This window comes from Drosophila serrata, unplaced genomic scaffold (genome assembly GCF_035046125.1).
Source record: "Drosophila serrata isolate PLE 108 unplaced genomic scaffold, ASM3504612v1 contig_184, whole genome shotgun sequence".
Lineage (NCBI taxonomy): Eukaryota > Metazoa > Arthropoda > Insecta > Diptera > Drosophilidae > Drosophila > Drosophila serrata.
The window spans coordinates 9,593,362-9,720,228 of record NW_028257082.1 but is presented as its reverse complement, the minus strand read 5'-3'; the positions used below and the strand labels follow the sequence as shown (position 1 = coordinate 9,720,228).

The following is a 126,867-nucleotide window of genomic DNA, read 5'->3' as shown; positions in this document are numbered from 1 at the left end:
TGTGTGTGTGTGTTACATCTGACGACGCTGGGCATTAATTACAGGCTGGGGATGATGCTTTCTGGCCAGTGCTCAACTTAAACCGCCAACTCATTAAAGGAGCGCAGAAAACTTTGGCGCAGCCAACTGGGCGTATGCGTGACGCGCGCTAAATAAAATTGAGAGACAAACAACAAACATTAAAAGTTTTTATTGTCCAAATGCGTTCTCGCCAAAAATATATAACTGTGCACATCCGCAGACACACACACCCAGGGACACACTCGCACACACAGCAGAGCCTCCTTGTCGGCAACAAAAAGCATTAAATTACTTTATAATCCGTTTATAGCTTTGCCCGGAAGTGGCGCAGACACACACACCAGCACACACACACAAACAAACAAACAAGTGCCGGCAAACACTGCCACACACACACACACCTCTCGCACATACTCTTGGCTCTCTGAAGCGCCCCTTGGGAAGGCAGCTCAACAGCATAATCAAATCAAAGATTACGTTGAAACATTGAAATTACGTCCCGAACAGAAAGCACTCATAGTCATAGACACTACCACACCAGTCAGGATACACACACACACAGAGGCAGGGACATGGGCCGACTCTTACTTCCAGGTCCTTGTTGGCCAAAAATTAAATGGCTTTTCCGACTGCACTCACAAACTTTTTGATACAGGAATTAGATGATAATTTTATCAGCAATAAATTTTGGTAGGTCATCAAGCTTTATTTCAAACGGATTTTCAGTATTAAAACTTAATAAACACATAAGTTTATTATAATAAACAGTAATTATAAAATAAATTTAATAAAATGCTTTACCGAAATACCATCTCATAAATATGATATGTATAAACTTGTATAAATTTGAAAGGGAAGCACCTTGCTTAAAGTAACCATCCCTAAACTAATCTAATCGAGGTCTTTGATAATTTCACATTTAATTTCAAAAATGTATAAGCATTTGTTTCAACATACAAAAAATTGTATTTTCATAACAAAAATCATTTTTTATAAGCCATATATCAAGGCAATCTTTCAATAACCTTAAACCTAAACCTTCACCCATAAGCATTTTTCAATATATTACTTTTTTTATAGAAAACCATTCCCAAAATCCATTAAAATAATTAATTAAAATCACTTAAACATTCACTAAAAAAGTTAGTTCAATTAATTACTCACATAGTTCCTATTAAAACCATTTTTATTAAAAGCCAAGTTGACCATAGTTTTAGAACCGCTTTTGCTTAAAATAATTGTTTCCAATTAATTACTGCTTGTAGAAACTAAATCCTTAAAATCTCTCCCCTTTTAAGTTGCCAAATGCTTTAGATGAAAATAACTTTTTCAAATTAATTACTTTTCATAGGACCCAATGAATCCCCCCTTTTTTTATTTTTGAGGACCCCAAACTATACCTAACGTGAGGCGTTGCTCCGGCCGGGGTGCAAACAATTACAAACATAAAGCGAAAGGCTGTACAACTTTGACCCTGGAAAACGTAAACAGCAAGAACTACGGAACTATGAGGCTACAAAAAAAAAGAAAACACTAGACAATAACAACAAAAAAGCGGGGAAAGCGTAATAACTTTACTTCATTCATGCACACAAGGTGATTCATGTTTCACATCCTGCAAATACAACCTGCGCACTCTCTCTTTGTCGCTCGGCTTACGGCTCGCTCTCTCTCTCTCTCTCCCTTTCTTTCGCTCGGGCTAATGCCATCTCGCTCTCTTCGCAAAGGGTGGCAACCTTAAAAAGGACGAAGCTGACTGTAGCCAAAGTCACGGCTTTTATCAGTTGGCTCGCCGACTTTGGCCTGTGAACATCGTCGTCGCCGCGCTGCTAAATTTCCCCACATTTTCCGAGATTTTACCCCCCCCCCCCCCATTGGTGTGAGTTCTGTGTGCGTGTGCGTGTGGCAAGGGCGCCAAGTTTTCGGTGAGACTTTAACCACCAGTAAACAACAACAGAGCCGAAAAGAGACATTCACCAGCGATAAAAAAAAAAGAAAGGACGAGAAAACACAAACCGAAAAAACCACAGGAAAAAAAGGAAAAGTCAAACAGAGCCGCCGGCCTTGGAAAGTTGTCACAAAAACCGCAATCAAAAATAGTAAACAAACTCGGGGAATTCGATAAAAATCAACAAGGGAAGACGACGCCGTTAAGTAGGCAACAAACCAGCAGCTGGCCAACATGGAAATGGACGTTAATCGCCCGACTGGCCGCCATGGCAACCTAATGACCATTTCCGCCCGCTGCTCTAACAACAACTCGGGCCCGGCCATGACAGGAAACGGAGCCATAACCGGATGTGAGACGAGTTCCGGTGCGTCGCCGCCCAGCGGCTGCTGCGGCATCTTGAGCCGCCTCTTTTGCGTGAGTCGCCACAAGGCCACACAGTCGGTGGCAGGCAGTGACTTGCCCCTGGCCCAGCTGCAACTGCAGCAGCATCAACACCAGCAGCAGCAGCGCAAAGGTGCAACATCCGGCTGTGCTGCGGTTTCCGGACAGCGACGGCGACGCACGCCACAGGAAATCTACTTCGAAAGTCGCGGCAAGTCCTGCAAGAAGCTATTGAAATTCAATGGTAATTCAAACAAGGTGAGTGGCTCTATATCAAGGCACTGACAGAAAATATACTTTTGATTTCTTAAAGAAATAAAGAAATAAAATAAAAATACAATTTAAATAAATTAAGGTCTTGTAAGAGTCTTCTTAAGTTAGGCATGGCTTTACTTAAAGGAAAGTGAAGATATACTGATTTCTTCGATAACTTTTAATTCAATTTTTATCCAGACTTTGACTTGATTTTCTAGCTTGGGTTTCTGTGTAGTTGAGGAGAATTTCAAGAAGTTAAGCAGCACAAAAGAAAGAGTGATTCTGCTTGATTTATATAAAATCCTAGTTCGCGTTCTCTTTCACATTAAGGATTCAGTGGAATAAAATGGAATAATCAGGGCTTACCAAGGATTGAGGATTGCTTTCCCAACGAAGTTTATTTAAAATCATGGGAATTATTTATATAGAAGCTTTAAATTAAACGTTAACAATAAAATAACAAAAAAACAAAACTGGTAACAATAGGGAATTCAATTTGAAATCCAATTAATTCCAAACCGGACCCACTTCAACCTTCCAAATAAATTTTAAGAGGCCCAAAATGAATTCTTTTCTTGTATTGGGAAAAAACACACCTTAAGAGAATTCCCAATGCTTATCGCATAATGGAACAATTCCACCTCCTTTTCTCGAGCACACTGCAAACAATCCTAAAAGTGCATAAATTTTACAGTCTCCTGGTTACATTGTCATCCATTCCAAGGCAGAGACCCCAAAGCCGAAGCTCTGGCGCCAAAGTGCCAGGAGCCATGAGCCATGAGCCATGAGCCACTCAACCGTAAGGTAGCCAATACCCGGGGGTACTCAGGCCCCCTTGAACCCCTCAGCCCCTCCCGCACAATTATGCATATGATGTGAGACTGTGTGTGTGCGGGGCCTTTTGTTATAAATTTTGGAAAATTTGTAGCCAAAGCTGTAGAGTGAAGTTCGCTCGATTGCTACCGGCTTGTTTGGCCTAACATAGGTAAAAGGCAACAAATGCGGTATGGGAAATCGGGAGAGGAAATCGAGGAAAATAGGGGCCAACGCACACATACACACACAAACACAGGAGCACGCTTATGCCACTTTGCATATAAATCATTTGGCATTGTGGCTGGAGAGCGCAATGCGCTTATGAAATATTTCGTTTGTTTAATGCGCCAAAGGACAAACATTCCATTCACCAGACCCACATTTCGCCCCTCGGATCTCTACGAAATACCCACTAATTAAAAACGTGCAAAAAGAAAAGCCAATCAAACAGGTCGATGCACAACAATGGCCAGTGTGTGTGTCTCTCTTGTTTTCCAAAAACCGAAATAGTAGATGTTCAAATAACACAATGCACTGCGAAAACATGCGATTAATTGGAGGATGAAAAATATTTGGAATAAATAAATACCTTCTTATATATTTATATTTATTTAAATTATAAAAAGGCTAGAAATAAACAAAGAATATTCCAAAAATAAATACAAAGGCTTGAGTATAGAGGTGCTTGGTCAAGAGTATCACAATTCCATATTTAAATCTATCTAAATAATCCTAAACAATTTCCATACATATATTTAAACTCTTTTAATTTTGTGTTACTTATTTATGGATAACTAAGCCCCAACTAATACTTATCTTAATATATCCCAGTCATGTTTGCTAAACAAGTCTTAGATACAAAGCTCGCTTGCATTTTCAGGGCATTTCATCCCCAATATTAAATTTTTCCTCTGTGTTTTTGCTTATTTGCACATCTTCGTTTTTGTGAATCAAATGCACATTTCACACACATTCGCCCACAGCCACTCCCACATCCACTTGGAGTGTGCAATCTGCCGACCATCACGCACTGGAGCGCAAGCAACAGGATGAATTTGTTAAACAACACGAAGCACGAAGGATCTGCAGCAAGCTCAGAATTGGGAACAAGGATGGCACAGTGGCTGGAGGAGCGAGAAGTGAAAAGTGAAAAACCCATTCGCCCTATCAAGTGACATCATCAATTTCAGTCTATTTTGCACACAGTCGACTTGTGGCCCCCGACGCGTCGGTTCGAGTCCAGTGCAACAATGCCAAAGGACATTAACACCCAGGCGGAGGAGCCAAAGAGACCTTATGGGGTTTCCCTGTAAAATTCAATTCGAAAAGCTTTAGTTGGTCATTGAATCAAGCGCTTTGAGCGGAAGGACCAAAGAGAACCAAGAACCCCGGTTCCTTTGATAATCAATCTCATTACCCTCGTTGTCGGAGTTGCACAATCAAGGGGTAGTTTACACTCCTTATGCTACTCCCATTTCGCTTTCTCGTCCTGCCCCCAATGATCGATTTTATAATGAAGCTATAGCTTAGTTAAAACAAAAAACTGTTTGTTTTGCGGGGGTGTGAGAGCGCACAGGATAAATTGTATCCACTTGCAAGCAACCACCCAACATGCCAAAGAAAAAAGAAAAAACAAAACGGAAATCAACCCCCAGAAGGATACATATTTTTACGGATAACGTTGCAATGGAAATCTGTCGAGTGAAGTTTACCCTCTTAACCAAATGCGATAATGCTGTAAGATATATTTACATTAACAGCACCGGAGTTCGTTGGGTGGAAGGTGAAATGTGAAGGGTCAGGGCATAGTCGGGCATAACCGAATAACCGATACGTTCAAGGATTTTCTTTTGTCCTGCATCTTCTTACCCAATTACCAAGGCAACTATTCACTAGTCTCAACCAAAGGCTAATTAAATACCCTTTGCATTTAAATCCTGATATCTTTCACCACCTAATTAGCTTGTCTTGCACAAAGGCTATGGCAATCAAGGAGTCTGGATGCTCAAGCAGCGGAAAGAGTATTATGGAAAAAATGAAGGACCTTTGGCGAGCAAGGCGGAAGTGACTAGCCAGTGTCCTCCGCCCCGTTTTTCCCACCCTGTTTCCCACCCTCCCCCAGCTGCTGTGCCTGTGCATACATACATATGCATAAAAAGGAAGAAAATGCCATCAACATTGCAACGTTGTAATTGCCAACAGGCAATGAAGAGGCGCAGCCAAAAGGATACGAGGGGCTGGTAGGAGAGAAAGCGCAGCAAACTGCCAACTGCCACATGTCCTGCCAGCTTGGCTCGAACAAAAAAAGAGTCCTCAGCCCGGTCAGTCACCAGCAAACGAGGGTTGCTTGTACAGTACTAAAAAGGATATTTGAATCGTTATTTAATATATTAAGGAATGAACCAAAAATATAACCCAGACATAAATATTTCTTTTGAACTAAAATAATATTATTAAGTAGAAATCAATTTTACCTTATCCATGTGCAGTATTTTTTGAGTTTGAAGTTTCTGAAATATCCTGTTCTTCCTTTTGATAACTGGGCCATCAACTTTTCCATCATCCTTCTCACAGGACATGTGCGTTGGGCCGACTGTGCGACATTTTTAGCACACGGCTAATGTGTTTTGGCCGACGCTGATGCTGCAGCAGCTCTCTGTTTCCAGCTCCCAGATCCCAGCTCTCTGGTTTCGGGGAGGAGGAGGAGAGGAAAGCTGTGACATGGAGATGGAATAACGAGAGGCTTGCGGTTCACTCCTAACTACCAACTGCACTGGCTGACTGATGAGCCTGGTTTCCCGGCGCCTGGTTTAGTGTTTGCCGATTTGGCCAGCCCCAAACTCTATTCATTATAATCAGGCCTGATTATGTCTGGCCGAAAGTTAAGCGGGCCAAGTCAATTCGAGAGTGTATTTATTCAACTGACGGACAAACTGGGAAGCCAGAAGGGATGTGTATAAAATAAAAAGTCATAAAAATGGACCGCTAATCCAAGTAGTTGAAGCGGGGACCCTTTTGTATTTTTCTTCCTCTCTTTTATTTTTTGGGCACAAGCAGATGAAGCGGTTGCCTTTATTTTTGGGGGGTCTTTCCCAAACCCAAACTCTTGCTCCTCACCAATGACGATGACAAGGGTGCTTTGCCGCCTCACTGACTAAATAAAATTGGAATTTATTATCATGATTTGTAGCAAGTAGAGGCAAAAGAACCTCCGCCAAGAGACAGCGGCCAAATGGCGGGCATAAAACGAGCAGCAGCAGCAGCTAAAGTCCATTCCTTCTCATCAGATTCCCAACTCTGTGACTCATCCTGAATCCCGAACGCCTAACCCAAAGTCATAGACTTAGATAAGTGAGCGAGGCATTCTTAAATTTATATTCCCCGCCAGAGATTTAAATCGTTCTGGTCAAAGTTGAAGTCACCGCCCACAGTGGGCGTGGCACTGGCAGAAGGCTTAACTGTGCAGCTTCTTTGCTGGTTTATTAGGGTTTTCCCGCAAGCGCTGCTAAGGCGATTTGCTGCTATTCAAGCTGATGCAGCTTCAGCCTCGTACCACGGGCCGTATGCGCGATTTTGCTGACTAGTCCTGGTGGGCGCTTTTGTGGTAAGTGGCAACGGGCAACTGGCAACTGGCAACTGGCAAACCGGAAACTAGAAACCAGCAAGTGGCACTGGCAGCTTAAAGCTATCAATGGTCCACTGAGTGGCAGGTTTTCTAATTGCAGCGACCGCAACATGAGCGAAAAGATTTATGAGTCAGGGCGGGAGGAGAGACTTATATTAAGAGTGATTTTAAAGCACTTTTAAACCATTTCTAGTATTGTATTTAATGTTTAGTATTTTGATTAGAATCGTATCTTTTTTTTGGCCTAGACTTCTTATCTCATTATAATTAATTAATACACTTTAAAGAGAAAAGTTACTTAGGAAAAAATCGGAATCCCAAGACGTTTCCTATTTGATACTTTAATGATACTTTGATCTTATAAAAATATCACTGCCTTCAAGCATTTGTTTTCATTTTCAAAAATTAAATTAAATATTTAAAAGCTATATTAAAGTTATTTTATCTAAAATTGCTTTTTATAACCGTTCAGGGTATAATAATTTTTGTCAGAAGCTCGAAACGCAGTAAAGGAGTCATTTTCAACCCTGTAAATCTTGATCAGCATCAACAGCCGAATCGATCCAGCCATCTCCGTTAAAATTTTCAAAAATTGGTTAAATAAATTTCAGTTTTTTTTTAATTAAAATGGAGTATGCAGATTTATTAGCCTGTTCAAAAGTAATAAGGGAATTTGAAATTAAATTAATACGTTATAGTTGAGAGTTTTTTAACGTTGATATATCCAAGAAATTGTTATTTTAAAAGTATCAATAAATATTCATTCAAAGAAATTTAGCTTAGTTATGATAGATTTCCAATTCAATCCTCTAATTAAATTGCAAACTGCAAAGGTATGTAAGCTTTGGCTTCCCGAAGTTAATTTCCTTTCTTGTTTACTTTTAAATGGCTAATAAACAACGAAAGTAATTTTTCCCTTTGAGCTGAAAATCCTTTTAGACCAAACTGTTTGTCATATTTTATTACATTTTCTTTTATAAATGCTAGGCAATAGCTTAGGGCTATAAATATTCCAGAATGACAATATCCTGAAAGTCTTACATACATATATCCAAATTAAAATCTTTCATCAATCGCAAAAGCCACACCCTTCTACCTAAGCCATGGCTTACGTTTGGAGCTGAATTTGAGAAACTATCCCGGCACCTCCAGCCATTACTTCTCCCATCTTGGCCATTATGGTTAAGCTTTCTTCGGAGGCTTACCTGTCAGGTATTTCTTGTTTAAACCACAGAGTCTGCTGCCATTTCCTAGTTGGACTTTGGGCGAACTACAAGTGGCAATGGGTAAGGGGGGGAAATTCGTAGGAATATTTGTGTATTTGTGGTTGTCAATGTTTTTTGTGGAATTTTTCATTTTCATACCATCGTGCCACCACCAGCAGCAACAGCAACAGCAAAAGCAACAGCCTTGTATTCAAAGTTGTGGCTTTTCCCCCAGAGGGGAGGGAATGGGGATAAGCTTAAGTTGAAGTTGAAGTAGAGAAGTATAAAATGTTGCGAAAGAATGTGTAAATGCAGCCCACGCAATTTCATTTCACCTGTCAGCTCAGTGTTCCATCTGCCGTTGCATAAAAAAAAAAAAGAAATAAAAGTAAATATAGAAAAGGCAACTCCAGCATATAAGCAAAAAATGGAAAACATTTTTCCCTTCGGGGGGGTGGGCAAAGGGAGATGGCAAAGTTTTGGGAAGCTGGCTAAGCTGTCGGCTCTCTGGTGTCTGCTCTGCTGTGACAAATTGCGTTAATGCCAAGTTAAGCTGCCGGGGGGGTGCACGACCTTTCCACTTTCCTGGCTTTCCCTCCTCCTCCTCCTCCCCCTGCCCGGGATCAAGCTGCCTCCAGCTTGATGCAGTTAATTATTGTTGCATCTATTTAGCTCATCTGTCTGGCCCTGAAAAGTATGCTTTAGCTTCTCCACCGACCCCGGCTTAAGCTTAATTCCAGGATAGATGAGATAAATTTTAGCTCTATATCCAGCGGATTTTAACCCATTTAAACTTGATTATTTACTTGGATATATCACCTAGAAAGTAGAGTTTCTAGAGGTTAAAGAATAGCCTGACTATATGTATTTATGTATCCCCTTGGCACTTGGCACACAGCTGACGCTTGATTAGCCTCCTTCGAGGGAGCAACAAAAACATATAGAACCAAGCAATTTCTCTCCCACATGTGCCACATGTGCTGTCAACAATATTTTGGCTCTGGCCATGGCATTGCCATATTGAACCCCCACCCACTTGAAGGCGAACAAAAAATGGAAGAATTAAAAAGACATTTGTGCCAAAAATTAAATGAATTTCTCCTCTCTGCCCAGACTCCTTACAATTTCCCTGTGCGCATCAATTTAATTCAATTTATTATCCTCGCTCCAGTATGTGTGTGTGAGACTGAAAGCTAATTCAATGAAGTGTAGACAACAAAATAAGTTAAAATTTCATGCGCTGCAAAGTATGAGCTTTAAAGGAATCTTGGGCGGTGGAGAGTCACTTGCAGGGCCATCAGGGACCCGGAGTCAGGACTCGCGAAGCACGCGAAAGGCTCGCATGGGACGCGCAATATTTGATGGATGGATGGAGCATCGGTGATATGCTAACGTGCTGGCAGCCAAACAGAATGCGAATGCCAGCAAGGAACGAGGAGCAAGGAGCGAGGAGTACGGAGCAAGGACATTCAGTCCAAGCCAGGCATGCCTGCCTTTGATGTCGAGCCCTCACATCACATCAAATCGCGTCGCGTCGCATCGCATCGCATCGCACAATGGGACAACCGGGGCCGGTGGCAGACAATGGGTGCAAGCATTTAGGCTCGTGGCAAACAATGATAGGGGCTTTCAAGGCAGTGATTGGAAATGACTGGGAACTTGCAAAGACTTTCCCTCTCCTTTCCATTGAACTCCTCGCGAAGTTATTATTTTCCATTCTTCAGTACCAATTGTTGTGGACAATAAATCTGAAAAAATATGAATATTCTTACAAGGAATTTCTTGAGAATTCTTTTACCCTTTGGGATGCCTTATGCTGTATAACCAAAAGAAAAATGTCATAAAAATAGAAACCATTTCCTAAGAAACCCCACTTCCACCTAGGTTAATATAATTTTCATCACTCCCAAACCGGAGATTCTAGCTTTGTAATGGGTTAATACCCCGAAGCTGGAAAGACAATATCTTTGGGGTCTTTAAAGCAGTCTCCAAATAAAATTCTATTTTATGTTAGGCATTTCTACGGAAATGAAACACAGGCAGGCAGCAGATAGGAGCCAGGATCGGGTGAGAGGGAATGTACCCGGTTTTTATGTGCCGCCATATAAATTCGGTTTTGCCGGGGACTCCGTTCCAGCATCCGACATCAGAGTACTTGAGGCTCCGCATTACGTTTATGGCTGCCTAAATTAAACACAAGAAGCCAGGCCAAAGATGCCAAAGTGGCAAGGCATTCAAGCCAAGGCCCAAAGGGGGCGCCGCGCGGCCCAGAGATGAGACCGAGGAAAAAGGGACCCAAGAGCAAGGGAAATTGCTACAAGTTGCTTTATTTTATGCGCATATTTGCGCATATTACTCATACGCCCGGTTGGCATACATCTTCATTTAAAGCAAACGTCTTTCGCCTGGAGGGGACGAGGACGGGCTGGATCTTCACGCAGCAGGCCCAAGTCGTATACTTTTATTTTATTAAATTTTCATTTCATTTCGTCTGTTAGACATTGCCATACATTACACGCTCAACATGTTGCATGCCGCCGTCGCCGTCGTCGTCGTCGTCAGAAATTCGTGAACATTTTCCCGCTCGCTTTAAGCGAAATGATGGCAATGGGTATTCAGGCGGAGGGAATTCTCAACAGGCGCCGCCTCTCATTAAAAATAACTGAAAGAAACATTTCCTCGCTGATTCGCTGATTGCCAATGAAAAGCGCAGATGTAGGAGATTTATGCGCTCAAAGAGGGATTCGCTTTCCTTGGCCCCGTCTCGAACTGATTTATGTGGCCCCCGTATGAATGGCAAAGTGAATAAACTGGGCTCACCGTTTTGTATCCGCCAGGATATCTACGGCTCAAAGCTGTTTCCGATTCCCAGTGGGTAAGGTCGTGCCCTGGCTCACCGACCTCCCTTGGCATCCTTTCCCTCCCCATTGAGTATCGCACAAATGGGTTATTGATGAGCTATTCTGCTCGACTCTCGGTGACTCCGCACAGTGGCAAAGTTTTGAACTCGGTCTTAGGCTCAGGCTTGTGAATTGAAGCGTGACTGGGACCACTGGGACTCTGCCAGTGCCCCTAATGAGACAATCCCAAGGATACACACAGAGAGAGTTGCTGTCAGATCAAAGGCAGACAGCTTACCTACCTACCTCTGCTCTGACTGGGAAAACTTGTAGCAAACTTTCCTCAGATCCCTTCCCAGTTACAAATTCAATGCCATTTTTGGTCTCTGCTCCACTTGCATAACGCGGTGCCACAATTGCCTGGCAGCTGCAGCAGCGGCAGCTCAAATTTCATTAGCGCTCAACTTTAAAATTGTGGCACATGCGTGGCTCTTATCCTGGCTTTGGATGGGGGACAGAGTGGAAATCCCTCTCACTCCTACTACTCCAGCTCTTCCTGCACGTTGTCTCCGCTGATGTCGCACTTGTCACATAAATGTGCTTAATCTTTTACACCGGCAAAACCCCATCCTAAGAGCTGACACAGTGTGTGCGCCAGACTGGCGAATGTTCGGGAACTTTTGTGATGGAAAAATGCTGTAACATTTCTTAGAATTAAATTTAATTTGTTGAGAAAGTTTTCGCTGTCCTTTAACAAATAAATAAAGATATTTTCTAAAGGAGATTAGGAAACATTATAAAAAGTTTTCTTCAGAATGTGATGCTGCAGTAGGGGGAGTTTCAATGATACTTGTAAAAATAAAGTTCTTTTAAAAAGAATTTTAGCAACTTTAAAGAAGTGAATCAAGACGGTAAGTTACCTCACATATAATATAAGTTTCCTCAAATATAATATAATTGATTGTGAATTTAACAACGAAACAAAAAGGGAAACTAGCTTTGGAAAGCCGAAGTTTTTATATCCTTGCCGTTCGCAGTTGAATTTTAGGATTATATTGGAAATTCATCAGAACTAAGCTTAGAATATTTATCTTTTTTGAATAGTTATTAATGCATATTTTTAAGTGACAATTTTTTAAACAAATTAAAGTTTAAAAAACTCATAGCTAAGATGGAACTGGAATATATGTATGTAATATTAATATGTATGTATATATTAATATATAATAAAGAAGAAGGAATAACTAAATTCTTTTAAAAAAAATTCAATAAAATTATAGCTTTAAAATAGTTAAAACTTTCCATAAATTCCCATAAATTATTAAAATTAAACTCTGAAAATTCTTGAAATTTAACTAATGCCTCGCTTAGCTAACCCCCAATAAACGACAACATTTCCATGGACAAAACTGAAAGGAATATCTATATTTCCGCTTGCATTAACCCGGCAACTCTTCTGGTATTTCCTCCTGCGTTTCCTTCCACAAAGTTTGCCAGCATTTATCGCCCATGGTGCAGACTTGGGGGATTGCAAGTGGATTCCCAGACTTTCTCCTGCTCTCGCTCCCGTTGTTCCCGTTCCCGTTCTCGTTACCATTCCCATTCCCGATCCCCTCGAGCAGCCGGGACTTGTCTAACATATCAAATTTGTAGCTACGCATATCCTTGTGCGACTCAACATGTCAACTAGCGTCGAGGACGAAACTTTTAGCCGCCACTGCCTCGTGTAGTTTGGCAAAGAACTTTAATTTGTGCATTACTTGCGACGCCGCAAGGACTCGTGTTCCGGTGGCAGGCAGGCGGGCAGGCGAGGTGGCAGAAACTTTCGCATATATAAGTTTACACCAAAGTTGCGGCCGAGAAGGAAAGGTGGATGGATACTGGCAGCCGGGGCGGGGCGGGGCAGAGGCTTCTCCTTACTTTAAGCTGCTCGTAATACAACTCATTAAATTTAGAAAATACGACGAGCACTCGCGGCGAAAGTTGCCAAGGCGGGTAGAAGAAAAGTTTCGCTTGTGGGCCCATCCGTTGACATCTACATTTACACCATAAACTTGGCCAAGATGAAGGAGGGCCAAGATCCTGGCCAGGGCCAGCGGCGCGATGCCTAACCCGGAAATTTAAGTTCTCCCTTTTGCAGTTTAATTGCAACGGATGTCGGCGTGTAAATTATTTTGTCTGCCTGCCTGCCTGCCACAACACTGGCCTCATTTTCTGTGCTAATGAGCAACTTATTAAAAGTTTTTGCCAGTTCTACCTCTCACACCTCCGACCTCTGCAAGCCGCCTTGTTCCTTACTACCAATCCCAGTTGGTCCTCGTCTGGACCATGGACATAAAAGGATGCGGATAGTGAAGCGCGTGAGGCGAATAATGAAATACAAACAGAAAATAACTGATACAATTGGCACTGGCAATTGAAAACAAAGCCGCGGCTGGAGTTGGAGTTGGAGCCACAGCCGAAGACCAGAGATAAGTTTTACAATCAGCCAGAAACTCATTTACGCTTTCGAATCGAAGAAAAACTTCAATTTTCCCCCCAGCAGGAATGCCGTTCCACGTTCATGTAAGAATGGTGTGTAAAGAACTCCAGGGGAAGTTGCCTCAAAAGCATGCCTTTCAGCGAAATGAAACAAAGGCTTCGTTCGGCTCTGCGAACAGGAAACGAAATCTGTATATATGCGGGCTTGTGTTTGTAATTAAAGCCAGAAGTTTTGATATTATTTATTCTTTAGATATGAAAAATTGAATTATAAATATGTGTTCTATAGACCAAATATTGTTAGGTAAAAGAAATCTGTTAAAGATACTTTAAGGCGCATTTTAAAGTGTTTAAAAAACCAGTAGGGATTTCTGAAGCACCCTAGATAATACTAATCTTATTATTCAACTTTACAGATACCCATAAGCGTTTTAAGCAATAAAATAATATAAAGCATTTATAAAATATTTCCCCTAATAGATTTCAAATATCTCCCTAATCAAAGAATTGACACTTTTCGATATTCAAGATGATCTGCAAGCTGTCTGAATGTCCTTAATCTTTCGAATAGCTTCCTTTCATCATCCTTTTTTTTCGTAAGCTCCTCCTTCACAGCTCAGCAAAGGAAGATGGGTGATGCCGTAAGTTTCTTGGCGGTGAAGATGAGTTCATAAAAGGGGGGTTTCTTGCCGGCGGCCTTTGAGTGGAGTTGCGTGCGTGGATGGATGGATGGATGCTCTAGTCTGGTCTCGTCTGGGTGGAAATGGAAGTGGAAAAGAGTGCTCCTCAAGTGCTTAGACAATCGTGTTGAAGCTTTGATTTTCGAGCTTATGCTGGATTTGGGGGGCGCAAGATTGTGCCGAGCTCGAGTCCGGGGCTCCTTGGCATCTCTGCAGTGCGCTTATGAGGGCGGGTAATTAAGTTGAAGTGCCCAGATATATATATATATATATATGTATATATCCACACAAACACAAAGACAATTTGCCTAAGTAATGCCTGAGTCGATGACAGACTGACAGACGAACAGAAGGACTAAGGGACTGAAGGATGGGATGGGACCCACTGACTGACTGACTGGTAAAAGTGTTGAAATGTCTGCGGCAGCACTTAATTAATTAATGTCGAGCAAGGCGAACGGGCTAGCGAAATGAGAAAAGTTTCTCTATGCCCCCTGGATCCGAGAAACTCCTGGTTGCCTGAATGCCTGGATTCCTGGTTCAACTGTGGCTCTTGGGTAAAACTTGGCAGCTATTTGTTAAGCTGCAGCCGTTCAATATTTGTCACTGAACTCATTAAGCAAATTAATAGACAAAGTTGCCAATTGCTGACAATAGGGGTTTGCCCTCAGCGTATACGTTCGGTTGGGTATTTCCCATTTTATTTACCGAGAAGAAGCCAAGTTGGAAAAGGCGAAAGGCAAGACCCGAGAATGTGGGGAGACTCGAGACTTGTGGTGGCAATAAAATGGCACGCAATAAAAAACCCAAAGTCAACAAACAATTCCACGGTAGATCCTGCCAAGGCATTGGTACTGGCAGTCGCAGAAATCGATTATGGACGCCTCAAGCTGGAGAGAGCGAGTCCTGGCGACCCAGTCTTGGCCACGTTTTCGATTTCGCCATTCGGGCATTCGCCACCTGATGCCCGTTGCCACTGCCCCCTGGAACACCATCACTGGCATCCCATTTATCTCCCACCCTTGGCTGGGAAATTGCCAACGTTGCAGCTCAAAAGCGGAAGTGATTTTCCAGCGTGTACGTGTCTCCCCCTCTCAGCCAAAGGGTGTGCGTGTGTGTGTGTGCGTGCGCTGATGTGGCGGGGAAAACTGTTACTCTGAGATGAAATTTATTATTTATATATACAATATACACAGGTTTTCCTCCTGACTCAAGATCGGAATTATATCATATAGATCTCCGCAAACATCTGCAACTAAAATTCTCTTCAATTTATATATTTTTCCAGTATTCATTCCAAAAGAAATTCTCAGTGATCATTTTACCAAAGGAACCAGTGACTTCTTGGCCAACTCCAGCGAGTCCTCTGACTGAATAAACCCCCACACAACCAATATGTGTGTGTACGTTCCCCAAAAAAGGGAAAGAGGACGCGGATGGCAGTGAAGGATTTTATGACCCTTGATAGTGGCAAGCGATTTGTTGCGTGCATTGCTGGCTGCCGTTGCATTTTCAATTTTGCAACGCGCACTTTTGGCATCTTTCTTTGAATAATGCAATCGGCAATCGGGGTCGGAAGCGCCACATTTTACCCGCTGCAGCATCCCAACCCCCGTAACTACCTGTCTTCGAAAAGCTCATTTTGGCAGCTTATTAGAGAGATGACTTTTTGTGAATTTCCTGTGATGTTGGTTGTATTTTCTCTCGCTCTATCGGGTTTGTACCGCATTTATAATTTCCCAAAAAACCGAGCTCGCCATTTTAAAGGGAAGCCAATCGCGTCATGTGGGGCAATGTGACAAATATGCAGCACGTGCTGTGGTTGCTCTAACTGAACGAAAAGGACAATTTTGTGGAGCAAAGACCACCAATTGATGTGCCATTTATGCAGTCAGAGAGCGGTTGGGGATTTTGCTAAAGAAAATTACATTTTGCGGCAAACAAGAAGGGAGGAAAATACTCTATAAATTAGTCAAAGTAACAGATAAAATACAAAAGGATACAATAAGTAAATTGCAAAACTGAAATACTGCATTAATGCAACTATAAATCATGAATTAAATCGCTCTTTATGCACAATTATTAACTGATCACACTTTTTAACTACGCAATCCCAATACAATTGACCCATTTATAGATTTAATGCCGTTTCAAGACCATCAGGTATTTATCCAGAGCACTTTCACGCCATATAAGCCATACAATATAGCCCTGGCGAAAATCGTTCAATCCTCATTAATGCCAAAGGGGATTTCCATGGCCAGCTTAATGTGCCGTGGCCGGGTCTGGCCTTTTCACTTCCATTCCAAACACTTCAACGCATCGACCATTCTCATTGTTTTTCGGTCAGTTTCCGAGTTGAACGTAAATAAAACGTAAATGGATGCATTTTTAAGCGCTTTCTGCTACGGCTTCTGCTATGCATTAATTTTAAACAATTTACCTGGGGGGCGCATATGCGAAATTTTTATTTTAAAGTAAAGGCAGAGAACAAAAGCGAACCTGGTAGCTGGAAAACAAGGATCCTGCGAGCCAGGGAGCCAGTGAGCCACGAGTACCCCGCGGCGAGCTTCCCTGTGGCTGCAACAGCAGCCACTTCAATTTCAAAAGCATCAGCTCCTGGTCCCAGGCAATGGTCCTGCGGTGGCCATTGGCCGTTGGCCACTCCATCTCGCCTCCTCCAGATTGGCTTTTCCTTTTGCTCTCTGTGTATGCCAGCCATGCTGCTTCATTTCAATTTTGCTGAAGTTTTCTTTGGAGTTTCGCATGACCGGGAGTGCCAGTGATTTTCCCCTTGGTGCCTGGCTTTAAGCCAAGTTCAATGTTTGATTAGCCCGGCGCCCTCTTTTTCGCCCTTCCTGTTTGCTAGCCGCTTATTAAGCATACGCCTCGTTGTGCGCAAATATTTGAAATGTCTGGCATTTAGCGACTGTGAAATGTATTAATTATAGAGGAGCGGCGTGCGTTGACCGCAAAAGCCGCATACAAAATCGGTAAATGAAATTGAAGCCAAAGCGGATGGCAAGGCCTTCGCCTGCCATTTTGGCAATGATAAACTAACTAACGAATTTCATTTATGGTAATTATAATTTATAATTATCGGTAGCCAGGTCTTCCTGTTGCCGCTTTAAAAATGCCAAAAGCAATTTCATGTTAATTGAATGCCAATTTAATTTGACCAAATTAAGCGTGTTTAACAATAATTGCCCACTTAATGATAAACACTGACTGCAAACTGGACACTGGACACTGGGACTTGATTAAGGTGCAGAGCCATGGAAACATCGAATCCGATGACGACAAATCCTGGCTAAACAATCTGCACGATTTTAATTACGATTTTCAATTAAAACGCGACACAGAAAAGCAATTTGCGATTGGCTCCGATTCATTGAAAATCTCCATATTCAATAGCCAATGGCCAATGGCCAATCGTCGTCAGTCAGTCAGCCTGCCCCTTTGCTCATCCTCCCCGTGTTTTTCATCTTACCTTTTCCAGATATTGCTGTATCCGGAGGAGGGCTGGGCGCGAACCGCCTCGTCCAGTTATTGGACCATCACACCCTGCTGGTGGCAACCGAATCGCTGTCGCATCGTCGAGTGCTCCGGCACCCAGCGGCGTGCAACGAAGGCCCGGATGCTACCGCTGGAGCAACAGGGTTCGCTACTGATTGCCGGACACTTTCGTCGGACAACGCCGGCTCCGGGAGCTGGTACAGGGGCAGCGGGAGCAGCGGGAGCGGGTTCTAGAACCCTGGCTGCACCAACGCCCACGACGCCGGCGACACCTGCAACAACGGCCGCAGCCGCAGCTGCTGCAATCCGGATGCGAGCAATGGGCGGTGGCTGTGACAAGTCCCTGGCGGCCGCATGGAACGACGAGTTCAAGCTGTATCTGACATCAAACATCTCGATGGAGGACTACAACATGGGCTACTGCCTCACCGGGTTCGTGGAGCGTCGCTGCCAGGTGACAAACACCTTTCAGATGACCCACTTTGCCGTCATCAAGCGGCAGTGGCCACCGTCGCCGTCCAATCTGAGTAACTCCTAAGGCTCTCCTCCTCCTCCCCTAACGACCCAACTTTTGTAAATGTGATCCGATCTATTCAAATTGAAAACAAAAACCAAGAATATTTGTAATTAAAAGGCCTTTTTTCTGTTTTTTACTTTTTGAGGAATTTATCAGGTTTAATTTATTGAACAAGCATCAAGTCTAAAAACCTTGTCAAATAAAGTTCTAAAATAATTTGTAGATATGTTTAAAAGTCTTTATTTCCTTAAATTTCTGAAAGACATTGAAAGGGGTTGACTGTTTTAAAGACAAATTCCTGCTAAACTTATTAACAGAACTCTTTATTTTATTAAAGACAAATCCTTAATAATTTTTTAGGATAAACATTTTTAAATTCTTATATTTTTTGAAAATTCGTATAAATTCCTTAAAAGGTAATAACTAAGAAAAAGGCCAAATAGATGCTATTTAAGTTATTAGATACTAAGTAGAGCCAAATTTATGTTGTGCAATCTTGAACTAAAATCAAAAGAATTTGAAAAGTCCATAAGATGTACCATAACACTGCTAGATCTTAAATGTTAACAACTTATTGACACAAAAGGTCTACGCAGACAGTTTACAAACAAATTCAGTGCATGTTTAGTGCGTAAATTGTAAGTTTAACTAAAAGTTAAAGAGAATTTTGAATAAAAAAAAAAAAATTAATTAACAGAGAAAACAAGAACTAGGAAACCAAAACAAAAACTTTACGTGTGCTTTCAGTGTTGTGTAATATGAAAAACGGAAACGAATAAAAGAAAAACAAAGTACTAGTAACTGTTAAATGCTAAATGCAGCTAAACCGCTTTTCCAACTCGAACACACATACTCCCATACTCTCACACACACACACACACACACACACCGAAGCACTCACACACTCGCACACTTAAGCTCGGGCGGCTACTTAATGCTTCAAAAAAGTGCAACAAATTGAAACTTGTGCTTGTCGAAGCATGTGATTGTGAGTGCTTCGCTATAAGCGGCTATACAACATTCCCAAGAGACTGTGTGTGTGTATGTGTGTGTGTGTGTGTGTGTGTGTGTGTGTGTGTGCGAGCTGGTGCTCTCTTCTACTACATACAAATATGTACTTTAACGGCCATGTTTGCGAAACCTATTGCCTTTAAGCTTTAAAATATAAGCACAACTCAGCGCAGGCGAGCACAAGTCAACAGCTTCAAGCGCTGGCCATTGCCACTAAACGTTCTTCGAGTTGAAAAGTGTGAAATAGTTTCAAAACAAATTAAAGTTTAAATCAATTAGCAACAACAATACTTGAGCTAGAGACTTATTTTACGACCAGTTAATATGTTTCATATATAGGGTTGGTCACACTTTTAATGTTATTTTCCCAACTTGATAATTTGAAATGTATCATTTCCATTTCTTATATATATTTAAGTTAAAACTAAGCCCGAAAACCGTTTAGTGGCAGCGACCATTAAGCTATCTAGTCCAAATCTGAGATTGCCTCGCCAACTCTAATGCTAATCTAGGGAACTTAGCCACTTAAGTCCTCTATATCTCTCTCACACTAACACACCCACTGACCCCCACTGACCCCCCAGAAAACTCACTCATGCTACGGCTCTGTCCCTCTCATTCACTCTCTATTTGAGCATGATACGCAACGTATATCAACAATTCGTCCAATAATTGGAGTCTTCCGGCGCCACAAATTGCCAAGTGTCGATATTGGCAAGGCCGAAGCTCCAATTGCCAAAAACCCTAAGTGTTAAAAAAGAATGAAACCAAAACGTAAGGAAAACCAAAGCTAAATAAGTCGAAACTCAAAGTAGGATAAGTGATAGTTTGAAAATCAATATTTACAAGCTAGAATATGAATCTATATATATATACATATATATATATGGAAATCTATATATTTGTGTGTAGGCTGAACATTTTTGCGTATATATATATATATATATCGGTGTATTTATATAACTGTATTGCGAATACACGTATACAATAACATTTTTGCTGTAGTTCGCATAGCTCGCTTCTAGGCGCTTTTACACGCAAGCGAATAAGGCAGACATCCTCTTGAATCCTTTATTTGCTTCAGACCGATCTCCCCTGCCACTTTAATCCTAAACTAATTGATATTTAAGTATCAGGTACCTGCCAGAATCAACAACAACAACAAGAACAACCAAATAAACAAGTTAAAATATAAATATACATAAATATTTATTGAGCCATTATGTCTGTGCAAATATGTATTTGTGTCCATTTTGATTAGAATACAAGCAAATAAAAAAACATTACAAAAAGTAATTATTTTTTTTTTAGAAAAACAATTCAAATATTCAACACACACACAAACAATTGATGTCGTCTCCCTGAATTGTATAAATGTTTAAAATTAGTGTGAGATTCCCCCTTTCTATCTCTCTCTGTGTGTAGCAAATTTTTCTGCGCCTCTGCTTAAAATAAACAAACAAACAGACACGAGTTCAGCTTCAAGCCGAATGTACAACACTTTAAAAACAAATTGAACAAAAATCACGCAATGAGCTTTTTTGTAGTAAAATCAATGAAATTTCTATAAAAAAAGAAACCTTTTTAAATAGCAAAAATGGAAAGCAAGTCAACAACATAAGTCCGTGCCAGGTGAGCAATGGTAATTAGTTAATATTAAGCTTCTATCGACATAAGCGATGTAAACAAGCGTAATTAGAAATAAGATAAATTGATAGAAAAAGCGGCAAGAATTAAATAAAAGCAAAAATCAAATCAGATGAAAATGCAAATGAAAATATTAATTGAAATCAAACATGTTGATATACACACAGGAATCGAGCAAAAAAATAAAAAATAATAATAAAGGAGGAAGGATAACAAATGCAATTTGAGCCGCCATTGGTAGAAATGTGTAATGAAAATAAATAACCCAATGCTGGGGAAAATTGAAAATGAGATTTAACAGAAATCAAAAACATTAAAAATAAAGAAAGAAAACAGATAATGTTGGAGTTTGTTCTCCCTGGGAATTAAATGGAATCAAGGGTAAATAAATAACAGCTCAAATGAAGCGGTGGTAATATATTCCAGTAAATGGGCTTAAAGCGGATCTAATGTATACAACTATTATAATTGCATCGCACCAGAGGCTGATCCTCTGAATCCCATTCAAATCATTCACTGAAATATGCTTTTGTGCATATTTAATCATTTACCTCGGCACTCGTCAATCCGCTCTTGGAACCCTCGGCCATTTGCCAGCGAATCAAAGCAGGATCTAACCCCTGAAGTACGCCGAGCCATTAACTTTTATCTCTGCGCACGATTCACGCTTCTGTCTTGTTTCGTTTACCCAGCCAAGGACGAGAGGACACTTCAGCTCACCTGAACCAGGACCCAGCGACTGCATCTGCACCCGCTGCCCGGGGCCCGGCGGCATAAATCGCGCCCTCAGTTCCAACTTTCAACAAAGATGTAAGCCAAGTTAATTGCTTTTTGTTGCCTTTTTTCCAGCTCGCTTTTGCCGTGCTGCCGTTGCCCCTGCAATGTCAACAATGAAACTAACGTCAGCCAGCTACCGTTCTCCTAAACACTCTCCGGGCATATCCTTCACCTGCAGGACCCCAGGACCTGCCGCTGCTGCCGTTGTTGTTTTTGCTGCTCCGGTGCTTATTTGAACAGCTCTTCACAAACGAGAAGTTGGCAACATGGAAGCATTTACGAGGCGCATTTCGCGCTACCATTTTGTTGTCCTGGCAGACAAACGGCTCAGCCCTTGCCTGAGGTCCCTTCAGGACCTGGCCTAAACCTTGAGCACAGCAGGGCCAAGAGCCCGATGCTAGAGTCAAGAAAGACGGATACAAATCAGGAAATGGAAATGGTAATTTTTGGAATCAAGATAGAATATATTTTCATTAAAATTCACAGAAGCTACAAAGTACTGCGGATACCTCACACTTCCATTTCTTGCACTTGTAATACTTGGATTAAAGTTTGTTTTTTTTATATTGACTTTAAACTGTAAATTTAATATATATGGGTGAATTAAATAAGAGTACACATTACTTTGCTTTTTCTACTTAAAATGAATATATATAATAAAATATATAAATAAACAATATTCTTGAAACAATTTATTATTGTAATGGCAGTGAAAACCTTTCTCTCCCTCTCCCTCTCTGTCTCTCTCTCTTTGTCTCTCTATCTGTAGCTCTAGTTCTAGCTCTATCCCTAGCTCTCTATGTTTCTCAGTCTATCTCTAGAGATAGCCCTTGCTCTCTCGCTCTCACTTTCTCTGTTCTCTTCACTCGGGGACTATAAATACAGGCGCCGACTGCGAGCGGACCTCAGTCTGTGTGCGGCCTCCGCGGTGTTTACATCTTTAGTGATAGTGGGAGCGATAGTGATTGCCGTTCACCTGACCAATGGATAACCAGGAAGAGGCTTACTTTGATGATAACATGAGACTCCTAAGAAAATTGATAGCTGCGAGTCCTCCACAGCGGTTAGTCTTAACCATGACAATTATATCACATAAATAAATTCTATGGGAATCTTGAAGTTAATTTCCTCTTTTGTTTTGTTATTATTTTTTGTCACTCAAATGTAGTGTCTTAACTCCTTTAACTTTCGAATACTCTTAAATATTCCCCCTTAAGTAAGCCATCTGAAAATATATATTATCTGACAGTGCAAATCATTTCCCTTGAAGAATTTATGCCCTGGAATCCAGAGGCCAGGGGCACTATTATTAATGATAAATAACAGAGCATTTGAAGGGACAAAGCGAAATTGGAAGATTTTCGCTTGGGTCCTCAATCAATTTACAATTCATGGTGTAAGCCCAGAAAAAGCCGACGCTAGAAATCGAAATCAGTCGACTGTGAATATTGCAAAATGAGCTTCCGCCTTTCGCCTTGGCTCCCAACTTCCGGCAACAATTTCCGTTTCCTCATTACCTTATTTTTTCATCGCCAAAGTCAGGACTTTCTGAACGAATAGGGGGTAGATCCTGAATGGGGGCGTGTTCCCGCCTCCTGCCATATGACAATTTATTACGCTCGAAGCTTCGATTTAAATTGCTTGACAATTATTACACAATGACGAAGGCAACGTCGCGTTGGCGAGGAGGACAAATGAAAAATGTTCCCGTTCGACAATTTTCCAGGCGGCACAGGACTGCTCCTCCGTCCCTGATGCTCTTCATTTGCGCCCCCGTCCTAGAATTAATGATGGCAAATTTGCAAAGTTCACAAATTTCTTATTAGTAGTCCATGGCTGAGGAAGCTGGAGGTTTTCCCCCTAGCCAGCACCCTCATCACCGTTCTGCGCCTTGGGTTCATATTTCATTTTAGGCAGCTAGTTTTCCAGACGCGGAGATGGTGGTGGGTGGCGAATGGTGCACCTCCCTGCGGTTTTAAGTTTTCGCACTTTTGCCACCAGGCAGAGCGGAATTTCCCAAGCGCTCTAATTTGAATTTTAATTGAGGTTCTCTTTGTGGTTTGCCTCGCATTCTGTTCTTTTTTTCCTCCTGTTTGTTTGGTTGGTTGCTTGCTTTGAAAATTAACAATAATTATAAATAATTAATATGCCGTGCAGGTTTTCCTTGGAGTTTGGGTTTCGGAGATGGAAATACGTGACTGAGATTACTTTGGAAACGGAAAAAGAATCCGCAATCATGATTATGATTTATTTTTGAAAATAAAAAGAAAATGCTACCAAAATGATGCTTTTATGACTTGCTAAGTGCTCTTTAGTTTAGCGGCCGTTATCCCTCAATTGAAGCCTCTTTGTGAATGTTTGACAGCGGCAATAAATGAAAAATAAATGTTTGGGCGATGCAAAATCAAATCAGAGTTAAAATCTTTTATATATTTTTGTTACATTTCAAAAGAAAGAAAAAAAGGAAAACCAAAAGAGTAGACATGTAAATCATCGACGGCGGCAAATAAATAAAAAATCAAATGAATATGCAAATGTAAAACAAATAAAAAATCGCTTTCTCTGTCAAGGCAAAAGGCATCTGGATTGCATCATATATACATATATGTATGGGGTCTGATTTATCTGGTTGCTGTAAATATAAATTTAATTGCATGAAACAAAATATACAAAAGATCCTTCCGCTATTGAATCCATAACGTGTTCGCCGCGGGACAGAACCAATTATTCCATAGAAAATGCAAATTGAATTGCAAGCGCTCTTTTTGTATACTTTTTCATTATGCCAAGGATAATGTGATTGGAAACGTTTGAGCTGCAGATAAATAAACTTCATAAACATAGCATGAATTAATATATTAAAGATTTAACAAAATAACATTTTACGTGATGAAATGTGGACACCAAGTTTGAGTTTTGAGCTTATAATTATTAAATAAAGAGAAATTAAATTATTAAATGAGTGTTTAATATTTTAATAAACTACTTAATCGTCTTGCAAAAGATATGACATTTCCCTTACCCATACCATCAAGTTTAGCTGAGTGCGGAATTAATTAAAAATGCCATCCCATTCTCATTAAATAGAGAAATGCATTTTCCCAAAGACCAAATGCCAGACAACAGACATAAACCGCCTCTCACCGGCCACTTCCCTCGCCCTCAAGCTCCCATTTCACCTGACCAGAACAGAAAACAGTCTGTGACTTAAATGATGAAGACGACGTTGATGATGACATTATCTCATGCTCATTGAACGCAAATGTGGCGTGCTTGTTGCACATCATAAAGGAGCCAACAAAAACTGGCCACGAAGGGTGCTGAAAAAATGTCGTAAATGTAAGGACAGTGATAAACTAAATACTCTTTTTTTATGGGAATTATTAAAATTATTTTTATACAAAACAAACAAATTATATCAATTATAACACGATAGAAGATTTACTTAAGTAAGCCAAAGTTTATACACCCTTGCATTTTGCAATTAAATTGTAAGATCGAATCGGAAAATGATCACAACTAGGGTTAAAATATTCACATTCTTTGCATCCAAATTATCTACCTTACCTTCGATAAATCAAATATAATTAATCTCATAACTAAGCCTGAAAATCATTAATTAAAATTCCGAAAGCATTTATATGTCAGGTTAATAATTAATGTTATAGGTTAATAAATCTGCATACCCAATTTGCCACTTAAAAGAATTTAACTTTATTATCAGTTTTTGAAAATTTTAACCCCTTATAAAATTTGGAAAAAATTGGTACATGTTTTTAAGCTCTTAGGTGGCTAGATCATTTCGCCTGTTGATGCTTATCAAATTTATATATGATTTATAGGGTCGCAAATGACTCCTTCAGTGCGTTTTAAGCTTCTGACTAAAATTATAATAATAAAATTTTCTTTAAATATTCCTTTTAAATTTATGTTATTTAAATTTCAAATTCAAAACCAGTTAAAGCAACCTTGTCAGGCTATTCCATACAGCTGGTCAACTAACATGCTTACATGGCGTATACTTAATGTAAACCTAAAATTAAGTATAAGCAGTGTGTGTTACAAATTTAAATAGAAAAGTACTTGACATCTTAACCATTTGACTAGATAAATGTTTCCTTTTTTATTTATCACAGTTTATGCAACAGCATAGGGCACATCAAAGTCGGCTTGGGAAACCCGAATGTACGTGTGGAATATTTGAAGAGTGAACGGCTCATTCATTCGCCTCGTCACCACCGCTCTCTTACTCGATCCTGTCACTCATTGTGTTGTGAATTGTTTTGAAAGGCTTTTGTATTTTGAAATGCAATGCAAGTGGAGCTCTAGTTGTGGTTTCTTTTCTGGGAGAACAAACCGATAAAATTCTCCTCACCCCAAAAACAGGTGAGCCATTGTGTAGTATGTGAGCATGTTAATTTCAGAGATGAAATCTTGTTTCTTTTGCTATTCGATACGTTAGTTCAGTGACCTTCAGTATGGGGGCTTGGCTTCCTTCTTTTCGACCATCGAATTAAGTTGAAGCGCTTAAGGCGCATTTAAATTAACTTTAATGGAGGGAAGCAGCAATCCCCAATCCCCAGGAGTAGCGGCCCCTGGAAAAGCCACATTTACGCCAAGTACTTAACAACTTTAATGAGCGGGGGATAGAGCCAGCGAGCGAGGGAGCAAACGAGGGAAAGGAAAGCAGCGTAGAAAAAACCTGGTACATTGGGGGAGGGATCCCAAGTAGCCAACGCGCACTTAATACTAATGGCTGTCATTATCCTTTATCCTTTTGGCTGTCGCAACAACTGTCTGCCCGGCATAGAGCCTCTCACTTGCTCACTCACTCGCTTCCATCTGGCCTTTTGTTTGCACGCACATTTATTAGGCAAACCAAAGCGCAAACTTCCTGCTGCCAAAAAAAAACCGAAAACTTGGTAAAAACAAAGAAAAAATTAACTTAACTCAATTTACAAAAAACTTTTATTTCTCTTTTTTTGCTCCTCCGTTCTGGCTTTGTTTCCTGTTGACAAAACAGTAAAAAAAAAACAGGAGAAGAAAACGAATTAAGCGCCAAGCCAAGCCAAGGCAAACTTTAAGTAGCTTTTGTGCGAGAAAGTATTAAAATCTCTTTTTCCAATGGGACGAGACGGGGCCGGGAATCTGTGCACGAAAGTAAGTGGCCAAAGGGATTCCACAGCGAGTCAAGTGTCCTTGAATCATATTTACTTAACTCGACGCTGCCTTTGCCATGTTTTCATCAACCAACCCAGCCACCCCACGCCACTCTTTCAAGGTTTTCTTCTTGATTTTATTCTCATTTGGAAAGGAATTTTCCCTCTTGTTCGGCCAGTAATGAATTTCCATAACTCTCGAGCAGCAAGTAAACCAATTTCGTTTCTTTTTTTTCTTTTTGGTGTGTTTTTGAAACGCTTAATATGTGATGAGATCCATTTCAACAATGTCCTGAAAGTTTTGCGGTTACGGGTCAAGTTGAGATTCAGTTTTAATGCCTGCAGATTGCCCGAGTCGAAGTTTTAGGTAGAGTTTTTATCAAGGCTGCAGATTGAAAAGTTTTGCCAAGAAAACGCCTTAATATTTTTTTAGCATTTTTCAATTTTAATTCCTTACTATTTGCTGCTTAATTTAAGCTTTAAAAATGAACAAATTTGTAGCTAAATGCCAGAGCCGATCCCTTTAATTTATTTATTTTCAATTATATTCCATAAAATCCTCTTTTGTAAATTTGTAAATTTGTAAACAAAAAAACACTCATTTATTGCCAGGACACCGCAAAAACATTGCGAAATAACCAAATGAATGAACTATAACCATTAAACTTTCGTTGACCAAAACTAGAATAGTCATTCAACTGACCGCACTCTTTAATTGCCTTCCCTCCTCCAATGGCAACCGAGACAAGCCACACTAGCTCCCCCGATCTGCAAATTATTGGAGTTGGGAGTACCCTCACATCTATATAGTGCTATATATATGCTATGTAATAATTTCACACGCTCTGTGTCGCGGTCGTTTTAATTAGCACGATTGCATTTTCAACACGTCCAAGCCATTCAGATTGTAAATCACATTGCCTGCTTCTGCCCCAACATGTGCTGTCCGATGTCAGTCACTCCGGCGGTTTGTCTGTCAGTCGTCCAGTATAGAGTGTAATACATGATATATACTCAACGTACATATTTGATTTCGTCTCCAAATGCATTGTCCAGCAGCAGATTGCGGTTTTGGCCATATAGCGCAAAATTGGCGAAAATCGGATCGCAAATTAATACAGTTAATTAGGATATAAGGATCCATTGTCCAGTTGATAGAAACTAAAGTAAACAGAGCTATATTTAATATGGATTATGAAGTATAAATTATTTAACCAGAAATCTTTTTAATATATTTACATACTACAATAACAGTACCTGTATATACTATCCACATAGCAATTTCAACAATATAAAGTCTGTAAGATTTACTTAACCATTTTGGGGCACTCGAAAACTGCATATTTTAACGTTTCTAGGCCAGACACCTTCGGTGCCATCAATTGTGTGACGGGGCGGGTAAACAAAAGTTGAAAAATGCATTTATTTATAGCTTCCATTCACAGTGACTGCGTTCTATAGTTATGAATAGAGCACACCGGCCACATTGCGTATACGCAAACACAAAAACCCGCCAGCGAATAAACCGCCAACGGCAGTTGCCATTCGAACGTCACGTAACCACAATCATGTCCTAAAAGGTCGCATTCGAAATCACACATTATGAAGCTCATCCCGGTTTATATAGTGCTGTTCGGCTGGACACATTTGATCTTGGGACAACGGGCATCGCCGCTGATCGATTCCGTGTGTCAGGCGGTTCAGCGTCAGCGGCTCGAGTGTCAGGTGCATCGCGTAGAGACCGCCGACGGTTATCGTTTGAGTGTTCATCGTATTCCGGCGCCACGAAATCCCCGGTGTGCCACTCGCCAGCTGCGCCCCTTTCTGCTGATGCACGGCCTCCTCGGCTCCGCCGGGGACTTTGTTGCGGGAGGCCGTGGTAGATCGCTGGCCCTGGAGCTGCATGCCCGCTGCTTCGACGTCTGGATGGGCAATGCCAGGGGCACCACCCACTCCCGTGGGCATCGCAGCCTCGCGACAAGTGACGCCCGGTTCTGGCAGTTCAGCTGGCACGAGATTGGCATCTACGACCTGCCCGCCACCGTGGACTACGTGCTGGCGCGGACGGGCCAAAGGCAGTTGCACTATGTTGGCCACTCGCAGGGGACCACGGTGCTGCTGGTGCTGCTGTCACAGCGACCGGAGTACAATGCTCGGTTCACCAATGCGGCGCTAATGGCACCGGTGGCCTTCCTCAAGCACCTGAGCAGTCCGCCACTGCGATTGCTGGCCAGCGACAGTTCCGGAGTCACAGTGCGTATACTTGATGGGTAGTGGGTTAGTGATAAGCTCTGCATTGAGGAAAAATACTTATTAGAAACAATAATTCACTAGAACAAGAAACAATGCTTGGTTTGGGAAAATCAAAGTTTAAATACTTGAGATTTAATTCATTCATATGTTATATACTTTAACCGATTTATTTTTGAATATTTCCTATGGAAAAAAATATTATATCACATAGTTTTTCGTAATCCCCTAACCTTTTGCACAATCCAGTCAGTATAACTTGTGACATCGGTATAAACTCCTATTCCATTGCAAGCACTTGATCCATAGCTTATGATCCCGAAGTCCATTGACAACAGCTTTTTTTGTCAGAGGACCCCCAGTATCCCCATAACACGTGTCTCCTACTGAAGCTCCAGCACAAATCTGACTTGAAAGGAGTGAATCTCCAAACTCTATGTCGCACTCACTGCGATTGTATTGATCGAGGACTTTCTGAAGGAGGGAGATAGGTCGAATCTCCCTTGTTTCTCCCCAGCCATAGGCATCAAATGTAAAAGCATTTTCCACTTTGGATTTAATTTCCGGATTCAAGATAATGCATATCGGATAGACACACCCTGCGGACAGGAACACAAAGTAAGCTCCATCAGAAGCGATAAAACGTAATTAGACTTACAATTGAACTGAATATCGCGTTGTAGTTGCAGCAAACCAATATCATGAATTAATTTTGTTTGGTCGTAGTCATCGGGAATGATTATCTTGAGGACAGTAGGTACCCAACCTTACAAATCTGCAAACATTAGTATTATTATATTAAATCCAAAGAATCATAGATTTACTCACATGGTTTCTTGTATGTCCCCAATGCAATTGGCGGCGGTCATTACGTAGCCTGACGAAAAACAAAAAAACATTATAATTAATATAGTAATGATTTCTTTTTTAAATATACATACGTCTGTGAATCACAATCGCCCATGCAGGTGTCACTGTTCGAGGACCCAGCACAGATCTGATTTGAAGTTAATGGCGTATAAATTAAATTATAGCACCTATTGGGATCGTATTGATCAAGTGTCACTTTCTGTAGAATGTCACTTGTGTTGGCTGTCTGCGTCTTTCCCCAGCCAAAGGCATCGAATTTGTAAGTTTCCACATTTCCCTGCAACGTGGTATCCAAATTAATGCAGATTGGGTAGATTTGTTCTGCAATGTGTGATGTGAATTAATGCATATCGGATAAAGCTATGGTCTATCAGAGGCCATCGATCTTACCAGAGAACACAATGTCGAGTGGTAGCTTAAGCAGACCAATGTCGGTTTGCAACGTTATGCTAGAGTATCCCACTGTACTCTTCGGCATACCGCTGATAAGTTATATGTTTCCAACTTTACTAATCTGTGTGAAATATTTGTTGTATAATGTTTTTAAAATTATTTTGCTCTTTTAGTTTACTTACAATCTGCCCTGATTTACAATGCAATGAGCGGCGGTCCACACAAAACCTGACAAGAAATAAATCCATTTCAATTTCCTATTAATTTACTATTTTTAAATACATATATATTTTTACTTATGTACGTTTATGAATCAAAGTGCCGCCACATATAAAGTTTTGTTCATTACGTTTGGCTGCCATCCAAGCCATTTGAAATTCTATAATTTGCTGCTAGATTCATGCCACATCGGTCATCCAATAGTTGAGCGGAGAATTTTTGAAACAAAAGCCCAAAAATCAAAATCACTAATAATCTTTCTGTCACCTGGAAGAAACTGAATCAAACAGAGTGCCAAGAGATGAACATAAGGTTCGCAATAGCTGCTTATCATTGTTTCAAATTATGGAACATTGACAACCTTTAGACCATTGCCACACAGATAATATTGTTGTCACAAAATTTGATAGCTTTAGCTTCTATAATCAAAGCTAAGCTTAATGATAGTATAGAATTTTTTTTATCAGCTGGCTTTTTCAGCTTTTCCTTGGTTTATACGTACAAATATTTATTAGAAAAACCATTAATTTAAAATAAAATATTAATTTTGTTGTATTGCATACTTCTTATTTAGTTATGATGAATTGTATAATTTTATGACAAAAGTATTAAATTGAATTATGAACTGATATTGCTGTGAAATAATTCTCCCTGTAGATGCTATTAAACACACTTGGCCTCCATGAGCTGCTCCCGGCCACGTCACTGACCCAGGTGGGTGGCCAGTACTTCTGTAGCGCCACCCTGCCCACCTACGCCCTGTGCACCCTGTTCACCTCCCTGTACGTGGGCTTCAGCGACTATCCATTGGATCGTGTGAGTACGATTATATATGCGGGCCATAATTTAGCCAACAAAGCGCCCCCGAAAACTTTTTTTCCTCTTGTATGCTAAAGTTTTTATTGCACTCTGGAGTGAGTGGCCATTTCCCACCCACCCACAAAGACGCACAGAAACAGACAAACCCGTGCAGCAGCAGGGGCAGCAGGGGCAGCAGGAGCAGCATGGGGCATGGGGCATGGGCCTTAGTTTCGGTAATAAAAGTTATTTGAATTTAAATGCGTAAACGAGCTGCTCTTGCTGGGCAAAAGCTTCCTGGTTGAAAGTCAGGCCAGAACTATTGTGAACGAAAAGGGTAATGCCGAACCAAAAAAAAGGGGTTAATGGGCTCAGGTACACAACTTGTCAATTAGCTGGAATATATTAAGATTTAATTTTGTTTTATAGGGATTTAAATAATAATAAGTTGTGAATAAGTTTAGAACTATAAAATTCTCTGAAAAAAGTAAGTTTCCTTGATATTTATTTTGAGAATTTATATGTTAAAGTTAAGTAAATAAATAGTTAAAACCCTTTAAATTATATAAATTCACTAGAATACAGCAGCAATTTACAAAAATTTTTCCAAAACATGTGTACAAAAGGTTTAAAAATATTATTTAGAGCATCTTTGAATCAACTTTCCGGGAATTCCGGGACTTTTCTGGTGTAATGTGCAACCAAAAGGTGTGCTAAACTTTTTCCCCCCTCCCCCTTGTCCCGAACAAAAACTTCAATTCCTCTCTCCCGCCCCAGCTGGCGGCTTCTAACTAGAGTATAACACACATTACGTATACGCCACGGTGCCTTAAACACTTTTTGTTTCCCGCGCAGCACACGGTACATTTAAATTTTGTTTTGCCGTGAAATATGGCAAATAAATCGCGCTCGTGCAACGAAAGCAAAAAAAAAACAGAACAGAAAAAAACTTTATGGCTTATCTGTGTGTCCGGAGCGTTTCGGGGGCGCGTGCTCAAAAGGCTTACTACCAACTGAAGTGAGTTAGGGATTCGGGGGCGCCAAGTGCCGCTTGTAAGTTATTAAAGTGGGGGCTTTGGCCAATTGGCTGCGGAACCCTGAACACTACTGCAGTGCTGCTGCCGAAGCTGGAATTGAACATTTTATAGTTGCCGTGGGGAGCATGAAAAAAAAAGGGTTAAAAAGTTCTTCAGGTTATAGTTCTTAAATCTTTTCACATATGCAGCCATAAATAAGCATTTCACGGCTCTGAATAATCCAAGGGGTTTGCCATGTTACGGGGCTTTTGAAACCTTTAATAAAGGCAGTAAATAAGCATTTTCCACAAATAAAGGAGAATCAAGTAGTTTTACCTAGGTGATTATTAAAGGTCTGATCTTTACTAACACAAAAGTATAGCATACTTTTTGCGGCGCAACTAAAAATGTAGCTAAATCTTGATTGTTGACTGGGAATATAGCTGAAAATTGCTAGGCAAATACTATTTGTCGTCGGCATCGCTGGCAAGTGAATAACAAGTATTTCTTTGGTACCTACTGCCACTTGACGACACGAGTGTCAAGCGAGTGCAAGCGCGTGTCATATCTGTGTTAGCGCTCATAACTCCCATAAAAAGTCAACAGACCAGAGACCCAGCAGCTAGATATTGTTAGGCAAATATCCAGCAAAAAGACGCTGGAGCTTGAGCAAATGGAGCGGAGGCGATACTGGCGACAACTGTCGAACTTGCCACAGCTAGAGCTACGGAGCCGCTCCGAATAAATATTTGCGCATATTTAGTAACCTCCGCGGCCTCCGCCCCCACGACCCTCGCAAAGTTCAACACTCTTGGCCAACTGCACTGCGTCGAATAAGATTCCAGCTGAAAATAAAAGATGTAAAGAAATAAATGCTAGCGAAACGAAACGAAACGAAAAGAAAAACTCGGGGAAACACAAACAAGCTGGCGGCACAAAATTGCCAGTATTTGCCACAAGTTGCTGGCTGGTTGTAAAAAAAAAGAAAAAGGAAAAGAAATAAGAAAACAAAACAAAGAAAAAATGGGAAATGCAACGGCCAGGCGGAAAATCAAATAAACATCAAAACAAAAAAAATATGTCGCCGCAGGACGATGCATGCAACGTTTCAATGGCTTGTCATGGCAGTTTAAAGTCGAAGCGATTTACATAAAATTCTATAACCGAAGAGTCGTTGCATTCCCTCTGCAAAAAAAAAGGGGGAATAACACGAGCAAAAAAACTCTCAACTTTTTTGGGGATATTGTGTTTAAACAAGGGATTCTCTGAATTAAACGGAAAGCATTGATTTTAAATAGTTCCCACTGACATGTCCCATTTATTTAAGATAAACAAGTGTGCTTATCGGAAAACAAGACCATAAGCAGCTTATAAATATTTCACTTGAAATTCAATTTACTTCTTTGATGTGATATCAGATCGGAATAAAATATTTATCCTGAACTGTACAATCAATCAGCTCGGTTTAATGAAAGAATAACAATAAAATAAGAGGATTTCTATTACTTTGTTTATTTTGCTTTTTAAAACCTCGAATCAACTTTTACATCATACATTTTTAAAGGTTTTTATATTATTGTAAGAATTGGAACTCATTTTTGAATAGTCTTCTCAAGATAAACATAAAATAAAAGATTAAAATAGGAATATCCCGAGTTTCCCCTCAATGTTTTCTTTAGAAAACAACTCTATTTAGTTAGCCGCTGCCTTGAAAGCCTCTTGTCCAGCCTCCTACATTGCCCTTAGGCAATATCAATATCAATCTCAATATACTGAATGGAAAATTGAAAATGGAAAATCTCAATGCACTTACCTTAATCAGAGGCTGAGGCGGAGCGTCCACCAACAAATAAGCAGCTAATTTCAAAACAAATACCCGCAATATAAATTCAACTCCCCCAGGCCGGAGCATCAAAGCAAGGACCTCTTGGCCTTTGCCCTGAGACCTCGCTCCTGTGCCCGCTCATGTGTGATTTTTACGGAGGGTGGTATATGTGTATATGTGTGTGACGAGTGTGTGTGTGTCTGCTTGTGTGCACTTCCGTGTATGCTTTGTGTCGCAATGAAACGGAAATAGCAGCCTGAGCGCACACCGATACACCGACACCGACATGGTCGGGGCAGGGTGAGGTCCTGTTTCCGGCTGTTGCTCATAAAATTTAAGCGTTTTGGGAGTTTAAGCCTAACAAAATGGCCCTCGTCTTTTCTCCTCCTTTTTTGCCAGAACATCTTGCCACGCATCCTGCAGACGACACCGGCGGGCATGTCGCGTCGCCAGCTGCAACATTTTGGACAGCTCATCAATAGCGGTAAGTTGGACATCAGACATATGCACAGGTGCACAGAGAAAATAAGAATTCAGGAGATTTTCGTGCTTAAACTAACAAACTTTGAGGATACTGTATAACTTTTGAATACTTTATACTTTACTATTTTCATTTTTAAATACCTGTTAATCTCTTTTAAAAATTAAACAATACCACATATTTAACGAATAACTCAGATTTTGTTCACTGTATGCGCCTCCTGGTAGCTAGGTTATCCTTGTGGAGGCGGAATAATCATTGATGCTCTTTGTTTTGTCCACAGGCCAATTCCAGCAGTACGACTACCATTCACCGCGACTCAATGCGCTGCGATATGGACAGGCCACGCCGCCCTCATATCAGTTGACCAATGTTCGCCTGCAGCTGCAGATCTTCCATGGCACCCGGGACGTGCTGGCCATTCAGGCGGATGTGCAACGCCTGGTCAGGGAACTGCGGAACAGCCGAACACAGATGTACCAGGTGCCTGGCTATAATCACATAGACTTTCTGTTTGCCGTCACGGCGCCACGAATGGTCTACGAGCGAATTATTCAGCAGGCCTGGCAATTGGACGCAACGTCAACGGTGGCGGTGCTCCCGGGCAGGTGATGGCACAAATTTTGCAGGGAAAAGGGGTGTATGGATACCTTATTTCGGGTCCAAACACTTGCCCCTTCATTTATTCAAATATTCTGAGCTTGCCTTGCTTGATTTACATACATGCATATATATCTCTATATATATATATTTTGGTAAAAGAAAAAACAAACTCAAACAAATACAAAGAGAACTTTAGATAAACAGAGACCTCATAAGCTTCATACTTTACACTAAGCAATTACGTTAATCATAATGTACAATGTTTTGTAAATTAGCTGGAATAGTTTCACCGCATTCTCTGCCGATTTTAAGGTATTGTGATTCGTTTTCTTGAATTGGCTGGCTGTGGTTTTAGATATGTTTCTGGATTTCAGGGGAGAGGAGGGGCTTCGACAGATTAGCTGAGTTCAAAGCCAGCGTTGGATTGTATGGCATAGAGTAGCTTCTCACGCATTTGTTCCACACTGTTAAAAGGTGGCAACTTCAGCAGATTGGTGCAGGTGCTAGCTGTGGGCAGGCGTTCCATGTCGCCAGCATTTTGGATTAAGAACGGTGGGTCCAGATCCTAATAAAACAGTTTAATGAGTTTTCTTCGAATAATATAAAATAAATAAAAGCTTTAAATACCAACCTTAAAGCCCAGCAACGGCGGCCTGGAACAGCTGGTGACGAACCTCAACAGATTCCGGCGCTGCATATCATCGAATCCCTCCAGTGCCGCCCAGAACGCCACAATTGAGGGGTGTTCTGGTGTGAATTCGCCACCGTATTTACAGTGCTTCTTCAGATCCTCAAGATCGATGGGTATCTCAGCACCCGAAATGAGTATTTGCAGCTCCTTGTTGCTAAACATGTAAAGCCATTCGATGGGCAGAACGTTTGACAGGCCTTTGCGGAAGGCATTGCAGTGTCGGCGTATCTGTACGTTAAGCTTGTAGTCCGCAATCAGTTGCAAATACTCGATACGATTCGAATTAGTCACTGGGATGGTCTGGCCCTGCGGCTTCAGTTCGACAATCTGTGTCTGTCCCAACGAACTGCTGGCCACGGTAAAGTCCAAATTCAATTCACTTACATCGCCCGTATAGTCCTTCAAGTACAGCAGGTTCCTATACAGCTCGGGATCGAGGGAGGCCAACTGATGGATGTCCACATCGGAATATTTGCCGGCCAGCTTGGTGAGGAAGAACTCAGCTAGGGGCAGCTCCACCAACAAGTTTTCATAGATGGCCTTGCCTAGAATGCGGCCAATGAAGTAGTAGTGCTTTTCATACTCCTCGCAAATGTCCTGCACATTTGGATTCGGGTACAGTTTATTGTCCGTGGTTACCCTGGGGATAAATCACACAAATTATGGCTTTTTCATTCGAAATATTTGTCAAATACTTACATAAAGTAACCACGATTCGGATCAAAAGAAGTCTTGATCAGCTCCGACAGAAATTCGCGAAAAACTCCACCGCCATCGATGCCCGCCTCATCAAGACCGAGCCGGGATATAAACTGTATGCGAAACTTGAAACGCAGATCGGGTTCTACACAGAATTTTAAGATTTTAAATTGTAATTATAGATATGGAGTATTTGATAATCGAACCCACCATTTTCAGGACGCAGCTTATCGTAGGCATCCTCGTACAAATGCGACCGCCTCACCGTGATCATTATGGAGGGTCCCTGCAGGAAGGCTTGAAGATTGCCCTGCACCCGCATCTTGTTGGCCGCCACCAGACCCTGAAGAATGCTCACCCGCTTGCTAAAAGCCACCACAAAGGGGATCTCCCGGAGAATGGTGATGGAGCGTATCTGCTTCGTGGACATGGGCGGTCCATTTTCAAAGTCCTCACGTGTAAAGTCTCTTATGGGCTGGAAGGGTCGAATACCGCGCAGGCGACTGCTATGGGTCAGTGGCAGATCTGTGGGTCTATCCAGGGGCAAGTCGAGCCGACTAACCGTCCAATGGGCCTCCGGGCAAAAGCCCAGTCGCAAATCGCGAGTGTAAATCTGATTTAGCACAAAGACAACAACGTTAAGAAGGTTGGCCCAGATCTGCTTCTGATGGCGCAGCTTCTTGTCATCGGCATCCGTGTGTCCGAGGACACTGCGATAGTTGGCCAAATTGCTGCGCGTCTCGGGAAAGGCCAGCTCTACAAGGCCCATGCTAATGTCCTTTAACGTCTTCGACATTTGCACGATTTCCGCAATGGAAAAGGGCATGAGTTGAACATGTTCAACGGTGGCCTGGGTCTGCACCAGAAGCTTGTTTTCCACAAACTCCACATCGTGCAAGGTGGGCAAAAGGCGGCCGAAGAGCATGCAGAAGGTGGCCAGCAGAGGAATAGTACGATCCACGCCTTGTTGCTTGGCTGTCGGATGAATTTTTCAATACACAAAGAAGCCGAATTGTTATAGAAAGATACTCACGCACAACGCCCTTGGAAATGAGGGTAAGGGGAGCAGAGAAGCCCAATTGGGTTGATTCCGCCGCTAGCTTGAACCACACCGAACGGATGAACTTGGGTGTAAAGGCTAAAGTGTAGACTAACCTGCGGGGAAAAGGGGTTAGCTATATATTCCACTCTAACGGCTTTGTCATCTTACTTGTACTCAAAGACTGCATGCTTATTGTAAATCATTAGGTTGTGACAAATCTCGCAGAGCGCATAAATTAGCTGACTATTCTCGATGAGCGGATCCAGCTGCTGAACAATGAAGTCAACCCGCTCCGACTCGTTTAGTATGGCAATGGATTCCAGCAAGCAGTCGCGTTCCTTAGCACTTAGTTCCACGACCATCCTGCCCGGTTGCTCCATGTCGTAGTCCAAGCTGTGAACCATCGGCTGATCCTCTTCCTCGTCCGAGTCCTCAGATTCGTCATCGCTGTCCCTGTGGCGATGTGGGGCATTGGCGTGACCCCGCAACGTGGACTTGGGTAACTGCAGGATATTTGGCATCATTTCCCCGATTAGACGAATGTAAGATACCAGTAGCGAGCTCTGCTGCAAAGTGGCTATAATGTGATATAAGATATAGGTTCTGTATGTTCTAGTTCTACGCAAAGATAACTCACCCAATTGCCTGCGATCCAGCACCAGGAGGGAGTTTAGTAGAAACGATGAGAACAGCGCCTCAACGACCTGGGCTTTTGCCTTCTGGCCGTCTTCTGTCCCCTGATACAGAAAGCTGCGCCGTCTGGTCATGTTATCCCCAGAGTCCATCGGGACTAGATTCAATGTCGCCTCCAATGAACGCATCAGCAAATCAAAGGGGAACTCTGTACTCTCCGCAAGGCAGGGCAGCACAAAATACCGCACGGGATCCGTGTGGGGCTTTGCTAAAATATCCACGATGAAGTTCTGAAAGACGGCCGTTGACATGGACGAAACTTGCCCTTCAGCTGATGCCCGTCTGGCCACCGCCAAGGGTCGGAGCAGCAGCTGCAGCAGAGCATCGGCCTGTGGACTAGGCGCATGCAGCGTCTCTCCGTCCAGCGGCGGGCACTTCTCATCCAGCAACTGTCGAAGGCGCAAAAAGTAGTTGCGGGCAATGAGGAAGCCAAACACGCGCTCCAAGTACTTAAAAAGCAGTGCCTCATCTAACACATGGCGCTGCACAGCCGATACGGTGGTGAAAGTTTCCAGCATTCGCAAAGGAATGGCCTGAGCCGTATGTGACAGCGATAGCTGGAGAAGGCAAGTGTCCAGCAGCTTGCAGACCCTAAGCAGCCACATCGAATCTATCACAGAGTGCTGCAATAGGCGACCCGGCTGTCGCAAAATCTGCTGGCATACCTCGATCTAAGGAAGGATGAAGCACTTATAGAAGATAACTCACAAAAAATAGGAAGCACTCACCAGTCGTTCGCCATCCTTAGCCTCGCGGGTACTGTAGAAAAAATTGAGGCGCCGTAGCAGATACGTCAGGCTCTCGTCCTCCGTTATGCTGTCCTTGCGGGCCAGCAGAAACGCATCGAATGCCTCCCGCTCGGCCCGCTTGGCCCGCTGACGATGGATGAAGGAGCGGGCATACGACTGCAGCACCACCGCTCCGTTCTCCTTCTGGCGCAGCTCGTTACGCTTCTGGCGCTCCTGGGCCGCCTTCCGAATGACAGTGTCCCGGTCGCAGGTGTGCGAGGCTCCACCCAGACTTTGCACCGGACGGCGGCGGTACTCCCCGTCGAACCCGAACATGACGCTGCACTATTGCTGTATTATTGTGTTCGCTCGCAGCTGGATGGTGCCTTAAGTGGAGTGGCGTAAGGTGTGGAGTGAAGTGGAGTGGTGCGGGGGCTACAGCTGATCCGATCCGCTGCTCGTTCCACCAGCCTTCTGTTGGCAACTGCTCTCAGGCGTCGCTCCTCCACATGCTTCGCAGGACAACTGGGGACGTGGCGGGACGCTGCGATTCCGCGGTGGCTGTGGCGAAGATCCTCCCTGGTCGAAATTCTTAACTTGTACGCGCTCCGCTTTGGACCTGTATACAAATTAAAAGTGCGTAAAATCCTAATTTGCGAGTGATTTGTGTATTTTTCTTGTATATTCCGATAGCAATTTATCGACATCGGGGCCACCACTAGTGAATGGAATGACTGGCACCTTGCTCACCCCCAGTAGCGTAAAACCCGTTCCAGATTTTGCTTTCGCTCAAATTCGATCGAGTTCGAAGTTTTCGGAATGTCCGTTGAATATTTTCAGCTTATCATTCATTTATTTATAAGAAAAAACAAAATAACTGTCATTTAAGTAAATTTATAAACGATTTTTTTTTCAAATGCGTGTAAGAAATAATTCAACCAGCTTTTAAATTACAGAATCTAAGAATACAAAATATGTACAGAGGTCAAGAATCAAATTGTATATGATCTTCTAAATTTTTCATGCTGAAATAATGGTTTCTGCATAAATTATAGTTGTTAATATGTTTAATATTTAATATATGTAAGTACCATTGTATTGTATTTCGTTCAATTTCGACATTAATTGAATTTGTTTTTTAGTTTTAAATATTTTTTAATTCTGTTCTTTTGTTTAACGTTAACCTTAATTATTTATAAAATTTTAAATATATTAAGTAAAATAATACATCAAATATCGGTTTGGAAAGAACTTGTAAATCTTCAAAAAGCTAATACCCCAAAGAAGATTATGCTCTGAATACATCACACGTCTCTGGAAGTATTTATAAAGATAATAAAGACATAAAGATAATATCCCATAAAATAGATTCAGTTTTTACATCGGTTTTGCAAAGCAACACGTTGTCTTTAATATATGACTGAATACATGAAATATACACATTCATTCGTAAATGAGTAAAATGGCTAAACCTAAACCACCTAATTAGTAGCTTCTGTTGTTTTCCAGTTAGCAACCGCCTTCCTGCTAATGAGAGAGCAGGAACGGGGCTCCGAGTACTTTTAAGACCGCGTATGCCTCCTCCTCCCTTACGGCCTGCACCTACAGCGAGCTCTGCTTGCCGGCCAGTAGGTTCAGCTGGTGCTGCTTCTCAATGAGGGCCAGCAGGGTTCTGGGCACATCCATGGTCTGGTCGTCCACTAGGACTATGTCGAAGGTGTCCATGTACTTGTCCATATTGGCTTCCACGTGATCGAACAGAAAACCAATCTTCATAATGTGCGAGGAGGCTGGAACACCAGCCGCCATGTCAGCATCGCCGAGGGAGTCGCCCATCACAATGATGTGGTCCCGGTTGTGCACTAGGTCGTAGTATTCGCTGCCTCCAAGTACAGTCTCGTTCTTATTGAAGGTATGAATCATCGGCTGCTGAAAGCCATCAAGGAGTCCGTCGCGGAACTGCAAGAAATTGGATACCACCTTCACGTTGGGGTACATCACATTTGCCTGTCGCAGCACAGAGACCACCGAGTTGCCCAGTCCGGCTGAGAAAACGAGCGTGGGAATGTCCAGGCGCTGCAGGTCCGCAAAGAACTCGTGTGTGCGGTCACGTAGCGCATGCTTGTACTTCTCGGCTATCTGATCTATTTCCGATTGATCGAAGGCGAACCCGCTGGTGAGTTCCCCGGACTTGGTCCACCACTCGATCATATACTGGACCTTCTCAGAGATTGGCATGTGCGGATCAATCTCAATGGGGCGGTACTTGTGGTACAGCTTGTCCGTCTCTTCCTTGAAGTTCTCCGGCAGCGACTGGCAGGCGTTGAAGATGCCAAAGCTGCTGGGTACCGCGCCGCCGTCCTCTGTCCTCTGTTTGGTAATGGTGTAGTCAAAGTCAGACACGATTTGCATGCGTTCCGGTCCACCCAGGACGAACTCATTAATGATGCGCTCCACCTTGGCCGGATCGCGCATCCGACAGTGGTCCTGCGTCAGCTCTGGTATATCCTTAATGCGCAACATTCCGCCAGCCGGCTCCCGCTTTTCGTCACAGCCCATTTTTAAAAGTGCTGATGGTGTTCTCCGCGTCCAGCAGCAGTAGCTCAGGGGCCGTCTTCCCCTGCTCGCGATGTATCGAAATCTGGCCCAGCGGTTGTCGCTGAGGAAGCGATCGAAGAAAATGCGATGAGCTTTCGGGAGCGTTATCTGCAAATTGTTTAGGCAAGCGAATTAGTGTCAACTTTATACATACATATGTATTTCCGATCGCACTAAGTGTGCATGTATTGGTAGTTCTATATCGTTTGTGCATATAAGCTGACCTTGGAGGTGTTTTCTTTTTGGATTTGCCAATTTTTGTTGTGCAGCGACTCTGGACGCTGGGTGCGGGTGCTTATCAGCTGACTATCGAAGCTCTCTAATGATACCACAAGCTTTTTTATTTATAAATAAATAAATAGAACTAAGCTAACGCCACAAAATGTGCGGGAGTAAACATTTGCGGTTGCGATTCTGCGTTCCACCCTGCTTCCGCGTTCTAAGGGAAAGTCAGCTGTGCGTGCGTGGAACGCCGTGGAATTGGAACGGCCAAACTGCTGATGCGTGGGCGCCGATTTTTATTTTATTTGAATTTCAATCATAAATTCGGAAAATATTTTGAATTTCTGCAATTATATGCAGTCTATACATTTATTTAACACAACATATTAATTTCAAATCCATAGTGTAAATTCTAGAGTGCATACATTATCGAATATATAATTCAACTCATAATAGACATATTTCTTGTGGCAATTCAGGCGTATTTTGGTATATAGTCTCCTACAAGCTCTGTAAGCCTTAAAATAGTGCTGAAGACTTCTTTTTAATAAAAATAAAACATTTAAAACTCTGAAAGGCTTTAAATTTTAAGATATCTCAGATTACATAATGATTTTTTAACGAAATATGAAATTTCTGTGAGGAATACCATCAATTATACATTATAAACACTTTCATATAGTTGTGTATTTAAAAAACCTAATCCGTAATGTTAAACAGAACTCAAAAAAGAGCATTTGATGGTTCTAACCTAGATTCTTAAACTAAACAGCGTACATATTTATAATATGTATTCGGATAACGGGAGTGTACATGTGTGTCGCTTAAATACTAAAGGTTTCGAGTGATGATGGATAGCTCTCCTGTTCGCTTCAATCTTCGATAATGATGGCGGCTGGGTTTTGCTGATTTTTAGATGGCACATGAGACTCAGTCGCCTCAGTCGATTGCTTTACCAAAGACCCCTGCTGTTGTTGCGGATTGCGAATCTGTTTTAGAGGCAGAAACTTCCAATCGCCAGGCAGCAGTGCCTTGAAGTCGGGATTTTTCGCCAGGTGGCTGTAGAAGCAAAAAAAAAAAGGAAACAAAAACAGAATTATTATAGATGTTTATACATTATATATCCCAGTTATAGCTTACCGATTGAGAAAAGCGCTGGCGGCCATGAATGACTTGAAATGCACCACTTCGAGTTCGGGTATCTTGACTATAACATCAGAGCCCATCACTTTAACTCGGTAGCGCGGCAATCCCTTGGCCCCCATGACTCCGTAGCAGCATTCTGGGCACTTAATCTTCTGAGCAGGAGTAGGTGTAGCCTTGGGTGGAGACGGGGCTTCCGCCTGATCCGGACGAACTGCACCAACGGCCGGCTTGCCAACAGACTTTACTGGCAGGGTCTGGCGTTCTCCAGTGGTCAACAATTTTCTGTTTGGCAGCGATAGCCGTGATGATACTGGTGCTACTGGCAATTTCGGATAAGATACTGTACTGGCAGCCTTTGGTTTGGTGGGAAGAGATTGGCGCGGACCCACCGCCCTAGCCATTGGAGTGACGTTTCCGGGCATAGATTGACGCTGCCCGGTAACACTTGGTCTGGGATATATTTTCACGCCTGGGCTGGGCCCCCCAGCAGCGGCGGCGGTCCCTAAGGACTGCTGCCTTGGCTGCTGAGCCGACGGAGTGGCCTTGGCCATTGGTGTTGTCCCTGTCTTCCTGAGAATAGATGTTCCTGTAGAGACGGTTTTCAGTACCGATGGTGCCGGCATTGCTTTCGGTGCTGGCTGCTTGGGAACTCCGCAAACGGTGCGCTTGCTGCCAATCTTGACGGGGATTTCGTTGTTCTCCAACTTTGTGATCGTAATTCCGCCAGGTGTCACAGTATTGCCGCTGCTGAGTAGCTCCTGCAGTGACTCGTTGATCCTAGAGGCCGGCATCGATGTACGACTGATCTTAGCAGCGGGTGGATGGGCCGAGGAACTGGATGTGGGCAAGGTAGCGTCGGACACAGACTTCGTGAGCTGCACTTGCGGCGTCAGATATTGTGTGGTGGTGCTGCTGGCTGACGGCTCACCCTCTTTGGCAGGTATTTTGGAAATAAATGGCATGAAACCGCCGGTTAGGTGGCAGGTGGTCACGTCCTTTGGAGGGCTGGGCGGTGGTGCAACGGACTCGGCGGCCGTGATCTGCAGGGCCCCGCTGAAGGGCATTGTCTGAATGGTGAAGTTCGTTCTCGCGTGCTCCTGTTTAATCTGGGTAACACCTTTTAGTTGATTTGTTATTTTGTCATTGGTGTCTACCGTTTGGTCCGCCTCAAACTGTTCGTCATCCTCCTCATCGCTGTCAATGATCACCACCGGCGGGAAAGCGGCTATAGGCTGCTCCTTTTTATTAGATATTTTTACAGACAGCGTCGAGGGAATCTTGATCGCATGTGTCGCCTCCAACTTGGCCGTTGAGTCGTCTTCGATCTCGAAGTGCACCTGCCCGTTTAGGTGAAGCACCCAAAATGCCATGCTACGCCTATGGCGCTGGACGGGAATGTCATGCTCTTTCTGGTATGCCTCGCGCGTCATCATTTTCCTGTCGACACTCTGCAACAGCAGAAGCACCGGCGGCGGCATATCCAGGTGGAGCGGTCCAAAGTAGATCTTCTTCTTGGAGGAGGGCGTGACGAAGGCGTCGTAGGGTGCATTTGGGAAGAACTGCAAACGAACCACCTTTTGAGACTCGGCGGACATTCGCATCACGGTGTGGATCCGGGTCAAGGAGATCATGTCTCCGCAGGCGGGCACAAAGATGTGTGAGAAGTCATCAAAGATGTCAAGCACCACCCAGCGATGGTCGGTGTCGTGCAGCTCCGGTATTTGCAGCTCGTCCACATCACAATGAGTGACCTTCCGGAACTCAATGTTGGTATGGCCCAAACTGTTAGTTTTTCTCGAGGTCGATGGCGGAGCAACGGGCGGTGTAGGGCGGTTGGGAGCAACAGCTATTGAAGATGATGTTGCTATAGGGGCAATTACTAAAGCCCCCTGGGGCTCTTGTTCTGAGGAACCTTCTTCTTCGGCCGCAATCTCCAGCTTGCGCTTGATAGGCGTCCCCTGAGCCTCGGGCACTGGAGACGTGCATGTGGACGACGACGTTTCTCCTCCTTGCTGCACTTTCTTCTGGTGCTCGCGAACGCGCTGCTTAACAAGTAGTGAGCAAAGCACATTGATCTTCTTGGTGAGCAACGGATGCGTCTGCGGCGTTGGCTTGGTGCAGGCATTACCCTCCATAAGACGCAGGAAGCCCTTGACGAGCCAATAGCTCTTCCTGCCCTGCATGACCACGGCCAGTCTGTTGGTATTGTTGTTCCGCTTGCCCTCTATCAGCAACGCTGCCATCAAAGGCAATGTTCGCTGATCGGGGGCAAACCGGGTGTTCACAACACCGATGGCTCCGCACACCGAGGGCATCTGGTTGGTGGTGGTGGCCGCCAAAAAGGAGTACGTCTTCATCTGAACCACCCAGATATAGACGAAGCCAGACTCGAAGGCGGCCAGGAAGTTGGTCCACTTGATGATGCAGAGAATTTCCTCGTTGGGGGCCGGAATGATTTTGCTTTCGCGCTGCAAGGCCAGGTCAATGTCCTGCATCTTCTTGCTGACCAGGGTGTTCATGTTCTTCACCACCTCGTTATAGAAGGATCGGAACTTGGGCGAATCAGTTTCATTGCCATTACTTACAGACATGACCACAGCGGATGCATTGCTGGCCATTCCAGACCCCAAAACGTCAACAGAGGCAGCATTCAGCGAGTAGCAGGCAGCGATACGGGGCACCTGGATGTCCGATGTCCTCGGGCTTTCAGGCTCGGGTGCCGGCAAATCCTCTTCCTGGAGCTTCATGCGCTTGCTAGGCTTCTGGACATTGGTTGAATTCACGGCGCTTCTCTTTAGCAGCAGGCTGCTCACCTCACAGCCATCGGAATCATCACGCACCTCAATGATGGCAGCGTTGACGCTTTGCTTCCTTCCCAACTCCCGCTTCCTTTGTTTTTCGATTTCCCTCCGGTAATGCGTAATGGCGCTCGAAATGCGATCCCTGAGAAGCTCCTTAGTTTGGGGCGTCTCCTGGCGTTCCATATACTGACGCACTCTTTCCGCGCGGCGCTGATTGAGACGCTGATAGGAGTTCTTTGGCACGGATATGGCTCTACGGCAGATATGTGGACGCGTCCGGAAGTAGCTGTATATAGTGTCCAACTCGACTGAACGTTGTACTGGGCTGACTTCAGCCACAAAGTTGTTGGGTGCCGAGACCTTTTCTTTCGGTTTGAAGGCTTCTTTGGTATCAGTCTTAACCTCCGGTACGTCAGGCTTGGGATTATCCGACTCTGGTTCGTTCTCCGGCTTCAGCTCAACCTTCCCCTTGATTTTTTTCTCCTTGCCTTTCTTCTTCACCGGCAACTCCTCCGATTGCCGCTCGAAGCTATAATGCGCTCTGACGGCCAGTTCCGGATTAAAGTGGGCCACCGTTGTGTTCCACTGCTCCTTCTCGATGACCACGGGCTTGCCGTCAGGCGAGTCACCACCGCAGAAGCAGTTGTACAACTGGTGAGTCATACAGAAGGTTGCCAGGTTGTCAATGTCTTGCAGCCGGCGAAGACCCACAAAGCAATGCTTCAGTTGCGCCAGATCCGTGTCGTTGACAGTACAGCGTTCCTTGAGAACAGGTGATGTTATTTTAGCATTGGCAGCGGCGGCTGCAGCAGCAGTCGCAGCAGCAGCTGCCGCGGCAGCCAACTTCTTTTGCTTCTTCGACGTGGGCGACACCACTTCGACTTCCTCCTCAAACATATCAGTGTCGTCGAAATCTTCATAGCGCTTGGGGGCTTTGGTGCAGCGACGCTTTTTGTCGCCCTGCGACTCGTTAATTAGAAGCGTCGCATTATCGCAGAGCACCAAGGTAGAAGTAAAGTCCTTCTCCATTTTAGCAAGACGGGCCGTGGCCTTTCGGCGCAAGTTATATGCCTCATCATTTGAGATTCCGTGACCCTAAAATTACAGTAAAAGGGAAACAATAAGCTGGGAAATTAAAAAGAAGGAAAGAAATCACTATAAGCTTACATCAGCTGCTTCCACGCGCATGACTCGAGCCTGATCCGTACCCAGGCAGCCGCACTCCAAAACGCATTCGGGCCTACTACAATGATCCCGCAGAGGTAACTCTGTGCCTGCCAGGCTGGCGCAGAGGCAACCCATCTGGCAGTGATCCTTCATGCAGGGCTTGTTAGCTGGAAAATATAAGAAATACCATAAAAGCATTAATATTTCTCTGACTTTGCCTTAGGATTACTATAATATTTGAAGAAGAAAATATTAGGGAATAGAAAGATTCCCAACTTAATAATCAAATTACTTTTCTTGTCTAATTTCGTAAATGCATAACCTTTGTTATTGTTCTTCCGATACTGCCTTCTCAGATTCCATGCTCCAGACTTTGAGGGGCCAATGGCTTGCGAGGAATAGCGGCTCATGTTCGTATGTTTGTCTGAGCCGCAAAATTAATGTAAAGATATATAAACTCACCATCAGTATTCCTGGCAGCGGCATCTATGATAGTGGCATTCAACCGACGTAGCTCATTGGCCAGACGCTTCTGCTTGTTGGGAAGTCGCTTCGACTTGCCACCTAGCTTCTCCGCCTCCTTGCCACTTTCCTCCTTCGTGGAACCCAGCTCAGACGACCGATCCCGGATGGAATTCTCAATCGCCGCATCGGGATCCTCGCTTATAAAGCTGTTCTCGCTGCAGCTGATGGCCACCGTGTTGATCATGTCGTTGATCATATCGGCACAGGCCAGAAGATCGGAATCTGCTTCAAGCGGCAGCTTTTGCCGGAAAGTGAATTCTTGCAGTTTCTCGGGCAACTCGTTGAAGCTAGCATCGAGCTCTTCGGATCGATCCACAACTCGACGCACCAGTATGTGATTCCGGTCGTTCAGGTATGGAATGACAAACGTGAAGCTCTTCCGACGACCTGCTGGCGTCAGAGCAGCCTGTTCTTCAGCATCCTTCATGCAGGCGGGCGGCTGTTGCAACGTGGACACACTAAACTCTGCCCATTCCCGTGTGATATCGTGATGTGGCAAAATATGCTGAAGATACCGTTTGGCAATCTCGTCCAGAGGCCGGCCCACTTCCGGCATCACGTCAAGCTGTACGTTCGGCATACTCACAACTGCCATGCTTCCGCCGGCGAGCAGCAGTGCGGCCGTGTCGTCGTCTAGCGGCCTCTGCAGCGGTTTTTTGGATAGCGGGCAGGGACGAAAAATGGCGGGCAGGGGAAACTGATTAAGGATTTTAGGATTCCTCGGTGAGGGCGCTTTCGTTGGAATCACCGTCAACTCGTCACAGATGCGAGCATCCAAACACTGGTCACTGCATTTTATGCTGGCCTGCTCTTTTGGCGTAAGACTGCTGAAGTAGGGGCTCTTCTCGCGATGCTGATTGTTGCCCCGAGCGCCGGGCAAACGAACCATCTCCCCGTCCACCTGCATCACCTAGAAAGGGATTGAGATTATGTTAGCCTCGCCTAGCTTCAACATGATATCATTGCTGGAATACCAACCTGATAGTAGTACTTGGAATTCTCGGTGGCCACATAACTAGCAGCCTGCCAGCCCTGACGGGTGAAGGGCATTTGGGAGTCGGGCGCCTGCAGCGCCTGCATGGCGCCAATCTTCACCTTGCGCTGCCGCTGCTTGCGCTGTAGCTCCTTGTATATGTTGGCCTCGTTGTTAATGATGGCCATCTTCTGGTTCTTGCAACGCTGAAGGTACTGTCGCCGCTCGGCAACTGTTCGCAAGCGTTGGAGAGCCTCCGGGACGGCGGGCATGTCCATAGGCGGCGCCATGCTATGCGATGTTACCTGCCCGTCATGACCCATCGGTTCCAGCAGCTTGTCCTTCTCCTCATGCCCAGACTCATTGGTATAATGCTCCCGCATAAAGGCGTCTAGGGTGTCACTCACGAAGGCTGAATTCCTATCCAATGTCTTGCAGTTCTGTGGTACTAGCGGCGTGAGCAACATTCCAGGCTGATGGACGCTTTCGTCGAAGCCAACAAAATCATCACTGCCATCGTCCTCGAAGACGACGGGCAGGGTTGACCCACTGGTCTCGGATGGTATGTTATCCTCGCGCGCAAAGGTTTTCACGCGCACCTTGCTGATGAGCATGTCCAGGAACTTGCTGCCCCCTGCTTTCTCCGACTTTCCCGGTTTCTCGGCGCTGGAGCACGTGCTGGTCTGGCTGCTATGCTCCTTGCTCGGTGTGGGAGGGGTTGGTGCCTCATCCTGGGCAGCGGTTTGAGCATATGTCTTCTTAGGCGTCCTTTCAGCCGCCGCCTTTGAGTTAGCGAAGTCTGTTTCCATGGGCTCAGGCGCTTTCGATTCTTCCTCGGCGGTGTCTTTGGCGACCTCAATTTCTGTCTCATCTGCCTTTTCCGCCAGGACCGTGACCTTAGAGCTAGAGAGGTCGGATTCCATGGCAACCGTGGTTTCAGACTCTTTCTCTATGGTTTTCTCAGTGTCTGTCTTGGCTGGCTTTTCATTGAGGACCTCCACGTTACGATTGGCATCCTCCATAAATGCCAGTGGCCGCTTGCCGCTTTTGAGTAATTCCAATTGCTCCTTCATCTGCTTAGAAACCTCTTCGGCAGCGAGCGGCTCTGGCACAGTGTATAGCTCCGTCTCCTCGTACTCCTCGATTCGACCCATCTTTTTGTAGTGACTGACGAGACTGCTGGACCACTGGCGCACGTTCCTCTGACGACGCTTGATCATCCGCTTCAGCCGCGGATCGAAGAGCAGGATGCGGACGCGTCGCAAGAGGCGTACGCGATGGCTGCGCACATACCGCCAGGCATAGGTCCTCAGGACGCAACGGGGTCTGAGGGCGTAGATAATGAAGCGTTTGGCATTCCACCAGTTGTGGTGTAGAAAGGCCCGCGACACGGGATATTTGCGCTTAAGGCGGTGGTATTTGCTCAGTTCTTTGCGGTTCAATGTGATTGGAGGCAGATCGTCAGTCATGCTGCAAGCAAAAAATATGAAAAGTCATTATTACGCAGAAAGGAAACCTTAACCTCAAAACCTAAAAGATTTACAGTATTGCCAATCCTTAAAATTAATAGCAGTTGACAACACTGGCCGGAAAAAAGGATTGATCACTCTTTTCAGCACTAGAAACCTGCCAAAGTTTGACTTAATGTATGCGCTTTTCCAAAGGACGAGAATGTTAATAACTAAATATTTGAAGTGAAGCTTTGGTACTGTTGGCCTGCCTGCAGATACACACAACGGATGGGGAAACGGTGTTCTACATAAAATTCATATAACTCACACTAACACACACACACAGACGGACAATTAATTTACCATTCGTATTATTAAGCAATATTACGCACTTTTGCAAACAGACCCAAAGTATCACAGAAACAGTAAATGCACGCAGCGACAGCGATTGCTGGTGTGGGTTTAGCGCCTTTCCACAGCACCACACACACACGCCCGAACGATGCGAAGAGCACCAGCAGCAGCAGTGAGTTAAAACATTGCTTTGTTTTTTTCCGCACCAATGCTGGCTATGCACAACGGCTGAAATATTTTGTACTATGCGCCGTCACAATTACAATTACACTACACTTCGCGGAACAAAAAATTCGGCAGAGTTAATTTGACGACGCGTGCGAATTTGCGATCAGATCACAAAACATCCAGATTCCGACTCACAACTTGCGTGTGTGTGTAGCGTGCGCCCTGGGCCCTCTTCATTCCAGGCATTTCCGCGGAACGGACGGCAACGAGCTAGCGGCTGTTGTTGTTGCACTTGCAAGTGTGAGCGAGAGAGGGGGTGCGGAAAGGTACACGTGCGCGCTTCGATGACCGATAAATGTATTATATAAAAATGCACGAGAAATGAGGCCAGAAGACAACTACGAGGAAAAGTCCTTATTTTACAACACTGAATATGCGCGATTAAGTAGTCAGAAAGACCAAATTATTAGCATTATTTTAGTAAAAAACGGTAGAGGTCTTAAAGAAACGCACTTTTGCTAAGATGAATGTAGTTTCTTTTTTAAATGTATACTAAATAGTATTTAAATCAGGAATGAAAAAAAAATATTACGTTTTTACAATATGGGCTTGATTAACCACACTAACTATTCAGGGTGTGCTATTTAATGATAAAAAGTGCGGAATAAAAAATAATAATATAAATTACGAAATAAAGCAGTCCGCCAGCAATGCATTCGTTTATCAACACTGAATGAAAAAGGTGAAATATTGACTACCTGTACCTGAACGGTATATTTCAGCAGGTCCCTAGGATTTCTTTACTGAACACATGTAAAATGTTCTTTGAGAAGCCCAAGTCGTGCGTTTTGCGGAAAACTAATCAATAACCTCAAATTTCAAATCCAACATGGCGTCGCAATGGATACATACACAACCGATCGCATGCGTCACCTAAAAGCACCCTCTCATCTCTACAAAAATTCCCCTTGCCGGTAGTATCCTGAAAACTTATTTAAAACGCCTTTGAGGTCACGTACCTGCACTTAATGTATAAATTATCCGCTTGCTAGCTCTCTGACAATGGCAAATCCGTCTTTCCGTCGTAATTAAAGAAGTTATTTTCACAATTCACAACTCACAGCTCGCGTTGACGCCGCGACGAAAAAAGCATAGCCGAATACATACACAAATAGTGACAGACAAACAGACTGCGATAAATCCAACATGGCTACCGATAGGCAGGGCGCCAGGGGATGATGGAATGAAACGCAGTGCTGCACAGGCGGAATATATATGAGTGTTGATATTTTCGATGTGACGAAAACAAGTTTAACCGCTTGAAAGGGCGTCCCACTATCGAGAAAGAGAACATAATAAAGAGGATCATTTAACACATTGTATTGTGCACTTGGGAACAATTCAAGTTTATGTTTACAAACAATCGTTCGTGCCCTCGCCGTGCCTCTTCTTTCACTCTTGTTTTTGGTACCCCTGGCCAATGATTGCCGCCAACAAGGTTTGGCCAAAAAACTGCTGGTTATTTTAGGTTACAAACGCATGACCTAATCCCACCAAGTAAATATCACGTGTTCTTTGTTTAATTTTATTTACGTTTTAAAGTCCAGACAAAAATGAATATAAATTAAAATTCTTGGGCCGTACTATACCTGTAAAGAAAAGAAAAAGTATACAATAGTAAGAAAATTAGGGTAACAGGAAAAGAATATTTATATTTGTTTTTAAATTTTCAGCAGGACCTAATTTAGAGGATTGTTTTTGTTGCGGTTAATGTGAAATCATTACACATTTTCAGCATTCCTTTCACATCATCTTATCATGTACTGAGGAAAATCTAGCGACAAAGAAAACCAACCTTTTTGTGTTTATTAAAGTTTGCCGAAATCTGCGGGAATGTTTCCGAGGGCTGAAAGGGAGGAGGACATTTAATAGGATTAGTTTTTATGTTAGTATACACAAACTTTTTTAAATGATTTAATATTATCAGTAGGACCTATTGGATAAGGATTTTGTTGCGGTTAATGTGAAAATCATGCCACATAATTCAGCTTTCCATTCTCATCATTAGCAATAGAATCAATAATTAGCCATACACAATAATTACCTTGGTCAACGAAAGCATGCTTTGCCATCTGAAAGATAAATAAGAAACGATTTGATTTTAGTTAAAAGTTTGAATATATTTTAAAATATTATGAATGTGAAAAAAATCAGTAAGACCAATCTCGCATTCAACAGGAGAAGTTTCAATTTTCAGATAGGGGCGAAAGTTTAACACTCATCACTATAAGATAATTGTAAGCTTCCTTTCAAAATAAATGTTTACCTTTCAACTGTGATTTTAAATACAATTTCGGAATGATGCTCTTAGGACGAGGTAATCTGTAATATAAGAAATAAATATATATGTAAAGAAGTCTTCAAGCAATTTGTTAGGTTATTTTAATAAGTATAAGTTTCAGAAAGACCAATATCGCATTCAACAGGAGAAGTTTCAATTTTCAGATAGGGGCGAAAGTTATTTTTCATCATAAAAAATACGCTTTTACGCAATAAAAATTATTCTTACCTTTAACTATTACGCGCATGAAACCCAGTTTAAGGTATTTTCCATTCGTAAAACTGCAAATAAATATATGAAATTCCTTGTTAATATTATTAGATTTCAAATACTAAATCTATATTCCTTGGTATAGGTTTCAGTAAGACCAATCTCGCATTCAACAAGAGAAGTTTCAATTTTCAGATAGGGGCGAAAGTTAATACTCATCAGAAATGATTTACTTAATAAGTAAACGGTAGTTCACACTTACCTTATTTATTACTGGAAAATAAAGCTTCTTCCCCCGAGTTATGTCCAAGCTGAAAGGAAAAAATGATTAACATTACTATTTTAGCCAAAAAAATATTTGGAAAATAAAGACAGCCAAATGCGTTTGCTTGCTTTTATCTTCAGTAAGACCAATCTCGCATTCAACAGGAGAAGTTTCAATTTTCAGCTAGGGGCGAAAGTTATTGCTCATCACAGAAAGAAAGCAAACGTAAACAGCATTTGAAGAGTTTTAATAGAAATATATATATTCAACTCACCGCGCAGTGATGGGTAGTCCGGCTAACAACTGGAAAGCTAAATAGAACTTCTTAAATCTTGAAAACTAACGAACAATTTTGTACAATAAAATATAGTTTATTGCATTGCGAATGTCACTTAAATGCATCTGAAATCTAGTTTTGTATTTCTACACATAAAAACACTCCTTAAACTTAGAAACTATGCAAATTTGTAGCCGTCTCCTCTACAAAAAACCGTAGAGTTTTCTACTTTTAAAACCTAATCCTATAGAAACTTTTTATTCCTGAGCTTCTCTGTCCCTATCCTTATCCTTCTTCTTCTTCTTTTTCTTCTCCTTTTCTACTGGCTCCGCATCCTCCTCAGCAGCTGGGGCCTCATCCTCGCCCTTGTGCTTCTTTTTCTTCTTCTTTTTGTCCTTGGCCGGTGTCTCTTCAGACGCTACGGGCGCCGCCGATTCCTCAACACTTGAGGTGCTCAGCTTGCGCTACACAAACAAATGGAAGGATTATTTTTCAGTAAAATGTTAAGTTGAGTACAATGATGATATCCTACCTTGGATGGTTCACTGGAGCCATTTGTAGGAGCTGGCTCAGGAGCCGCGGCCGTCTTCTTGGCACTGTAATCCACGAACCCAGTCAGCCACTCCTTGGGCGTGTTCTCGTTTGGCCTGCCGAACTTGTCCAGCTTGCCGGCGGCAATCAGCGCTTTCTTGGCTGACGCCTTCGGTCCCAAGCCCCACTTGCGAGGGTATGTGTCGCGCTCCATAATCACACGCTTTATCTTGGCTACCACACCATGGTCGCACGACGACATGGTGGCCGTAGTCATCAGGGCAATGGCCAGGCAAATAGCCTCGCCCTTGGTGGTGCAAATGACAATCTCCTGATCAATCTCAATGCCATCCTCATAACGCAGAACGCCGGGCAACATAATCTTAGCACCATAACATACGGCATTAACCTGAAGATAGAACGGGGGATATAGTTGGGTCAGATTCGAAAGATATTTGTTTAGAAGATATGAATTTGATGAGAGGGAATGTCGTCTGAAATTTCTTTGTCGAACGCGCGGAGGAAGCGCTGCCCAACATACACACATCAGTGGCGGTTGCTGTTCCCAATCATAGTCACAGGCGCTCGTGGGGATTGCAAGCACCTGCCGGCTTAATATCATGGGGTAGTTAAACAAAATCTGGCACCGAAACTCACCGAACTGTCCTTCATGATGATTCGTTTGTGGTTGACCAGCAGACCCTCCAACGGCTTGATCACGCGTCGCAGCATTGACTCGTCCTTGTGGTTCTCATACAGCCACATGGCGTCCAGAACGTCGTGCATGGTCACCATGCCATCGCGCTCAGACTGAATTCCCGAGCGGACGCGACGGAGTTCCAACATTTGGCCACCGACGCCCAAGACCAGGCCCAGATGGACGCACATGGTACGGATGTAGGAGCCGGCCTCGCAACTAACCCAAAAAACACCTAAGCACGTGAGTAGTTGGCAGCGACGAAGGAGAGAAAGAGACACGGTGGTTTTAAAAAATAAAATGTGCATTTGCTTTGGTCGGCAAATACTGGAGTTTTTTGATTAAATCTAGACGAAATCCAGACTGCACGCCTGCCGGACAAGCACATTCCAGCGGCGACGCAGCGGCTTTACAAGAAACAATAGATAAAAAAGCTGAACTTACCCATATTGCGGCTCTCATCATAGTCCAACAGCTTGCTGTCATAAACCGTACGTACTCGCAACTGACGCTTCACAGCAGAGATAAGGGGCGGACGCTGGAAGAGAGCGCCGCGCAGTTTCTCCAGACCCTGGCGTACCTTGGCCACAGAATCGACGGCGCCGTGAAGCTTGAAGATGGCAACGTACTCCTTGCCGGCACTCTGCTGCGACTTAACCAGCCGAGTGGCTCGGTCGATGCAAACAATCAGGCAACCTGCCGAGCACGCGGTTGAACATTGAGGTTAGGTTAGGTCCGAACGAGAAAACTCGCGCATCGTGTGGCAGTGCAGGCTGACTTACCTGTGACTTTGGGATCGAGGGTGCCCGAGTGGCCAGTCTTCTCCACCTTCAGGATCTTCTTGATCCAGGCCACCACCTCGTGCGAACTCGGGTTCGAGGGTTTGTCCAGGTTGATGAAGCCCGTCTTCATGTACTCTCGGATATCGCGGTTCAGCGGCGAGGAGCCATGAGCCAGTGGCGTGTAGTGGTTGGAGCGGATGTTCAACTTATCGAAGTTCTTCAGCAGCAGCGGCCACTGTGAGGTGTCCAGCTCTGCGATCTTGGATGAGGGCTTGATGTGGAAGTTTCCCTCCTTCTGCAGCGTGCCAATGTCATCGCCGTCCAAGGGCTCCTCCTTGATCTTCTTCTTTTTCTTCTCCTTGCGCACCTCTGCGGGAAGATAGTCTTTGTAGTTGCAGCCCCATGTTCATTCATCAGTCCCAGCCACTTACCAACGTCAGCCATTTTGATGCGGTTGTCTGGTAGTGAGAGAAAAATTAAAGACTTCTGCACGTGTTGCGCGCGAATAGAAAAAGAAAAACACGTGGAATCGGTTAGTGGTGGAAATAAAAGCGAATGTGCAATCGACTAGTCGATAGTCAATATCGTTAAAACTCGATTGGATCAAAGCAATGTTGCGGCCAATGGGTTTTCTCATTGAACCTCGCTGCAAGAATAATTAAGAGTTATAGAATTGCTTTGTAAAAAACATAAAGTCCTGACCGTTGGGACCACTATCCATTCAAAATGCCTTGAGGAGGGTTCGCATTAATTAAAATATCGATATAATCATTCGATTGTATATAGAGTATGGGTTGAAACTTTGATAAGGGTAGAAGGCATTGCTAACAAAAAAAAGAAAACAATCCCAAGTTCAATTATTAAAAATTGTTAATTAAACTTTAACCAAGCCATGTCGAGACGTGGATTATTGCTGATGGGCCAGTGTATGCCCTGCATTAAACAGAATGCATCGAAGATACGCATTCGCCGCATGGAGATGGACAAAAACTTGAATATGGTAAGAGCTCAGCACCCATTGTGCCGCACGGAATTAACCAGTTTTCCTGCCGTTTCCCAAATAGTATTTCAAAAAGGACGAGTTTTACTTCGCCCACGATCCACAGAAGGTGTGCAAGACCGGTGACGTTGTCCTCATACGGGAACTGCCCGAGCGGCTCAGCCGCCTCATCACGCACGCTGTGGAAAAAGTCGTCTATCCGCTGGGTGACATAACCGACCCGCTCACCGGCAAAAAGGTGGTCGTGGGCAAGTACCGTGAGGATATTGAGATGGCCAACCAGCTGTTTGGCAAATCGTCGAAGGCATTCGACTACGAGAAGGCACCGCCGCGCGGTCGTCTAGAGGGAACGAAGGACTTCACGCACGGCGAGACCTACATCAAGTATCACGAGGATGGGAAGGACCAGCCTTTTGCAGTGTAACGTAGCATCTCTTTTACCATTATCTGTTAAGTTTCTAGATTGTTTGATAGTAAAGTGCATTAATTTGTCATAGAAGAAAAGAGGAAACCGTCTGTAGTTGATCCTTTTGACAATTCTTCTTTGTATATCAACCAAAATGGTTTTAGTTGTTGCTTTAAGCAATTTCATATGTTAACAAGAAAGGAAGCTAACTTCGGCACGCCGAAGTTTATATACCCTTGCAGATAGAACTTCTATGAATAAAAAACCATACAATACAAATTATATATCTTTGTGTTAAAAAACAATGAAGTAATACCTGCTTTCATTTCATTCACCTATACATATTATATTTGCAGTTTTACATTCACTGATTTGCATTTTTCCTCCACATCAAACGATCGTTTGTACGGCACCTATATGATATAGTCGTCCGATTTTCATGAAATTTACCACAAAATTTAAGACTTAAATTAAATGCCTATATCTAAAATTTGATGAAAATCAGTTGAAAACTGAAAAGGTTATAAATTTAATTGTATTAATTTCTCGATCGTTCCTATGGGAGCTATATGATATAGTAGTGCGATTTTCATAAAATTTTATGCAAAATTGTAGAGTATAGTAAAATGGCTATATCTCAAATTTGATCCAATTCTATTGAAAACTGAAAAAGTTAAAAATTTTTTTGTAAAAATTTTCCGATCATTCGTATGGCAGCTATATGATATAGTCGTCCGATCCAGCCCGTTCCGACATATATACGAGTGAGAGTATATAGAAGGCTAACTACAAAGTTTCATTCAGATAGCTTCAAAACTGAGAGACTAGTTTGCGTAGAAACGGACAGACGGACAGAAGGACAGACGGACAGACGGACATGGCTAGATCGACTCGGCTGTTGATCCTGATCAAGAATATATATACTTTATATAGTCGGAGGTGCCTCCTTCACTGCGTTGCAAACTTCTGACTGAAATTATAATACCGTGCAAGGGTATAAAAAGATAAACTCATATGTAGTGACCTCCAAAGGCTATTTTCCGACCACTAAAAGACATTGGTACTCGAATTCTCTACATATTTTATTTAAATGGTCGATATTTGTTTTGCATTTATTAATGATTTGTTTGTCTTTACGTATAAATGTATTCATTTCAACTTCCGCTCTCGCTGATCAACAGTTTTATGGTTTTTTTTTGTCTCATTTTCCTAATTTAAACGAGTTTTCCGTGTTGGGTGGTGTGCCGGGAGAGGACATTGCCGCCTACATTAATTTTTTGGAGCTCAGATTCGATCCATCCGTGCCATAAATTAAGCCGTAAACTAATCACAATCTCTTACGATCCTAAAGTTGTACTGGAGTATGGGGTTCGCCAGGTGAGCGCTGTCATCGCAAAGTTTTTGCTGTAACTGAGATTATTGAGGGATCACTGAAGGAGTTTGCTTTAAAGTCATTGGAACCCACCTGCTCGAGGTCCTGGCTGGCGCGCAGCATAAAGTCACGCAGGAAGTAGCCGCGGGCTGGCAAGTCCAATGCCAGAATGAGTTTGTTGTTGCCCAGCTGCTTGAGGATCTTTACCCCGCTGCTCACCGGGGCCTCGTCATCCTCGTTGAGCTGTGCATTGGCATTGGCCTTAGCCTGGTCGTCATCAATGCAGATGGACCACTGCAGCGGCTTGTTGGAGCTATTAACAAAAACAGATTTAATTCCATGTAAAAGGAGAGTTTTCTTTCTCAAACCTCAGATGGAGTTCCAGGCTACTGGCCTGGAGATACCGCGACACTGGAACTATATAGCTTATGTTGAGGGAACTACCCGTGCTCGGACAGAACTGCTCCACATCGATGCTGTGATTGTACTGAGCGGCCAGCACGCAACTGGCCACGCTCCAACAGTCCAATTGGAAAGGTGGCAGCACCGTCTCATCCGCTTTGGGTAGCTGCTCCTGGGCTGTTGCTGGTTGAACCAAACGATATACCGGATCTTCCTTGCTAGCCAGCACCGTTTCCGTTTCCTGTGGGAATTTCTTAGCCAAGGCATCGGTACTGTGCGAGGTCTTGCCAAGGAAACCGGTCTGCGACTCGGTCTCATTGCCAGTGGCTACGGCAATGGAAAGTGGCTGCGCCTCGATTATATCAGGATCCGGTTCCTGCTCCTCGGCCGATTGCAGATCGTCCTCGACATGCTGCTCCTTTACATTGGCATCTACATTATCCGGCTGCGGTTGAGTCGGTGGCAGTTCCTCGAAGCAAACGGACTGGTGAGTGAAAAGATTAATTTTCAATTCAAGATGGGTATTAAGAAGCTAGTCCTTACCTGACAATTGTCGCTGACAGACTCATCCCCATTGCATTCGGCCGGCTGGCCAAAGATTGGCGTCTTCATGCTCTTCTGCCTGATCCATTCCAGACTGCGTTGATTCGCCGAGCGCCTGCCCAGGTTGGATTCCCTCAGACCCGCTCCCTGGTACTCAAAGCCGTACACTCCGGTAATGGGATTGTCCACCGACTCGTTGGTGTTGCTCAGGTTCTGCAGATCCAGGGCATCCGGATTGTCGCTACTATTGCGCAAGGGCAGCGCCGGCGGCGGCACATCCAGCGCCTGGGAAAGCGGACTCTGGGCGGGCTCGGTGCTCACCTTGTTGGTGGTCAGGGCTAGGTTGGCCGTTGGTGGCGAAACCGTCTTATACACGTTCGTGTACACGGCGCCGGTGTTGAACTTGCGGATAGCATGACCCGCGACAGCTGTCGGAGGATCAGAGTCAGATGATGCCTCGGAGGCGGGGCTGGCAATGGTGCCCACCACCACGATATGTTCATCCAGCTTCAAAGGGGACAGCTGCGACTGCTTCTGCTGCTGCTGCTGGGCGTCAATGTCGATAGAGTTATTCTCAAAGTCCTGCGGCAAGGGAATGGCCTGCGGTGGCTTCTCCGTGGAGGCCACCGTCTCGTTGAGAGCCGGCGGCGGAAGAGTTTTTGCTGGCAAGGAAGGCACATGGACTGCCGGCGTCTGGAGCAACTTCTGACCCGCCACCTGACGCAGTGTCTCCTGTGAGATGGGCCACTTTGCCTTCTTGCTGTTTAGGGTCTTATTACTAAAACGTGGAGCCGTTGTTGTGAAGGAGGCATGCTTGAGGCTCTGCTGCTGGGCACCGGCCACCTGTGGCTTCGTCATCACAGCCGCCAGCTCCTCCGCCTCTTCCTCACCGGGGCGATATCCGGGCGGACGTGTGGTGCTAGTGGCATATATGCGACCTGGCCATCCGCCGTTGGTCTTGTTTCGGAAGAGCGTATGCAAATTGTGAAAGTAATGGCGGTCCTCATCGCTCAGGTGCGTCGATCCCGGCTCCGGACGGAATATGTGACCATTCCCAAAGATCTGGTAGCCGTCCATCTGCTGCTGTTTGTTGTGCTCCACGAAGTACAGCGTGGACACGGCCGCCAGACTGTAAAAAAACGGAATTAAATTCCATTCTGGGAGATATTAAGCTATATATATTCACCAAGCAGCCATCACGATGATCAGTAGGAAGATGACGATCTGCAGGGAACGACTGGAGCACACCTCGTAGCCATCACGACGGCTGCCGTAGGGTTTTAGGGCTCCACGCTCCGGCAGCAGGCAGCGCGGCTCCAGCAGATCCTTGGCACGAAGTTGCTGGCTGTTTTGGCCAATGTTGGCACGCTCCAGGTGTTCGATTCGGTGTTCCAGCGACCCAGTCACCTTGCACAGCTCCTTTACGGCCCCGATATTTTCCATGAGGATGCGATCCTGCAACAAGGATAAGGTGTTACAAGAAGCTTGGCAGAAAAATCTCTCTTCCTCACCTTGTTGACCAGCAGGAAGTTCTCAATGACCTCTCCGTTGGGCAGCACCACGCTGCCAGCCTCTTGAACCGCATCGGGTATGACTTCGCGCACCTCCTGGGCAATCACTCCGGTGTCCACAATCTCCCGCGTGTCACTCTCGCGCCGCAGCCCCGAGTGGACGGCAAACTCCGGCTCATAGCGATAGCGCACTATCCGAATCTTCTGCAGATTGCGAAGCTGCACCGACGTATCCAGCTCACCGATCTCCTGCTTGGCTCGACTGTCACTTGGTTGGACAATGTGCCCGGAGACCTTCAGGTTGCCATGCACCACCAGGCTCTCATCCGGGCGATCAGTGTTGATGCCCACGCGGCCGGCATGGAACACCGACTCCTGGGTTAGGCCGCGTTGCCAGCAAAGATCCACATCGGACTCAAACTGACCCGGATTCGAGGCACGCACGATAATCTTCTCGCTGCCGTGGCTCACCACGGGAAAGTTTCCAGAGATTGTATGGACATGCAGACCAACCACCAGCTGAAAGAAGCGCTGCTCCGGATTGGGACGACCCTTCTTGCGCATATTGTTGTTAGTCGTCTCCGAAAAGTGCAGTCGGCCGACAGTGATCTTGCTGACGATGTGCTTCTGGAGATCGATGCTGTAGGAAGAATATTTTTCGTAAAAAATATATTTCTTCAATCCCCAACAGATCTACTTACGGTACGGGATAGAAGGCCTTCTTGGAGCGATCCGACTGGCTCTGCTCCACGCGGATGGTCTGATTGGGCGCCTCAAACTTGACGCCATAAAAATGCAAGTGGAAGGATTTGATTTTCTCGAAGCCGGACGGTGTCTTCACGAATTTGGCATCGCCCTGGAGGCGCGCATGGCAAGTAACCTGGAAGTGGTTCTTCTTCTGGCACACGTACGCGTCGTCCGAGACGCTAAAGTTGAATCCCTTGTCCGCGTCCACGCGGTAGTAGATCACAGACAGCTCCTGGAGGTCCTGGTCGACGAGCTTGTGCCAGTGCTCCGGCTGGAAGGCATTGAAGCGGATGCACTGTCCTCCCGCCGGATCTCCAGCTTCGCTCCCCGAACCCGACCCGGATCCCGATCCCTGAGCCACTCCGCCACCGCCGCTCGACTGTCCGTCGAGGCTGTTGTCCGCCTGCGAATGAACGGCGGACAAGGCTGGCGATACGGAGGCGGAACAGTGCGAGGGTGCCGGCGTTGTTGCTGTCGTTGGCGTGGGTGTCGGCGTGGCCAGCGAGTGGTGGGAGGCGCGCAGGGGGCTCATCCGCAGACCAGCGTCCACCTTCGGCACCGGCGAAAACTCTGGACAGTCGAGCTGCGTGGACATCTTACGCTTGCGCGACAGCGAGTGCACGGGCGTGGAGGGAGCGGATACACGATTTAGCGACAGCTGGCTGGTTCCGATCACCTGGACCCGGTCACCCAGTCCCAAGGCCGAGGTCAGCGTGCAGGTGGATAGGTTCTGGTAGCTCCCAGCCGCATACATCCCCGCTGCTCCCAATGCATTGTCGTAGTAGAGCATCTGGTCCTGGCCCAGGTCTTGGAGGTGCTGCAGATGCTGTTGCTGGTGTGGGAGAAACTGTTGCTCGCTGAGTTGCTGCTGCTGCTGCTGCTGTTGATGATGCTGCTGCTGCTGCATCTGTTGCTGTTGCTGCTGGGAGAGTAGGTTCCCCGGATTCATTATGAGCCCGGTTTCGTGCTTCACCCGCACATCGGCTTGCGGAGTGGCAAAGTGATGCTGCTGCTGTTGCTGCGGAGGAGATGCGTACTGGCCTAGGTCTGTCTGCAACAGATTCCCCTGATGCTGCATGTGCGTTAGTCCAGGATAAATCAGCTCCCGGCCCGGCATGGCCATACCATGCGCCTCACCCAGCGGACTGTAGGCGGGCTGCGAGTCCGGCGGACTCTCCGGCAACTGTGGATGCACATGCGCTTGCACCTGTGTCGACACCGGGGTGCTTAGACCCATCCGTCCGGAATCCAAGCCGTTCATGGGCGGTGTGTGGGGAGAGTCCATGTGGGTGCCGCCACCAGCACCACTACCAGCACCGGGGGCCAGATGCCCGTTATGGTCATTGTGTCCCAACTGGATGCTGTCGTCAAAGTCTCCCTGCATCAGCAGATCCAGATTGTCTATGCCTTCATTGTGTATGTCTGCCAGATCTTGGGGGGCTGTGGGCATAGAGGAATTACGATTTTATTAGATGTTTAATTTTATCTGAAATTAAATAAGATTTAAATCCGATAAACTGCAATCTAAATTTTTTATATCATATGACACATTGAGAAATATATTTATACAATATACAAGTTATTTATGTTGAACTTGAACTTAATAAAATAATCTCTCTTGTTTTCTATATAAATATTTATGCTACTTTATAGCTTATAACTTACCTAGAAATATTCTTAAAAATTACATTCCTTAACTGTTTAATATATTAAACTAAAGTTGTTACAATAAATAAATTATCGAAAAATGATATTGAGAGGGTTTATAGTTTTCAAAAGAACTCTCCTTTTATTCACCTAGCCTTTGCTAAATAAAATAAAATAAATATGTTTCAAGTCTAGAAAGCCGGATAAATTAAATGAAGAAAGTAAATAATAAGCACACTGCTATGAAAGTAATATCTAAATAATGGCAAAATAAGTTCTTTATCATCCAAAGTAGACCAAAGTCCGACGACTCAGACAGCGAAAACAAATTTCAGTTTCCCCTTATATAGAAATTAAATATCGTACGTGTTTGTGGGGGCGTTTACCAGGCATACGCAGAGATTATTAATATAATTATTATTTTTGCCGTTAAATGTGAAAAACAGATTCGGGTTACTCTAAAAAACAGGGAGCGCACAACATTGATAAGCCCTGAAAATCCCAGTCTGTGTTTGATCGATAAAAGCCCAGCCGAGGAGCGAGTGAATTTGTTGACGTGCCAAATAAATTGTTGTGTAATTTATGCATAGATCCTACGAGCGCGGTTCAGAGGGAGGATTATGTTAACATTTACATTTACCATTCAATGTCTTGGGGTAGTCCATAATTAATTTGTTGGTTCGTTCGCAGGAGGAGTTGGGAAGTCAACAAGGACTTCGTTCAGTGCCAGCGGCTACTAGCAGCGTCTGCACTGATGGCCAAGTTAGCAGCTGACTAACCAGCATCCATGGAAACACAAATGGGTTTTTTGAATTGAGTTTTTCGTCTACTTCTGCTGCTGCTGCATTTTGTATCTTGTATCTGAGAAAACAATTATCTAACGCACGTATGAGCGAGCATACGGTTGATGCACTCTTCACAATCCGCTGAGCAGCGAAAATGCAACGGGGGCGGGTGCTCCAAGTGATTAAAAAATTAAAAGCTCAACTGGATAACTGAGCTGGAGCCATAGTCCAACTAATACATCGGCATGGTAACCAATGAAAGCGAAGATGAAAACGAAACCAAATTGCTGGAATAAAAGCAGCAACACTAGTAACATTAGCAACACCACCAAGTACCAGCAGCAGCAGCAGCAGCAGCAGCAGAAGCAGGGCTTCAAATTCAAATCAAAGCACAAACTATTGTTTACACAATTGTTCTGGGATATGTAAATAATAAATAGAAGAAATATTGTTACAAATGCATCCCCCCAGGTTATCCGCGAACCAAAACTGTTTTCACAATCTCAAATGTAACTTTGTAACTTTGCAACTCTATTATTTGGTTAGTCACTTGGCGGTACGTCGGATGCGGATAGAAAATATCTGAGCACTGACTGAGTGAGGGCAGCGGCAGCGGTATCATAACCAGTGTGCAAATATTTGGGCTTCCGTCCCGCCGCCAGGCGAGTCAATCGAGTTGGTCGTGTTATTGATCAAACAACCTGCTCGTTTCGTGAGCCGTACAAGTGGCATGCAAATCCCACGGAGGGGGAGTTGTTCCATAGCAAATCGTACAGAAAAATATATTAAGCGATTCCCCAGCTATCATATATATATCCTGATTGTCTCATTCCGTAGGCTATCTGTAACTGTGTTTGTCAGTGTTAGAGATGCAGGTCCTCAGACAGGGATCGAAAATACTCTAATTCTACAGAGAGAAAGAGAGATCTCGGTCTTTAACTTGGGTTTCTCTTTTGGATTAGCTTGGCTTTAATTACATTATTTTAACTTAGTTTGTCTAACAAACTTATATCTATAAATTATGACTTTATGTCCCCCTCAAAAATCCATCTTTTTTGGGACATTTCATGGCCAAATTGCCAAAACCCATATATATTCCGAATCACAATTTAAGTTTTAGTTATTTAATATCAAATTATTGGGAAAAAAGTTGACAACAAAATTGTTCGCCAATTTTTCAAAATTTTATAAGGGGTTAAAATCGTTAAGTTGTCAAAAATTCAAAAAAAAACTTTTCAATAATTCAAATATTTTTATTCTGTATGCAGACTTATTTTCCTGATAAAACCTTTCACAGAACAGCTTACCGAATTGAAATTGATGCTTTTTTGGCTGAGTTATGGAATTTTTAAACTTTCATTTGTTTATCAAAATTGAATCAATAAATAAAGATTTTAAGTCCTAAAAAAAAATATATTTTTCAGATTTTTTGAGGGCATGTCATGGCCAATGATTGCAAGATTTCGTATATAATCTGAGTCACAATTTAAGTCTAAATAACAAATTAGGAAAAATCCGAAAATCTAACCTTTTGATGTATTTTTAGATAAAAATAAATAAATTGCCCCAAAATATCGATGTTTAAACAGCACATTAAATCATCTTTTACCAATGTGAATTTAATAGCTTGCTTAATTTTGCTTTTAACTAACCAAACTAAATACTTATAATTGGAAGTATATAACATAACTATAAAAAATATAAATTCTACATTTAAGGTTGCCAAATGCTATATCCCTATACCTCACTAAGGGTATAATAATCCCAATCTAAGGCTCCCTTGCTGTTTATATCTATTTTCGGTAGCCACTTTGGTTGTCAATGACGAGGCAAGTCGGGCCTAGCCTTCAACGGGGCCACAGCAAGGACCCCATTTGAATTTGAATTTGTTATCCTTGCCAAAAATATATATAAATATGTTACATACGTATATGCATCTAAACACTTGTGGTAATCGGTAATAGTGGAATTCGCTTATTGTGTACTTACAGAGGCCTAAGAAATCAAGGTCCATATTCAAGTTACTTCAGCTGCATCCTGTTCACGTTGCTACAGCATGACTGGTGTCGGACCTGCAAATATAAATCAGAGAGATGTGACCATGGTCAAGCTCAAACTTCACATGCCATCGAAGTAAACTTTGTAGAAATTTTGCAATTCGAATATACACTTTGCTTATCGCATTTATTAAGTAGAACACACAGTAGTAGTTGGAGACATTTTCCTAATATTTCACAGTTCCGTTGAAAGTCACATTTACTTTCTGCGAATGTTTATATTTGAGGGAAGCCTTTAGGGCTGTAAATGAAATGCTACTTGGTTGTTGTCTAGCGATAAGGCCTATTCTAATGTTCTAATGTATATTCTGTTCTGGATATATGTTTTATAATATTTTTAGATATGTTTGCCAAAAAAAAACAAACCAAAGTAATGCTTAAGATAAAATAGAATTAAGTTGAAAGTTTCAAAATCAGTTTTAAGTTTTAAATTTCTTAAGAACGGTGGCACAAATTTGTCAAGGGTTAGAGATCTCATTTAATTTTCCTAATTCTCTACAAATCTTTCTTTAATTCCGCAATCAAATCGTCATTTATACATTTATGCATATATTCTCAGAATTTATATCTAAAAAGTCTGGCTGCAAAACAACGCAAAAAGCAGAAAAAGAAAACAAAAACAAACATAAATGCCAGATAAGTGAATCGCGCTTCCAGCTGGAACTTGCGGCGTCTGGGCAGCAGCTTTATCCGCTTGGTGTGGGGGTCAGAAAACAACACGGATTCCATGCTATATGCAGCAGTAAATAATTTGCATCAACACGTGACACTCGACTACTAATAAAATGTGTAATGAAAATAGCTTTAACTGAGCTATTTAGTAATGCAAATGAATGATGAAAGGGCCTTGTTGATGAGCATGGAATGCTGGCCCAAAGACCCTCTTAAGTATGCAATAAAACGTAAGATTTACTAACTTCTGTTCTTGTTTTAAGAGTTTAACATACAAATTTTTAAAACCATTTTATATTCTTTACAATTTGTATTCACATTTTTAATGTCATACCCAATACAGAAGCAAAGAATATCAATTTAAACTAATATATCGTCACACGTGGCGTATACGCAATATCAACTTTTTGTATTATAAGATCAAATGAAATATCTTTTGAATAAAATGAAATAGTTTTACAAATCATAATAAAACACACTTCTAATATCATACCTAACACAGAAGCAAAGATTATCCATTTAAAATAAGATATCGTCATACGTGGCGTATACGCAATATCAGTTTTGTTGATTTTAATAGCAAATAAAATATCTTTTCAACTAATTTGGGGCTGTAATTAAACAGGGCCAGGCCTTGGGTTCGATTTTAACTCTTCCCTTATACGATCGCATAATGCTGAGATTACTTAAAAGTGGGTTTTCGAAGGCAGACTTTGCCTCCGCTTTGTCATGGCTGTTTTGTCGCAATGATTTTGATTGAATTAACGCCCTGGCTTTCATATAGATGTACTACATACACATGCATATACAGATATATAGTATCTCCTGGGGCTACTGGCGCGTCAGATAAAGAACGCTTCCTCCTATAATAATATAATGAAATGCTCAAGTGATTTGATTTAGTCGGACGCCGTTGCGGCAGGGCAACTAAAAATAAACCAAAAAAGCGAGCCAAAAAAACCAGACTCATGCTCGTGACGAGAGTTTCACTTGAAGATGCTGCCAAGACAAGAAAGAAAAAAAAACTACGAAAAAACCTGTAGTTGTCGGCTATTGATTGTTGTTTACGGAGTCGGAAGTTAATATCTGTGTTTGCTGATATCCAAACTTTGCAGGGCACCGCGCTTGACTTCTTTAACTTTGACTTTGGCGTGGCCTAAGCTCATCCTTGAGGCTGCCATGGCTTTGGCATTCGACGGAATTCTGTCTCATCATCATGCCGGGGCATTTAGCGTTTTATTAGCATTTCAATAAATCTGCAAAATATCCACAGAGTTTTGTACGACACATCTCTCGCGCTCTCGTGTGGCGTGCGGCTGTTTGAAACACGAAATTAAATGCCAAAAACCGCCACAGATTGCACGTAAGCAACGATCAAATTGAGCCATAAATATGAATAAAATTCACTACAAGTATTTATTGTTGCTTCTGCTGCTGCTACCAGCAACAGTGCTAATTGCTGCTGGCATGGGATTCACTCAGCCAAACAAGTCAATTACGCTTAGGGGGTTACTCTCTTTGGCCAGCCAGCTGGTCAGTCAGGCATCCAGAATTGGTTTATCAACTTATCGTTGAACCCATGACTTTAATTTGGCCAAAAAGCCAAGCCCAAAACCGAGTTTAGACATCAAAATGTGTAGATGGGTTTTGGGAAAGGCGTCAGCAGGGTGGCAATTATCGAATTGAATTAGCATCAGGTGCCTAACTATATCGCCAAATATCTGAGCCAAGTGATCGAACCCTAAAGCCATATGGATTTCGCAAAAAATCTCAGCGATGAGGTTTATAGACCATTTATGATCTCTTTATAGTCTAGACGGAAGTGCGTCACATAAGTGTGAGTCAACGAGTGTGATGTGCCATTGATCTTAAGGCAAGTGCAACAATGGAAGCTGCTAAAACTAGCGCTAGATGTTAGGATTTAATTTAAATTGTAAATTTAACGGATGCAAGAAATGAAAAGAAAGTCCGTACAAGCGCCCCAAAGGAATGGAATATTCCATTTGTTATTGATCGCATATTTAGCATCTTTTCGGGTTTCCAGCTAAACGGATCCAAGCAGCCCCCGGGTCCGGATCCCCCTGAGCTCCCGCCCCCGCCTATTAGCGAAAAAATAATCTATGCTAAACAGCTTTCAGCCTCGAGTGGCTCGCTGGCTGGCTGCTTCTTCGCCATCTAGATTGTTATTTATAAGTATCTTTGGCGTTTTTGCATTGGCTGTTTTTTTCTCAGCTTTTACATATTATTGCTGCCGCCGCTACAAGGCGAGTTGTAGTTGCTGTTTCTGTTACTGTTACTGTTGCTTTTGCTTTTGCTGGTAGCTGCCGTTCGAAACCCAACCGACCGGTTGACTTTTATGTCTTTGCCTGATGCTGCTGCTGCTGCCTGGATTGTGAGCGTCTTTTTGGGCTATGGGACACGTTTTTGCTTTTTTGCCTTTATTTTTTTACCCCGTTTTTTTCGTACTCTCCGAGAGGGTGATATTAGCTATAAGGTCAAAGAGGTTTCTATTGATTCTACATAGAAACACATACATATATAAAGTGGATCCTTTTCTACGCATACTTTCTTTAACCTTTATTAAGGTGTTAAAATTTTGAGAGTGGAAATGTTTTAAAAATCTTTTTGAGATAATAACTTGACTATATTTTAATTTCTCTTCTTTATTTACGCAATAAATAATTATTTTCGATGGGCAAATGCATGTGTTTTATGCTTTCTAAGTTAAGTTAAAGAAAAGTCCTTTAAAATAATGGATTTTTAAGGATCTGAGTCCATAGTGTGATATCGTTTGGAAGTTAACAGCCAATTAACAGAGGGAAATTTTAAAATATAAGCATTTTAAAGGAAGCGGAAACTGGAAAAGATTTCGATATTCTTATCGTGAGTCTTTATTTGTGTAAAAAGAGTTGCTAACTTTAACCTCTAGCAATGCCTGGTTTATGTTGTTTTTTTAATATAATAAATTTAATCTACCATTATATTGAAATAATATTACAAAAAGCTGCCTTAAAAATGTTACGATTCACGCTAAATTAAAAGTATTAGTCAATAGAACCACTTGGATATTTCAGAAAAATCTTTTAGATACACTTTTAAGGTATTCCCATCTTCGGTCATAAAACCAAGCCTCCGTTTCTCGCTTGTTTTTTGTTTTTGTGTGTATTTTTTATACGATTTTTTATTTTGGTTTAGCGCTTGGCACAGGTTGAGACGAGAAAAAGAAGTGGAAGAAGCGGCAGCGGACAAACTGGCCAAGATCGAAGTGGCGGAGCCGTAATCTCCGGCTTGTCTAGTGGCCGGAGCATAATGATCGAACTAATGAAATGAAGACGTGCAGTCGCGACGGCAAAAACAAAGCACTCACACTCAGACACACACTTGACAACAAAATAAATAAATAGTGTAGGTGCAAAAGCAACAAAAATAAAAACAAATCGTACAGAAACCCCTCGTTTTTTTGCCGCATTCTTCTGGCCGAATGTTATTGTTATTGGCTGAATGGAAAAGGTGAACTACGTTCAGTTTGTTTTTTTTTTTTATTTATTTGATTTGATTTTATTTTGTGTTTTTGGTGGGAGACTGGCTGGCTGACTGGCTATTGTTCGCCTGATTCTTTTCAGATTTGACAAGATTCGGGGTTACGTATACGCCACCTAATCACTCGTTTAGCACTCGGTTACTGTTACTGGATTTATTTCAGAACTTGCTTAGTTTTATCCAGTTTCTGCTTTCTTTTTGTGTTATTGCGCGGCGGGGGCGTTGGATTTCCCCTGCATTTCGTTAATAAAGAGTCTTATTTTTAACTAAAGTCGCGTTTAAATTAGTCGCACTCTCTCACACACACACTGTCGTTGGCACTTACACTCGCACAACACGCCGTTACTTTGATTGTTTACGAATTTGTTGCTGCACTCTCTCGCCGCTTGTACTTTTGTTGCTTGTCGTTTGTGTTTCACGCTTCGTATACGCGATGCAACTGTTACTAAGTTCGCGGTTTACGATTGCTTCTCCGTTTCAGTTTCAGTTTCAGTTTCGGTTTCTGTTTTTATTTCTCCACGATTATCCACTCTCTGTGGCGGAGCAACAATATCCAAATCCGTTGGAGTATAGACAGCAACTGGCTGAGCCGATCGCACACTCCAGAGCCGCTCAGCCGGCTCTCTTGCAAATCTTTGCTCTGATCAATGAAGCGCGGCTTTGCGGGTTGCCACTAAGTTGGAAATATTCGAATAAAATTCCTGATTACCATAAAAAAAATTAGTAAATATTTTAAATTACAAAATAAGAGAATTGATTTCTACGGAGTTTAATTTTCTGAAATAGTTTTCATCGATCTAATGGACCTAGGAAATATATTTTTTTTCAAATCTATAAAACATAAACTCTTTAACTTATTGAAATTTAAAAAAAACTATGAAAAGCATAGTTTTAAACTAATAACTAATAATACTGTTTAAAAATGAATTTGTGTAATTTGCTTCATTATCCTTAACTCACAGAACTGTTATTATCAAAGACTCAGTGATAGCTACTTGTTTTTGGATAAACAACGATTAATCATATTTATAGAATTGTTGAAACCTAGAAATTATTATTTAATTTAGTTTTTTTTTTCATTTTCTTACGTATTTAATATATACAAGTAAAAAGACAATCGATTTGCTGCGTTAGGTTCTTATAAGCGGTTTGTCTATATAATAATAATTTAAACACGAAAACATTTAATGTTAGTTATTTTATATATATTATTTTTACTTTAAATTTCATTACGTGTTTATCCGATAAAGCAAAGAACTTAAGTAGCATATGAAGTAACATTTATGTTTAAAATTAGTTATAAGTTTTACCTTATTAAAGATTTATTTATTCTTTTCGTTATAAGTCTTAAGGTCGTCTTGCTATTTTTAATAATAGTCGTAATAGTAATAGTAGTAATTTTTCGTATTTTAACTGATTTTTGAATGAATGCGTTTTCATATCTAAAATCGTAAATAATGAGGATCAGTCATTGGCATTTGATTTGTATATTTTTAAGAAACAAAATCTGTAAAATAAAATAAAGCCGTACATCGTATATATAATTGTGATTTGTTGTATTTATTTTAAAACCCTTTATTTAAAAATAAAATATAAATGCCAAGCCGTGTGGCAACTCTGCTGGAATACCGCTCTCGCGGGGCTTCTCTCTCGACGAGAAATTGGATAAATCACAGCGAGCGTTTGTTAAGAAAAATGTAAATTAAATTATAACTAGCAGCAGAGCAACAATGGAGCTTAAGTAAACCCCGGCGGCCCCTGAGCTTAGTGCAGCTCTCACGCAATTAGCGTACCGCCGCAGCCCGCGTTCGCCTCCAGAGATTCTAGCTGGGATCGGAGGCTGCTGTGTGTGTATGTGTGTCTCTGCCGGAACCCCTCCGACTCTGCTGGGGGATGTTCTCCTTCGACGGGGTGTCGCTGTAATGATACGCATGCGTGTGCGTGTCCCCCGACTGATCAACGCTTTCAACTTAACGTCGCTTAATGGAGTTGTTGTTCTTGCCGGGAGAGAACCCATTTTAGGTGGCTTCGCAGATTGAATTAATACACTTATTTATGTAAATTACACTAATTCATATTACTCAATTTGTTATTCAATATTCATTGCCCGACAGGCGGGCAGGCGTAGGAAATGAACCAAGAACAGTTTGTTTGCTCAAGTGGTTTTCTCTTGCATTTTAAATTAATGCCGATATTAAACCTAAATCTGACCATACCTCTTGTCATGAGTCATGTGATTGAGAAATTCCCAAACTGGCGTAACTAATACGCTCCAAAGAACCAAACCATTTCTAGCTCTAGCGTAACTAATCTACACACAATTCCATCTGATACAAATAACAAATCCATTTCGCATTGTGTTTAACATCTTGTACATCCTCCATGTATTATTTGTATTTTTTCGGTTTTTTGAGCTAACAATTTGAAGCAACATAAGTACATTTAAACTTGAAACATTAAGAGAGTTTAGACCACGTTAGAGATACTCCTTTAGGAGCTTATCCAGCACCGCCGAGTTCTGGTTGGGCCAGTTTTTAATGTCGCTTAAAATAGATGTTACCACTAGAAAAAATAGAGCGAAATAGAGATGATCTTACAATTGGAATACTGAATGCATACCCTTCTTTTCCTCAGCTGACATGAGCTTGGCCAAAATGGTGAATTCATCGTTTTTGCTGACCTCAAGCAGGACAGCGGCCGTGGTTGGCTCCTTATTTGGTATGTAGAAGTCGTGAACGGTGCGTAGCAGTTCCGTGAATATGGCAGAATCGAAGCCGGCTCCGAGGATCTTACACAGATTAGCAACTTCGATTGACTTCAAATACTGGTATTTCTGTGAAGCAGTCAGTTCCTTCCAGGTCACATGAAACTGAGCTGTTCCCGAAGGTGGCGGCGGTAATGAACGCTAAGAAAGACGGTTTAATAACTTAACAAATCTAAGCTTTAAGCTGTCTTACCTCTACGGGACTCGGTGAGTCTTTAATTTTCTTGGCAACGTTTTCAATCTTTTCAGTTTTCTGTGGAGTTTCCTCTACTATTATCGCCTTGGATTCTACGCTGGGAGTTCGGGCAGGCTTTGGCGGGGAGGCAACAGTGCTCTGAATTTTGGGGGTCTCGACAACAGCTGGCGTTGCTTTTGGCGCACTTTTAATTTCCTTCTTTTCATCCTTGGCCACATCAATCTTTGAGGCTGCCTTGGGAGGACTTATATTTATGTCCTTCTTTTTCTCCTTAATAATCTCAACAGCGGGAGCATCTGCGGGGGCACTGGGTGGTGTTTCCTTCTGGTTTACTTCTTTATTTTTCACCTGCTCGAATGAACCGCAGTTACTATTGAAGATCTTGTCAATATCCTCATCTGAGATGCGCAAGTTCTTGGTCTCCTCGCTGGCGGCTCGAGGAGAGATTATATCGACAATCGGGACACGACGCATGGGTTGTTTGGATCGCTTATAGACGGGCTTATCGAGAGGCAAGATGTCAATGAGGTCAGGGCGATCAGGAGTGAAGTTTGGACCGCCTTTGGTTGCTGAAATCGAATTAAGCATTAATTTAACCATTTAATATTACCCAGTTAAGCTCAATTACCATTCTTGCGTAGGCGGTCATTAATGCGAGCCAGGCTCTTTTTGGCCTCTATGTTCTTCGGTTCGATGGCTAGCACTGTCGTGCAATCCTTGAGAGCTTCCATATTGTTGCCAAGAGACTCGTTGGCCTGCATTCGACGGTAGTAGGCCTTCACGCAAAGCTTGTCCAGCTGAATGGCCGCCTCGCAATCCTCCACGCAGTTGTCATAGCTGAAAAACATAAGTTTAAGTGAAATCTTCTAAATCTCACAAAAACAAACTTCGCCTACCGCTCCTGTCTGATGTAGCACAAAGCTCGGTTTATGTAGTAAACGGGATCATGGGGATACACATTGACGGCCTCTGTGTACGCCTCAATGGCTCTGTCGTACTCCGCCAGCTTTACGTAATTGTTGCCACGGTCCTTGATGTCATTGGCCTTCTTGTGCTGCTGCGCCACCGGATCCATGGGTAGATCCTGCTTCTCCGTAGGCGTGCTGGCCGCCGAGCTGCTCGGGCTCTCCTTTCCCGCCTTGGTTGTCGCGTCCTGGACATGGCTACGCACAGGAAGGTTCTGGAATCAAGGATTGTATTGTTTGTATGTGTTTGTGAGCATGACAGGGAAGCGCGGCGCACGAGTGTGCGGCAAATTCAAGCTCTTACCTTGGCGGCGACAGTGGCTGGCGATTTCTTGAGCTCCTCCTCCTTCTTCTTGATGTCCTGCTCCCACGAGTACAAGTCTTTCACAGAGCTCTCGTACTCTCGTGCATTTTGGCGCACCTGGCGCTGTAATTCAAAGGCCTTTTTAGCACCGCTCATTTTTATTTTTTGTTATTTTCTAGTTGCCAGAGTGACCGAATAGGGGATATACACCAATCTAGACGCGGCAGTGCTCAAAAGACGAGAAACATCGATGTACCGATGTTCATGGTGACTATCGATGTCTGTCACCTGTATTATACATTATATCAAACAGAATCGATTTTGATTGCTAATTTTATCGATCCCATACTGTGGCAACTCTAAAATTAGTGTTGGTTAGCATTCGAGAAAAACAGAACAGCTGTTCTAAGTCGCCTTTTCGCAGTTTGTTTTGTTTTGGTTAATCTCTCGAAATTATGTTTTCTCCAACAAAATAAGAATTTAATTTATAAGTATATAAGATGCTCCGACTCGTACTGTCGCCCAGGACTAGTGGCATCTGTGCGCGTAAGTAAGGACTCGCTGGCTGCATGGTGTTATGTAAAGTAAATGTCCATCCAAATGCGCAGTTTCTCCCACGAAAAGTCGAAAAAGACGGAAACCCACTATGAGGTGCTGAATATAAGTAACGACTGCAGCAGCAGGGATGTCCGCAACGCTTTTGTTAAGCTCTCCAAGCTGGTAGGGTTCACTTAGAGATCCGTGTTGGTTTTGTTAGTAACTTTCTTTACCCTTCAGTACCATCCCGACGTTCTGAGCAATGCAACAAGTCCCGAACGCACAGCCCGATTCGTTCAGATATCCGAGGCCTATAGGACCCTTATTAAGCCGCAGAGAAGGCGCGACTATGATGACAGCCTTCTGTGGCAACCGCAACGCTCTGATCGCAGTCCCGTGGGCGAGGATGGCAGCAGTCCCCTTTGGGAAGTGAAGCCGAACTACGATCCAAATCCGGGACCCTACTATGGCATTAAGGGAGTGAACAGGGTTTCCAACTGGAGAGTGGCCTTGGTATTAATGGCTCTTGGAGTGTTTGGCGCCCTCTTTGGCTTCGCGTCCGTCAAGTGAGTATCTCTTTCAAGGAATATCGAACTGATGACTTGACGCTAGTGTTTACTTCTTGTAGGCACTCTTTCGAGCTGAATCGCCAGATGCAGGACGAAATCTCGGCAGAAGCCGTTTCCCACCACGCCGCCGTCGTGGCCGATGCTCAGAAGTATGGCAACGAGGAGCAAGTGCGCCGTATGATTGATCGTATGTCACGGAACCCCTTCAGCCAGGCCACAAGCACCAAGTAAATAACAATTCCTTTTTTTTTGTTTTTATGGACAAAAGACCAAATTAAACGTTAAAGCGGATATATAGATAGAAATACTTTTGATAGTTTAGTTTTGGTTCAAGGCAAAGCAAATGCTTCAGTGTTTTGCTAAAATTAAACAATTTCATCGGCCTTCGTCAGCGATTTGCAAACTGTACAAATAAGTGCTGCGACTATTTAAGCGCTCCAATAACGTCCATCGAAGCATATTCCAAGCTTTACCAAACTCCTATCAACATGAAGACAATTGTTTTGATCGCCGCCATCTGTCTAGTGGTCTTCAGCTGCTGGCTAGATGTTTCGCAGGCGCAAAGCGCCAACGCCTCCACCTCTGACGCTGGCATCCCAAAAAGAGTGACAGTCTCCAACTTGCAATACACGGTCGTGAGGAGAATCAGTGTCGGGAATGCGACGACAAGCAGCACCAGTTCGCGCAGTTCCGGGACCAGCAGCAGGATCAAGACCAACCGAAACCTGCGCGCCAAGAGCAAGCAGGCGGCCAAGAGAACAGCCGCCAGGCGCACCCGGAACTCTCGTCGTGTCAGGCGCTAAGCAAAGTTTAGAGACAATGGTTTTTGATTTATTTTTGAGCTCTTTCTAAACACGAAACACTTAATTAAATTAGATAAATACGTAACTTGTACTGGCTGTTTATGCTACTACTACTTTGAATTGAAAGTGGAGACACTTGACATGGAACTACCTGGAACCCGCCACCGAACTACTAACTAAAGAATCACATAGTACAAAATCCAAAGAAGCACGAGGCTCTCTAGAGCTTCGTTTGCGCCGTCTTCGCACCGCCCAGCTCCTTGGCCATCACCTGGATGCCGACATGCGGCAGGGCCGGTTTGAAGACCACCTCTCCATGTGGCTTGTAGTCCGCAAACTGCATGCTGAACACCTCGTGGAAGCCCAGCTTTTCCATTACCCGGGCGGAATAGTGGCTGGAGCAGAGAACATGATAGACATTAATACCGTTCTCGCGCATGTACTCGTAAGCGCGCTCGGTGAGGCGACCGGCGATGCCCAGACCCCGGTAGTTTGTATCAACCGACAGGATCTTGCCGTCCAGAATCAGCTCCTCGTTGGGATATATATCGAAAATGTTGAACTTCTCCTCAACATGATCCATTAGCGACAAAATCTTCTTGAATTTGGGATGCTCGCACGAATCGGCTGCCTTCTCGACCACGTCGTCGGGGGACTGATCAGGGAATAAGGGATAAACTTGAATTAGATTTGAGGTGTTATAGTTAGGGAATGCAAACTTACCGGACGTCGCATCAAGCCATTGAGGAATATGCCAATAATTTCACCCTTCTTGTTCACAGCCTTGTAGGAGCAGTTGTCGGAGAGGGGTTTCAGGGAGTATTTCTCCAGCTCTTTGCACTCGCCGAGATCGAGAAAGGTGTTCAGGGGTTCATCCTGTAAAACAGATTAGTCACTCAATTTGTGTATTAATTTGTACCCATTATCCCACCCCAAATTGATCAGTAATCTGACGATCTTTAGGTGCCATTAAACAGCCAAACAAATTACCATCGTAATTACGAAGCGACACGATCTCGATGCAAATGATTAATGCACGCATTCGCTGGATCAAGATTTTTCTAATAATTTATAGAGACAGTTGGAGAATTGCGAGCGAACGGAACTCGATTTGCATATTGCCAGAGGGCGGCGGCGGCGGTTTGCTGCTTGGCTCAGTTAGAGGCGTGGCGTGAATACTAATTCCACATTGGCCATACTAAATATAGGTCTTGAAAGTGTCCATAGGTCTTGGGTCTAAGAGGGAGGGCGCCATTTTCAATGGTGGGCATCAGAGCATTGAAGTCTGAACAAGTCCAAGATCAACTCTCAGCGAGTATATTGATTTCAGATCGTCGCCAAGAGTCGTGAGGCGAGACCAGCTGGAAAGAGTTAGCCATGACATGGATCATGTCACCGGGCTGCCAGTCCACCTCACGACAGCCAAATAATATACACCTACGATTCCATGTGAAACCCAATACCAATATTCCCGACTTCTAAGCGGGAGAGATCTGAGGCCTGGGATAAGGTATAACTTAATTAATTCAACTTTTACTGTGCGAATTTCGAGCTGAAATCAAAGCCTAATTAAGTCGATCGGAAAGGGGCACGTGGTCGGTCGACGCTAATTGAAATTCTCTGGAAACATTATTTAAATCGACAATGGAAGATATAAAATGTGGGCTCCCGAATTGGTAAGCACAGGTGTTCAGCTTGATTAACTTCCATGATATGCAAGCGAATTACGAATAGAAATTCCCCCAAAACCGAATACAATGCAATTAAAATTGTGAGAAGTGTTGCGGTTGCAGGTGCTTACCTTGAAGAAAAATTTCTTGAGCATGGCTATCACAGCCTCACCATCCTCCGGTCGTATCAGTTCGATGGTATAGGGGCAGTCCGCATCCTTATCCTTCCCAGACACATTAAGCGATCCCTCCATTTTCTGTGTCAGCCGGGCAATCGGATATAATTCGTTCAGCTGTGGAAGGCAGACAAAACAAATCGTTAAGAAGTGTCTCTGACTGAGGACTGAGGGGTTTTGGTGCGGGAAAAGCGTTCGACGCTATAGAAAAACATTATTATTTATGGCTCTTAGATGAAAGGCATTTTAATTTGTTTTTGTATATTTTTTTGTGTACAGCTCATGTACACATGACGATGCCGCCATTCCCGTGCATTTCCATTTTCATTTCCAATTTCCACGGCTCTATATATTTACTAAATTTTCTGTTTTTCATGTTTGCCAACGACAGGAGCCATAAATTATCCAACAGAAACTGAGGTCGTTCCCAGTGTACCCCTAAAACTGTGAGATATTTTGTCGTCATCGTCTCTTTAAACAAAAATATTAATTTATTGTCCGTAAGTCATGTGCTTTTTTTGTTTAATACAAATATGGTTTACCCTTGAAATTGTTATGTATTTATAATTTTTGATAAACTAATTATTTGTTTATCATAAACAAGTGTTTAAACTTCTTTTCAAAAGCAATTCCCTTTGCTAATACAAATTAATATATGAGTAAATCAATGTTTGATTTTCGCATATTAAAACATTACAAGATTTTTTAACAGATTTGCATTTAAAGAGTTCTAGTTTTTATAGAGATTTTTAAGATATTTTATATTGGATATTGTTTAGAGTTTGGTCTATTAATTAATTCATTGCATTTATAGAGACCAAGCTATTTCCCTCAGTGCCTCTTCTGGGGGCGCCTTGGGGAATGAGTATATAGTCTGATATAAAATCACGTTTCATTGACTTATCTGCTATAAATGCCAGGCTAAAATAGCGAACTAGCGGACTGGGCAATAAAGGCGATCGGGCAAATATTTGGAAAATTCGCACATGCTAAATTGCAAAGTCGCTTGTGCCTGGCCCCGCTCAAGGAAAGCGCCCTCCAATTTTGTTTACTCTCTCACTTAGAGAGAGACCTCACCCGAATATATGTACATACAAGCATTATCTATTATTGGGTGCACCACTTGTATTTATAGACCTTTTCACCGCAAACAGGTGAGCCGTGGGTGGAGGTCAGGGGCGCCTCGCACTTACCCCACATCTGGAGTCGAGCAAGATGCTCGATATCCGAGCCTGATCGGGCAGATTCTGCACTTCCATGGCGAATTTCGGCCTTTTTGTTTATTGCAAAAATGTCGATGCTGCTTTCTTTTGTTCTACGTGAGGAAATGGGAAAATTTATGGTCAAATTTTTCCCTTCTTCTTCAACTTTTTCTTTTTTTTTTTGTTTTAGCTTTGGCGCACGTTTTGCGATGTTTTGTTTATCTGAACTGTCTTTGTTTGTATTTGGCGCTGTTTGGTTTTAAATTTTACTTTGCTTTGATAAACAGTAGAGTACACACAGTCACTAAAAAACGAGGCACACACACACACGTAGTCTCTGGTGGAACCCGATTGAATGGTGAATGAAATGTCTATATTGATATCCTTTTTCCTTCCTGCTGGGAAAGAGTTGATTTGCCTGCAATGAGCAAACAATGAATGCCAGACGTCGGCCACGATTTCTGTTTATATAGCCAAGGCGGATCGAGATGGCGAGAGTATATATCGGATTGAATCCGCACCGCCGGCTGTTTGTTCGCGACTGAGAGAAGCGAGAAGCACTGGATAAAGCCAACTGCTGCCGGTAGATCGATCTGATATATGGGATATTTGCCTACGCTATATATGTATGTATATTTATTTGTCTCTCTGCCGAAGAGAGACAGTGACAAAAAAGAGAGAGGGACTTGGGAGAAACGTGACTGGTTTCCTCTCGGTGACAACTCGAGTTTTCTGCGGTTTCCTGTACTTTCCACAATGGGACTTTCCCTTACGCCGCTTCCGCTGTACCGTGGCAGAATGTTTGCGGTCTATGCTCTTTGATTTGTGGTAAGCGGTTTTTTGACATTTTCCTGTTATTGATTTAAATTAAATTAATGCAAAATATAAAGCCACAAAGTGCTTTACAAACGGGTTCGAAATTAGTGCAGTGATGTTGATGGCATCTTAAAGTGCTAACTATCAAGGTTAGTTAACCAGGTGATTTGGGTAAAGGAATATAGATATTATATTCTGGAAAGTTATAGAATTGAAAGTGCTGTTTTTAAAGCAACGAATTATACGTGAGTTGATTTATTTTGAAATATTTTTCATAAGAAAAGAAGCTAATTTATATTAAAATATATTTCCATTACAAAAGACCAAAGCACACAAGAAGGAAATAAGGATTTAAAATTCTAAGGCTATGGATATTCCTTGCCAAGATTATACTTTAATAACAATTTTAACTTATTTCTAATAATATTTAATATTCAATAGCCTCCCACAGTGCGTATGAGTGATTTTGCTAGATTATTTTTGCAGAAGAGCAGGCTAGGGCTACAACTTAAATACACATGTATTTATTAAAATCTATGAACCATTAAATTCCCTTTTGAGTAACCCAAGAAGCAAAGCGCCAAAGAGGCACGTTTCCCCCTTTTCAAGAAATCCCACACGGCGTATGAGCAATGTGAATGATTTGCGCCTTTGAGGCTCGCCTAGCCAAACCTCGCATCGCATCGCGTCGCGTCCCGTTTTGTTTTTGTTTACTTTCCGCTCGCAGCTGTCGCTTATTTTGGCCGTGCAAACGGAGCGCACGCCGCTGGCTCAATTAATATGCGACAAAAGAAAGAAACACACATCGCCATTGTGGAGGTCTCTCCCCCGCAAAATAAAAAAAATCATACATATATATATTTCTAGGGGGAAACGGAACGAAGGGGTTTATAGTATTTACATTCTTAGCTGGCAGCAGCGTGTGCTCTTCAAAACGATTTGTTTAATTTGGCGTGCGCGCTCTCCTGACCAATTATCGGCCAATAATAAGGGGGATCTTTGCGGGGGAATCAACTCCCCGTGGACTGGAATCAAATCTCGGTGAGTTGATGGAATATTTTAAATATTTTGTTTATAGATTGTTCAACCGAAAGCCGACGCAATTAGTAGACAATAAAAAATATATGCAAAATTGTCGCCGAAAACTGTTTATCATGCACAATCACTGGAAACTTTTCATGGGTAATTCTGTTTACATTATGAGTATTTAGTCACTCGGTCTGGTTTTTGTTTCTGTTTTTGCGGAGCAACTCGTTTCTGGTCAGCTGATCTGGTCCAGCCAAGAGCGGCTAACTCTAAATTTAACTCAACCTCGTCGTCAGAGTCGCGCCTCCTTTCATTCCATTGTCCAGGTTATAACATCTTCCTTCCTTGGGTCAGATGAATCAGCCTGGCAACCATTTAGGGCTTGCAGGTGCAATGTTTGTTTTATACATTTATAATTTTAGCCACCTTTTATATTCAGAGGGGTGAGTAAAACCGATACAAAAGAATGAAATCGATTCTCTAATTAAGGAAACCTTATACAAATATGTGTCAATGCACTTTAAAATCTATAAGAATTCTATCAAATATATTTAATATGTTTACAGTTTAAATTCTGCCTTGTCATACTTATAATGATCCTCACTAAATCGCATGGAACTCACAGGTTTGCCAAAAATTATTGAAAGCTTGGCGAAACAAGTTTCCGCCGACACACAGTTCGAGCTTCTGTGGGGTCCGTGGGATTATGTGCACATTCGATATCGGGACTAATTGACACTTACAAATGTTTTATGACACCATAAGTTAAATTAACATATGCTTAATAGTTGGCCTCTCGTAATTATTTATGAACAGACAGTCAGGAAAGTATTTAAGCAAATAAAAATCGGTCTTAAATAGTTTGTAAACGTGTCAAGTATTCAAGTAATTTTTAAACGGAAGTCATAGAGGTTGCTTAGAGAAAAGTTATTGCATTTTTATAGTTATTTTTTTAATTGGGCAGTGCCTTTCTTGAACCCACTGTATTAGTAAGTAGTACCAGCATGAGTGATATTCTGCGGCGATTTAATGACGACTTCAAAGTGCTGATCACAGGCCTCGCCGTCATCGCCTCGTTGCGATTCTGTTTGCATACAGATAATTAAAATCACATTAACGCCATGATGGCTGGCAATTTGTAAATAAAATCGAAATGATTAAACGTTTTGCTAAACGCTCCATTGATTTGATGAAAACGCCACCAAATGCTTTTGTTTCTGACATTTCTTTGGCGTTATCTCTTGCCTTATCATATAATCTGAGGGGGCCAATTATTGGGAGCTTTCCATAAGAACCATGATTATCTCTGTCAAGTTTAAGCGTTTGAGTTAAACTAGTTTCGAGCAAGGCCCCACTATGCAATTCCACCAGGTGTCAGTACCGCGGTCATTTTTAATTTATTATATTATATAGTCATGCATGAACATTTAAATTATTTTAATAAAATGTCCGAACGATTAAGATTTAATATCGCGGAGTAGGCGTCCGCCTATCAATTAAAGTGTTAAATAAATAAATAACCATACAAACTAGTATGGATATTTATGAGTTTAGGGAAGTATCGTTACTCTAACACTTTGAATATTATAAATATTGCATATTAATATATTATAAATATATTTTTGGGGGATGTTTTTTACATATTTAAGAACAATTGTAATTGTTATTGATTGGGTTTGCAGAACGTGTGCAACATTTATATGATGACAGATCTTCAAAATGTTCTTACCACATTTACTTAGCAACATTTTTATGATAAGTTTTTATACACAGGCTTCTACTTGTTTCTAGTAATATGATCCTTAAATTGCAAAAATATCATACCTTTAAGGGCCTAATAATAATAATATGTATAAATTTATCTCTTTAATATATTAAAGTTCAAAATTAAACACAATAACTTTTAAAACATGTTCAAAATAAATCTCTACCTTACAAGAAGATTTAAATAAACCATATGTTTTCCAGATTCACTTGTTACACGTGTAAATTCCACTTTGAATATGCATTTATTCGGATAAGTTAACAATATATAAATAGTTTCCACCTGCTGAGAGGCAACTGTGGCATACTCACAATTAGTATTAGCTGTCATATAAATAACATTTCCAATTTGCATACGCCATAAATCAATTGCAATTGTTACCTTTGGCAACTGAACTCAGAACGGAATAGTTTGGGCCTGCGGTTTTGGCCAAAGTGAATGTTTGTCACCGGGGCTTTTCCGACAACTTTGCCGGAATTAAATTCTGTCAGCGGCAGCGGCAGCGGCGCCTTGGACAAATGGCCCACGGCCAAAGTACGGAGCTGGGAGCTGAAAGCTGGACAACTGTGGCCAGATCGGCTCGAGAGCCAAACGTGACTTGAAATCGAAAGCCCACATCCGATATGCAAGTGTGATAGATGGGTGCAGCCGGTGGCGGAGACGCAGGCGATGGGGCCGAGACATTGAAACTGTGCCTCAGCTTGATAGAGTTCCAAAGTTCGTCTAATCGAATTTGCCACCCACCAACCCCACCTCGACACCTTCCACGGCCAAGGTCTGTGGCAGCTCCGGTTGGACGTCTGTCCAGACTTGGATTCGGATTTGTATCCGATGTTGCACTGTGTGTGTGTTTTTGTTATGGTTTCTGGGGGTATGCCCTATTGGAAAATCTTTACTTAAAAGGAAAGTAACATTTTCATACTTATTAATTATTTATTTGTAAATTATTAGTAAGATTTTATACATTTTAAATAGGATGTTTTTAAAAAGGAATACCATTTTTGGGAGAGTATTCAAAGGCTATTAGTTCATCGTTTTGTCAAACTAATTAAATTATTATTATTGTTTAAACAACTTTTATACTTTGCTTCTAGAAAGAATACAAATTACATAATTTAAAAAAAATGCTTTCATATAAGAAAAGTAAGGTCATTTGGACATTAAAAAAAGCAGATACTTGTTCTAGTATTACGAAACAAAATCTTTAAAAAAATTTAAATAGAAAAATCGTAACTATTCAGATATATTTAGGTAATTCCCGCTATTCCAATGATATTTAAGGTATACTTTTAGGCCTTTTCCTGAACTTGAATAATTTCCGGAGTATAAACTAGTCGTTGCTTTGAGTTCACCGCTTCAAATCCGCTTCTTAACTTGGCTAATGCTGCATTCTAAACACATTAAGACATAGAGCCATTAAAGTGCTTTTATCTCGACTATTTGCACGAGCTCCAAGCACAATTGTCTCGGAAACCAAATGCGACAAAAAGGTTATTTACACCGAACACTTTCCCATTCTATGCAAATTGCCCCGCTTAATTCAACATCGGATATGGCATGTAGGCGATGTATTTCATTTCATTTCACCCTCCGACTGTTGGTTCCATCTGAAAATTATCCATTTAAGTTTTAAATTGCATTTTCCTCATTTCGAATTTTGCCGAGCGACCAGCCAGAGAGAACTTCATCTAAATTCATCACTGGCACAGGCAATTTCCTCACCCTGAGTTCCCATTTGCATTCCGGTTGGCCAAAGTTGAAAGGGATGGCTGCCATCTTACTTCCACTACCATTTTCAATCTGGGCTAGTTACCAGTGAAATATGCAAAAATCGCTGCAAGGCAGCAGATAATTTTTGCCATATGCCACACACAGAGGGGGGAAAGAGGAGGAGGATGCAGATGTTGATGAGGATGAGGATGAGGATGTGCTGTTGTTGCAAGCAGCAGTGAACAATAAACTCTGCCGTCATCTAATCTGGCTGGCACATACGTTGCCATCACCATTCCGGCATTCGCCAGTCGCCATCGCATTCCCATTCCCATTTCCATTTCCACTTCCTCGCTAAAGGCAACGGATGCAGCTTCCCTGACAACGACACATTGCGCATTCGCCGTGTATGCCACACTGAACACACACAAACACTGAGAAATGCAATTGAGTATTTGAATGCTTATGAATTGGTTACATTTTGGGGTCAACAAATTGTTTAATGCGGCTTGACCCCTATTGATAACAACAGTTTACTAAATAAAGACAATGAAATAAGCCACGTCTATTAATGTGAATTTTTCGCAGAGTTAAAAAGATTTTCCTTCAAAATATTTAATTGAATGAATGAAGCTCAAGGCTATATATTTCTACTTACAATTTGGAAGTTAAAGTTAGCAAGAAAAAAGAGAAATAAATATTAAAGGGTGATTATTAATTTCTATACCTAATACAAAAATTAAAAAATTATGTATAACTTTTATAAGAAAACCAAATTGAAAAACGATTTATGTACTTAATTTTATATTTTCCATGTTATTTGAATGACTTTTTGTAAGCTAAAGCCATGTAGATCAATTAAACGGCTTTAATAATGATAATAAAACACGTATATAAAAATTAAACTGACTAAGAATTTACCAAGTTCTTAAACCACAACTATATATATATTAATTCCCATTGATATTAAAGGAATAACCAAATTATTTCCAGTGAGCCCTGAAAGCACGGCAGGGCAAATTGCTGGCAGTAAGCCAAGCGAATGCCGTGCACCAGTGGGCATCCTCATCCTCATCGTCATCATTATGATCATCAGAGCGGCATTCGCATGCTCATCCTCCGCATCCTCATTATGGCCATTGCCGCTCGGCTGCCTGCAGCAACAGAAGCGGCAGCAGCAGCAACAGCAGCAGCAACAAGCTGACACTCTGACAATGTTGGCGCCATTTTGCTGTTTGTCTTTCCTCTTGTAATAAAACGAGATCCGACTCACACACAACCACTTTCGAGGAGAATAAGGATGGTAATGGGATTGGGCTTCGGTGCTCGTCCCAGCTGAAGGGTGTTTTAAATACTTCAGAGACTTGAACGAGGCATGGCGGTGTGCTTCTGCTGCTGCTGGTCCTTCACAACGGCTTTTGAGGGGCACGTAGCCGGGATGCTTTGTCAGTTCCCCGGGGCGTCGTCTCTGGTCCTCCCCTCGCCTGTTGTCTGCTGTCTATTGTCAGCACTTTGCTCGACTTTTTGTTGACAGATTGATTTTGATGTGTTTTCATTGTTATTGTTTGTGTGAGGGTCCTTTAAAGGACAGCGGTGTGGGAGAGTTGTCCTTTTTCGCGCTGATTTGAGGGATTTAACTGCGCTTGAAGGAGCAACAAACATTTTAGCCTAATTGGTTGGCTCTTAAAGCGCTTTGACTAATTGACACAGAGGCCTGGCCAGGAGCCTAATGAATGCTGCTCTCTGGCCATTCTGAATGAGATCTCTGGACCTGAAATATTCATGCACTTTCATTAATTTAATTGGATGAGAAACGGACCTCCATAACTCAGTCAGCACACACACAAACACACACCAAGCCAGAGCCAGGGCCAGAGCCAAAGCTGAAAGGAAAATGCGAAAACTTGTGTGCCTTCGTTGCAGCTAAATCGGGGATTCTTTTTGTTGTTGTTGTGTGTTGTAACAAATCCTTTTACCAGAGTTTTTACTTATTGGTTGTTTGCCCTGCTGGGTCAATTACAGTCTAACTTCTCTAGCATGAACTTGTTTAACTTTAACTTGCCAAACTCTGAAGTATACTTTTAGTTACTGAAACTTCTTTGGCTCAAAGTTTTTGAAATAAAAAAAGAAATCGAAGAGTGAGTGAAGGAAATGTTACCATTATCTCAAATATCAGCTTAATTTAAAGGAGATTTGTCCTTAAATTGAACTATTTAATGCATCCTTGACTATTTCTTGTCAATTTAAAGAGTAAAACACTACTCTAAATCTTGAAATTCTCTTTAAAAAACTTTCTGTGATAAGGTTTGTTGACTTCTTTTCCCAAGAAATTTTATATTTAAACCAAGTTCAGAAATGCTTTCTATATAAAAAAGAAGTCAAAGAATGCTAAAGGATACTACCCACTCTCTCAAAAGCAAATAACAATTCGATTTAGGGTAGTTTGACTGTCATTAAATCCAATTAACTGGGATTCAGCTTGGATTCAGAGTCAGCTTTATTGGAGCGTATTAAAAAGCCACAAACCCGTACGGAGCAGGAGCATCAAATGGAATGAAATCCAATCAAATCGATACAAAATACTGTATATAAAAGAAAGAGGAAGCCTGTGGAGGGACAGGAGTCTGCTGCCAGATTCCTGCTCCCCGATTTCGATTGCGATGCCAGGAATTTCCGCCTTATTTGTGGCTCTCTCGTAGAGGCTGCCTCGGGCATTGCTCATACGCCACGTTGCCCCCAAATCAGTTGAAATAAATAGGATACACATGTGCCACCGAATGTGTGCGAGCGAGTGTGTGTGTGTGTGTGGAGAAAGAAGTTGTTTTCCACATATTTGCCCAAGGACCGTGATTTTCATTGCCCGTGTGCAGTTTCCCATCATGTTTGGCTGTGTATTTGCTTGTCTGCTTGTTATTGGCAGCTTAACTCGTGCGTGTGGGCCACGATTAAGTTTGGTCAGTTGTCACGCCCCCGGTCAGCGATGGATGGGCCTTATATTGGGGGTGGCATGGCATGGTGGGGAGGTGGCACAAACCTTAAAGCCGCGGCAGCCTTGACAACCGGTTAAGTAACAAACATATTCCTGGATCGATTTGAAAAACATACCACTTCTAGTTGAATGCTATCTGGAAGGTGTATTGCCAGCAATATTGCGTGACTTGATAAGACGGGGCCCAATGTCTCTTTTTGTTCGTCACGATAAGGAAAATATCTTATCTTTGTCCTACCCTTTAAAACAATGTATAAACCCAACATACTTTAAAAGATCAAACAATTGAGAAAGAAGGTAAGTAAATGAAGTTGAAGAAAGTGAACTATACTTATCAGATCTTAAATATAAAGCCCTCAACTTGTTGTTTTTAATGTGACACACGTCAAGCATTTTGTTCTCTTTATATAGTTTCGACAATTTCAATAATTTGATTTGGTCACTTGCCAAAAAGTCGCGTCGTCTGCGGCATTAGGCGCTTAAATTTTCGTTGTTCGCATTTAATTAGTACGTGGGGGAAGCACTGTCCCTATCCAATGTCCCACAAATAAATGCATACATATATGTATATTTTTTATAGTTAAATTTCTTTTGTGTTTTTTATTTAATTCTCGAAGAACTTGAAAGAAAACATTTGTGTGACAGAGTGGATGCTTTGTATGGTTTCTATTATTAAAGTCTAAAATAAAAACTTATTTTCGTTGGCAACTTACGCGTGAGATTGGCTAATAAGTAGGCGCTAATATGCCGCCTCCTTTGGTTTGGATTGATGTTTTCTTTTATTTGTTAGAAACTTATGTTTTTGGATTTCACGCACAATTGTGTTGTACTAGTTGGACTTGTTTTAAAGTGAAATATTTTTCGTAATTTTCGTAGCAGTAATTTCCTTTTAGATCGCGATGCTTTCCGCGTTATTTTTTTATAGGCAAACGAAAACAGATTGAAATGCAATACAAGCGAGCGTTGCTTAAATAGAATTTTAGTTCGCCGGTCAAACTCGGTCTCTCCCGATTTCTCTCTCAATCTGTGTTCTTCTCATTCATTGAGTGAGTTTAGTCACTGGCCGTCGCTCTCAAGTTTCATGGAGGACGCACTCAGCTTTTAACAGTGAATGTATTCGCCTTTAACAGTGAATATATTCGAACATAATACGATTTTTTCAGTGTTTTGAAATGATCTGTAAATATTAAGAAAAACTACGCAGTTTTTTGTAGATGAAAACATCGTCAAATCTTTTCCTAAGCTTGGGTTATAGATTCTAAAATGAATAAAGAAATTATTGTAATACATATTCCTCTAAAACAGCTTCGAATAGGTGAAATGTTGGCTAAAACCTTTCCTTTTTTTAGACTATATTCTCTGTTATTTCGAATATCCCCACTGTTAGTTAACACGAGTTCACAACTATCTGCGATTTGAGTGAAATCGCGAAAAACAAGGGAGAATTGGGGAGCTATTAACCCAAATGGAGAGTAAGAGCGATTTGGGGAGAGCGAGTGAGTCCCGCGTTTGGTGTAAACAAACCAATTCAACCCCTCGAGTGTTTTTTTATTCGATACTTGTAACATTCAGGAGGCGACGACGGACAACCCCAAAATCCGTGGGGCGGGCGCCCAGTAAATCCCGAGTAAAAGCGCGAGCGAGCTTTTCCGCTTTGAGTTTTGAGACCACACACGATAAGAGGACCACTGATAAGGTAGACGCGTTCCCCTCCGGTTCATAGCATTTTTTTTTTTTCAAGATAAGAATATTTGGTTAATAACGAAACAAAGCTCCCGACTATTGTCCGTCTTTTATCGGCTACGGAACAGTTCTGTTGGGTTTTGCTGGTCGTGTGTCTCACAGAAATCGCTGGCTTGCAGTTCAGTCAATTGGTTTCGTTAATGAGCTTGCCGCCGCCGCCAACGCCGGCAGTCCAATGAACCAGCCTTCCTGTTTATTCCCATTTTCACCTGACTCAGCATTTGAATTTCGTAACAGTTGTAACGTCCAAACTCTGGTAACTTTAGCAGGAAGCTGTTAAGCCAGGGCTAGAAAAAGCTTCAAGATTTGGCGCGCTAATTAAATAACTATCGGTATCGGAACCAAAAGATGAACGTTTCGTTTACCAGCACTGTTTGACTGCGTTTAGCGAAGTTTACATTTTACATGAAAATTCTCCCCCATGTAGAAAATTCGACGCCACAAGTGAGTGTATCTGTAAACGTGTCAAATCGTTCTCCAGATGTGTAAGATGTAAAATGTTAAGTAACAGCTCCGGAAATCAGAGTGACCAAAAGGTAAATATTCTGGTAAATTTTTTTGGGTTTTAATATTATAATTTATAAATAAAAGACTACCAGTAGCGAGGCGAGCCACAAATTTTTCGCCCGACGAGCGCCAACAGGAGACATAGGCAGCGACTTTGCGCGGCTGTACGAGGCAGAGCACCATGAACGGAAGGTGAGGAAAGCCAGCACCACCGGTGCTCGGAATCCGTCTATCTATATATATATGTATATATATATTATAAATTCCTACCCCTCTTTCCGAGCAGCGTTTCAGATCCAGCTGACTTCCAGGCGGCCACAGCAGCCGCCGCCGCGGCTGCACGTGCCAGCAGCTCCGAGAAGGACGAATGGAGCGTGGGCGAGTGCGGTTTCCTCGATCCGGAGGTGCAGCGCGCCTTGCAAGGCGGCGGTGCCGCCGAGGACATCACACAGTACCCAATTCACGGTTGGGTGGATGTCACCAAGGAGTTTCACGACGCCTGCACCGAACTACTGCCTGGGGAGCTGGCCCAGGATATGCTGTTCGGGTTATTCGAGGCCATGTCGGCGATTGAGATAATGGACCCAAAGATGGACGTGGGCATGGGCTTCGATAAGCAGGACCTGCCGCCGCCCTCCTTTGAGGCTGCCATTGCAGTAAGACTTTAAATTTTGATGTTGTGATGTCCTTGCTAAACGTGGATTCATTTGTAGACGGGCGCCATCAAGCTGGAAGATCTCACGCCAGCCGAACTGATCGGTACCTTCGATGCTCTCTTCTCCTGCATTGTCTCCTGGCTGGAGGGTAACTCCATAGACCAGGTGCTCTTCACCTGCCTTTATCTGCACGCTCCCTCCCAGATCAAGGACCGGGCACTGCGCGTCTTCTGCACGGCCGTGCGCAATCTCATCGTGGTGATTAAGAATATTATTTCCGCGGCCGCCGTCAACGAGGAGGAGGATTTTCAGTTGTATGGAAACTCTGCCTTGCTGGCCGCTGAGAAGGCCCAACCCGCCGGTGTATATAGTGCTCTCAAGGATGTCGAAGACGAGTTGGTGCGTAGGTGCAAGAAGCTAACGGCCACAGAGGATTGGATGGCTGTGGTAAACAGGCTGCGCTTTATGCGTAACCTCTTCCAGGTTATTTACCAAGTAGAGCAGATGGCAAACGCCGACACAACGGACGAGTCTATCAATGAGATCCACAAGAACCTTAAGGTGGCCATGGAATTGCTGCCGCTCATCAGGAAGACCATGGATCGAGGCATCCAGCCGGAGAAAGGCTGTAAGTGAGCACTGATCAACCCCTGTGAGTATTAACCGCTGTTTTTTCCTCTAGCGGAGGCGCCCAATCCCATGGGCTTCTCGCCACGCATTCACGATCGCAGCCAGCCGCCCGCATTTCCGCGCAGCATTAAGATCAGAGATCGTCCGGCCAGCTATCAGTTCCTGGAGGAGATGATCTCGCGCTTTAAGTACGCCTGCAAAGTCGTCAAGCACAAGGACTACTACTCGGCTCTGGTATGCTAAGCTAAGCTAAGAATTTAAAGGAAACCCATTTTATCTGAATATTTTCTCAGAACTTTTTCATCGAGTACAGTAAAAAGTCGGGGCAATGCATCCTCTCCAGAAGCGTTCTACAGAGCCTGTTTAGCTCTAACATTCGGATGGTGCATGGCAAGCTACCCATGAAGCAGTTCCTGCGACACTCCGTGCAGATCTTCAACTCCCCACCCGTGCTAAATGCCAAGCATCCGGTGGCCGCCGATCCCAAGGTGCAGCAGCACCTAGAGAACTTCTTCCGTTATTGCATCAACATGAACACGTTCACCCAGTTTATCCGCATCTGCGGTTTTAATCGCGCCCGGCAGCGGGACAAGCTAGCGCGTCTGATTGAGAACTTCGACACCATTCAGGTGGATGCGGCGCGTCTGGACTCGCTGATGAACCAGCTCGCTAACGAGCGCGCCATGGAGGGCAACGAGTCGATGGCCACCGCACTGAAGCATAGTACCCATTTCTCCACCTGGGTGCTGTACAACTGCTTCCGTGCCATGCTGATCTTTCTGATGTCCGGCTTTGAGTTGGAGTTGTATGCTGTCCATGAATTCCTTTACATATACTGGTACCCATACGAGTTCCTCATTGGCTTTCTGGTGTCAGCGTTGACACGCACGGAGAACATTCTGCTAGCCCAGGAAGAGTACGCAGAGCATCAGAGCAGACTCCAGAGCGCCGGTGCAGGAGCGGCCAAGAATCGCAAGGCTGCCAAGCCCAAAAAGAACAAGAAGCAACAGCGTCCGTACCGCGGAGAGATTGTCTATTATCACGCCCTGCTCAGCCTCTGCGGTGGCATGTACAAGGCCATGGGCGCATTGACCAAAGACGGACGCGTGCGTTTGCCCCTGTCCCAGTTCGACAACGAAGAGATCCGCTACAATCGCCGCTTCCTGCCCTTCGCAACGCTGACCAGCCCGCCGCCCGTTTCGTATGGGGAATTCAGGAACATCAGAGAACATATGATGGAGCCCAGCGTTGAAGAACTTTACACCTACGCGGGCAAGCACTTTAATCAGGCGCGCAATGTGCTGGAGAGCATTCAGAATCCCGACCAGGAGGTAAGTAAGAACTACTATCCACGGAATATATAATCCAAAAGAAAATATTTCCTGCCAGATGTTGGATCTCCTTCAAATCGCTCGAACCAATTTCGTGGTGATGAATGTGCTGGCACGTGGCCACCAAAAGGAATTGAAGCGCCAACCAGAGTTTGACTTCTCCAAGCACAGCTACTTCCCCATCATCAAGCTTAAGTAGACAATGTCTTCGTGTTCGTGTTCCGCAATTGACAAAAATATAAAATTTACATGTATGCATTTTAACTGTGTCAACTCTGCTCATCCGCGACAATGTCCTGCTTGATTAGCAGCTCCTCCGCATAGCCTTCGATGGGACAGCTCATGGCACAAGTGTATACCGCCAGCACGCCCCAATCTAGGTTCTCATCGTCCAGCAGTGTCAGGGTCTGTGGCATAATCTGAAACTCAAACTGTCGCGCTCCTCCGCAACTAGTACAGCTGGGCAAAGACTGCAGCTGATCCGCCACGGACTTGGCAGTGTCTGTAATCCACAGGGGCTGGCCACCACGCTTGTAGCGAACAATCTGCTCGGGTTCCGCTGCCGTTTGCTTCTTAAACTGTCGAAAGGTCTTGTCATCAGCGGCAGCCGTGTTGCCAAAGTATTTGTCCATCTCCGCCTCGGACACGTTGCTCAGGTCGCCAGTCTTGCCACTGGCCTCCAGCTCCTGGAACTCTGCCAAACGGGCATCGTCGTCCTTGTCGTCTTCCGACGCCTTTGTAGGATTGCTGTCCATCACGATCTCAAACTCAGGAAACTCAATTTTAGTGAGCGGTTCGCGATTAATTTTTAAGGTGGATCCGCAGTTTAGCTTGTGGCGTGGCCAGTGCGCCCGCTGATGCTCCGCGGAGCAATAATGGATGGCTTTGCACTTGGCACAGGCGTGAGGAGCATGGCAACCGCAGGCGGCACACAGTTTCTTCAAGCAGGGAATAGCTGGCTGGAATAGTAAAACAATGAGTAACTGGAGATCTTTAGCAGCCTTGATGTATGTCTCCTACCAGAGGATCACCTTCATCATCTGGATCTTCCTCAGAGTAGAACTTGTTCTTTAGCGGCAACTGTGATCTTAGCACCGTGAAATTGCTGAAATTTCCACATTCGTTAGTCACATTTCTTGGGAAGAATGCCCGTTGCTTACTCCGCACTCTGGGCCTGCTGACAGTCCGGATTCCGGCATAGGAACACATAGATCGACCGATGGAAATTGAAGTCATCTTCGTAGGGAGCGTAAAGTTGGACCAGGAAGGATTTTGGTGCCTTGCACTTTCTGCACTGCAGCTGAGACGGGGGCGGCAAACTCTCCAGTTCCAGCCACGCGGGTTGACCGCCCAACTTGCTGGGAAAGTATCGGTTGGTTAGCCAGTTGACATCGTCCCGTTTTTCCGCAAATCCCAAGTCAATTTCCATTTCAATCGACTCAACACACTTGTTGCCAAAGTAAAAGAAGTGGTTTAATATCAATCAAAATCACAATAATAATAATAAGAATATCTGCAAGTATGCCCGCCGCCGAATTTCTTTCGATGAAAGAGCGGATTTCACGTGCAGTGACAACTGGTCACACTTAAGAAGATCCGTGACATTGGCGCTGCCAGATGTGGCTGAAAATATTACGGCTTCCCAACCATTTTTCGTCTCCACGCCATTTTTCACCGTCTAGGGTTGAGGGCGCAGCCCTGCTAGTCAACCGGAAAAATTGATTCTTTTGCAAAAAAGCTCATAGGGCAGCCTCGTGACTCTCTTTGAATCTGAGTTGCCACATTTTCTTATTCGTGTAATAAATAATCGATATGCCCAAAGTATCGATAAGTGTCACCTCTAAGTAGCTCACGCATCGAGGCCATCCCATCTCAATCGATAACATTAAAGTACGAGAAATAAAACAACGCGTTAAAAATATTAAAGGAAACCATAAAAACAATAGCACTCGCGGCCGCGACAACATATTTTCGTGCATTAATACAACAATTAATTAGTTCCGCGGTCGTGAAAGCGTGGGGCGGGCGTAGTGCGTGCGGTAAAATTCGTGTGAATACAGCCACAATATTCAGCCTCCTTCGGTTAAGTTATTATTGCAAATTTCGTAGCGCACACACACACAGTGACGGGCGCGTTGTGAGCGAGGGGAATGCGAGTGTGCAAGTAAATATAGTGAGGCACCCATACTGGAGCAGCGACTAAATTAAAGTTAATTAAACGCCTAGTGGTATTTCATTTAATGCAATTTGTGAAATAATACCGACGAGGGAGGGAGACGAGACGAGACGTCGCATCTCCTCCTCCGTTACCTCTCCCTCTCTACCCAGCAGCAGCATGCGTGAGGGGCGTATGTATGTGTGTACGAGAGAGTGAGCGAGACATGTGCGTGTGAGGTGCAGCAGCAGCAACAACAACTGTAACAAAACAGTTTTTCGGGTGAGTTTTTTTTTTGTGAATATATTTTGCCTACCTGCGAATTTGTGGGAATCGGAGATCTCAGTATACCTTTCGGGCTGGGTTCTGTACGCTCGCATATACATACATACGTACATTATCTTGGCAGCGAATTTATTATTAATACCCGATTTCTATTTGTTATCTTGCCATTTTGCAGCGTGTAATAACCAGCAAATCGCTGTTATTATTTATATATCTATATATGCGTGAGCAATGACAAGTAGCAGTGGCGGCACCAACAGCAATTGCAACTATCAAGGCTACCGAAACAGCGACAACAGCAGCAGCAGCGGCCAGAACAACAACACTTGCAGTTGCTACCTTCGGCAATGAAATTACTATTTCTTGCCGCCTTCACCTGCTCCTCCTCCTCCTTTACCTCCGCCTCCGCTTCCTACTCCTCCTTCTGCGCTGCTTCTCCTCTGTTGCCCGCCGAACCAACAACAAACATGAGCGCGTCGCGTAATTGTCGTATAAATAAATAAACAAAATACAAAATAAATCCACATTTATTTTTCTTTACAAACCAAACAATATCAATTAAAAGTCGGAAATTATGAATAAATTGGATTATCCACGTCGCAATGGTACACACAAAGTTCGAATAACGAGTAAGTAGCACATTTTTAGTTTATCTTGAATATAGATTAATGATTTATTGGTCTTTTTGCAGTATTGTGTGCTAGAAATTTAGCTCGCAAGGATTTATTTCGTGAGTATAAAGCATTTCATTTACATTCTTTTAGTTGGTTTCTGTATTGAAAGTATATTTAATAAATTAGTGTACCATTTTTGTAAACTTTTTAAAATCACTAAAGATCGTTAGTTCTTGATCCCTTACTTTCCATAAAGATCTATGTTGGTAAACCTAAAGATACAACCTCAGAAGTGCCTAAGCTAACTCTTTATTTAAATGTGGATTTAACTTGAATTGTTGTGGGACATACTAACAATAAGTAAAGCTTTAACCTTAATTAGAAATATATAAATTACATGTGTTAATTTACACATGGATTGTGGTCCTAGATTAGGTCTGTTATTAGAGTCCTAATTACTTGATTTGTTTCACTTTTTCATTTTATTATAACATCATAAAAGCTTTTGGGGGATTTTCCCAAGAATTTCGCCTGCTCCAGATACAGCAAAGTTTTTGTTTCTGTTTTGTTTGTTTTCAAAAAACCATTAATTACGCACCTGTTTAGCCATCCAATCAAAACACACTTTTTGCGGTAAATTAAAGTTTTTGTTTTATTTTCTGCGGCATTTGTTGCTTGCGGCGTTCGTCTTCTTCTTTGCATTTATCTATGCATATGAGGGGGTATCGCTAAAATTAGCACTTCCTTTTGTCTACTTTCATTTTTATACAAATTGCGGAAAAGGGGTGTTAATGTGTGTGTGTGTATGCGAGTGTGCGTGTGTGCGTGTGTGAATGTGTGAATGTATGTGCCTCCATATCTAAGCTCTTTTTCCATATTTTGTTTAGATATAACAAAAGTGATTATTACTAATTTGCTTTCATTGCGGCTCACTCACTCGCTCGCTCAGTCAGGCAGTGGAAATACAAACAGAAACAGTAACAGCCACAACTCACACACGGCATAATTTTTCTTTCTTTTCCCTGTATTTTATTTTTTTATTTATTATTTTCTTGTCCATTTTTTACACTTGGCTGCACTTAAATCACGCGCCAGGCATTGCCCAATATGCTGCCCTAAAAACTACAAACTATATATGATTTGATATGCGCGCTGATGATATATTCAAGAATCCGTTTTTGGGGGATCCGCTGGCCGTCACTTTCGATATGGAAATGGCATATTAATGCAAATGTCTCTTTGGGTCTGACATTAGCGTGCTTCCCATAGATATTCCGTTGAAAATTATGGTTTATAATGAGCCTTGGGTTTTAATTGACAAGAGAAAGGATATGACTAACTGAAACCATATGCTTTAAGACCCAAAATGAGAAGTTGTAGCACCTGGTGGCATAGTATACCTCTGTGAATCCCAGCAGTAAAGCTATATTCCATAGATATCGCACAGTTTTTACTTGCTCTTGGCCAGCCTTTTCCCATGTTTCATTTAGTTTTTTCTTTACATTTTATCGACTCTTTTTTTTAGTGATTAGATTTGAGTTATTTACCAGGCGCCGTCATGGCAATGGGAAAGTCCATTCTTCGCGTGGTCTGGATTTTTGGTTATATTGCGATGTTATAAATAGATTGGTAAGGGGACACACACATTTATTTTATTACTACCAATATGAGTAATGTTTGGATTTTCCTCCAATCACATGTATTGTTTGAAAATTCATCACTAACATAGTAGACATAGGCACTTTCTATCATCAAAATCAGGTAACCCAAATGAGAATTTAGAATATCCGGATATAGACGACAACATGATTTCTTTATTGCTGCGTCGCCGACCTTTAACCGTATACAAGACAGTATTGTTACCGATTCGGGGTGGACAACGATGCTTATCGGAATTGAAAAAGCTTAAAGATGAACGCAAGTCTGCTAAAAACTCAGGTATGGTAAAATATGTACTGGCACAGGAGGGATTTCAATACGTACAGATTACGAAGCATCTCTACGCGGTATGCTCCACATATCACAGCATGAGCCGGGGAAAATCCATTGATGATTCTAACGATTATCTGCTATCTTCCGAGCAAAGATGCATTAATCGAGAGGATTATTTTGAAGCCAACAATGCCGATGGTTCTCTGAAATTTCCACTAAAACTGGGACCACCCACAACGAAATTTCCGGTTAGTGAAAATGCGGACAAGTTACTGGAACAAGCCGAGTTTCGGGAACTACAGGAGAAATTATTAAAGGGACTCAGAGACAGGGCCAAGGAATATAGGTCTAATCTTGTAGAAAAAGTTGAATATAAAAATACTAATACAAAGATGAAATCCAATGAAGGAGCAAAGAAAGACAAGGAGCCAGCAGAGCCTCCCACTCCGCCTCCAAGGGGAGCTAATCCACCATTAAAAGAAGGTGCCCCGCCGCCACCGCCGCCGCCTGGAACACCGCCAGCCCAGACCAAGACCACATTTGGTCCACTTGCAGATGCTGATCGTATCTTTACCAATTTATATGGACGCCACGACTGGCGTCTGAAGGGGGCCATGAAGCGAGGCGATTGGTACAAGACCAAGGAGATCCTGGACAAGGGTGACAAGTGGATTGTGCATGAAATCATGACTTCGGGGCTACGGGGACGCGGTGGCGCAGGATTCCCCAGTGGCTTGAAGTGGTCTTTCATGCAGCAACCTCCAGATGGCCGGCCAAAGTTCCTGTTGATCAACGCGGACGAAGGAGAGCCGGGCACCTGTAAGGATCGTGAAATCCTGCGCCACGATCCGCACAAGTTAATCGAGGGATGTCTTATCGCTGGCCGGGCCATGGGAGCCAATACAGGATTCGTTTATATCCGTGGAGAATTTTACAATGAGGCCAGCAACCTGCAGTATGCCATCATAGAGGCCTACAAGGCGGGTTATCTGGGCAAGAACGCTTGCGGTTCCGGTTATGATTTCGATTTGTACGTGCAACGCGGAGCTGGAGCCTATATCTGTGGCGAGGAAACATCACTCATTGAATCGCTGGAGGGTAAGGCTGGTAAGCCGCGAAACAAGCCACCCTTTCCCGCAAATATCGGTGTGTTTGGCTGCCCCTCAACGGTGACTAATGTGGAAACGGTAGCCGTTGCGCCAACCATCTGCCGCCGTGGTGGCAACTGGTTTGCCAGCTTTGGACGCACCCGGAACTCGGGCACCAAGCTATTCAATATCTCTGGTCACGTGAACAATCCCTGCACCTTTGAGGAGGAAATGTCGATGCCCACCAAGGAGTTGATTGAACGCCATGCTGGCGGGGTGATAGGCGGCTGGGACAACCTGATGGCCATCATTCCGGGCGGTTCCTCGACTCCCTGTATTCCAAAGGAAGTTGCTGAGACCTCAATCCATGACTATGATGGCTTGATGGCAGTGAAATCGTCCTTGGGCACTGGGGCCCTGATAGTGATGAACAAGGACACGGACATCATTAAGGCCATTGCTCGCCTTTCGGCCTTCTACAAGCACGAGAGCTGCGGACAGTGCACTCCATGCCGCGAGGGCCTCCACTGGGTCAACATGATCATGCAGAGATTCGTGACGGGCCAGGCCCAGATAGCGGAGATCGATATGCTGTGGGAACTGACCAAGCAGATCGAGGGCCATACCATCTGTGCTTTGGGTGATGGCGCCGCTTGGCCTCCACAAGGACTCATTCGTCACTTTCGTCCGCTGATCGAGGAGAGGATCAAGGAGCGAGAGGCTTGCGATAAGGCTAAAGCCGAAGAAGATTCTTGTTTGGATAAAGCGGAAGCCGAGGAAGATTCTTGTTTGGATAAAGCTGAAGCCGAGGTAGATTCTTGTTCAGAATAAAGCGTGTGCCAAGAGTGCAGTGACACACCATGTCTACTCTCTACTCTGTGCTCTTCCTCCAGCCAGCGGTGGCATGCGGCTGACTTCATGCTCCGCTGACTGCCGGCTTCCGTCCGAGTGAAAGTGCAGCCAGTCGTTAACTTCCTCGCCTTGCCGCCGACTGGGCCACGAAATTGTGCCACGTAGCGTTAAGCCAAAGGGGTTGAACATACTGGCTGGCCATGCCGCCATGCTGCAAAGCTGGTCCAAAAGCCGGTGGCGGCGTCGGGTCCAAAAGAGGGCTTTCTTTCATTATTTCTCTCTCACTTTTCAGTCAGTTGAGCCGTGAAAAGCGTGGTGTGAAATTGTGGCTTTGGGCTTATGCAATTCAGTAGCCTTATTCTGAGAGATAATATATGAAATAGATCAAAAATAGCATGTAGGGTTTACTATGCCCAATTCAATGCCACAACTCGTGCTTGTTCAGTTTCTTTAAGTTTTAACGATTTCGATTTCTATTACAATTTGTTGCCGACATTGGCACATATTTCCACTTCCGCTTCATTTTGTATCAGCTAAGCATTTAGAATTCTTATAAACTTCAGAACTTATGTTCTTAGAAACGCCAAGAGTTGTGCGAGAATTCTTTCAGCTAGTAGATTCTTTCTTTGTTTGCAACTTGTATAAACCTTTGACTTCCTTATAGAGAGTGTGCCTTGAGTGGTTCCTGCTACCTACCTCTTACTCCTTTTTGCCTTTGCCCTCACTCTGTGTGTTCTCTGTTGCATAAAATCAATCAACAGCTGCCTGGCGACACAGACGCTGCAATATGGCCTACTCAAGTTACCTGGCCAAGACAAACAGGTCGGATCGGGTAGGTCCTCCTTGCCAGCTGATGACAGGGCCAGTGCCGCCTGTGCCTTACTCGTGGCCCTAGCCGTGACAACGAGCGGCCACCACAGCCTTGAGATAACGATTCACGAATAGATATAGATATAGATATAGATACAAATATGGGAGTGCGAAAAAACCTAGTTGCGATATTCAGCCGGTGGTAACCGGGCCATGAGTCAGAAGCTGTCGAACCGCGAGCAACTGACTGGTTGGGTTTGGTCGGGTCTGGTGGTCTGTGTAAATCATCCATGTGCCCCCTTAACCAGCCCGGCTCGATAGTTCTTAATTGTTTAATTCAGACGGAATGCCATGCGCTTAATTTGTCAAGATTCGAGGCATTATCGGTGGGTTCGCCTAAGACGATAAGCGAATGTAGCAGCGGCAGCGGGGGTTCCTACTTTGTATGAATGTATATATTTCTATTCTGATAGCGGAGATTGGCAGATAGATTCCCCGGCTCCCTTCCGGCTCCTCCAGAGAACTCTGCACATTTTTGTTTCCATATCTCTATCTTCTGACTAATGACACTTGACCGCATTCACCGTTTGGTTTGGCTCAGATGTAAACATTTTTATTGAAGCATTGTTCAGATTTAATTGACATTCCCTGCCCTTAGGTTAAAAAGCATAGAAAAGTTGTCCCACTTTAAAGGAGAACTTTGAATTTGATTCTGAGAAGCTAAGACTAAATTTAGAATGTCTATTTGGGGACAGATTTGAATATGCCGAATGATTGGTAATATTCTTATAAAATTCTTTAAATAAACTATGTGTAAATTGATATTCATTTGGATTTGGGAAAAATATAATTTATTTATTTATTAACCATAGGGATTAAAAGGTGGTGTGGTAGGAATCTGCGGCATTGGTCTTGGTCCTGGATTCCAGCCCATGTGGCGTCTCTCGTCAAAGGGAAGTGGTTCTCCTGCGGCCAGGTTTACGAACAGAATAATGGCCAGAAGTCCCAGCAGGTGAATCCAAGTTGATGTTGAAGCCATTACTGATTATTTGCTTGTGATGATCACTGACTGGGAGGGGCTGTGCTTATATAGGTCTCAGCTCATCTCATCTCAGCTGGTGGGTACTGTCCCCCGTAAGCGATAAGCCACTAAAACTGAAACGGGAACTCACACAATCGGGGGAACTTCTGCTCTGGGATTCGTATTAATCTGCCTCTGCATTGTTGACCACCTCCAAGGAAGAGAAGATTATAGACTCTGTTGTTGGAGCTTCGGTGTATTTTTGTGGCACCTGCAAGCAGCCTGGTTTTATTTGCAGACGTTGGGCAAAGCCAGGATGCTGATGGATATATCCAGCCAAGGTCCTGTACAAGTGCAACAACATCAGCAGCAGGAGAATGACGAGGAACTTGATGCGCTCCATGATTGATACAAACTAAAAAAGTTAAAGTCAACCCAATAAACTTAAATAGCCTTATTTTTCGTGTGCAATAATGGTTTTTGATTCACTTTAACACTAAACATTCATTTATAGTGTAAAATTGACTCATTTGCCACAACCAAATGCAGTATAATAATCATTACCATTATTATAACTGACAATAGGTTGAATATTTACACAGAACAATATCTCGTTAACTATTCATTCAAAAGAAAATATAAGATAATATTGATCACTTTTTTATACCCCTAAAGGATCAGAAGCTTGTAACGATGTGAAGGATTCATTTGCGACCCTATAAATCATAAATATTCTTGATCAGCATCAACAGCCGAATCGATCTAGCTATATTTTAAGGAAAACACTTTTTTATAATTTTTGTTCGATTTTTTGAAAAAATGATAAGGGGTTACATCGCTAAAATTTTGAAAAATGGATAAAAATTAAAAATTTTTTAAATTTAAAAATGAGTATGCAGTTTTTATAAGCCTTATAAAAGCATTGGACTGCTTTCTGAATAAAAACTGCAAGGGTATATTAACTTTGGCTTTCCCAAGATTGTTTCACTTCTGGTTCTATAATAAACTTTAATTCACTTAACTAATTTGTATTTTATTTATTGTCCGAATAGGTCTGCCCGATCCATTTGCCAAGGTTCAAGTGGATGGCACTGGCCAGGTGTATACAACGGAGATAAGCAAATCCTCGCTGGATCCCAAATGGAACGCTCACTACGATTTGTTTCTGGGCATCGGCGATGCCATCACGATAACCGTGTGGAACCAGCGCAAGATACACAAGGGCAGTGGATTCCTGGGATGTGTGAGGATACCCGCTTTCAACATACAAAGCCTCAAGGGAGCAGGATGTAAGTTGATCTCTATTTTTCTCTATAACAGGAGCAAACTCTCTAATCACATGTACTTTCTTAATCCAAATAGTTCAACGCTTGGATCTGGGCAAACTGTCACCGGATGACGATGAGCTAGTTCGCGGTCAGATCATTATCTCGCTGCTCTCCAAGGATGGCCCTGGCAGTGGCAATCCGTTGGCCATTGTAGGACCCAGTGGTGATGTTCGTGGACCCTCAGAGGATGACTCGTCGGAGGACAGCTTGCCTGAGGGCTGGGAAGAGCGGCGCACTGACAATGGTCGTATCTACTATGTTAATCATGCCACCAAGTCCACGCAATGGGACAGACCCAGGCATCCCGTAGGCGCCACATCGCCGCAGCAACGCCACAACACACACAATGGCAACAACGGTGATCGACAGGCGCCGGCAGGTCCCACGCGTTCCACCACCTGCACGAATCTGCTTAATGGTGGCAATCGCAATCGGGACTTGGCGGTGACGGCTAATGATGAACGGCGTCACTCCACGGAGATACTGTCCAGTGTGGGCAAGGAGAACACCAGCCCCACGACGCCCGTGTCAGCCACTACAACGCCTGGCAAGAAGTCCTCCTCATCGTCGTCGGGAGGAGGTCGTACTCTAGAGCAACGTCCCACAAACGAACCGGCCACGCCCACCAGTAGCACGACGACGACATCGACGCCGAGTCGCCTGCACAGCAACGACAATCATGTGAAAACGCCAAAGCACCAAACAAATGGCCATGCTCAGCCAGAGGCCACGCCCACATCGCCGACGGGACAGCAGAACTATGTGAACGGGAATGCTCAGAGTGGAAATAACAGTGGAACCGGAAGTGGACAGGCGGCGCAGCCCCAGAGTGCCAGCAATGGATGGACGCAGGAGGATACCTCAACGGGCACGACGCCGACAACGACTGCAACGGCGACTACAACTCCTCCTAGGCATAGCCAGAGTCCATCAACACCTAATGCATCGCCGCCAGCTCCTGTCACGCCCTCGGCCAATGGGAATGTGCACAGTCCGAATGCGAACAGCACATCGGTGAGCGGTGGAAGCCGATCCTATACAGCCGCCACACCCGGTCAGCGCTCGCAGCGTCGGAGTTCACGGCAGCAGGGAGAGGAGTCCTCCACGAGGCGTCGCTCCTCGCGAGGAACTCGCAATGGTGGCACCTCTGGCGGAGGAGGATCGTCGAGCCAGCGTTATGCATCCGCGGCCATTGCTGCCGCCAATCAGGCAGCACGTCCGTTTCTGGACCTGCCGCCGGGCTATGAAATGCGGACAACGCAACAGGGACAGGTGTACTTCTTCCACATACCGACGGGAGTGTCCACATGGCACGATCCACGGATACCTCGTGACTTTGACACCCAACACCTAACGCTGGAAACAATTGGACCGTTGCCCAGTGGCTGGGAGCAGCGGAAGACGGCCTCGGGAAGAGTGTACTTTGTGGACCACAACAATCGAACGACCCAGTTTACAGATCCTCGCCTCAGTGGCAGCATTCTGAGCATGATTCGACGTGGAGCGGGTAGCAATGCAGCAGCGCCCGCTCCGCCAGCTGCCGCACCTGCAACTGCCATGCAATCAGCAGCGACAGCAGCCGTTCCAGCGAACGCCACAGCGACTGCAACGACGACAACTACAACTACAACTAACACCCCACATCGCATTGTGCCGGATCTGCCGCAGGGATTGCTTGAGAGCGCCGACCTATTGCCCAAGTACCGTCGCGATTTGGTGGGCAAGCTTCGGGCTCTGCGCACCGAGCTGCAAACGATGCAGCCCCAATCCGGCCACTGCCGTCTGGAGGTGTCGCGCAACGAGATTTTCGAGGAGAGCTATAGACTGATTATGAAGATGCGGGGCAAGGACATGCGCAAGCGGCTAATGGTGAAGTTTAAGGGCGAAGAGGGCCTGGACTATGGCGGCGTAGCTCGCGAGTGGCTGCACCTGCTCTCCCGCGAGATGCTCAATCCGCAGTATGGCCTGTTCCAGTACAGCCGCGATGACCACTATACGCTGCAAATTAATCCAGACTCGGGAGTGAATCCTGATCACTTGTCCTACTTCCATTTCGTGGGACGCACACTGGGCATCGCTGTGTTCCATGGACATTGTCTGGATGGTGGCTTCACCACGCCCTTCTACAAGCAGCTGCTGAACAAACCAATCACGCTGGGCGACATCGAGGGCGTGGATCCCGAGCTGCATCGTAGCCTCACCTGGATGCTGTGAGTTTAGGATTTATGTGAAATTTTGCATTGGTTCTTATTGTTTTTCTGATTTCAGGGAGAGCAACATCAGCGGCATCATTGAGTCCACGTTCAGTGTGGAGAACAATAGCTTTGGAGCTCTGGTGGTGCACGAACTGAAGCCTGGAGGTGCCTCTATACCCGTGACTGAGGAGAACAAGCGGGAGTACGTAAAGCTCTACGTGAACTATAGATTTATGCGCGGCATCGAACAACAGTTTCTGGCTCTGCAGAAAGGTAATCCTTTGGGAATTTAGTTTGTCTCAAGAAATGTAAAATTAATTGTATATTGCATAGGATTTTGTGAGCTTATACCCAGCCCGCTGCTGAGACCGTTTGATGAGCGCGAACTGGAATTGGTCATTGGCGGCATCTCTAGCATTGATGTCAACGACTGGCGCAACAATACGAGACTGAAGCACTGTACGAATGAGACCACGCAGGTGTTGTGGTTCTGGCAGGTAAGTATCGGCTCCATTTTCTGCTATGCCAGCTTTTTTTGCATTTTAATAATCAATAAATCTTGAATCTCCAAGGTGGTCGAGTCGTACAGTTCCGAGATGCGAGCTCGCCTGCTGCAGTTTGTGACGGGATCGTCGCGTGTACCGCTGCAGGGATTCCGGGCTTTACAAGGCTCTACGGGAGCAGTGGGACCACGACTGTTTACCATTCATTTAACCGCGGATGTGCCCACACAGAACCTGCCCAAGGCGCACACCTGCTTTAATCGGATCGATTTGCCACCCTACGAGACGTATCAGCTGCTCTGCGACAAACTAACGCAGGCCGTTGAGGAAACCTGCGGCTTTGCAGTGGAGTAGGGACCACGTTAAAGGATGCATGGAGAGACCCAAAACCCGAGGCCCACACCCGATCCACGCATATGCATATACATAGACACCTTTACAAATATATAATATATAAAGTACGCGTAATGCAGAACCCGATATGTATCAAGGCGATTTGAAATCAAAATTCGAAAAGATGATAAGTTTTTAATTTTTATTATTTGTTTGTTGATAAAACTGCAAACCGCAGGCCCCGTTTAATCTTGTGTGTGCTGCGCATTTTGCAGTTAAAAAATTTAATTATTTAGCTTAGTATGTTAGTTACCAAGTGCATATACATATGAATATATATACACACACACCCCACACATATATCGATCTATATCCTGGCCTTTGTTTGTTTACGTCGTGGCGTGACGTGTTATAAATTGTAGTTTTAAATATATATATATATATTACGAAACCAATTATACAAATACAATTATACAAGATTATACATATATATATATACATATATCATATAGTTGATAATTAGGCATAACGAAATTTTTAATAATTGTAGGCATTGGACCGGCAATTTTCTTGTGCTTTTTTGTTTAGTTTAATTAATACATTTTTGATGTTTATTAATTACATTTTGTACATTTTATAAAAACGAGAGAACTCACTGCTAAGTTTTTAATTATTGTTTATATTTGTCCTTAATCCAGACACACACAAACACATCTTACACACACACACACATCGATCGAAGCACACCCTCACTTGCATATTTTATTAGTACGTAAGATAAACGCCTACCCCAAAACGAAAAGGAAATGCAAAAAAAAAAAAACAAAATAAGAGAACAGAAGAGAGAGCAAAACATAAGAACACTTGAAAAACTACTCAATTATTAAATTAGTTATTTTTTAACTCTTTTAAATAAATGCAAATTATTTAAATTACGCTTTTATGTTTACTTTTTATTTCATTTACCGCCGCACATCGCCAAAACAAATCAAATTTCATATACAAACCAGTACATACATACATCTTTAATGCATATTTACACACATCAGTTTTAAACGAAGAATACGAATTGGACAAATTTCTAGAAAGTGATATTAGTGAAAATTTTTAATCTGACTTTAATTAAAACGAAACGAATTGGTAGATATCTAAGAGCCCCCAATTAAACCCCAATCCCTCCCCAAATGTAGTGCATATGTGAAAGATCTATTGATTTTGAATTGCGAACTTAATCCTCCTCCCAACAACAAAAGATACAACACAAATCGATCGTTAACTCTTTAGCTTTAGCGAGATCTAGGAAACGAATGACTAAGAATTCGGGGGCAGTAATCCTGCGCACATATTGTCAAGGACTCTGCTTAATTAACCAAAAGGGATTAATAAATAAATGAGCCTTACAAGAAACGTGTTTTGATTGGGTAACGCTAATTATAAGATAATTATTGAAATCATTTCTACTTAAAATTTAATTTTTGGTAATTCAAGAGAATCGGTTAACATTTCGTACACCCTTAAAAGGTATTATAATTTTAGTCAGATTCTTCCGACCCTATAAATCATATATATTTTTTAATTTTTCCAAATAAGGGGTTACAACGTTAAAATTTTCAAAAATTGATGAAAATTTTAATTTTTGTAAATTTTAAATTGAGTATTTAGACATATTAATACTATAAAAACAAACAAATGAACGTTTTCCGAATTAAAATTAATTCATTTTTGTCGGAGTTGTGAGTTTTTTAAACTTTAATTTGTCGAAAAAAAACTCATAAAATACTGATAAATGGAAAGAAATAAAGAATGAAAATATTTTAATCTTAGTATGACCAAATATAATTTGCTAACTGCATGGGTATATAAACTTCGGCATTCCGAAGTTAGTTTCTTTACTTATTTAACATATTTTCTAGATTTTTTATATTTATTTAATTACAATCGAACGAATAAATCATATAAGCACCATTGCAATAATAAATTACAATTCTCTGTTTTAAAAATAAACATTTTTGTCTATTTCCATTTATAATCATTTTTTCGATTCCAGAAAAAACGTGTACAATGTTAACTGAAAATTTACCTGTCTTGTGTGTTTCGAGAATTAAATTCTAAGTTTTTTTTATACTTTTTAACTCTACAAGTAAAATAAAATTATAATTTAATGCTCATGTTTACTCTACAAGTAAAAAAAAACGTATAATTTAATGATCCAGTTAAATAAGACGAACCTTTCAAACAAAATAATAATATGAATAACAAGCCAATTTTTTTTTGGGTAAAGATCGACACAATTCAATAAGTAATAAACTTATTTTTGTGTTGTTCTATATCACTATCTACTATCTATAAAATATAAATTAATAGAACTATGGTAAAAATATTGATAATAATTGACTGAAGTAATTTTGACTTACTGAAAATCCTGAGTGACTTTATTTTTATCACATAAATATATATATAAATATTTTTAATTAATATATGATTAATTAAATATATTCAGTTCCTATCATTTTGGCCGGTAGTGTATGTTTAATGGTGCAAAACTTGGTTAACAAGAAACTTATTACCTGGTCCCGGTTCGAGTCTGTAGTATTCTTATTGGAACTGTGAACAAAGCAGTGTACACGACGATCCCGATTTGTGGAAGCAGTGCAAATTAGTTCTAACACAAAATGTTAAGCACCATACTGCTTTAATATTATACCTTATCCACACACTGTGCTACCGACATTCTATGTGTGACAGAGAGGGGGCGAGGGTGGCATTTGAAGCAAAAGCCGCTTTTGGAACATCTGATTTCACGAGCTGCGGTGTCCGAGTGGTTAAGGAGATGGACTTGAAATCCATTGGGTTCTACCCGCACAGGTTCAAGTCCTGTCCGCAGCGATTGGCTGGTACTGGTTGTACCTTTTTTTTATTGTTTTTACATATTTATTCTTTTTTCCTTCAATTAAATTACTTTATTTAGCCGTTTACGCAGTGATCTCACAATATAACAATATATAGAGCGTGGAGCATTCGTTTCTCTCTGTTTTGATGCAATACGACATTAAGCTTAGTCTAGGAATTCCATACAGATCATAATTATACGAATGGGACATTGGGTTTGCTTTTATATTCGTTTTCTTGTTTTAAATTTTAGGTCTTAGCAGCTAGAATAAAATCATAATCGCATTGATTCTTGAATAAATGTATATCACCGAATTCGTGAGCGGCTCCTTCTCCGCTTACAATTTGGCGCGCTTGTCCACGCCGATGGCCTCTAGGACGCCGCAGACATCCAAATGATGGAACAATGTCTCCAGATACTCATCCCGATGCTTAATGTAGTGAGCGGCATGCTGCGATCGCTCCCAGCGTTTGAAGGTGCACTTAATATCTGCCCGCTCCCAGTTGTCGCGCACCGCCTGATTGGAGGACGGCGGTCCGATGGGATCGTTGTCGGACACAAAGAACAGCGCCGGGGCCTTGAGCAGGGTGGAGTGGAACATCTGGCTGGAGCGCATATAATGGATGGTGGCCTGGTTGTGGAATGTCTTCAAGTGATACAGCGTGTAGTTGCGCAGGGCGCTCTGCATGCGTTCATTCTTGGGGAAAATCGACTTGGGCACGCCCACGGGAATCTCGGTGATGTCGGCGGCACTGTCCCACACCTGGCACACAAAGCGATCCAGGATGCTGCCATAGCGATCCATATCGCGCGACATTTGCAGCATGATCTCGCCCAACTGGTAGGCGCCCACCGAGAAGCCATGCATCACGATCGGCTCATACGACTTGTTGTTCTCCAAAAAACGCAGAGTCTCGGCGGCCACCACCTGGTTAAGGATATGGGGGAATCATTAGCTTCTGAACTGGTAGAAAAACGGCAAACAAAAACTTACCTGGGTTCCCTTGACCGGCCACAGGAGCTGCCACGGTGTAATGTGAACCACCATGACATCGAATCCCATTTCCGTGTAGATCTGAGCGTACTTCTTCAGGTGCTTCTGCTTGGCCATTAGCCAAGCCATCATCAGGACCAGAGGATTGCCCGTGGGCTTCTTAAAGGCCAGCGTCTTGGGATCGAACTCGACATGCGTCTTATTGTTGGTGTAGAGAGTCATGTTCTTGGTGATATCCTGAGAGGATATATACCGGCGATTCTTCGACGGGGCCATGGTGCTCTGCATTCAAAGAAAAAACAATTATTATCGGAATTTTTCGAACAGCTGATATGAGATATGATTAGTGGGGTTAGGGGAAATGAAAAAAACTAAAAATAAACACAGCTGCAATTTACATACATAAAAATTCAAATAAATACAAGTGCAAGTGTTTAAAAAGCTGTTTAAATATATATATATATATATGATCAACCGTCTGGACTTTCCCGATTTCATAGATTAATCTAGTAATAGCAAGGGAAGGATTGGATAGGTCGAGTAACTGAGCAGCTAATCGCAACCGATTAGATAGGAAGCTTCAAAGTGCCTAGAATAATGGCCTGATCGGCTGATTCCACCGAAATCCATGCAAATTAAGGCGGACATTTGATATAGCTCTGATTTATCCTCAGCAACAGCTGCTGCTGCTGCTGACCTTGAGAAAGCCACCGTAAACGTGATGATAAGCCAACCTTTTCCCGATAAGGCTTATGCAGGTGTGCGTGCGTTTGGACTATTTATGGGAATTGTAAGCTTTGCTGGGCAAGATATTAAATTACAATGATAACTTTGCAACTATTTAAGGCGACTAATAACTTTGTGGGCCGATTATTTACTGCAGCCGTACAATATATACCGTTTTGCTTCCGTATAATTGCTTTAGGATTTCAATTATCAAAATTCTCTTTGAACAAGCGACAAATTGGCACGAAGGCGAAAGAGCAACTAAATGTGCAAAGGTTTTGGGTTCTATTTTCCCTACATTTTAGCAAGGCTAAACTGATAGCCAGACATGGATTCAAAGATAGGCACGCGAAGTACAACGATAAGAAGTTGCAATTTAGATTAGTAAAATCGTTCCCGCATAAATTCGTTATGGAAAAAGAGCAAAATCATATTAATTGAAGAACAAAATGATGACACAACATGAGAGACCGACACAGAGAGATAGAGAGGCTGGCTGGAAGGGACTTTCACTTTAGTTTGACACCTTTGCACTTGAACCTCTTGGCGAGAGTTCACGGCTACTCACACGCTTCGCCCGATGATAGATTTTCAGCAGTATTACCGCTAATATCACCAGCAACGTTATCTCAATGAGGAAGTCCATATTAAAAGATAAAACTAAGCAGGTGCATCGACATTGACTAACTGACTGATCCACATAGTAGCCTATATCCAGCGATCCAGTGGAACGATCGTGGATAGTTGAGCGGAATTGAGGCGAGCTTACATTCCCCATGGAAAATAGTTATTTTAGCTGTTGTGTGGGTTTCTATATATATATATATAGGAATATGCTTTTTTCACTTTTTGCGGCATTGGTTTAAATTACATACAATGCGACACTGGAAGACTCAGTCCCCTGTGGGAGAAGTGACTAAAGTGTTTCGACTAGGGGATACTTTTTGATAAATAGGAATCTTTTCAGTTATTCACATACGAAAGTGTACGGTTATTATGGTTATAGATCCTGTGATATTAGATATCAAGTATAGGGCCTTCCTGTCTACATACCAAACTATAGTCTCAAAGGGGAAATAGACATCTTAGTTTAAACGTCTGTGTAACATTCAAAAGAAACCCAATATACCCCACATGGAACAATTTTCAGGTAAAATCAGCCCAAACGCCTGGAAATAAGAGAGGAACAGAACGAACGCTTTGGAGTCTCGAGCGAAAGCTTGGCATTGGGCGCCATTAGAATTTGAATCATCACAAAAAGCTGTGCCACATTGCTCAATTGAGCTTGCTGCATGCGAGGGTGGTTCCGTAAATACGGCCCATGATATATAGATCTACAGTTGAACAACAAACAGTATCAGTGACATCAATGTCTTAAATGTACTCTACCATTTACTGGTTGGTATAAGCAGTTAATGAGCCTCTACTAATTGCATGCATTGAACAACAATCATTAAAAAATATACATATATATGTAGACAGAGATAATCTAAACAAATCATCGGAGGAAAAGCGGGAGAGGTATGGAGAGATAGAGCGCCGAAATCATTTGCCGGGCTCAAAGTACATGAAATACAAATTACTCAAGCATGCAAATTTCAAAAGTAACAAAACTACATTTTGCACAAAATTAAGAATCTGAAATAAAAAACAAATAAGCAAAAGTTCATTCAAAAGTCAATAGATATGCAAAAAGTGCAAGTGCTTAAATTACAATGTCTGTGAATGCTCTTTTTAGATTACACATTATCTTAGGTTAAATATGACGAATAACCCGGACCTTAGACAGACTTGACGGGGCTGTTATAAGCATACAAAGTCGAGATTTTATGACCTTTTAAGCGAGAAACAGTAGTATGTAAGCACAGAAGGCGAAAATTATACATTTTTAATAGTTATAAAGGGCTTGATACAATTTTCGGAGCTAAGAGATCTTGTTATCTTGTGTTTCTGAATCTTTAAAAATCAAACAGGTGTTCTTTTTATATCTGATCGCGACATAAAGGTCTTTTTTTATAATCTTAGGTTCATTTTGGTACTTCAGGGTTATCTTATCGAATAAAAGTAGGTTTGTTGAGATTATTTATTAAAACTCTAATCTTCGAAGGGAGATAAGTTAAAAGTAAAACTTTTTAAGCGTACGTAATTGTATAGGATATTAGAAAAAATGTCTATAACAATTTTAAATATATTATAAACAATGATTTTAGAAAGCGGGGAGTGTTGACTAACAGTAATATCGGCAATTTTTGAACTTAGCTTGGAAGCAAGTATGTTTTCTTTAAAGTTATGGTAATGGAGGTCTTACGGGATGAGAATTTATAAGCTTGACTAGTCATAAACAGACGATAGCTAATGGAATGTGCAATTTACGAACGGCTTTTAGTCAGTTATGAAGTTTTGAATTTCGAAAATGTGTTTAAGCTTTAAAGGAATGCATTTCGAAATTAAGGGGATTACTCCAGACAAGTATAAAATTGAGATTTCGGCTTCTTCTCCTGCCAAAACAGAATATGCTTACATTTTGAACCGGCTGCTGCAACTGCTGGTTGCTCAGGCTCGAGAAGTTCCGGATCAGCGGTGCCTGGATCTTACGAATATCGCCCATCGGACGCTGCAGCAATCCCGGCGACTGGCAGCCGCCAAAGAAGCTATCCGCGTAGACATTCTCGTACGGCACAGTGCTGCGGCTATTTTGCGCTGTTTGGTATCCAGGTAGTAGGGATCGGGGACAGGTGATGTACATATACATGTGGCGCGGTGATGATGTAAAGGGGAGAATGAAAGCAGATCGGATCGAAAACAATTATAAATAAATGTGAGCTGGGAGCGGAGGAATGAGGAAACAATTACCACCAAAGGAAAGGCCCACGGCTAAGGTGGCGGCTGTCCGGCCGGCGGCGAAGGGCAGGCTCATCGATTTTCTCGCCGCCGTTGCGTAAAATGCAGTGCGAAAGAAGTGCGCAGCCATGTTCGTGATGCGAGTTTGCCGGGGAAACAGAAATACTTTCACAAAAAGCACTTGGACACAGACTGCAAGAATTAGCTTTCATATATTGTACGCCTTCTCTCCCTCGCACTTGCACGCACAAGCACAGACACAGACACTGAAGCACAGGCGAATGCACATGAATCGAACTTTGTACCCGCTGCAGAAGAGTCTCAATTTTTATTAAATTGATAAATTCGTACCGAGATTCGTGTCTATATCTTGCGCTTGTGCGTGCAATTGCGACTGGGTAAGGCTGTGTGGGTTTGTATGGCGTGTGTGTGGGTATTGATGATTGTCTAATTGGTACCCGAATTGGATCGATCGCGGTGTAGGCCACTTACGCTAACGTCAAGCTCCCGTGTTTGGTTTTTTTTGAAAATAAATGGGATTCCTCCCCCTACTTTGTTTGCGGCGGTAGAAATAATGTGACCAAGCTAAATTTGTCGAAGAACCCCTTTTCTGATTTCTGGGATGAATAATGTCTGGGCACACTGCCAAATAAAACCTAAACAAACAAGCGCAAGGTATCAGCGCAATTTTGTAACGTTAAACCATTGAAAATGTTAACTTTTCATTGAAGTGATAAAAACGTACTATTTGGACTTGAAGTGATTTCATCAAAATTAAACTTCTGGTCCCAGGAAACATCTTCAGTAAGACCGTAGTACAAGGTACTAAAAACACCAATTCTTTGTAATTTGTGGTCAGCTGTTGAGCAATTTTGTGCATTGTTTTTGTCCTTGTTTTTACTTTGCGGTTTTAATGCGAAAGTTTATTTTGTAAATAGGGTAAGTATTTTATAAAAACCTCCATTAATTATGAAATAATATGATATGAGAAACCTTTCTGTTTTATAATCCAAAATATAGTCGACTGGCATCGCACACCCACATCACAATGGACCACGCGGTGGCTGTTTCTGTTGAGGATTTGGCCCCGGAGCAGGCCAAGTCCAGTGCGCCATTGAAGCCATCTGCCAATACTGCCATTAAGTGCCTCAAGTGCGACAAGGTGTACATATTTCCCGCCGACAAAGATGACTGCCTGGCACACTTCTATCTGGAGCACCGTCTGGTCATAGCCGATGTGGAGGAAATAGCTCTGCTGGAGGACTATTTGCAGTACTGGGAGAAGGAGTTCCAGAGTGCGTATCTGTAAAATCTAGAAAAGTAATCAATTAACTAACATTCCTTGTGTTTAGGCCACGAATTTGAGCAGTACTGCACCACAATGTTTCTGGACCAACTGCCCGATGGAAAATACTCGAAAAACGAAAAGTACTACCTGCTTTGTGATATCCTGCCCCAGGACTACGAGCTGCGCCGACGATTAAAGGAGGAGAGCTTGAGCAAAGCGCTGGAACGGCACCAGTTCGAGCTCACCGACCGAAACTTCTCCAAGGAGTGTCTCTTCTGTAGAACCGTCATCAAGGGCCTGAGGGCGGATTACTTAGACCACCTGTTCGACAAGCACTTCCTGCTGGTGGGCAAGCCAGAAAAGCTGGTGTATGTGGACGAGCTACTGGATCACTTGGAGGCAAACCTAAACCAGTTGGTGTGCCTGTACTGCGAGAAGATTTTCAAGGATCGGCCAACACTCAAGGAGCACATGCGCAAGAAGGGGCACAAGCGGATAAATCCAAATCGTAAGGAGTACGACAAATACTTCCTCATCAACTATAATCGTGGACCAACGGTACCAACTCCACGGAAGCAGCACCACCAAAAGCGAAGACAGGCTTCAGCATCCGTGTCTACATCCGTTGATCTGGAAACCGGCAGCGTGGACTTCGACAAGCACTTTGCCCGACCCGATTCGGATGGTGAACACGATTCGGACTGGTCTGACTGGGCGGGTGATGGTGAACCGAGTGCTATCAAGTGCTTGTTCTGCTCCCATCTGGGTGAGAACTTTGCCGACCTCAAGGAGCACATGAACGAGACCCATCAGTTGGATTTTGATCGTGCCACCAGTTCCCTGAACTTCTATCAGAGGGTAAAGGTTGTGAATTACCTGCGCCGCCAGATCTGCATGCTGCGCTGCGTCACTTGTGACCTCCACTTTGATGATCAGGTGCTGCTGGCGGAGCACATGGCCCAGGAGTCACACTGTGGTATCGGTAACAAGGCTAGCTGGGACAAACCCGAGTTCTTCTTTCCCTACATGGAGAACGATGGTCTGTTGTGTGTCCTGGACGATTCCGCCGGCGATGAACCGGACGCTGATGTGGTGCGCATCATATCGGAGGACAATCTAGCGCAGATCAACAAGGATGCGGAGTCCTTATCTCTTGAGAATTTTAAGCTGTAACGTGCTAAATCGGTTTAAGGATAAAGATTGAAAATCATAAATGTGAGCCGCGTTTGAATCAGAGAACCAACGATTGTGAAGTGCTATATAAAATATTTAAAATTAAGTGTTAAATTTACAACTTTTATAAATTTTAAGTTTTTAAAATAATTAATAAGAAGTGTGTACACACTGGGTGGTATATTTTAGAAGTCGCGTTGTGGTCACACTGCGCCTGACATCATTCCAAAAGAAAAAAAAAGAAAGCAAAACAAAGATAAGTTCTGCTAACATGGAAGCCCTAGACATCCTGGAGAAGCGCATCGATGCCCTGACGCGAGTCCTGGGTCCCCTGCCGGATGCGCCAGAGTCGGGCGAGGGCGTGGTGGACGCACTGTGCTCAGCACACGCACTTCTGGGCGAAGCCACCACGGGAAGTGTTCCTCTGCAGCAGTGCGTGAAGCGAGCTCCCGAACTGGAGAAATACCTGGATCCCAACTTCCTGGAGGAGCAGCAGCAGGTACGATCCAAGGAGGTCTACCTGCATGCCGTGGCTCCCGAGCTGAGCACCCAGGCCGAGCAACTGGAGAGGATCAAGCAACTGGAGCCGGCCCTGGGAGCGGAGTACTTCCGCAGCATTCCCAGCGAGTGTCTGGATCAGTTGAAGCAAATCACTCAGAACAACGGCGAGTATGCACAGCAAAGTGAGCTCATAGAGGAAAGTCTTGTGTTGGCTATGAAGCGGTATGGTGAGATTCAGGCGGGGTTACTAAGTTCTCTGGACGCGATGAGCGAGAGACTGGACCAGGTGGAGCAGCGGATGGAGGAGAAGAAGCGGGCGGAGCTTAACAAGGATGTGCCGCCCAAGGATTAAGTGCGTTCGCCTAGAGACTGCTGAAAGTATTTTGTACACTCATGTTTTCCCAGACATACCAAGTCGAATTTGGTCTTAGATATTGCTAAAAATTTCTCTATCTTGAATACGCTTTCCATTAATTAAATATAGTATTTAGTTAAATAGAAAGCTGAGATTTGAGCAATTCTAGACCCAATTCGATTGGAATCAACAGGGAATATTAGAAATTCTAACCACTCTTTGTTATAACGAATAGTGGTTTCTGATGCTATTTCATTTGTAAGTTTCCTTTTTAAACATTATTTAATGCTAGCACAATAAAAAACTATCAAATTATAACTAGCTTGAATTCATATTAGGTTAAAAGACCATTCCTTATAGAGATTGCTGAAAATATAGTATTTGATCTGGTTTAAAAAATCACATAATACATCTAGAGCTATCCTTGTCAATATATTCCCCAAGAAAAAATTTTATCAATAATAACTTTCCTTTTTTAAACATTACTTTAATGCTAGCGAAATAATCAACTTTACCAGGTTAAACCTAATCGAAATTCAGATTGGAAGCAACCAGAATCCATTTTACTAATATACATGTGTATGTATGGGGCACAGTCTTGACTTCTCCTCATCTATAGGGAAGTCTGGGGGGCTCCTAAAAGCGGAGTTCGTTCCTCTGGATCCTCTCGTAAATGGATGAGGTGAGTGGAGCATACACGCCATCTGGCTGGACATAGTACAGTTCGTCGTCTACAATATCCGGATTGAAGCCCTGCTGCTGGAGCTCAACCTTGCGCAGCTTAAAGGTGCCCGTGAGGTCAATCCTTCGCAGGAATCTCAGGAACTGGGGTCTCGCATAGCTGGGAAGTGCCTTCGCTAGTTCCACGGCTAGCTGACTGACCTGCACCTCGCGACTGGGATCGTAGATAGCAGCCATTCCAGCTCTGCCTTCGGTATGAGGTACGCTGACCCCATAAACAATGACATCCTTGTAACCAGCCAGATTGCTTATCTGCGCCTCCACTTCACTGGTGGACACATTCTCCCCCTTCCAGCGGAAGGTGTCACCTGTGCGATCCCTGAAGTACAGATAGCCACGCTCATCGGCCACCAGAAGATCGCCCGAGATGAAGGCCATGTCACCCTTGGAGAAGACATCGTGCACTACTTTCTTGGAGGAGGCCTTCTGGTCCACATAGCCCAGGAACTCGCGGCAGGGATTACCCCTTACAATCTTTCCGATGAACACGCCCGGCTCATCGGGCTTACAGCGCTCGCAGAGGCCTTTACTATTCCTCAAAGGCTCACCGGTGTGAGGATCTGCTTTAATGATCGATATGGGATAGATCTGTGGCATAATCCGGGACACAAAGCCAATGGCTCCCACGGTGCTGTCATTGTTCATAATGTTGGCATTACCCTCGGTGGCTCCGTAGAATTCACCCACCTTTCCGATTCCAAAACGCTCGACGAATTGTGGCCAAATCTGTGGACGCAATCCATTGCCAAACACCATGCGGACTTGGTGCTTGCGGTCATGGGGAGCAGATGGTGTGGCCAAGATATAGCGAGCCATCTCTCCAATATACTGGCCAACCTAGAGGGGATTTGGGAAGGGTAGGATATATTTAGCATTCGATTTTGATAGAGAACATTGATCTTACTGTGCACTGAAACCGTGAGCAATCGGCAAAATATCCAGAGGCACTGAACTTTTTTCTTATGACCACCGTGGAGCCAAAGAGGAGAGCTTGTCCCATGCTCATCACTCCGCCAGCAGTGTGATATAGGGGTAAGGGCGTGTAGAAAACATCCTGATCCTTAAAACCAAGTGTAAAGTGAATGCCAGCGGATATGAAGAAGTATCTGAAAGAGGGGATTCATTGAGATAAGTTTATGAGGTTAATCTTTGCTTAAGGAACAAGACCCTAACTCACCGTGAATGCGTGATGACTGCTGCCTTGGGCAAACCTGTCGTTCCCGAGGTATAAATATACACCAACTTATCATGATGATCCGGTCGGGAAGCTCCAGCGGCCACTTTATCCTTGGCAGCTGTTTCCAGGAGCCCATTTAGTTGCTGGGCCAGTCCTTGGCTAAGTCCCTCTGAAGCCACCATTTCCTGGTTGGCCTCATCGTTGAACTGATACAAGCCGACGTGGGCAGGCAGATCCTTGGCTATGTCCATCACTGCCGATCTGAAGCTGGCCCCATAAATGAGAGCCGTGCACTGGCCCACCGTAATGCTGTGCTGGAGAGATACTCCCCGGAGATTCGTATTTATCAGTGGGGTAATTACTCCGATCTTGGATAGACCCAGCCAGGTGGCCACGAACTCGGCTCGGTTCTCCAGCAGCAGGCCCACCACATCACCCTTCTTGTACCCATGACTGTGGAAGACGTTGGCCACACGGTTGGAGTGTTCGTTTAGCTGCCGGAAGGTCCACTGCTGGGATTCGCTGACAATGGCCAACTTATCGGGCTGCCGAGCCACATTTGCCTCAAAGATATCACCGATGTTCACATTCTTCCTCTCCTGCCGTTTGATGAACAGCAGAACACGGATGTAGGAAAAGAGAGCTCTGGAAAAGAAAAGTTCATTTAAAATAAAACCAAAAAGGTCTATAAAAAATTAGTTCTATCGGTAAATTCTAGTTTTAATAAACTTCATTTAAACCAAACTAAGAACCGGTTTAAACAATTTGAAGAATATTAATCAATCGTTGTAAGACCAACTTTATTCTCTAGCTGCCAAGCTATCATATTTCCTATAAGATAGATTGATTTTATGATAGAACTGATAAAATCAGTAAAGACATTAATAAACCACAGTGATTGGGTCTTAAGGGTATTTGATGCAAATAAATCCAAATAATTTAATGTTTATTTTAAAGTATATATTATATTTTTAAAACAAGCATTTTAAAACATTCTTCAGGATACCTTTCAATTCATTTTCTGAACTATAATACTGCCTGTAACTCACCTGGTATCTCTGGGAGTGGTTACCATTGCTATATAGAACCATCGCCATCCAGGACGAACCAGCAGAGCGGCTACCAAGCTCACATAGAAGGTGGCTAGTCCATACCAGGGTCCTTGGTAATAAAGGATCAAGCCAGTGGCTGCGCTGAGCATGGGTGCCAAAATCCATTGAAGACGACCACGCCAACTGGTTTTTTCGGGCTTAAGAACTTCATGGGAATTCAATTCAATTGTTACCTAGAAAAGCAAAGGATTGACTATTACAATTCATCAAATACCAATTTATAAATAATTTAAACTATGCGTAAAAACGGAAAAATGAGAAGCACCGCCCGCATCACTCATACGCCGCGTAAGCCCATCCGATGCGGGTGTTTAAATAATCAATGAAATAACGTTACTGACGTTGATTTAAAATTTTTCCTGATCTTTGACTAATAGCTTGTTGTTTAATTTGCACTCTAGCCCGCGAAGCTGCCACTACCACAGTCATAACTTATTCCGCATTTCAATCATTTAGCACTTTATTTAAACAATTTGCAAGTAAACAAACCAAAAGATAAAAAAAGGCGAAAGACAAACATAAAAAAATATAGAGTGGATAAACAGAGGTTTTAGTGGCCAAATAGGTGGCCACTGTGACCAGAGATCTCGCGGAAGTGATTCAGTGCCTTTAGCTCGGCGTCGGCGGTCAATCGATTGGACAGTCGGATCAGGACGCAGATGGTCAGAGCTACGATCAGTCCCAGCATAAAGAAGATAATCTAGTTGTGGGTGCACCGATATATATATAAATAAGGGAATGGTACTTGGACTCCCAATTACCTTCTGCCAAATGGTCAAGCGAGGCTGGCCATCGCCCTCTTCCAGCAACGATTCGTTGTCGGTGCCTGTCATCATGCTCTAGACAAATCTTTGCTTAACTCTTTTGACCCTTGACGCTTGGTTGGAACTCAATCGTATTTTTATTTGTTTTGATATTATCGTATTTGACTGACAGTTGGTTCCGGGGAAGTGTTGTATGTAACTTTCAATTTACCTTAGGTGTGCCATTAAAAATTGTAATTAAAATCGAAAATACAAAGTTTCTCTATAGTTGTCCCCAAGCTTAGTTTATATTTTATACTCAAAAGTCAAGGTTTATTGTTTTGTCCCCCAACCGCATTATTTTAATAAAACCTTAAACTTGACTTTTATAGTCATGGAAAGAGGTCAACTTAAGGCTGCTGGTGGAAAGCATTAATATGTTAGTCCTTTGTTCTATAATAAAACTTTAAGCAAAAAATAAAAACATAATCAGTACAAGTATTCAAATTACCCAAACAATTTATTATAAAACATTATAAACATATCTGAATGCAACTAAACTTGTTCTTTGAAGTATTTTCCTGTCTCCAAACAATTTGAAGAAACCATTAACCATTTTCAGCTAAATTAAGTAAATAAAGACCAAGCTTATAAGCACTGTTCTCTAAAGTCTTATTCAAACAATTAAGTGCATGAGAACTGGTTCTTATAATCATAATTAAACTTCGTTTAATCGCCATTTACTAACTACCATGATCTTGACTTTCAAACTATTTCATATCAACCCAATAAAAAGCCTTCATTTGGATTGCATTGATCTTTTATTTTAAACCTGATCATAAGTTTTATCCGAACAGATCGGTCGGTCACATAATACTTTGAGACCCAGACCTAGTCCCGGTTGAAATCAGCGAGCCAAAAAACCAAACTGGTTTTGCTCGATTTTTTTTCAGTGGCTTCGTTTTTGTTATTTGTATGTTTATTTTTTTGTTGCATTATTTGTTGTAGGATAAGATTGTTAATGGGTAAGAGGGGGAAGAGCTTCAGGGGAGTCACCAGGGGAGTAAAAACAACAAAAGCGAATCAAAAATATGTATGTTGGTCAGCACATATTCGTGCTAGTCACCTGTGGTATTTACCTGAGTGGCGCTGGGGTTCAAGGCCGTCGAACCTGGGGCAATTGTATGGGTATCCGATGTTTCGGCGGCACCAGCACCACCACCACCACCTGTATTGGCTCCACCATCATCCGCAGTAGCAGTTGCAGTTGCAGCAGCATCGCCAGCGGTGCACATTTTATTTATTTTCTGGCTTAATACCGCATCTACCAGAGGCTGATCGAAAAGTGTCTGATTATCAGCTGGATTCGGTTTTGGTCTTCAATTAAAGTTGATCGGCTTAGGTGGCTTTTTGTGGTTTCTTGATGGTTACACAGAGAAAAATATAAAATATAATGATTATTTAATTAGTTACTTATTATAATATCACAAGAATTATATGAGCTTAGAAAAGTATCTAAAACTTTGTAATGCATTAAATCCTAAGCTTTCCAATTGATAAATAGTTTTAACAGTTTTATCAGTTACTTAAAAATGTTTTACAAATATATTTGTTGTCTCCAAAGTATGAATTTATAGAAAATATTATAAAATATTTTAATCCTTTTGTCACAAGAGATTTGTACAGAGAAATTAAGATTTTCTTCATGGATATAATTCATTTGTAATGCATATATGCATTAGATGCACTTTTGTGAGTGCACTTTCGAAGATAATAATGGGTAATTAGGCGACGACCGGCAGTCGTTGGAAGGGGCTGACAAACAGACCGACAGACAAAAAGAGAAAAGGTGCAAAATCACAAAAAAATAAGAGGCTGTGGAAAAACAAGCCACTGAGATGTGGGGAATTTGCAATTGTAGTGCACAAGTGACACCAGCAACACCGGAGAAGATGGAGAAAAATTGCCTTTTTTAACGTGGCTCGAATGATGCTGCGCGACGCTTTTTAGTTCAGGTGTGTCAGTCGTCTCAAGGTGAGTTTTGGGGTCTGCTGCGGTTTATTTACGCGCGACGAATGGCTAAGAGCCAAGTTAAGTGTAGCTACAGGTGGGTCATAAACCCGTTAATGTATGGTAAACTCATTTAATGCCAAAGACAATTAAGACCAGTTTAGTGTTGAGGAAGTCAGGTGGTGTTTTGAGGATAGCATTTAAATGGGAAAAATAGGGCCTACTAGGAAATAGAAAAATGTATATAGCAAGGACAACTGTCAAAACCTTTTGTTACAATTTTTTACTTAGATAACGCCTTGATTTCTAGGAATTCATACTTAACAAAAGCCTAACTGTTAGAAACTGAAGGTGAAACTTTGAGTATTTATTTTATTTTAAAGAGACAACTTTAAAAATAGATTACTGAGTGCTTTTGAAACCACAACTTGAAGTCATTAGGCACATAAAAGTGTCAATTAAGTTAATGAAAATAAGCTAATAAATTAAAAATAATAATTTATAAAATAAGAAACTACCAACCAACAAATGAACTGTTTAAACTATAGAAACTATAGATATAAAACTATAGAAATAATTTTGTATTTAGAATCTCCTCAAATATTTCTTTCATGATTTATAAAGTGTATAAAACACAGAGGCAGGCAATACTTTATACAGTAACCTAAACTTAAAGCTAATTAATGTACTTTTCGCTATAGATTTGTATAATCATTTAACATGTTTAACTATTTTTTTTAGGTATTTAACCCATTGCCCCTTTGCCTTGTCCACTCATTTAGCATAATGCATAAACTTTTGCCATTTTCTCAGCCTGAGGCTGACACAAAACTGAAATTCCGGTCCTCTGGCAGTAAATTATTTGTGTATTTTTTTTACAACATTTTGCGCATGCAAACATTTATTATAACTACTGTGTTGTTATTGTTTTTCCCATTGTTGTATCTGTGGTGGCCCACTTATATGCATATAATACTATATGAGCCACATGTGATCTCTGCCGATCATTAAGAGACGCGGATGTTGGTGACGCTTCATCACTTTCACTGAAATCTTCTTCTCCTTTCTTTTGTTGAATTTCTTTGCCTTTTGTGGGTCCCTCCCCCCCTCCAACTCAAGCTTGGAATTTTCAGGGGATTAAGAGATACAAGATACGAGATACCAGCCATCAGATACGCGATGAGATGCGATTGTGGTGATGAGCTCAAATTATGGCTGAAATTGTTGTGCACTCTATTAACTTGATGGATTTACTGCACGCACTGAAGGAACGGAAGTTTGATTGTTTTAGAACTGTTGGAGTAAGGTTTATATTTTGTAGAACTTGTATTTTTTTGGGATTTTAGATCATTTTACAGGTTAATTTATAAATATAACCTGTTCTGTGAATGGCTTTAGCAGGTTAAAGTAGGGTCTCTAAAAAGATGTGATTTGTTTATCTGATTTTGTTCAACATTTAGTTAATTTTTTAACTCAGTTTACAAAGGAATTCCCTGTTGGTATGACAACTAATATAGAAATCTTTAATTTATAAAGTATATTTCACATATGCACTTTGTTTTAATGACAGTTTCCCTGGTATATAATTTATACAGAGAATTATCCTCAAAGATTACTTTCTTTATATGAAATTTGTAATAATTCATTTATAATCTTCACTTTTGCACTTTGTTTTAGGGCCATTAACTCTCAATTTGGGCTACTAACTTGGCTGAGTTAAATTTGTTTTGTTAAGTGGGAGTTTAAGCCGGAGTTTGAGCCCGTCGCGTCTTTCGGCCAACAGCTTCGTTCATCAACTGCGCCCAAAAAAGCTAACAGCCGCTGTCGCTGTCGCTGCCTCTGTCGCAGCCGAAGCTCTGCCAACGTCGTGGCAACAGGTCGCCGTCACACACAGATACTCACCCATACTGGAGCAGGCGAACTACAAGCCAAGCTTCGGGTCGAAGCTCTGCACCTGAGCAGCAAGCAGCACACAGCAAGTTAACAACGTGTTGTGGCTGCCGCAGATCCGCTCAAATTGCCCGTTGCAATTCTGATTTCGCCTGTTTGCACGTGATTATGCCGCACATGCAGCATGTGTATTGTTGTGTGTATATTATTATTTTTTTATTATTAAGTTCCAGCGAGTGTGTTTCCTTTGCGACCATTAAAATGTCAACAACCACGGAGCGTCAAGAATGTGGCTCTAATGGTAAGGAGGGGGTGCTGCATGTGGGTGCACTGGGTCGCGGTGCAGGAAGGAGGAGGCACGCACTTAATTCAAAACACGTGTCTTTCTCTCTGTGGGTATTGCCCTCAGTTTCAGCGATTTCTGTTTTACGATTCTCTTCTGGCATTTCTTTCTATGCATATAGACACTGCGAAAAAATCTTGGGTAATTTTATGAACAAAATGCTTAAATATAATATAGTTAGAAATAAAAGAAGGCTATCCAAATCTCTAAAATTTATCACTAAAAGAACTGTGAATATGAAACTGAAGCGGGCTTTTTTCTTAGGGTGAGAAATGTCTTCACTAAATAGATTTTAAAATTTTAAAATCCACAAAATAGTCTGTGTATATAGAATAATATATATATATATAAAATGCTAATTTTCAGTAGTTCGTGAGGGCATAAAATCCGTAAAACCCTACTGATTGTTAAAAGCCATATATTATATATTCCGACTCGCAATTAAAATCCTAATTAGTTAAAAATAAAATATTAGAAAAAATATTTTACAATTTTTTTTTCGTATTTTTGAAAATTTTAAACGGGGTTAACAAAAAACTTATTTTTTTTAAATTTACAACTGAGAATGCAGAATTATTAGCCTATTAAAAACTATCATAGAAAAGCTTTCCAAAGTGAAATAAAAGAATTTTTGACTTAGTTATGAGTTTTTAAACTTTGATTTATCGAAAAAGTGACCATAAAAATATATCCATAATTATTGAATGAAATATTGTTAACTTTTTTGTTAACTAAAATCGATGTATTATCTACGATGATATCTACGTTGCAGAATCGAAGTTTTATATTTTTATATTCATTTTTTTCACTATATTTAAAAATATATATTTGCTCTAATGTTTCTTCTAATAATTTATTCTATGTTTATTATTAAGCTTAGCTTAGTTTAAAGCGAAAATACTTTAATATTCATGTACAGAAACTAAAGTGAAGCGAACAATTGATGAGTGTTAAGCCCCTTACCTCTCGGCAGCGAATGCAACTCCAACCTCTTATTAAATATCATTTTGCATGTTGACTTGTGTTGTGGCTCGAATCGTTCGCCATGACTCTGCTAAATTGTTATAAACAATCTGAGCGACGGAGATGGAGCTATGCTAAACATTAAGCCTTTGGGTGGGAGAGAGGGGGTTTGATTCATGAAATCTGGGTCAATTGGGCGTTGCAAAATAATCGGTGGTTCACTCTGGTGAAGGTTTGATGGCTAAAAATATTTGTGGCACTTTTAACATCACTTCGGCAATATGTCTAAATTAATTTTTGCGATGGAAAATAGGAACTTATCTTATTGACAGATGTTAGATACTAACTGACAAAAGATTTCTGTTTAATAAAGCTGGAATAGATATACAATCCCAATAAAGCTTTTTTTATAAACTGAGTTCAGATTAAGTCGTACTTTAACCTAAAAGCCTACTTAACAGGTTAAGAACGCTAAGTAATATGCGGTTTAAAAGCTCTCCTAAAGGCAATTATAGTCAGAGCTTTATCGCCGAGACAATAATAAGTGAATCACGGTAATTACAAGGCGCCTTTAGAGCTAAGATCTCTAGTTTTTTATACGAGTGTGTATAATCCAGTTAATAAGTGTTCAGATTACACTTGTTGAGGGGTTAAAAAGGGCTTCGAAAAGTATACAGTGGGCTAGAGAACTCTTAATTAAATAAGTTTCTAATGAATCTTCAAAATAGCCTGCAAACTTTTCCTAATTTCTGTGAAAGTCAAGTACCATATCCTTTGCCACATCCATAATTTCCGCGCACATTTAGTTACCTGTTCTGCATAATTCGTATCTGTCAACAGGAACTTTCAGTGGCATTTTCATTGCCGTTTCTGCTCTAACAATTTTTATAGTCCCTGCCAATCAACAGCTCGATGTTTTGCTCACTCCCTTCGAGCCGCCAAAGAACCATGCCCAATAACAAGGCTCCAAAGATATGCCCCGACATCCAATGGTCTTTTTCACACATATATTCCAACAGACATAAAGTGTCTGTGCAAAAAATGCACAAGCACATATCTCCACTTTATATGTATATATATTTCCAGTTCTTTTATATATAGTTCGAAATATATGTATATTATGTTCGACCCTTCGAGGGGCCCCTTTGCCCTTCACCCGGTCTTTGCAGCACTTGAGAAGGGAAGGGAAGGAACTTGCCTGTTGTGGATTTTGTCAAGTGGATTTTTGTCGAGTTTTGAGATCATTAAAACAACATCGTTAGTGT

The 126,867-nt window shown here is 42.7% G+C and overlaps 22 protein-coding genes, 1 long non-coding RNA gene, 6 other non-coding genes and 1 pseudogene across 48 annotated transcripts; 12 read left to right on the top strand and 18 right to left on the bottom strand.

Moving 5' to 3' along the window:
* Window positions 1-1,800: 1,800 nt before the first annotated feature.
* On the top strand, window positions 1,801-21,286 carry LOC110180410 (uncharacterized). The gene is made up of 2 exons (XM_020948076.2): window positions 1,801-2,611; window positions 17,755-21,286. Exons 1-2 carry the CDS (start codon window positions 2,204-2,206, stop codon window positions 18,307-18,309), a joined length of 963 nt encoding a protein of 320 aa, XP_020803735.2. The 5' UTR covers window positions 1,801-2,203; the 3' UTR covers window positions 18,310-21,286.
* Window positions 21,287-28,395: 7,109 nt separating this feature from the next.
* On the top strand, window positions 28,396-35,542 carry LOC110176525 (lipase 3). The gene is made up of 4 exons (XM_020942906.2): window positions 28,396-29,135; window positions 31,272-31,430; window positions 34,653-34,737; window positions 35,018-35,542. The coding sequence occupies exons 1-4, from the start codon at window positions 28,485-28,487 to the stop codon at window positions 35,344-35,346; spliced, it is 1,224 nt and encodes a 407-aa protein (XP_020798565.2). The 5' UTR covers window positions 28,396-28,484; the 3' UTR covers window positions 35,347-35,542.
* On the bottom strand, window positions 29,859-30,783 carry LOC147644436 (chymotrypsinogen A-like; annotated as a pseudogene).
* LOC110176515 (ubiquitin-protein ligase E3C) lies at window positions 35,356-39,926 on the bottom strand. The gene is made up of 8 exons (XM_020942895.2): window positions 39,191-39,926; window positions 38,407-39,133; window positions 37,938-38,346; window positions 37,761-37,882; window positions 36,938-37,702; window positions 36,728-36,872; window positions 35,969-36,668; window positions 35,356-35,902 (listed from the first exon to the last, which is right to left on the bottom strand). The coding sequence occupies exons 1-8, from the start codon at window positions 39,524-39,526 to the stop codon at window positions 35,735-35,737; spliced, it is 3,372 nt and encodes a 1,123-aa protein (XP_020798554.2). The 5' UTR covers window positions 39,527-39,926; the 3' UTR covers window positions 35,356-35,734.
* A 638-nt stretch (window positions 39,927-40,564) lies between these two features.
* Window positions 40,565-42,424, bottom strand: cN-IIIB (cytosolic 5'-nucleotidase IIIB). The gene is made up of 2 exons (XM_020944074.2): window positions 42,013-42,424; window positions 40,565-41,896 (listed from the first exon to the last, which is right to left on the bottom strand). The coding sequence occupies exon 2, from the start codon at window positions 41,747-41,749 to the stop codon at window positions 40,793-40,795; it is 957 nt and encodes a 318-aa protein (XP_020799733.2). The 5' UTR covers window positions 41,750-41,896; window positions 42,013-42,424; the 3' UTR covers window positions 40,565-40,792.
* On the bottom strand, window positions 42,345-53,454 carry ocm (over compensating males). 4 transcript variants are annotated; one of them, XM_086829050.1, is made up of 10 exons: window positions 53,409-53,454; window positions 53,165-53,217; window positions 52,922-52,977; window positions 52,700-52,727; window positions 52,451-52,501; window positions 48,628-50,092; window positions 47,587-48,559; window positions 47,125-47,291; window positions 43,151-47,052; window positions 42,345-43,069 (listed from the first exon to the last, which is right to left on the bottom strand). In XM_086829050.1, the coding sequence occupies exons 6-10, from the start codon at window positions 50,089-50,091 to the stop codon at window positions 42,883-42,885; spliced, it is 6,693 nt and encodes a 2,230-aa protein (XP_086685176.1). In that variant the 5' UTR covers window position 50,092; window positions 52,451-52,501; window positions 52,700-52,727; window positions 52,922-52,977; window positions 53,165-53,217; window positions 53,409-53,454; the 3' UTR covers window positions 42,345-42,882. The 4 variants fall into 4 exon arrangements, with proteins under 4 accessions (XP_086685176.1, XP_020797818.2, XP_020797810.2 ...); XM_020942159.2 differs by lacking the exons at window positions 52,451-52,501; window positions 52,700-52,727; window positions 52,922-52,977; window positions 53,165-53,217; window positions 53,409-53,454 and adding an exon at window positions 51,615-51,807; XM_020942151.2 differs by lacking the exons at window positions 52,451-52,501; window positions 52,700-52,727; window positions 52,922-52,977; window positions 53,165-53,217; window positions 53,409-53,454 and adding an exon at window positions 50,466-50,971.
* LOC147644434 (uncharacterized) lies at window positions 52,102-52,928 on the top strand. The gene is made up of 2 exons (XR_015270746.1): window positions 52,102-52,272; window positions 52,329-52,928. It is a non-coding gene; the product is annotated as an uncharacterized LOC147644434 (long non-coding RNA).
* On the bottom strand, window positions 52,797-52,883 carry LOC147644435 (small nucleolar RNA Me28S-Gm1083). Its single transcript, XR_015270802.1, has one exon. It is a non-coding gene; the product is annotated as a small nucleolar RNA Me28S-Gm1083 (small nucleolar RNA).
* Window positions 53,045-53,133, bottom strand: LOC147644433 (small nucleolar RNA Me28S-Gm1083). The gene has a single exon (XR_015270800.1). It is a non-coding gene; the product is annotated as a small nucleolar RNA Me28S-Gm1083 (small nucleolar RNA).
* LOC147644432 (small nucleolar RNA Me28S-Gm1083) lies at window positions 53,286-53,374 on the bottom strand. Its single transcript, XR_015270799.1, has one exon. It is a non-coding gene; the product is annotated as a small nucleolar RNA Me28S-Gm1083 (small nucleolar RNA).
* Window positions 53,455-53,538: 84 nt separating the features above from the next.
* Window positions 53,539-53,627, bottom strand: LOC147644431 (small nucleolar RNA Me28S-Gm1083). Its single transcript, XR_015270798.1, has one exon. It is a non-coding gene; the product is annotated as a small nucleolar RNA Me28S-Gm1083 (small nucleolar RNA).
* Window positions 53,628-53,761: 134 nt separating this feature from the next.
* Nop60B (dyskerin pseudouridine synthase 1 Nop60B) lies at window positions 53,762-56,294 on the bottom strand. Of its 2 annotated transcripts, XM_020945710.2 has the most exons (6): window positions 56,130-56,294; window positions 55,699-56,067; window positions 55,361-55,612; window positions 54,877-55,151; window positions 54,221-54,628; window positions 53,762-54,152 (listed from the first exon to the last, which is right to left on the bottom strand). In XM_020945710.2, the coding sequence occupies exons 1-6, from the start codon at window positions 56,140-56,142 to the stop codon at window positions 53,946-53,948; spliced, it is 1,524 nt and encodes a 507-aa protein (XP_020801369.2). In that variant the 5' UTR covers window positions 56,143-56,294; the 3' UTR covers window positions 53,762-53,945. The 2 variants fall into 2 exon arrangements, with proteins under 2 accessions (XP_020801369.2, XP_086685192.1); XM_086829066.1 differs by lacking the exon at window positions 56,130-56,294 and having other exon boundaries at window positions 54,877-55,135; window positions 55,699-55,838.
* LOC147644430 (small nucleolar RNA snoR639/H1) lies at window positions 54,708-54,846 on the bottom strand. Its single transcript, XR_015270804.1, has one exon. It is a non-coding gene; the product is annotated as a small nucleolar RNA snoR639/H1 (small nucleolar RNA).
* mRpS17 (mitochondrial ribosomal protein S17) lies at window positions 56,062-57,209 on the top strand. Its single transcript, XM_020943683.2, has 2 exons — window positions 56,062-56,698; window positions 56,763-57,209. The coding sequence occupies exons 1-2, from the start codon at window positions 56,591-56,593 to the stop codon at window positions 57,120-57,122; spliced, it is 468 nt and encodes a 155-aa protein (XP_020799342.1). The 5' UTR covers window positions 56,062-56,590; the 3' UTR covers window positions 57,123-57,209.
* A 959-nt stretch (window positions 57,210-58,168) lies between these two features.
* LOC110177111 (uncharacterized) lies at window positions 58,169-71,019 on the bottom strand. Of its 5 annotated transcripts, none has more exons than XM_086829051.1 (9): window positions 70,706-71,019; window positions 66,101-66,183; window positions 61,634-63,119; window positions 60,933-61,572; window positions 60,608-60,876; window positions 59,422-60,550; window positions 58,845-59,362; window positions 58,570-58,789; window positions 58,169-58,514 (listed from the first exon to the last, which is right to left on the bottom strand). In XM_086829051.1, exons 2-9 carry the CDS (start codon window positions 66,123-66,125, stop codon window positions 58,428-58,430), a joined length of 4,374 nt encoding a protein of 1,457 aa, XP_086685177.1. In that variant the 5' UTR covers window positions 66,126-66,183; window positions 70,706-71,019; the 3' UTR covers window positions 58,169-58,427. The 5 variants fall into 5 exon arrangements, with proteins under 5 accessions (XP_086685177.1, XP_020799318.2, XP_086685178.1 ...); XM_020943659.2 differs by having other exon boundaries at window positions 58,169-58,508; XM_086829052.1 differs by lacking the exon at window positions 70,706-71,019 and adding an exon at window positions 70,497-70,590.
* A 1,716-nt stretch (window positions 71,020-72,735) lies between these two features.
* On the bottom strand, window positions 72,736-74,908 carry spag (RNA polymerase II-associated protein spaghetti). Its single transcript, XM_020962639.2, has 6 exons — window positions 74,610-74,908; window positions 74,237-74,520; window positions 73,969-74,177; window positions 73,338-73,909; window positions 73,000-73,285; window positions 72,736-72,942 (listed from the first exon to the last, which is right to left on the bottom strand). The coding sequence occupies exons 1-6, from the start codon at window positions 74,763-74,765 to the stop codon at window positions 72,857-72,859; spliced, it is 1,593 nt and encodes a 530-aa protein (XP_020818298.2). The 5' UTR covers window positions 74,766-74,908; the 3' UTR covers window positions 72,736-72,856.
* On the top strand, window positions 74,842-76,020 carry DnaJ-60 (DnaJ-like-60). The gene is made up of 4 exons (XM_020962691.2): window positions 74,842-75,159; window positions 75,218-75,329; window positions 75,387-75,712; window positions 75,775-76,020. Exons 1-4 carry the CDS (start codon window positions 75,110-75,112, stop codon window positions 75,944-75,946), a joined length of 660 nt encoding a protein of 219 aa, XP_020818350.2. The 5' UTR covers window positions 74,842-75,109; the 3' UTR covers window positions 75,947-76,020.
* On the top strand, window positions 75,805-76,603 carry LOC110181085 (uncharacterized). The gene is made up of 2 exons (XM_020948757.2): window positions 75,805-75,942; window positions 76,108-76,603. Exon 2 carries the CDS (start codon window positions 76,204-76,206, stop codon window positions 76,516-76,518), a length of 315 nt encoding a protein of 104 aa, XP_020804416.1. The 5' UTR covers window positions 75,805-75,942; window positions 76,108-76,203; the 3' UTR covers window positions 76,519-76,603.
* Window positions 76,525-89,732, bottom strand: speck (GNAT family N-acetyltransferase speck). 4 transcript variants are annotated; one of them, XM_020962660.2, is made up of 4 exons: window positions 88,586-89,732; window positions 78,320-78,481; window positions 77,242-77,394; window positions 76,525-77,173 (listed from the first exon to the last, which is right to left on the bottom strand). In XM_020962660.2, the coding sequence occupies exons 2-4, from the start codon at window positions 78,440-78,442 to the stop codon at window positions 76,739-76,741; spliced, it is 711 nt and encodes a 236-aa protein (XP_020818319.1). In that variant the 5' UTR covers window positions 78,443-78,481; window positions 88,586-89,732; the 3' UTR covers window positions 76,525-76,738. The 4 variants fall into 4 exon arrangements, with proteins under 4 accessions (XP_020818319.1, XP_020818338.1, XP_020818310.2 ...); XM_020962679.2 differs by lacking the exon at window positions 88,586-89,732 and adding an exon at window positions 83,340-83,413; XM_020962651.2 differs by lacking the exon at window positions 88,586-89,732 and adding an exon at window positions 79,558-80,917.
* Window positions 89,733-90,042: 310 nt separating this feature from the next.
* Window positions 90,043-92,997, top strand: Naa35 (N-alpha-acetyltransferase 35). The gene is made up of 7 exons (XM_020946772.2): window positions 90,043-90,151; window positions 90,207-90,314; window positions 90,409-90,778; window positions 90,836-91,406; window positions 91,461-91,642; window positions 91,702-92,739; window positions 92,798-92,997. The coding sequence occupies exons 2-7, from the start codon at window positions 90,304-90,306 to the stop codon at window positions 92,936-92,938; spliced, it is 2,313 nt and encodes a 770-aa protein (XP_020802431.2). The 5' UTR covers window positions 90,043-90,151; window positions 90,207-90,303; the 3' UTR covers window positions 92,939-92,997.
* Window positions 92,925-94,571, bottom strand: Zfrp8 (Zinc finger protein RP-8). Its single transcript, XM_020946788.2, has 3 exons — window positions 93,900-94,571; window positions 93,760-93,844; window positions 92,925-93,698 (listed from the first exon to the last, which is right to left on the bottom strand). The coding sequence occupies exons 1-3, from the start codon at window positions 94,166-94,168 to the stop codon at window positions 93,009-93,011; spliced, it is 1,044 nt and encodes a 347-aa protein (XP_020802447.2). The 5' UTR covers window positions 94,169-94,571; the 3' UTR covers window positions 92,925-93,008.
* A 28-nt stretch (window positions 94,572-94,599) lies between these two features.
* Smurf (SMAD specific E3 ubiquitin protein ligase) lies at window positions 94,600-107,262 on the top strand. 2 transcript variants are annotated; one of them, XM_086829056.1, is made up of 9 exons: window positions 94,614-94,903; window positions 94,966-95,176; window positions 95,355-95,808; window positions 95,871-95,909; window positions 102,549-102,785; window positions 102,859-105,034; window positions 105,093-105,292; window positions 105,353-105,516; window positions 105,592-107,262. In XM_086829056.1, exons 3-9 carry the CDS (start codon window positions 95,754-95,756, stop codon window positions 105,874-105,876), a joined length of 3,156 nt encoding a protein of 1,051 aa, XP_086685182.1. In that variant the 5' UTR covers window positions 94,614-94,903; window positions 94,966-95,176; window positions 95,355-95,753; the 3' UTR covers window positions 105,877-107,262. The 2 variants fall into 2 exon arrangements, with proteins under 2 accessions (XP_020817343.2, XP_086685182.1); XM_020961684.2 differs by having other exon boundaries at window positions 94,600-95,176.
* ND-51L1 (NADH dehydrogenase (ubiquinone) 51 kDa subunit-like 1) lies at window positions 97,487-99,680 on the top strand. The gene has a single exon (XM_020961696.2). The coding sequence runs from the start codon at window positions 97,599-97,601 to the stop codon at window positions 99,642-99,644; it is 2,046 nt and encodes a 681-aa protein (XP_020817355.2). The 5' UTR covers window positions 97,487-97,598; the 3' UTR covers window positions 99,645-99,680.
* Window positions 101,310-101,514, bottom strand: LOC110180426 (uncharacterized). Its single transcript, XM_020948100.2, has one exon. It carries the CDS (start codon window positions 101,512-101,514, stop codon window positions 101,338-101,340), a length of 177 nt encoding a protein of 58 aa, XP_020803759.2. The 3' UTR covers window positions 101,310-101,337.
* Window positions 101,310-102,225, bottom strand: LOC147644429 (uncharacterized). The gene has a single exon (XM_086829073.1). It carries the CDS (start codon window positions 101,897-101,899, stop codon window positions 101,681-101,683), a length of 219 nt encoding a protein of 72 aa, XP_086685199.1. The 5' UTR covers window positions 101,900-102,225; the 3' UTR covers window positions 101,310-101,680.
* Window positions 107,263-108,659: 1,397 nt separating the features above from the next.
* Window positions 108,660-108,741, top strand: TRNAS-UGA (transfer RNA serine (anticodon UGA)). The gene has a single exon. It is a non-coding gene; the product is annotated as a tRNA-Ser (tRNA).
* A 214-nt stretch (window positions 108,742-108,955) lies between these two features.
* l(2)k09913 (transmembrane protein 53-like lethal (2) k09913) lies at window positions 108,956-114,087 on the bottom strand. 4 transcript variants are annotated; one of them, XM_020946631.2, is made up of 5 exons: window positions 113,799-114,087; window positions 113,319-113,498; window positions 112,987-113,165; window positions 109,740-110,021; window positions 108,956-109,673 (listed from the first exon to the last, which is right to left on the bottom strand). In XM_020946631.2, exons 2-5 carry the CDS (start codon window positions 113,434-113,436, stop codon window positions 109,083-109,085), a joined length of 1,170 nt encoding a protein of 389 aa, XP_020802290.2. In that variant the 5' UTR covers window positions 113,437-113,498; window positions 113,799-114,087; the 3' UTR covers window positions 108,956-109,082. The 4 variants fall into 4 exon arrangements, with proteins under 4 accessions (XP_020802290.2, XP_020802308.2, XP_020802300.2 ...); XM_020946649.2 differs by lacking the exons at window positions 112,987-113,165; window positions 113,319-113,498 and having other exon boundaries at window positions 113,799-113,940; XM_020946641.2 differs by lacking the exons at window positions 112,987-113,165; window positions 113,319-113,498; window positions 113,799-114,087 and adding an exon at window positions 111,034-111,998.
* On the top strand, window positions 113,954-115,921 carry LOC110177331 (zinc finger protein 277). Its single transcript, XM_020944013.2, has 3 exons — window positions 113,954-114,245; window positions 114,327-114,601; window positions 114,659-115,921. Exons 2-3 carry the CDS (start codon window positions 114,355-114,357, stop codon window positions 115,765-115,767), a joined length of 1,356 nt encoding a protein of 451 aa, XP_020799672.2. The 5' UTR covers window positions 113,954-114,245; window positions 114,327-114,354; the 3' UTR covers window positions 115,768-115,921.
* A 33-nt stretch (window positions 115,922-115,954) lies between these two features.
* On the bottom strand, window positions 115,955-126,018 carry Fatp2 (Fatty acid transport protein 2). 5 transcript variants are annotated; one of them, XM_086829060.1, is made up of 6 exons: window positions 125,603-126,018; window positions 121,536-121,815; window positions 119,591-119,826; window positions 118,542-119,186; window positions 118,269-118,470; window positions 115,955-118,201 (listed from the first exon to the last, which is right to left on the bottom strand). In XM_086829060.1, exons 2-6 carry the CDS (start codon window positions 121,689-121,691, stop codon window positions 117,260-117,262), a joined length of 2,181 nt encoding a protein of 726 aa, XP_086685186.1. In that variant the 5' UTR covers window positions 121,692-121,815; window positions 125,603-126,018; the 3' UTR covers window positions 115,955-117,259. The 5 variants fall into 5 exon arrangements, with proteins under 5 accessions (XP_086685186.1, XP_086685185.1, XP_086685184.1 ...); XM_086829059.1 differs by having other exon boundaries at window positions 124,309-125,950; XM_086829058.1 differs by lacking the exon at window positions 125,603-126,018 and adding an exon at window positions 124,114-124,216.
* DCTN3-p24 (Dynactin 3, p24 subunit) lies at window positions 116,039-116,941 on the top strand. Its single transcript, XM_020946547.2, has one exon. It carries the CDS (start codon window positions 116,039-116,041, stop codon window positions 116,618-116,620), a length of 582 nt encoding a protein of 193 aa, XP_020802206.1. The 3' UTR covers window positions 116,621-116,941.
* Window positions 126,019-126,867: the final 849 nt, after the last annotated feature.

Bases quoted from the DNA above. Each gene is read 5' to 3' on its own strand.
- LOC110180410 (XM_020948076.2), top strand. From the start codon at position 2,204: ATGGAAATGGACGTTAATCGCCCGACTGGCCGCCATGGCAACCTAATG. The intron at 2,612-17,754 runs GTGAGTGGCTCT...TACCTTTTCCAG, and splicing joins TCAATGGTAATTCAAACAAG to ATATTGCTGTATCCGGAGGA.
- LOC110176525 (XM_020942906.2), top strand. From the start codon at position 28,485: ATGAAGCTCATCCCGGTTTATATAGTGCTGTTCGGCTGGACACATTTG. The intron at 29,136-31,271 runs GTGCGTATACTT...TTCTCCCTGTAG, and splicing joins GCGACAGTTCCGGAGTCACA to ATGCTATTAAACACACTTGG. The intron at 34,738-35,017 runs GTAAGTTGGACA...TTTTGTCCACAG, and splicing joins TGGACAGCTCATCAATAGCG to GCCAATTCCAGCAGTACGAC.
- LOC110176515 (XM_020942895.2), bottom strand. From the start codon at position 39,526: ATGTTCGGGTTCGACGGGGAGTACCGCCGCCGTCCGGTGCAAAGTCTG. The intron at 39,134-39,190 runs GTGAGTGCTTCC...ATCCTTCCTTAG, and splicing joins CTAAGGATGGCGAACGACTG to ATCGAGGTATGCCAGCAGAT. The intron at 35,903-35,968 runs GTTGGTATTTAA...CTGTTTTATTAG, and splicing joins CGCCGTTGCTGGGCTTTAAG to GATCTGGACCCACCGTTCTT.
- cN-IIIB (XM_020944074.2), bottom strand. From the start codon at position 41,749: ATGGGCTGTGACGAAAAGCGGGAGCCGGCTGGCGGAATGTTGCGCATT.
- ocm (XM_086829050.1), bottom strand. From the start codon at position 50,091: ATGACTGACGATCTGCCTCCAATCACATTGAACCGCAAAGAACTGAGC. The intron at 47,053-47,124 runs GTAAGCTTATAG...CTGTAATTTTAG, and splicing joins TGCGCGTGGAAGCAGCTGAT to GGTCACGGAATCTCAAATGA. The intron at 43,070-43,150 runs GTAAGCTATAAC...TTGCTTCTACAG, and splicing joins GCCAGCGCTTTTCTCAATCG to CCACCTGGCGAAAAATCCCG.
- Nop60B (XM_020945710.2), bottom strand. The intron at 55,613-55,698 runs GTAAGTCAGCCT...CGTGCTCGGCAG, and splicing joins CCTCGATCCCAAAGTCACAG to GTTGCCTGATTGTTTGCATC. The intron at 54,629-54,876 runs GTGAGTTTCGGT...TTCTATCTTCAG, and splicing joins TCATCATGAAGGACAGTTCG to GTTAATGCCGTATGTTATGG.
- mRpS17 (XM_020943683.2), top strand. From the start codon at position 56,591: ATGTCGAGACGTGGATTATTGCTGATGGGCCAGTGTATGCCCTGCATT. The intron at 56,699-56,762 runs GTAAGAGCTCAG...TTTCCCAAATAG, and splicing joins TGGACAAAAACTTGAATATG to TATTTCAAAAAGGACGAGTT.
- LOC110177111 (XM_086829051.1), bottom strand. From the start codon at position 66,125: ATGGACCTTGATTTCTTAGGCCTCT. The intron at 63,120-66,100 runs GTAAGTACACAA...CTATGCCCACAG, and splicing joins CCTTGATTTCTTAGGCCTCT to CCCCCCAAGATCTGGCAGAC. The intron at 58,515-58,569 runs GTGGGTTCCAAT...CAATAATCTCAG, and splicing joins CCAGCCAGGACCTCGAGCAG to TTACAGCAAAAACTTTGCGA.
- spag (XM_020962639.2), bottom strand. From the start codon at position 74,765: ATGAGCGGTGCTAAAAAGGCCTTTGAATTACAGCGCCAGGTGCGCCAA. The intron at 74,521-74,609 runs GTAAGAGCTTGA...CCTTGATTCCAG, and splicing joins CAGCCACTGTCGCCGCCAAG to AACCTTCCTGTGCGTAGCCA. The intron at 74,178-74,236 runs GTAGGCGAAGTT...TATGTTTTTCAG, and splicing joins TGCTACATCAGACAGGAGCG to CTATGACAACTGCGTGGAGG.
- DnaJ-60 (XM_020962691.2), top strand. From the start codon at position 75,110: ATGCTCCGACTCGTACTGTCGCCCAGGACTAGTGGCATCTGTGCGCGT. The intron at 75,160-75,217 runs GTAAGGACTCGC...CCAAATGCGCAG, and splicing joins AGTGGCATCTGTGCGCGTAA to TTTCTCCCACGAAAAGTCGA. The intron at 75,713-75,774 runs GTGAGTATCTCT...TACTTCTTGTAG, and splicing joins TTTGGCTTCGCGTCCGTCAA to GCACTCTTTCGAGCTGAATC.
- LOC110181085 (XM_020948757.2), top strand. From the start codon at position 76,204: ATGAAGACAATTGTTTTGATCGCCGCCATCTGTCTAGTGGTCTTCAGC.
- speck (XM_020962651.2), bottom strand. From the start codon at position 79,623: ATGGAAGTGCAGAATCTGCCCGATCAGGCTCGGATATCGAGCATCTTG. The intron at 78,482-79,557 runs GTAAGTGCGAGG...TGCCTTCCACAG, and splicing joins TGCTCGACTCCAGATGTGGG to CTGAACGAATTATATCCGAT. The intron at 77,174-77,241 runs GTAAGTTTGCAT...TTCCCTGATCAG, and splicing joins ATGGCTTGATGCGACGTCCG to TCCCCCGACGACGTGGTCGA.
- Naa35 (XM_020946772.2), top strand. The intron at 91,407-91,460 runs GTAAGTGAGCAC...TTTTTCCTCTAG, and splicing joins CATCCAGCCGGAGAAAGGCT to CGGAGGCGCCCAATCCCATG. The intron at 92,740-92,797 runs GTAAGTAAGAAC...ATTTCCTGCCAG, and splicing joins TTCAGAATCCCGACCAGGAG to ATGTTGGATCTCCTTCAAAT.
- Zfrp8 (XM_020946788.2), bottom strand. From the start codon at position 94,168: ATGGAAATTGACTTGGGATTTGCGGAAAAACGGGACGATGTCAACTGG. The intron at 93,845-93,899 runs GTAAGCAACGGG...TGGAAATTTCAG, and splicing joins CAGCAGGCCCAGAGTGCGGA to CAATTTCACGGTGCTAAGAT. The intron at 93,699-93,759 runs GTAGGAGACATA...TTACTATTCCAG, and splicing joins ATGATGAAGGTGATCCTCTG to CCAGCTATTCCCTGCTTGAA.
- Smurf (XM_020961684.2), top strand. From the start codon at position 95,754: ATGAATAAATTGGATTATCCACGTCGCAATGGTACACACAAAGTTCGA. The intron at 95,809-95,870 runs GTAAGTAGCACA...GTCTTTTTGCAG, and splicing joins ACACAAAGTTCGAATAACGA to TATTGTGTGCTAGAAATTTA. The intron at 95,910-102,548 runs GTGAGTATAAAG...TTGTCCGAATAG, and splicing joins AGCTCGCAAGGATTTATTTC to GTCTGCCCGATCCATTTGCC.
- ND-51L1 (XM_020961696.2), top strand. From the start codon at position 97,599: ATGATTTCTTTATTGCTGCGTCGCCGACCTTTAACCGTATACAAGACA.
- LOC110180426 (XM_020948100.2), bottom strand. From the start codon at position 101,514: ATGGCTTCAACATCAACTTGGATTCACCTGCTGGGACTTCTGGCCATT.
- LOC147644429 (XM_086829073.1), bottom strand. From the start codon at position 101,899: ATGGAGCGCATCAAGTTCCTCGTCATTCTCCTGCTGCTGATGTTGTTG.
- LOC110177331 (XM_020944013.2), top strand. From the start codon at position 114,355: ATGGACCACGCGGTGGCTGTTTCTGTTGAGGATTTGGCCCCGGAGCAG. The intron at 114,602-114,658 runs GTGCGTATCTGT...CCTTGTGTTTAG, and splicing joins CTGGGAGAAGGAGTTCCAGA to GCCACGAATTTGAGCAGTAC.
- DCTN3-p24 (XM_020946547.2), top strand. From the start codon at position 116,039: ATGGAAGCCCTAGACATCCTGGAGAAGCGCATCGATGCCCTGACGCGA.
- Fatp2 (XM_086829060.1), bottom strand. From the start codon at position 121,691: ATGTGCACCGCTGGCGATGCTGCTGCAACTGCAACTGCTACTGCGGAT. The intron at 119,827-121,535 runs GTAAATACCACA...TTGCTTTTCTAG, and splicing joins TGAACCCCAGCGCCACTCAG to GTAACAATTGAATTGAATTC. The intron at 118,471-118,541 runs GTGAGTTAGGGT...CCCCTCTTTCAG, and splicing joins GCAGTCATCACGCATTCACG to ATACTTCTTCATATCCGCTG.